The 106,522-nt window shown below is 39.0% G+C and overlaps 1 protein-coding gene across 1 annotated transcript; it reads right to left on the bottom strand.

Annotated features, from left to right (window-relative positions):
• Nucleotides 1-1,540: 1,540 nt before the first annotated feature.
• Nucleotides 1,541-80,472, bottom strand: LOC124711399. Its single transcript, XM_047241454.1, has 7 exons — nucleotides 80,373-80,472; nucleotides 80,026-80,203; nucleotides 79,716-79,870; nucleotides 59,342-59,467; nucleotides 56,717-56,845; nucleotides 14,060-14,143; nucleotides 1,541-8,349 (listed from the first exon to the last, which is right to left on the bottom strand). Exons 1-7 carry the CDS (start codon nucleotides 80,425-80,427, stop codon nucleotides 7,442-7,444), a joined length of 1,635 nt encoding a protein of 544 aa, XP_047097410.1. The 5' UTR covers nucleotides 80,428-80,472; the 3' UTR covers nucleotides 1,541-7,441.
• Nucleotides 80,473-106,522: the final 26,050 nt, after the last annotated feature.

The following is a 106,522-nucleotide window of genomic DNA, read 5'->3' on the forward strand; positions in this document are numbered from 1 at the left end:
TATGGCGCAACACTCCTCACATATACAGGGTGATTCAAAAAGATTACCACAACTTTAGGAATTTAAAACTCTGCAACGACAAAAGGCAGAGCTAAGCACTATCTGTCGGTGAATTAAGGGAGCTATAAAGTTTCATTTAGTTGTACATTTGTTCGCTTGAGGCGCTGTTGACTAGGCGTCAGCGTCAGTTGATGCTAAGATGGCGACCGCTCAACAGAAAGCTTTTTGTGTTATTGAGTACGGCAGAAGTGAATCGACGACAGTTGTTCAGCGTGCATTTCGAACGAAGTATGGTGTTAAACCTCCTGATAGGTGGTGTATTAAACGTTGGTATAAACAGTTTACAGACAATGGGTGTTTGTGCAAAGGGAAAAGTTCTGGACGGCCGAGAACGAGAGATGAAAATGTAGCACGCATCCAGAAAGCATTTGTTCGCAGCCCAGGAAAATCGACTCGCAGAGCTAGCAGAGAGCTGCAAATTCCACAATCAACTGTATGGAGAGTCCTACGAAAAAGGTTAGTACCTGAACGTCAACTACCCGAGGCGATGGATCGGCCGCCAGGCAGCCCGTGACAGAGCACTTCATCACTGGCCTCCAAGAAGCCCTGATCTTACCCCCTGCGATTTTTTCTTATGGGGGTATGTTAAGGATATGATGTTTCGGCCACCTCTCCCAGCCACCATTGATGATTTGAAACGAGAAATAACAGCAGCTATCCAAACTGTTACGCCTGATATGCTACAGAGAGTGTGGAACGTGTTGAAGTATCGGGTTGATATTGCTCGTGTGTCTGGAGGGGGCCATATTGAACATCGCTGAACTTGTTTTTGAGTGAAAAAAACCATTTTAAATACTCTTTGTAATGATGTATAACAGAAGGTTATATTATGTTTCTTTTATTAAATACACATTTTTAAAGTTGTGGTATTCTTTTTGAATCACCCTGTATTTTATTTATCTATACCTTCAGCTGCCATGTCAGTCTTCTGAGATACTTCAAGGATATGATTATTAAATGCATTGGCTACCTGGCAATCATGTATTATTTAGATGATTTATTGAAAAACAAAATTGTCAGGCTCCTTAAAGGATTCCCTGGTTTCTCTCTTAACTATTTTAGTGCCAATTCAGACTTAATTTTATTACTTGAATTTAAACTGCACAGTGTGTGGTATTTTTTTTTTTTTTTTTTTTTGTTTTTTTTAAATATGATATCAGTTTTACTTATCTTTTTGTCCCACATAATTTTTACATAGTAAAATAAGTAATTTATTTTATTAGAGAGAGAGGGGGGAGGGGGAGGGGGGAGAGGGAGAGAGGGAGAGGGAGGGAGAGAGAGAGAGAGAGAGGAGAGAGAGAGAGAGAGAGAGAGAGAGAGAGAGAGAGAGGGAGGGGGGGGGAGGGGGGAGAGGGAGTATTTCATTACTCGACAAAGCAATAACTGTTCTTCAATCATTAAACCACACTTCATTTTACTCAGTGAGAAGCATATCCACAATATACATAAGGAGTAAGGTAGATTATGAAACATCACTGTATTAAAGGAAAAATATATATTTCAAAGAAAGGATCATATTTACAAGTGAATAAAAATTTCTAGTGTAATGTGTGATCTCTATTAACATCACATTAAACTATATAGACATAACAACATGGACAGTACAAGGAGATTGTTTCTCTTTTTCTTTGCATATATTGTATAAACAATGCTGCAATATTCGTTGATTAGAACACAAACGTTCACCAAAAATGCTTTTCAAGCATGGTCAATACAATAAGGCAATGTCAATGCAAATGATAATCCTCATGCCTCCACTTCCGCACACAACAAAGTATTGGTAATTACTGTATAAATGCATCCTATAGTTCACTTTTATTCAGAATAAAAATAATTTTAGATAGCATTCCAATATTTCATTGTATAACATTTTAAATATTAGCATTTCAGGGAAAAATAAACTCCATGGTAACATAAACCATCTTACCACATACCAGACCCATTCATGTGCGCATAAACACACTATTTCTAGTTAGAATAAAGTATTCTATAGCTTTTCTAAAATTCTGTAAATTGTTTTAAGGCATTAATGATGATCGTTAAAAATTGAGATATTTACAAATCAAGCTTTCAGTAAATCTTTTTGCCTAATACATTACAATTTTAAATCTCAATGATATGTATTAAAGAAAAAGTGATGAACTACTGCACGTGCATTTCACAGAAAAGTGACCTGATTCTGTTTAATAATGCTTGTAAATATTTCAAAGACTGAGTTGGGAGAGCTTCCCTTCCAAATATTAAATGAATAAAAAAAATTAATCATTTTTTACTTAAGGAAACTGCAGATGTTATTGGAAAGTCATTCATGTACTTGTTACCAGGAGGCATAATGATATACAGTTGTCTGATGACTAAGACAAATTACAGTACAAACACTGTATTTTATAACAGTGTTACCAGCGAACAACACAATGTGTGTAGCTGACAACCCTCTTTGATGATTCACTGAGTTCCTACACTTCATCTGCCAACAGAACGCTGAAGAGGACTTACTTTTCCGCAAGTATTTTCTAAGAATTAAACAAAAGCTAAAAATGAGAGGATACTCAAAATATACAATGTTTAGTGTCAGCAGCAACCACACAATACATCAAACTTTTAATAAACTTAAAGCACTCAGAAAAAGAAGAAAAATGATAAGGTTAAAACCTTGTGATACTAAAAAAATGAACTCAAAAATAAAGCAGTCACTTCTCTGAAGTAAAGCAGGTACAATCTGAGTAATTTTAGTGTATTTAACACTTCTGATAAACTGGCAGGAACTTACACAACAATTAATTACAAGCTGTATAGGCTTATTCAAGTACTTAATAAAATACATTTATAAAAGACAGCTGTTAACTTTTAACAGGCTGTGATTATATACATTTTTACAGGTCACTTATATTTTATAAAGCTTTAAATATTCACATTATTAACAGGTAAAACTTTCCGGTTTCACAGTTCTATTATTTAGAATAACATAGTTAAAATGTTCAACTTTGTTTTGAATAATTTGTTGTATAAATTTAACTTCATATAAACGTGGAAATATTAGCACCTACATGTATTGTCTACTAGTGAAACAGATGTGTGACCCCTCTTTGTTTCTCTGTACCCAGGAAGTCACATAAAGAAGATCTGCTACATTGTTCTTCACACAGGATGTGACCGTTCCACAAAAAAGGAACTATGCATTTACAAGAAATTCCATTTTTTTCCTTTTGTGGTGAAGTGAGTACTCTCAACAATGTACCACATGTCTTGTATCATACATTTACAATATATCAGGCATGAAAAGCTTCCATTTTCTGTTCCATTATTTCACCACAAAAACATAATAAATGCAACTGCCTTCTTTATTTTCTAAGAAACACAACACCTGTTCCCCTCAATTTGCAAGCAAAATTTCACATTTTTCTTGAGTTCTTGCATGTGGGTGAACTGGCTTAAATAAAAGTACCATTAATTTATACACATACATACAATGAGTTTTACAGACAATGCTTAACAAACAAGAAGTACCTACTCATCATTCAAAAAAATATTCACTGCGGAGCTTAAGAGAAAACAATACAGAAAACATTACTTAGAAGTCTAGATAATGTACTATCTTCACAGACTTCCTGAAGTTATCAAGAGGTATTAGCTCTTTCTGATCAGTTTCCTTTTATATCTTCATAATATTTCCACCCCTTCTATTAACACTTTTGCTCCTGTGAAGGGAGTAACAGTATATACAATGGTAAGCAGGTACATTTCAGCTACCTTAATATCACCGGGATGATTCATTTGTGTGCTAAGTACATTCTGGTACAGAAATAAATTGGGCTTACATAAAACACATAAAATAAAACTGTAATCCTAACACTGTGTATTTTATGTGTGATTGTTTTCACACTTCCTTTACTCATAGTGCATCAACCATCAATGACATCTGCACTGATTCAGCTTGGTTATTTTCGTTAACATTCCACAGCTTACCCTCCAATCAAATAGGATGACAAAATCTATGCAACCAATTTATAATATGCTCCTGACAGCACCATCACAGAAACTTATTTTTGAATACTAATCAGCTTAAAATTCATAGAGTGCTTTACAAAGAATTTACAAAAGAAAATTAAAATGTGCATACACTGCTAAGTTGCCTCAGCCACCTCATCTGTGTGTCAGGAACAAAGGAAAAATACATCTTTCTCAAAAATATTCACAATTTGACAATACAGCTATATCATAGTTTAGGAAATACATAACAAAGTAACACCAAGTTGTTCAATTTTGTTAAGTAGAGTCAGATTGGCCTTCAGTGGTTCCCTGAGACAGTGAAAAACTTTTAAGCTATTTGGAACATTTATTCAGTAAAACACATATTATTAATGTCCCTGCATAAATTTCCATGCAGTAAGTACTGCTCCATCTTCCCATTCTATATTCTTTGTAATGCCCGCATTTTGCACCAGAAAGTATAATATAATGTTAATCCTGCACTTATACATGTTGACATGGAACACAAAGAAACGGTTAAGCAATGGAATGAGAGCAAGAAACACACAAACTTAACTTCTCTTTTTTAACGAGTACAGCAGTCAAATCCTAATAAACAAATTCTCTTTAGCGTTCAACGTAACTGTCTACAATGAAACAGAATATTCATTAATACCTTTCAGGTTATTATTGCTTAATTACAAGGCTGATATTCATAGTTTTGTGACACTTCAGAGATGTATAAAGATATAAGAAACCTATCTCAGTCAAACTATTTAACACGTTACTTGGTGGAAAATTTTGTACACGCCTATTGCCTCGTTGAATACTAACATGTACTTTTATCAGCTATTTTACCAAACTGCCATATATAATGATCTACCTGTGTGACAGCTGTTCCACTGTAAAACTCTCCAGTATAAACTTGCAGAAATTTCTATTTAAAATGTGGTAAGTGAAACAAGAATTAGATTCATGACACTACTGTCACTTTTGCATCTTGTAAAAATCCACCTCAGCTTCATGTAATGGATGAAAATCTGGACAGGACATTATATATTTAGTAAAAATGTAGCTATCAGCAGTACATTAAGGGCTCAGCTTCCCACTAATGAACACAAAAGCAACATTTTAGCGAGTAAACAGACAAGAAAGGTGGACCTGTTTTTGTCATTTTGAATGTAGCAACTACCACACCCAATTTTGTGTGTGCCAAATGGTTTACCAAAGACTGAAACTGTGCATTAAAAGTTGTTCTATCAGTTAAGGGCAAGACAGAAAGTGACACAGCAACTGAATTGCGAGATTTGTGTTGCAATATACAAACATTAAGCAAATTTTTGTTTCCACAACTTATCTGCTACGACATACCATTCAGTAACGATTAACGTTATCCTCCTTCTTGTTTATTAATTCTTGCTTCAGATTCATCATTCCCAATAAAACTTACAATCTCTCAGTTCTGAGGCAATTAGCCTGTCCATGGTATTATTACTGTTTCCAATAGTTCAGATGTTCGATCACATTTATACACATTAACATTTGTTCATAGTGTTTTGATACAGTATTAGCAGACTAATTTGCAAACAGTCGTCAGGTCCTCTTATGCTAACATCCAAATTTATACCTTTCCGTTAACTTGTGGTGGTGATGGTGGTGGTGGTGGTAATGTTGGTGACAGTGGTATGGAAGGCAAATGCTGACTTCTTCACAATGAGTTTCTTTACAAGAAACAGTACTTATGGTTTAACAGTTACACTATCTAGGAACTTGATTTCAAAACATATTAAATAGTCTGTAACTTTGGGGCCCCTAACTACAAAAGTTCCAGTTACGGAAAGTTTATTATTTGTATCCTTGATTTCAATATTTCAAAAATCATTTTATCAACATCCTACATCTAGGAAAGCATCCATAGGAGGCATATGCTCAACAAGATAGAGAATTAAAGTTCTCAACACTTGACCTCATTGTAATGGAATAAATGTTATAACAATTACAGTTTTTTAAGTTTACACTATACGTTAAAGATAAATAACTTGTACCACTTCTTGAAAATGCGATACTGTGTATAAAACAGCTACTTCATACATACCAAATACAACAACTTTAGATTGATATTCAGTAAAAAATGAATAACAGAAAAAACAGTAAAGTGTTGCTGGGGGGAGGGGGGGGGGGATTTTTCTTTGAGTCATAGAAATTGACATTTGAAAAAATCTGAGTGTTTTGTAAATCTGACACAACTCCCGTTTTCAGATCAATAACAAACATGTGAAAGGGTGGTAAATACAAGTAGTTGGAATGACTACACAACAAGGCAATGATAAGAGTGCTGTACAGATATTCAAAAATCAACTGCATGATTACAATACAGTACCAAAGTTCAAGTTTCCATCACACAGCATACCTTTCTTTCCTTATTCATAGAACACAGCAAAAAATGGAAACTTGTACAACAGAACTGCAAACAAGTCTTTTATATTAACAGGAAAACTAAGTAGGAATTCACAAATACTGTACTCAACAAATTGTATAAAAACAGTACATAAGCATTGATCCAAGTGTAGGAGACCAATGAAACAGTAGGCACCTTACTGTCATGGAAACTGCCTTTACATATTGACTGACTACTCATAACATGAGCACTAAACTTCACTTACTTCTCTCATTAACAACAACATAATTTACAGTCTCATATCATAATTTACTCATGAAAATACAGTGACTCACTATTAAGCCCAACATTTGAACATTTGTTTGTGATAAAAAAACTTTTTTGTCCTGTGAAAATTTCATTTCCTTTACAGGATGTCATGATACAAATACTCATAAAACTACAAATAATAATAAAATATATAATTGTGAAAGACGATTGTTAAACAGATCATTACATATAAATTTCTCAGTTGCCAGAACTAAGTTGAGCTGACTCAATCTTGACCAGAAACATGACTACTGTGAGAAAATCTTGAAAGTGAAGATTTAAAGTGCACTGTTTTTACACTAAATCTTGTCAAAAGTCATTAAAAAGGAAGGCATCACAGATGTCAGTTTTATTCGCTACACGCTGTAAAAGTGACACTACTGTTAGATGTAAGCTTTAAGTATGCAGAAGATACAAGAAGTTACACAGGTTATTCATTTGATGAAGGATGTGCTGATTCTGATCTGCACCACAATGTGTGACATTATGGTAGCAAATAATGAGCAATGTACCACATGCTACATACAATTAATGTGAGACAATGACTCCAGACATGCCGCACTACTAGTGTCTCTCATAAAAATAGAAAATTGAACTTTGTACACAATCTTTCAATGCAAATGGCTGGCTCTGGCACAGGGAACCATAGGATTTCTCTAAGTAGCAAGCAAATTCACAGAAAAAAAAATGTCCACATTAAACACTTCAATGGTTTGAACCAACAGTAACAGCAGTAATTTCATTTCCACCACTGCACTGTGCATGAGCAACTGACACTGTTGTGTTACTACCGTTCAAGAATTCTTCTCTTATTCTAAGAGCCTGGCTCATTTTGGCATCAGGTGCAGCAATAGCCTCTCCCAATGAAACATTGTCCCTTAAGCCAATGAAACTCTCCCTCAGGCAGCCGGGACCAGGAGGAGAATCCGCTGAAGAGAAATCGGGTACCTTCGAAGTTGGGGATGTTGGAGCATCTAGCAGTGGCCGGAATTCCTCTGTCGCAGCTGCTGTTCCTTGTAAATATGAACTTTCACTTTCTTCCGAACTGTCTGATGTTGTGACACAGGATGCAGGAGCTGGAGGATGTACAATAGTAACCTGCAAAGTACTGCCACTTTGGTGTATCAAAGGGGTGGGTCCTGTTGCAGCAGTATTAGCCAACAGTAAGTCAGCCTCATCGGCAATCTCCACATCATCATCATCTTCAGTTACTGGCACAGCAGCAATAGTTCTTGCAAGGCTTTCACGAGATGCATAAGGAGGTGGAGGACCTTCTCGTGGAGGTGATGCTACCACTTCACTATAGGGAGGTGGATCCACAGGTCGCCCTACAAACTGAATACCATTGTTAATATTGTATGTTACTAAGAGAGATCCTGGACCAGGTGATGAGACATCAGCTGTAGAATAAGGAGACCGATTCAAGAAGACATCCAAGTCATACAGGGGGACATGATGATGTGGATGTCCGACACCACGGAGAGGAGGAGGTGGGAAACCACCTCCTAGCCTGGACCCCGCGGGGCACCGGGAAAGGAGCGATCGCTTCATATGCACGCGACAGATGGCTATCACCAGGATACTCACGATGAACATGAAAGCTGTTGCACAACCTGTAAACAATCAAAATAAAAGATAAATATCAACAAAATAATCAATGTCTGAAAATATAACTGGATATTTAAACAAATTTACTCACTATTCAGAAGAAGGAAAAAACAAACATAAAGGATATGGAAATGCACAAACTTTCAGAGCCAGTGGTTCCTTCTCCTGGCAGAAATGTTGAAGGAAAAGGGATGAAGGAAAAAGACTGGTGAAGTTTAGGGAATAGGGACTGTTAGAGAAAACTCCCTCACAACACCCGGTCAGGGGAGGCTTACCAGACAGGATGAGAGGGAGAGTCTGATATTGTTGACTAGACTTGGATATGAATTTAAAGGTGGAAGATATGATAATAAGCAAGATAGAATACTGAAATATCATGATCCAAGACTCAATAAAAATGGAAACCTACGTACATTATAAATGATAAGACAGGTAATGGGTGTGGGGGTGGGGAAAAAAGAGAAGCTCAAAAAATAGAAGATATAGAACAATAAAAGGGGAGCAGGAAAAAAATAAAACTACAACCACAAAAATTAATGTAAATTTAGTTCAGAGGGGTGGCGAGAATGAGTCATATGCAGTAAAGCCAATTCCTTTCTGTGGATTTCTGAGAAATTGAAATCAGAAGAGATAGTCGAGATGGTACATGTGGTGAAACAGGCACCAAGATCACAAATGTCATTTTGTAGTGCATGCTCTCAATAGGACACTGTGTGTTTCCCATTCATCCTAACTGATAACTACGTGGTAATTATACCAATAGAGAAGGCCTAACAGTGTTAACATAACAACTGCTATACAATGAGTCGTTTCACAGGTGGCTCTCCCTTGATAGTATATGTTTTGCCAGTTACAGGGCTGGTACATGTGATGGCAGGAGGTTGCATCAGACAAGTCTTACAATGTGGACAGTCATAGGGATAGGAGCCATTGGGTAGAGAAATGTGTGCTGGAGGAACATAGGGTCTGACCAGAATACTGCAGCCGGAGATTGAAAAGGAAAAAGGCAGTGGGGGAACAAAAGCTATTCCAGGTGGAGTGTGCAAACATGTGACCTCATTTCAGGGCATAATTTTGGGGAGTCAGAGCCTTGTTGAAGTAGCTGATTAATATTCAAGAGCAGGATAGTATTGAGTGACAATAGGTGTACCCCTAAGTTTTTTTTGAGGGATCAGCAGTACTAGGATTGGATGTGGTGGCCCATGAAGTCTGCTTTTGAATATGCTGGTGGGATAATTACGTCCAGTGAGGGATGAGGTGAGGATGGTGATGTATTGCTCTGAAGTCTGCACCTGAACAAACATGTTTGTCTCAAATGCAAAGGCTCTAAGGGAGAGAACATCTGACATGGAAAGGACCACAACTGACAAAATGTAAGTACTGTTGTTTGTTTGTAGATTTAATGTGAAGAGAAGTGGTAGTTGACCTTCGTCAGAATGAGGTTTACATCAAGGAAAGTAGCATGGGCTTTGGAATAGGATGGTCTCTGTGGTCACAGAATTTATTTTCAGTAACTATTCCTTTTCTTCAATACCCTTTTATTATTCTGCATCCTCTACTTTCTGACCTGTCTAGTTTTCCTCATCCCAACCCCAAACCTCACCCTCCTTTCCTATCTAACATGCATAATAGACTCAGCTTTCTGCTATTACTGATTCATGCATAATGTTTTTTCAGTAATCTCTGTCTGGCTTATTACCCTGTCTTCCACTTTTAAACTTTCTGGTTTTCAAATCTCATCCCTTGCAGGCACTAACAGTCAGTCTTTACTTCTCATCCTACCTAATAAGTCTCCCTTGACCCAGTGTTCTGGGTGACTCTTCCATAACTCTCCCCATTTCCTAAACCTTGCCAGTTTTTTCCCTTCATCCCTCTTTCTTTCCCTTTATCCCTTCTGCCAGAAGGAGGAGGCATTTCCACATCCTTTAAATGTGTTTTCTCCTGCTGCCACTTGGTGAATAGATTTTTTTTATCTATCCAGTTACATTATATTTTTAAAACAGAAGATAAGTAACATTTTACTTGGACTGGAAAATTTTCTTTAAAAATTAATATTTAAAATCAGTTTCTATTTAACCTAGCTGTACAGTAAATATCGGGAGAATATTAAGACAACACTTCACCAAGACAACACTTCAACACTTCATCAATGTGTGTCGTCGTCGTGGTCCCCCCCCCCCCCCCCCCCCCCCCACACACACACACACACACACACACACACACACACACACACACACACAAAGGAAAGTCCGTGTACAAAGTTTACAACTGATCTATTTTTCAGTAACTATGACATGTGCATTTTTCTGTATATGCTAAACTGGTCACTTCAGTATGAAATTCTGTCATTTATATACTCCAAGGAAATTAAAAATGCCCCTGAACAGGATGTATAAGCATACAAGGAAAAAACTCTCAGATTTCCTTCGATTTACTTGTTAAAAATATACTTCTCACTGCATTAAAATACACTTTTTACTGGGTTAAAATACACTTTTTACTGGGTGAAAATACACTTTCCACTGGGTGAAAATACACTTTTCACTGGGTGAAAATACACTTTTCACTGGGTGAAAATACACTTTTCACTGGGTGAAAATACACTTTTCACTGGGTGAAAATACACCGTTCCCCTAATGAACATACATATTTTCCATGTTAAGTGACACTACACTTTCCCTGGCAGCTGTAAGACTTTGCAATCCCTTGAATGGTGAAGGTTTGTACACAGACATGGGATTTCATGGCAGTTTAGGAAATTAAACCAAGCAAAAAACAATGTGTTTTAAACAGATCTTTGATGCATGGCAACATTTACACTGCATATTTCTGTATTACGAAACTATAAACACAAATTCCACCAAATACAGCACGATAGCTTCTGAAGCACAGAGTTTGAGATCACAATGCGCTTCTGTCACTCAATGATAGCTCATTTATGTGCTCTTGCTCAGCAGATATTCAGAGCATAGGATACATGATGTAGTCAGGCAATAGCAACATCACTGTTAAGTAGAGCGAACACACAAAATGGAAAAGTTGATGGTTTAGATTAATATACATACAGTATAGCTACAAGAAAAACTAGGCTGTCACATATAATATTGGTCATTAAAAAAATTTCTGCTGCTCCCCCTCCCCTTCCCTGAGGGTTTGCTTCAGTTGCAGCAGCTAAATATTTCTGACAAGCACGATTATAAATTTCACTGTTGAGCATCTAACATTTCATAGGTTACCTGGCTGAATACATGTTCCCTTGAGCATGTCAACTCTTCCATAAAAAAGTCTGTCATGTGGAAAATAGCTCAAGAACTCACTTCACACTTTTTATCATCACTATTGTATAATTTGTGATCAATGAAACAACTAAAATTGGAAAAATTAACTCTGAAGCTTAGTCTTTTTCTTTTAGCATGTGCTACCTGTTAAGATATAGCAAACCCAAATGGGTCAGTGAAATTTTAAATAATGGCATAAATGGCTGGTCTCCTGGGCCCAAAATTATTCTAAGTGGCTGGTCCTCAGTGTTAACTTTTGAATGAGAGTCTAATGCTATGTGATTTACAAAATTCATCACACATTCTTACACATAATTCATCTTGCAAAAAAGAAAATTTACTTACAAAGGAAAGCTTCTCAAACCACCATTCGCAAGATCTTCCCATGACCTGTTAGAAATGTAAACACTTGTGACAGCACGCACATCGATTCGAGGCCCACAATCTTGGGGGGCCTGCATCAAAAGCAGTTTTTTGTTATGAAGTATTGCATAGTCTTTGACACTCTTTGGTGTTGGCAGACGCTTGTGTGCGCACTGTGTTTTGTTGTTGCAAATGGCTCATTTTCTTTGCAACTAAAGTTGTATTTCAATGTTATTCTCTCGTTTATATTTTATTGGTGCAGCATTTTTCAGCAGTACTGGGCTAAAGTAAAATTCTTTGTTAGAGTACCAGTCAAAATTACAAAAAATTAAATGAAAACTAAAACAATGTAAAATTCCCAGAATTCTAAAAAATTCCCAGGTTCTTACATGATTTCTCCAGGATGAAAAAATTCTCAGTTTTTCCCAGGTTTCCCAGTTGTCTTGGGGCATATACACCCTGTTGAAGTGTTGTGCTATTCCCATCTGCCAATAAACAATCCTTTTTTTTTTAAATTACAAACTTCCAAGTGCACTCCAAAAATCCCATGCAGCAGGTACACAGCATATATTGGACTGGCCTGAATATAAGCTGCATCTAATTAAACATTGCACCAGCAAACCTTCATTTTTAAGAGGGGAAAGGGAGAGAGTAATATCAGAGGAAAGCAGTAGAGAAAAATTTCTCACATTACCTATTTACAAAAACTGTTCAATATATTGTCACTCTTTAATCATATTCCTTTATGATCTGATGTAGATAAATCATACCAGCCTTCCAGTCCAGTCTACCCTGACATTACTGTTAACTACCAGTATTGTTACATCACTATCAGTATTTTCATCATTTTTATCCCAAAACAGGTTGTCCTTCCTATCAACCACGGCACAGGACACACAGCACTTCATGAACCGTTTAATTACAGAATCTGGTGATATTGTGCACCGTGAAAACACTGTCGTAAATAAGGCTTAATTTTGGCAGATGGATGAGTGCCTCACACTCTTCTAAAAGGCGGCCGAACCTGCTCCGCAAGGGGCCTCCCGGCCAATGATGTCAAATGCTCATTTCCATCTTTTCTGAAAGTCAAGGAATAGTTTTTTTGGAGACAGTTTTTAAATGGCTTACATGCAATGGCATCAAGGGCCTTCAGTTATGAAGTCTCACCTCCAAGTATATGCAGCGCCTTTATTATTTATGTCAAGTGCGTGGTGACCTTTACACACATCCAACACAAGCTTAGCTCTCTTACTGAGAAGTACACCAGACCAAAATTAATTCTGTTGTCTTTTTCTTGGCAACACATCACAAATGCTTAGAGGAAATTTTCTTTGGAGAAAGTTCTATGCTTCAGCAAGTGCTAATATCACAGTCAGTCTTTGTTGTTTTGAGTTCTTCTTAATGACTTACTTTCTATCACTTTACAGTCCACTTATTGGTGAAGATTAAATTTTACACCTTAATTAAAGGAAAACTCTGCCTATCCTACTGTGCAGAGTAACAGAACTGTGGGCCCGACAATAGTCAATACACAAATGTAACATCAATTAAAGATGATAACCATTCACTTGACTATTGTATTTTCAGTGAACAAGCTGAGAGCATATGAGGACACTCAGAACATAGTTTCTATCCAAGTGTTTCCGAGTCGAGCCTACAAATGATGTTCGAAGTCACAGACATATGAATTATTCAACAATCTTTCTGCGTTCTGTATTGACCACAAGCTATCCACCACTGGAAATCTCTTGTTTTTTGTATTTACAGGACAGTTAGGTACTATTATTTTCTGCGATTTCACTGAAAATAAATTATGCTTAATAACATGCATATCGATAAAGAGGCCGAATCACAACAACAATGATTAATTTTCAAACACTAGCAATACTACTGCTCCAGTCTGAACTAAGAAGCAAGCTCTACAGATGAAGTTTCTATGATGTGCAAAATATCAACATTTCCAAGGTAGCACAAATAAGCTGTACCTAATATTTTGCAGGCGAATATTTACAGAAAAAGTGTGACTTATATTTAGGAACGTATGGTACTATAAACATAACAATTTACTACTCACCAATGACTGTGTATATAGTAGTTTGGAGGAAACCCATGTCATTGAATCTCATTTCATCATACATTGATGGATCATGGTCCATAACTGAAAAAGAATGAATAAAAAAAACTTTGCAACAAATATAATCAAACAGATACAATGCATGAGATATGAAATGCAATGAATTCACATATTTACAATAAACGTCCCTGAATTAAAAAAGTCTTTCATTATATGTGAGTAAAATAAAGAAGGAAAATAAGAGCTTTGAATTACATCCATAAAGAAAAAAAAAGTACAATAACGGCATGGATGACTAACTCTGAGAATAGGTTTTGTTCTTTACAACTAAACTTTGTTTTCTGTCCCCTTTAATATCGCTGATAACAGTGGCAGCAGAGGTGTGGAGGAGGGTTTGACACTGACATTCTGGACGATCTGTAAATGAGATTCTGGCACTACATAACTCATGAAGCTGCAGTAACACACATGTAGTAGCGAGTGCAATAATTAACTGAAATTTAAAGCATGGCTGCTACACTGAATAATTATAATAAAAGAAACACCTAGCATAGAGTTTCCAGATAATAATTGTATTGCCAAGTGCAAATGTGTAACAGCAGTCACTAACAGTTATTCTCATGAAATCACAACAAAGCTGACTGGTCACTGGCATTCCTTCAAGTTTTCATTTGATTTTTTAGTGTGCGAGACTCTAGGTGATTTGGTTAAAAATATAAATGGTTTCTTTCGAGTTGCATTTATGGTAATGACAACCATAGCTCACTTATTAGAAAAGAATTCACAGTCTTGATGGAAAGATTTAGATCTGTCTCATCAACTGAGATGCTATTTAAAGGGACCAAACTTGCACATTGTTAAAGTTGTCATTAATTTCGTGCATAAGTTGTAAAGAGCAAAATCAAATGTTGTCCTGAATTGCTTGTAAACAAGTAATCTTGCATTGAGATGAAGGAATTGTATTCTGTTTTGTGTTAGCTAATAAGTATATAGTAATACTGCTCTTCCAAGACAATTGTGCAGTTTGCAGAACAGGTTGGCAAGCTGAGTCCAAACTCCCAACATACAGTAAACTACAGCTGCCAACCAGTGTATATCATATGAGAGATGTCCTCTTCAACAATCACCAAGCCATAATGCTCAGATGACGGGAAAATGGCCTTGTTAATAATGTGTTAGACTAATGTTGCTTTAACCTTGTAATAATGAAACAGTGTACCTATTTCACATTTCCATGTAGAAAAAGTATGTAAATGCTATTTTCTAGGTCATTAAAAAGAGTTCTTCGTATGACATAAAGAAGAAAATAAGTATAAGGAGAGCAATGACATAAGCATTCAATGATCTGGTAAGTAAAATGTTGTCAAGCAATCTGAGTAAAAACCCTAAATGGTTTAGGTCTTATGTAAAATCAGTAAGCAATTTGAAATCCTCTGTTCATTCACTCAGAGACCATACTGGCACTAAAACGGAAGATAACAGAGAGAAGGCCAAGACATTGAATTTGGTCTTCCAAAAAGATTTTACCACAGAAGATAATAACACAGTCCTCCTTTCAACCATCGCACAAATATCAAAATGGCAGATACTGAGATAACCGATCACGGAATAGAAAGGCAACTACAAGTGATTAGTAGTGGAAAGGCATCAGGACCAGATGAGATAAGTCAACAATGACCATGTGAAAGAACTTGGTCCCCTTGTAGCAGCAATTTATTGTAGATCCTGCAGCAATGAAGGGTACCTAATGACTGGAGAAAAGCACAGGTCATTCCCATTTTCAAGAAGGGCCGTACGACAAATGCACACAACTATGGACCTGTATGTTGACGTCAGTCTGTTGTTAAATCAGGGAACATTTTTCGTGCTCAAGAATTATAACTTTTGGAGAACTAAAATCTCCTCCATAAAAGTCAATATAGATTCCACAAACAAAGATCTTGCAAAACTCAACTTGGTCTGTTCCTCCAGGAGGTCCATAGCATTGTAGACAACGTCCCGTACGGCTGGTTAGTGCTTTCATGACTTCCTTACGGACAAAACTCGACAAGTCACTCTTAGGAGTGACAGACGTAAAGGAAATTTTCGGAGTACATCAAAGAAGTGCAATAGGACCATCACTGTTTACAATGTATATCAATGATCTAGTAGAAAGCAACAGATGCTCGCAGATGATGTGGTTGTTTATAACAAAGGAGCAATAGCTGAAGACAGAATCAATTTACAGAATGACCTGCAGAGGACTGATGATTGGTTCAGGCTCTGGTACTTTACCCATAATGTAAATAAATGTAACATATTGAGCATACACAGGAAAAGAATGCCACTACTGTACAATGACCCTATTGATAGTAAACTGCTGGAAACAGTATCTACCACAAAATATTTAGGAGTAATTATCCACAGTAAAGCAAATAGTACAAAAAGCAGATGCCAGACAGATTCATAGGCAGAATCTTAAGGAAATGTAACTCATTCTCAAACGAAGTGGTATACTGGGTGCTTTTTCAACAGATCCTTGAGTATTGTTCATTTCATCTAGCTGGGATGGTTATCAGGCACGACTGAAAGGAGGGTGGGGGCAGGGGAGAGAGAGGGTAGAGGAAAGGGGTAGAGGGGAGGGAGGGAGGGAGGGAGGGAGGGAGGGGGGGAGAGAGAGAGAGAGAGAGAGAGAGAGAGAGAGAGAGAGAGAGAGAGAGAGAGAGAGGGTCCAAGATCCAACAAACAGTGGCACGTTTCATCGCAGAATAATTTATTTAGTGGGAGAGCGTCACAGAGATGCTTAACAAACTGCATTGGCAGATGTTACAAGAGAGGCATTGTCATCACAGAGACTTACTACAGCAATTTAAAGAAAGCACTTTCCAGGGAGAGTTGGACAAAATTTTACTTCCTCTCTCATACATCTCACGTGGTGACCACGAAGTGAAAATTTGAGAAATTAAGAGTCTTATATGGTGGCTTGGCATCAATCATTCTTCCCACACACTGTTCATGAGTGGAAGGGTTACAGTTAGTGGTACCAGAAGTACCATCCGCCACATACCATTAAGTGACTCGCAGTGTCTGATGTAGTTGTAGATGAGTTAGAGTTGTTATCAAATATTTCCGAAGAATGTAAATAAAATCTCAGTGTGCATAGAATACAAATCTTAAAATCAATTCCAAAACAAAGGGAATGCTGTTACTTGATGCATCTGTACAGTTAATTATTCAATTAATAAGAAGGAAAGATTATCATTAAAAATATAAGTGAGTGCTCATAGCAGTTCTACAAATCACTGCAACGAAAAAGACTGTGTCCGTGACAAAATCAAAGTTTTTAAATAAACACACAAAAAATGAAAACAAACTGAAGCTATAGTTTGTCTGATGAGTAATTACCTATGGCAGTTATGTGAACTAAGCTTTTAAGCAGCAAAGAGAGGGAGAAAGTTACATGTTATGTATGACAGATATAGTCCGCACATGGAATGTATCAGAATTACTATCTTTTGCAGGCTCACTACTTGTTACATAATTTAAAACTTCGGATATTGGCCACGTTGAAGAATATCGGACCTACAAGGAAAGCAGCCATTTATGCCTTTATTTAAAGCTTTACTGGAGCATATGTAATTGATGCAACTTCAAGAGAAATACATACTAAAAACAAACCAAGCTTCAAGATTTATTTTTCATATTTACTTTAGTTCTTTGATAAATTACAAATTTTAAAATAATGATGACAGAAAGCATAATTATCCTTCTGAAGAAGTAGTACAATATGAGTTATTAGGCAATTTCTTCTCTCAAGCAACCAAAACTTCTTGCTCACTCCACAAACACGATGTATTTGTAGCAGAATTATAGCAAACTGTGAAACCTAATGGATACATGTGCGAAATTATATCAATGCAATCATACTGCCTCAGCCATCCATTGCAGCAGCTGTTCGTTTTCTAATGTTTCTTTCAAAATAATTCCAGAAATTGACGACAGAAGGCAGCACCAGTGAAGGGACAGCAGCAAAATGTCCAAATACGAGGTGCGACAATAAAGTAATGAGACTGATGTGAAAAAAAATGTTGCTTACCGTTTTAGTCAAGTTTAGTGTTGTCTCCTTCAAAGTAGTTCCCTTCTGATAGCACACACTTTTTCCAGCACTTCTGCCATTGATGGTAACATTACTGGAACTCATCTTCGGTAATATCCTCCAAGACCCTCCTCATAGCGTTTTGGACATCTTGTGTTGTTTGAAAATGGTGTCCCTTGTGCGCCGTTTTGACTCTTGGAAATAGAAAAAAGTCACACGGAGCGATATCTGGTGAATAGGGTGGCTGTAGTAGTACTGAAATTTGTTTTGAGGTTAAAAATTGTTGTACTGACAGAGCAGTATGGGATGGAGCATTATCGTGATGCAGAATCCAATTATCAGCAATTTTGGCACAGACACGAAGAACTCTTTTACAAAGTCTTTCTAAAATTTCTTTGTAGTAATACTGGTTAACTGTTTGTCCAGGAGACACCCAACAATTCCCTTGGAATCAAAGAAGTCCACAAGCATGCATTTCACTTTTGACTTTGACATGTGAGCTTTTTTTGGTCTGGATGTTCCCTTTGAGCACCATAGCGAACTTTGGCGTTTTGTCTCTGGATCATACTGAAAAAACCAACTTTCATCACCAGTGATAACACAGCTCAACAATTCTGGATTGATATCCGTTTGCTCAAACATATCGGCTGCCACATTTTTCCGCGTTTCTCGGTGTTGTTGTGTGAGATTTTTGGGGATCATCTTTGCATAAATCTTTCTCATGCCAAGATCTTCAGTTATTATCAGAGGAACCGTTTCTCTATTGATGTTCATTTCTTCTGCAATCATTTTTATGGATAATCTTCGATCAGATCGTACGATTTCACGCATCCTGGCCAAACTGACATCCGTCCGTGAGGTTGATGGTCGTCCACTGCGGTCTTCATCTTCAACATTTGTTCTGCCTTCATTAAACATTTTATGCCAACGAAAAACTTGAGCTCTTGGCATAACCTCCTCTCCAAAAGCCTTCTGAAGCTTACCGTAAGTTGTCATCATGTTTTCACCCAATTTAACGCAAAAAGAAATGGCATATCATTGCGCAATATTATGCGGTTCCATTTCTGTGATGTGAAACTCAAACACGTGACAACTTATTACAGCACAACTCACGACGAGCAGTTGCATCGATGTGCCGCTTGGACTAGATGCAGCTTATAGACCAAGGTCAAAGATATTGTGCCTATGCAAGCCTGTAGGGTTGCCACATCTTGCAAAGAAAATCAGTCTCCTTATTTTATTGTCGCACCTCGTATTGTTCTCACATGCAATGAGTCCAGTTTCCGATGACAGATAGCTGACACATGTTTTCTTTCCCACGCACAGTTGATGTCAGACTCAAGTTGACAGAAACATTTTGCTACTCACATGCCTTCTTTGCCAAGAGTAGTTCATGCTGGCTCTATATTTCTGTATTCCTCCAATTCCAGTGGCCCACAAATTCTCACTTTTTTTAATTTTTTACAGAAACAAAAGTAGCCATCCTTCATAGCTTTAGATGCACTGAACATCAATATCGAGGTCAAAATTCTCTCCTAGCTCAGGGTTACAAGTAAATAAGGTGTTTACATCTCACAGTCACTTATGGAAGAGCTAGGCATTTGAAAGATTTCCTCTGTCATTAATTGAGTAAGGTCGGTATTCCCAGTACAATTAGGCAATATTGCTTTACACTATGACTCATGTGCGCAATATCCAGACACGTGATCATTGTAGAATGTAGAAACTAGACGTGATTCCGATGTAATTTGTCACAGCTGCATGCTCTTTTGCTGTGTTAGTTCATTTGTTACTGAAACGAGTGTCATGTCAGTTGGCATTAACGTGTGTGAAGTGAACTGTTGAATCTGAAGAATTGTGTTATTGTGGGTGTGTATGTGTCCACAAAAAAAGAACCTGTACGTGCAATAATGAACCTGGTAACTTTTGTAACATTTGTGCAGATGTTACTTGTGGTTCAAGAAGGTGGCGACAGACTAAAGCAGTAAAACAAGCATATGCCTTGTATTTCAGTTGTCGAGTTGGAGTTGGGTTGGATTGTTTGAGGGAAGAGACCAAACTGCAGGGTCATCGGTCTCATTGGATTAGGGATTAGGTAAGGACGGGGAAAGAAGTTGCCCATGCCCTTTCAAAGAAACCATCCCCGCATTCACCTGGAGCGATTTAGGGAAATCACGGAAAACCTAAATCACGACAGCCGGACACGGGATTGAACTGTCGTCCTCCCGAATGTGAGACCAGTGTGCTAACCACTGCACCACCTCGCTAGGTGTTGAGTTGGAGACTCAAGATAAACAGTGGGTTCCATACATGTGTTGCACCTTGTGTTTGTCTACAATGAATGCTCGGATGCATGGTAGAAGTGTCAGCACGGTGTGCATGCTGTTTGGCATAAATCCATAAATCAGGCATCGAATTGCTATTTTTATAAGGTACCTCCCTTGAAGAAAGGAGTCAATACCAAGAGGAAGAGGAATATTCAATACCCTGACATCTGTCATTCACTCTGTGGTTCATGGTGAAGGACTGCCAGTTACTGCTTTCTCACTGTGCTGGACTGACACATACAGCAATCATTCATCAGTGACACTGACCCTACATTTACACCAGCATCGTCATCTGGAAAACAACACAATATTTGCAGAGTGGAATCAGCGATCTGATTGCAGATTTAGATCTTCCAAAGTGTAAAGCAGAACTCTGGGCCTCATGACTTCAGCAGCGGAATCTCCTCGCTGACACAGTACAAGTGTCTGTGTTTCAAAATGTGAGAAAAACTAGAGTGTCACTTCAGTACTGAAGGTGGCATTATATCCTGCAGTGACATTTACGGTTTGTTGGAAGACCTGAAGATTACATACAAACTAGACACACTGAGAATCTTTATCAATGGTTCAAAAACGTGCTCGGAGGCAGTACTGTTTTACAACAGCAATGGAAGTGCATCCATTCCTCTCATTAAACTGCCTTAGCTTGAGAAAGTTTTACCACACTGAAACCCATTGTAAACTGTGTTAGTTACAATAAGCATGAATGGCTGGCATGTGGAAATGTATGTCACTGTGATGCTCTTGGGTTGGCAAGTGGGTTACACAAAGTAGTGTTGCTACCTGTGAATGAGGCAGTCGCGCAAGAGAAAAACAAAACACATAGAGGGAATGGTTTCCACGAACAGCTCTGGTGCCTGGGTCAAAAAATATTGCCGAAGGACCTCTAGTGAATCCAAACAAAATTGTTCTCTCATTGTTGTACATTTATCTGAAGCTCATGATTGCATCTGTTAAGGTGGTGCACAGGAATGAAGCAGCATTTCAGTATCTGTGTAAAAAATTTCTATGAATGAACATACAGATGATCACAAAGGGGATGTTCCTTGATCCACAGATACGCCAGCTTTTGGGGGGCATACACTTTGAATCCATTATAACCACAGATAAGCAGCATGGCACTGTTTTCATACCATCACAACACTGTTAGTAGGAAATAGGAGAGCAAAAAGTTACAGAAACCTTATGGACGAAATCATTCATGCTTATAAGGCCACTGATTGCAACATAACCTTGAAGGTGCACTTCCTTTACTCACACCTCAGCGTGTTCTCAGAGAAATGTAGTCATTCGTTATGAGCACAGTAACTGGTTCCACCAGAATACTACTTTCCAGGAGCAGCGGTACACAGGATGGTGAACTTCTGCTATGTTGGCTGATTTCTGTTGGATCCTACAGAGAGATGCTGGTGAATAAACTAGTACATTCAATTAATTTAGATGTTGGGGAATAAGAGACTCTTATGCAATTTGTTGTTGTTGCATACAAAACTGTAGACTGTGTGATTTGTTGGTGTTGCGCACAAAACTGCAGACTGTGTTTTGAATTCCTTCAAATACTACTGAGTAACAACATTTTTGTGCCAAAGCACGGGTGTATATGAAGAGATTAAATGCTACTACACATTCAAGAGGAATTAACATCGGTGGAGATGATTTTGAGCAACTTAAATCTCAAAATATGGTCATGCCACGCCATGTTCAGCACACACAGGTAAGTCGCATAATTGCTGTATTAAACTCAAAAGGACATTACTGATTATTTCTGTTTGTACACATGTCACTTGGTGCATACTTTCTGGTGACAGAGCAATATTGTTTATTTCGCATAATATTTACATGGTACAAAGGGGACTGCTAAAGAATTAGTACACTGCAGCACCATACGTTAGCAAGAACAAGCATTCCTATGGGTTGCTAATGGTGAATACTGCATAGCAGCCCCATCTTTTAGCAACAGCAAACATCCTGTTTTGGAGTGACTAGCACAGACGCACCCCTGCAGCATCCCAGCAAAACACATCGTGGCAAAGGCAGCAGCCATGATTCTGTCAAAACTGTGATGCAAGCAGACCACTTTACACTCAAATGCTACAGGTTTCATGAGCCAGATAAATGCGTTCAATGTTTCTACACCAACAGAAGTAGTTGGACACTGTCAGGAGTGCCTGTAGGAAACTTAGAAGAGCTCATCACAATCAAAGACTCAATACAGGATCTGCTGGTTGACACAGAATACAAGGCCTACAAAGAGGCTTGTGAATACTTCACTGACAAATGCCATCTGAAAGGCGAAAGGGCTTTAGGAGTAGCATGTTCAGGGGTATAAAAATGCACTTGATACACATTTGCCAACCTCAGCAGCTCACCAGCATGCCTACATAGACATCAACTGAATTCTTTCTCAGGTGACACAGAAGCATGGCCATGATTCTGGGAGCTGTTCACAGCCTCCATAGATGAAAATCCAATGAGATCACTTATGAACAAGCACATATTGCTCTGTGGATATTCAGATGTGCAACCCAAGGATTTGGTCAATGGGACTGCTGTTGCAGCTGATATGCGAAAGATGAAGCAAATTTTGAAATCCAAGTATGGGGATAAGACCAGGATTACACAAAGCCACCTTGACTTCTTGAACCTTATGTTTCAACTTCAAGCAGTCCCCAGTTTCTCCAATAGCATCTACATTGAGTGCCATGAACAGATTCATGCGCTAAGAGCAGTAGGAGAGGATGTGGATTCTTATGGGAGAACACTTGCTTCCAAATTACTACGTGCATTCCGAGAAGAAATTTGCGGAAACTGGCTTATCCATCCAAGAAGGCAAAAGATCCAAGAAAGAAATCTCACATACCTCATGGAGTTTCTAGCGTTAACACGAAGGTTGACAAAAAGAAGAAACAACAAAATTCACACTCTTCCTATGCGTACTGTGAAGAAAGGGAGCACTTGGGTCAAGACTGCCGATAGGCTGTAAGCTTACAGGCTACAATAGATACCATGAAGAAACGAACAGCTGCTTCTTATGCCTTAGACATGGCCACAGCAAAAATCCGTGCTTAACCCTTTAACATAGTTTTTTTTTCCAAATTATGTTTCAAAAAACATGTTTCCATCAATGAAAAACATCCTATAATGAATGAAATTACATACAGAGAGAGCATTTTAAGCTCAAAATAATGAGTTACAATATTTTGAAGATCCCCAATAATAAAAACTCAAATATACTCAAGCACTGGTCTTTGACTAAAATATCCTGAAATCTGAAGTAGTTTCTTAATTTCTGCACAGCTATAAATCTAACCCTGTATCTCACTACGGTTTCCTGTGAAGATAAATCTTGGAGGAGCTGGCTGGAACACAGTGAATGTATTTACCTCCTACCACTGGCGAGAACTCATCTCTCAACTGACAATATGTTGTCACTTTTCTCTCTAACGAAATGACATCACATTCTTCTTCATTTTATGAGCTGCTAAAATCAGTGTCAAACTCAGAATCACTAGAGCCACACATTTTTGAACGTATTGCCCAAACAATAATACAAGAGAGAGGGTGAAAGCGCATGTTTTGTTGTTGAGTATCCAAAGCTGCACACAGTAAAGACGAAAACCAAAACACGACAGCCAGGATACAAATGTATGATCAGATGCTCTCACGCAGCCCAACACTTGACTATCAGTGCTGAAATGGATGCAAGCAGGTTTTTAGTAAGCAGGTTTTTAGTGTTTAGAAGTTCTGTTTTTCTTTCTGTTGCCTAAGAATACACGGGATTTGAAGTTTCTGTCACAATAATAAAAATGAGACAACTGGGGTTTTATGTTAAGGGGTTAAGCAGGTAAAGGCATTCTCTGTGAAATGTAAGGGTAAGCACCACATATCCATCTGCAATACCCCATAACAGTAAACAAGATGGAAATGACAACTTCCAATTTCACAAACTTACTAACTCCTTACGTAAGTATCAGAGGACAAACTGATAGGAGTAAACAGACACGTGCCATCTCAGACACCAGGAGTCGCTCATAGAATCTCTCGAACTCAATGTCATGGAACGGCAACTATGGAAATAACAACATCTGAGTCATCCTGTACTTCATCCCTCTCAAGGAGAAAGATTCATTTCGATATGATGGGATACTTCCACCAATGCAGACATATCATTTACAGTTTCTGAAAGCAGCAATAAATTCTCGCATCAGCCAACAGTACCACAAGATGTAGGAGATATGGCCTTGATAGAGAGTATGCAGCTGGCAGATCCAATTGGAGACACTGAAGATCTACCTATTTAAGTCCTCTTTGGAGCAGATTATTATTGGAAAATTGTTACCATGGAATGACCAATTAAGGTATCACGTTCATTGGTTCTCCTTCCAACAATCCTTGATTATGTTCTTAGTGGAAAAAGAACTGGTACTGCAGTAAAAAAGGCAACTACCAGCTTCAATGAGATATCCGAGATGAGTCAGAGCACTGCTTTTGGGATTTGGAGACAACCGACATAACAAAACAACAACGGCGAGCAATGTCATCCTATACGGCAAGCGTTCTGAGAGTCATCCTGCAAGGAGAGTCGCTGCAGAGTTCTATGCCTGACTCGGGAGGAGGATGTACTTTTCTCCAGTAATTGCACTACTACTGAAGCACATTTTTGCTCCTTACAAAATAAGTTGTAAGGTAGAAGTTGCATCTGAGGCCTACACAGCTGGAAACGTATTTCACCTGCCACACCATGCAGTGAAGAAATGCAACAATGGAAGCATCAAATACAGGATTGTGTTCAATGAATCATCAAACGAACCAGACACTCAATCTTTGAATGACATCCTTGAAACAGGACCAAATTTACCCCCAGACATACTTGTAACCTTGTTACATTTCTGCAAACCTCCAATGGGACTAGTCTGTGATGTGGATCAAGCCTTCTTACAGTTGGCCTTGAACAAACAGGACAGAGATCTCACTAGTTTATTTTGGTATAGTGTTGAACAAGCTGAGAATGGTGCCTACACCACCACAGATAACGCGATAACATATTGCTTCACATGTTTACCATTTGGTTTTGCACCAAACCCATTCCTTTCATTAGCAGCTATGAGGGAGCCATCAGCACTAAATAGTGACCAATACCAATGACTGCCAGCACTCAGTGACAATTCTATATTAATAGACGATTTTGTATTTAGTGTGAGAGAGAGTGAGGATGCTGCATCTGTTTACCACGAACAGACAGTACTCTTCCTGCAAATAAGCCTTCTCCTTTCCAAATGAGCAACTAATAAGAAAGAACTGAAGGCAATATGGTGTGCCAAAGGCCTTGGCATCAACCCCACTACATAGCCTTGGGAAACAATTTAAATGCAGAATACGATCGTTCAACATACATGGCTGAGAGGTCTTGCATGGGAGGAAGTTTTGCCGACAGATCTTGCACATAGTTGGCACTCTTGGGTCGTAAAGCTTCTATCACTTGTCCTCGTTGCACATTCGCAAATAGATAGGTATGACAGACACAAGTGACTCTGCAGAAGTGCATGCGTTCTGCAATGCATCACCAAGAGCCTAAGAGCCTATGGTGCTGTTTTATATGCATAGACAACAACTGAAGTCAATTACATAGCACATATTGTTTGCAGCAAGAACAGGTTGTCACCAGTCAAGAAAGTAACCTTACCTGGGTTGCAATTGTTTTGTCACATCGTTTGGTTCGTAACTCCTTCATTACTTCTGCCAGGATACAGTGTCTGATGGCAACAAGGCTATTTTGTGGAGTGTTTCAACAGCCATCTTGGAGTGTATACGAAATGATCCAAACAAACGGAAAACCTTCATCTGCAACTGGGTAACAAATAATGATGAACACTACACCCACTCAATGGAGACACTATCCTGGAGGTCACAATCTCGCAGATACCTCGCACGGGGACTGGAAGCAGATTTGCTAGTAACACTTGACATCTGCTGGTGTGGTCCACCATGGCTTTCAGAAGACAGGGAGTTATGGCCACTGGACATCCGAGCTCCACCTTACACTAGGCACAAATTAAGAAGCTTATAGCACGTGTGGTATGGCACAGCACGGTGTGCATTTTTGTAACTTCAAAGATTCAAATGGTACCGCACAAATTGGGACGCAACGCGAAAGGGACATGACACGTGCCTGTGCCAAGTCGCGTGGCATTGTGTTTGTGTCACAGTTTCTCGCACTGCATGTCATGCGAGCACTCCGGGAGAAATGAGGGAGGGAGCAGGAAGGCAGTCCTGTCATATGCTCACTTTGGTATGGTGCATATGTGAAAAATACAGTCTTACAGTACACTGAATTTTATTGTCACTGAGTAGTGTTTCATTTTTTACCATTTGAGCACTCCATCTCTCTTCGTTAGTACATAATAGTCTTCAGTTACATACATGTGTATAGTTTTTTGTTCTGTTTATTCTTTTGTCAAGAACAATACACAATTCAATAACTGATGAGGCATTAGCCATTCGGATTATATCTGTGGCCTCCACAATGTTTTCATCGTAAGAACAGACAGACAATTCATCATGGGGACAGTGAATAAGGAAGTAAGGAATATTATAAAGTCATGTGATCTAGAGCAAGGCACGAAAGTAAAACAAGGTTATCTACTTGCTGCCTGTTATGTTGGCGTATCTTTAAAATCTGTTACAAAAAGTTGAAAAGGGGTGATTTCCACAGGTATGACCCATTTGTGCTCCTGGTAAAAAGTGTCCCAAGGCCTGAAGTACATAAGTTTCACTGAAATTATTTGGATATGAATGTAATAAGAGACATATTATGTACATGTACATTTCCACTGCAAGCTAGAAACAGTCAAAAAGTCCTCACAAATACCAATGTTTTCACTGGCTCGTCGTGACTAGAAAAAGCACTTCAGTGGTTGCATACACACTATCAGCATTAATAAACTAATTATACAAGAGGTTACAAAACACGAGAAGTGGACGATATTATTCCAAAAGTATGAGTATCCTGAAAGAGTGTGGAGATATCACGTATTTAATTTGTTGAAATGTAATGGTGACAAATGCAGATCTACTTTCCTGACAATCTTTTTCGAATGATAAGAACTCTTCCTTTCACAAGGCACACTCGGCTAGCTTCCAGATTTCTGGCATGCACGTTATTCCCAGTTGCTGACAATACACTGACCATTGTGTTGTGCTATATATCACTTGTTTATTTTTCTCAATAAGAACTATTTTATTTGCGAATCACACACTGTCAGTTTGGCAAGCTGTAGGTGAGTAACCAGCATCTGACATGAGCGTGTCATTCCACCTGAAGGGCATGCTCATCATTATTTTAGTACTATTCAAATGAAGAAAAGGAATAAAATCCTTTGGTAAGTTTCCATTCCAGTCATTCAGCATTAAAAATGCGATGATTTACGGGGATTCAACCAAAATTCCAACAGAACTGGCAATTTATTTTTGTGTGAATTGTTAACCTTTTCTCATTCGAAGAAGCATCACAATTTACACGTAACGGTCACATTTCTCTTGTTGACAGGTTTAATTGTACTTCTTTTGCCAAAACACAGTATAATTTTCACAAACTCATCTTGCAGCAGCTATTGCGACAGAATTCTGAAACAGTGTGTCTCATTAAACAAGTAATTGGTGACCAGAGAGCTCAACAGCTTACGACAAACCTCATTCTATCGGTTTGTAATAACATAAGAAATTTCATGTTATCTTCATAATAGAAAACTTTTGTTTCACTAGCTGTTGATAACTTCAAAAATTACACTCACAGAAGTGAAAAATAACCAAGTTAATAAAGTAGAAAGTATAACTTATGATATATTGCCAGAGATAAAAAATGTTCCGCATGTTTACGAACTCGCAAAATACTCTCCTCCTTGTGTGCTCTCATTCACCAAAATCTCATTTCGATCTCTCAAGTGGTTTAGGAGATATTAGAGATGTTGTGAATATTTCATTCTCACGGGCATGAGATCGGGAGTGAGCGCACTAGATAGGATCCATTTTCTTGAGATCGGAGACAATAGAGGCCACCTCCCAAGTCTATAGAAAAATTCAATATGTTAGCTAAATTTCATATGCACCAACATGTGTAATACGCACCAAACACAAAGTCATAGCAACTCCTATGTTTGGCTGCAAACTTTTCGAATTCTATGCATTGTCTTAATAAAGTGTGTACTGTCACTGTAAGTATGACCATTAGGAGATGATGGGCACTTTGCCACAAAGCTGACATATAACACTACAAGTATGGTAAAAAGCAAATACTTTAACAGAATAGCTTTTGAAAAATCATTTGAGAAATATTACAGAGTGCACACGCTTCAATTCTGCATGCTCTGATTCTGCGGCACATGCAAAATCTGTGTACGCGTCTCAATATGCACAAGACTAGCACGGTACATAAAATGTAACTCAGATCAAAATTTAGTTCCTACTGGCAAATACTTCACACAACTGCCCTTGTATGTTGTTTTGTTGACAGTACAAAGAGAAAGATTAGAAATACTGGTAGCCTGAGTGTTCTGGAGTCGCACAATACCCAAACATACTGGATCAGAAGAGTTCAAGAGAAGTTATTCACTATCTAACTCCGTGCACTGCGTGAGAGAGAACATTATCCAAAGTGTGAGTGATAGCTCGATGCAATCCTTTTCTGATGGATGCCATGATTCAGCTCAGTGGTAGGCTACAAAGCACTGCATTTTCAAACTCAGAGGAGGATCCAATTATATTGAATGGAGGTCATCATTTCACGCAACTTCTCATCAAACACACAAATGTAAAGAGTGCACCATCTCGGAGTATGCATTGTACTAGGAGGACTGCTATACATTGCTCGAGAGGTTCATTCTTAACTGAATAAAACCCACTGTTGAGGAGAAGGTACCAGCTGAACATGCTGGCTTTAGGCCTAAAAGGAGCTGCAGTGATCGGGTACTAGCAGTAAGCACACGTATTGAAAGGGGCTCTGAAGAAAAGAAAAAACCCACAGCTGGATTTATTGATCTATCATCTGTGTATGACATAGTATGGCAACAAGGAATGCTGCTGAAATTCCTACACATCATATCTTATAAAAAATTGGCCACAATACCTAACAACATGCTGGCAAATAGACACATCGAAGTACACCTTAATGGCTAGAAAAGCTGCAGCTACTAACTCAATGATGGCCTTCCCTAGGGATCAGTTCTTTCACCTCTGCTCTTCAATATATACGTATCTGACCAACCAAACACCCACTCTAAAAAGTTCATTTACGCCAACAACATATGTTTAATTAGACAATCTGTTGACTTTGATACATCAGAAATTACTCTTGAAAACAACCTGAAAAAGATGGATGAATATTTCCAAGTATAGTGAATTAAACCCAATGCCATGAAGGCAGAGACAGCCTGCTTTCATCTAAACAACAAGCAGGCACACTATGCACCCAGAATTGCTTTCAGAAACCAAATGTTGAGATACAACTCTCAACCATGAACTATATTAAGTGGCACCAATACGAAAAGTGTAGTGACGCTTCTCTCTCGTTAAAAGGGCAAAAAATGAACAGTTCTTCGTGTAGAGAATGTGAAAAGCGCGTGATAAAGGGTATTCAGCGTATCAAATGCAACTACTGGTTACACGAAAAGTGCGTGAAAGTAAATCTAAAATTCGTCAGCGATGATTTTCCGTGGACACGTAACGGTTGTTTACATGACGAAATGGCCGTTCTTGTATGTGAAGTTGATACAAAAAACGAAATTATAAAGTTACTACAAAGTGAAATTGAGGCATTAAAAATTGAACTTTCGACCATCAAGGGAAAAAAAAAAAAAAAAAAACCTATACATTAATACAAGAAAATAAGTCCTGTGTGTGTAAAAGCCATCAAACAGAAAAGCAAGAAGATCGCAAAAATATGACTGACCGGACTTTAAAAACAACATTTCAAGTGTTCCCGTTGATGTCTCAGTAAACTCAGTAAGCCAAAAACCTGAAGATAAATATAAACGGAAGGTGGTGACATGCAGCAAAAGGAAAAACAAGGCGACAGATACGCAACAAAAGGAAAATGACTTTTTAATAATTGGCGATTCGCTGCTGAAGAAAATTGTTGTCCCCAATTGCAAGATCGATGTACGACCTGGAATTAGAATGCAACAACTCTGTAAACATTTTAAAAATATGGTAAATGCAATACAAGATACTACAGAACCAGATTCTGAAACCAGACATAATTATAAAGGGGTGTTTATACATGTTGAAACGAATTCGTTAAGGAGCAGCAGTGAGGAAGAAATAACAAACGAAACAAGAAACATGATTCGTTCTGCAAGAAATATGTAAGCAGGATCTCGGCTGAAACTTAGTGGAATCATAAACAAAGTCGGTGAGTGAAAAATATATCGGCAAAATAAACTGTGCTCTTAAAGAACAATGTGATCGTCTTGGGGCAATTTTTATAGACCCAAACAAATTCCTATGTGAAAACTCACTAGCGAAGGATGGCTTGCATTTAAATAGACTGGGGTCTGTAACATTCAGCAGAATGTTTCCAGATGTCTGCAAAATCATTAGAAGCAAGGGAAACTAATATGGCCTGTAGGGGGTGAAAAGTCATACACTCTAGCTGGAAAAGAAGAATATAAGCACCATACAAAAAAAGATGAGACTAAAGAATTTGCCTCAGAATACAGCTCACAACATGTAAACCAACAAAAGAAAAATTACATAAAAATACTTCATCAAAATATTCAATACTTTGGTAACAAAAAATTAGAAGCAGAAGTACTCCTGAGTGAAGTAAGACCAGACATATTATGCGTAAGTGAACATGGACTAATTGAAAGTAAAATACATAATGTTGCACTAAAGGACTACAAACTAGCTAGCTACTTCTGCAGATCTAAATATAAGGGTGGTGGCGTTTGTGTAAAACAGGTACTCTACTAAAGAATGTAAACAGTGAAACTGTTACATTGCCCATATCTAGAGAAAAAGACTTTGAAGTTACTGGTATAGTGACAGAGGATTTTAGAGTGTTTTGTGTGTACAGGTCACCATGTGGCAATATTAGCATCTTTCTGAAAAAAATTGCTAGCTTATTGAGAATGAATATGAAGAGAAATCTTATTATATGTGGAGACTTCAACACTGACATGGGAAAAAGACACAAAAATAAGACCGGATTTTGAAGAATTGTTAATACAGCATAACATGAAAGTAACAATAACTGCACCAACATGAGTGACTTCACAAAGTGAGACAGTTATTGAAAACATAATTACTAATATGTATAACTTTTGAGTCACATGTAGTTCATACAGAAATATCTGATCATCATGGACAAGTAATCAGCTTTTGCAGAAGTAATGACACACTATCAGAACAAAAACAAACAACCAAAGAAATTAGAATAATAAGTGAGCAAAATATCAACAACTTTAGAACAATGTTAAGTAAGGAAACCTGGAATGAAACCCTACAGGCCCAGAGTGTAAATGAAAAATATGATGCATTTATTTCAACAATTAAGTACCATTTTAATGTAGCATTTCCCAAAGTAAAGAGACAAGAAAGGCAGCAAGATCAAACACAGAGGATTACCAGTGAAATACTAGAACAGCGAAGGAAGTTTCAGGATCTGAGACGGATGGGCGAAGCTGAAAACTATAAAATGTTAAAAAAGAAGTATAGAAAAACAATAAGAGAAGCCAAAGCAAGAGCAACTGACACCACCATAATGAACTCAAAAAAACAAGGCAACGGCAGCTTGGAATGCAATCAATGCTGAAAGAAAGGGAAAAGATGGGTCAAACAAAGAAGAAGGTATTAGGTCAATTAAAATAGACAACACAGTGGTCACAGATGGTATGGAAATAGCAAACACACTGAATAATAACTATATCAGTGTAGCACAAAACTTAAAATTGGAAAGAAATAGTCAAAAACAGAAGGATATTAAGGTACCAAAAAGATCATGCAGTACTATGTTCTTAAGACCAGTCACGGAAGATGAATTGCAGAAAACTATACAGAAACTGATGTCCAAGAAATCAGCTGGTGGTGATGAAATATCAAATCATGTAATAAAGCTGGTAAGTGAGCAAATAATAACACCACTGCTGAACATAGCAAACTTTTCTTTCAGAGATGCAATTTTTCCAGGAAAACTGAAGACAACAAAGGTGGTGCCAGTGTACACGAAAGGGTGTAAGGATGATTCCAACAACTACAGACCAGTTTCACTTATATCAGGTTTCTCGAAAATCCTAGAAATGCTTATGTATACCAGATTAGTTAATTATTTGGACAAACACAACATTCTCATACCCTCACAACATGGTTTCAGAAAGGATAAATCTACAGAATCAGCAATTGCCAGTCTAACAGAATGCATTTTACAGTCATTAGATGAGAAAAAGGTTGCCTCTGCAATGTTTCTGGATCTTTCAAAAGCATTTGACACCACTGACCATGAAATGCTGATACAAAAATTAGGTAACTATGGCATTCGAGGGCAACCAGGTGAATGGATAAAATCATACTTGTGCAACTGCGAGCAGTATGTATCATTAGGAAACTCATACCAATCAGAAACCAAACCCATCAAATATGAAGTGCCGCAGGGTTCGGTGATGGGACCATTGTTATTTAATGTGTTTGTTAAAGATATAGGTGTTGAGGAGGAAGAAAAGAAAATATTGTATGCTGATGACATGACAATACTAAATAGTGACCAAAATACGGAACAGCTTGAGAGAAGAGCATACATGTCTATCTGCAAATGTCACAGCTCAATGACTGTTGGAAAATGAACTAGTTATAAATCTAAAAAAGACTATGTATGCAGTGTTCAAAAACAAGGAGAAGGCTGTAGGCATGGATTTAGAGGTTGATGGAACAAGGCTGGAAGAATTAGAATCTGCTAGATTCTTAGGTATTCTTGTGGATAATGAACTGAAATGGAAAAAGCATATTTATAATGTCTGTAAGAAGCTGAGCTCTGTCATATTCTTAATGATGCAGCTATCACAGTATTCAGACAAGAACCTTCTGTGTATAGTGTGTCATGGACTTTTCGAACCATACTTACAGTATGGAGTGACTGTGTGGGGAAACTCAAACAAACAAGAGACAAAACGAGTGTTCACATTACAAAAAAAAAAAAAAGCAATTAGGACCACTTTAAGAAGAAAGACCTCTGAAACGTGCAGAAACTGTTTCAAGAAGTTAGGTATCTTAACTTTTTCATTGTTGTATATATACAAAACAATAATGTACATCACAAAAGGTAGTGAGGACTGGATTACAAATGCTAGTGTACACACCCACAATACAAGAAGGAAGAATGAAGTACGGAGCATACCCCACCGACTGGCAATGCTAGAGAAAGGACCCCAGTACTCTGGTATCAGACTCCTAAGAAGTCTGCCTAAAAACCTGCAAGATAGTGTACTTGACAATGACTTTCCAAAGAAACTTAAAGACTATCTCATTGAAAAAGAGTTTTTACAGTGTTACAGAATACTTATGCCATTAAATTTGTAAATATTGTTATTCATTATCAATTATGTAAAAATGTAAGCTAAAGCTGTAGAAAAATAAGTGATAATGAATGTTAATACAGAAAATGGCTGGGGAATGAATGCGATAACCCTCAGGACATCAGCCCTTGCTCTTGTGTATTCAGCAGCAGAATATGTAGTTACGTACGTAGTTAAATGTGCCCACACAAGAGCAGTAGATACTCAACTCAATAATACTATGAGGCTGATATCGGAAACCATAACTCAAAAGCAACACAGTGGCTCCCTATTCTGTCCAACATCCATAATCCACACTTACAAAGACAGCCAATGAATCCCTTTAAGGAAATTTCAAGGCGCCTTCCAGGACCTTCATTTGCTTAGAGGAGAAGCTACTGCCTGGCTGAAAGGATTGGGCATCCATCCTTGAGCATGGTCCTATTCACAGGCACCACAATATGCGCAATTCAACTGAACTTGTCACCGATATGTCCGCCAACAGATTTATGATGACCATGCAACACTCTGCAGGACACAGAAGCCTACTACTCACTGTTTAATGCTACAACATTCCATATAGCCAACACAGAACTATCTGAGCTCTTCAAAACTGTCCAGCATGGTGACATAGTGCTACTGTGCCCACCATGGAATCATCTGGATGTACATACCAGATGCTCCTTGGTGGGGAGGAGGGTGGGATCGCATGATAGGCTCTGTCAAGCGCTGCTTGAGGAAGGTGCTTGGTCGCTCTCAGGTGGATGAAGACAGCATTAACATCATTTTGACAGGAATAAACTCAAGACCCATCACTCAAGAAGAGATTGATATGCCACTGACTCCACCTCACTTCCTAAATGGTGACGAACTACTAACCATTCTATGTGGGGCAGAACCAGCAATTAGAAGGAATCTTACCAATGAGTTCTGAGTACGATACAAGAACATTTGGTGTAGGTGGAAAAATTAATATCTTCTGCTGTTAAGAAACTACCACAAGGTGAAGAGACATGCCTCAAGAAGAAGACCAGGAATTGGAGGTGTCATTCTACTCCAAGATGACATCACTTGTGGAAGAAAGCAATGCTGGAGGAGGTGCAGCAAAGCCGAGATGATAATATTAGATGGATCACTCTCCAGCAGCCAGATGGCATGAAGATCTATTGACCAGTCCAGCCCGTCATCCCCCTATAGATGGACAAGAACGGGGAGAATGTTGCAGAATAAGAGACTCTTACACCACCTGTTGGTGTTGTACACAAAACTGTAGACTGTGCTGCCCTCTGCAGCATGCGTGCATGATTGTGACTGAAGCTGTAATGGATGCTGTGAATAAATTTGTGAGGTGAAGTTACTGTGTTGAATTACTGCAACAGTACAAATCCAACTGATTACAGCAGCAATATAGTGAAACGTTAAGTCCCATCTTACTTGTAACCCTGAGCTTGGAGACAATTATAATAGTGATACTCATGTTCAGTGTGTCAAAATCTACAAACACCATCTATGTTTTGTTTCCGCAAAGAATTCACTGTGGACCAGTGTTCTCCTCAGTGTCTGCCTCAGGTCGAGTCTTCAGTATTTGTAAGCCTAAAAGCTTCACATCTACAGTTTACGCTGTATGGCAGATCATCAACTTTTCATTATCCTGTGGCCAAGCTACAGGAAGTGGTCAGAATACAGCAATTGCAATCTTGTTAGCACATGCTTCCATGCCTTGCCGCAGCAGAGGCTGGGGGCTGCAATAAGGCAGAACGGTTGTAGTGAACTGTGGGAGGCAATGGCAGTTTTCAAACAATGCAGTAACAACCACGCAGTGAGCAGTTGTCATCTGTGCTACTACTAGCTTCTTGATTGTATGTACAGGTTCTTGTGAGAAAATCGATAATGTAATAAACTCCTCTGGTATAGGAAATGCCAATGTTACGGGATAAGATTACAAACACAGGCTTGCAAACACTTTCTGGATATGAAAAAGATAATAAAAATGACAACATAAAGGAAAAAAGTGACTGGCTTTATTTAAGAATAGATCGCTACTCCTATGTCAGTGGCCAGAGACAGTGGTCGTGTGTGTTGTGCTTGTGTGAACGTATGTGTAGGTTTTCTACTTTGGAAGAAGGCCTTCTGGCCAAAAAAGCTCAAATGTACAGCAGTCTCTTTTTGTCCCTATCTGCAACTCAATGTCTCCTCTATACAGCAAGCAGAAATCTAGCCTTTTCATTATAGTGTTGTTATTCCATACTTGTCTTTCCATTGTTTGATTTAACTTTATTAAGATGCAACAAAATGTATTTCAAAAATCACGTGATTGACTTAAAGAGAAATATATCTCCTACCAAAAAGGCAGTTAAGGTCATAATTAACTGTTTACAAATAGTGAAGACATCATCTTTTTAACCTTTATTCTAATATCGGTCAAAAGCCACATGCTTCATTCTTATTTCATCTTTTTTTAACTGTATAAGAGGAGTATTAAATTTCAATGCACTGCACAATTATTGATTGTCAAGGCACAGCATTGGATGTGGTTTGGCCACTATTTACTTATAATTAATTACACTGTGGAGTTTACAAACTTTCTAACTAATAACGTTTCATACCAATTGAAAGTTAAGTAAGATAAAAAAAATAGGCATGTAACTGCATAGAAAATTTCACTGGGGTGATTAAAACACTTTTAATTCTTTGATTTTTTGTAAAAAATGATATTATTAAAACACTTTTTCTTTTATCAACTCTGGAGTGGAGAGCATATACATCTTATTTCTGATTCTGAACTTCTTTCTGAACCAGCAGCACACCTATGAACATGCCCTGGGCGAGTCCTGCTTCTTGAAGGGCTTTCTCCTGTAAGGAAACCCAAGTCTTTCACTAGCTTCAAAGAGCAGCATATTGGCTGCAATAAGTTTTTCCTCCCCCCCCATGAACCATGGACCTTGCCGTTGGTGGGGAGGCTTGCGTGCCTCAGCGATACAGATAGCCGTTCCGTAGGTGCAACCACAACGGAGGGGTATCTGTTGAGAGGCCAGACAAACGTGTGGTTCCTGAAGAGGGGCAGCAGCCTTTTCAGTAGTTGCAAGGGCAACAGTCTGGATGATTGACTGATCTGGCCTTGTAACAATAACCAAAACGGCCTTGCTGTGCTGGTACTGCGAACGGCTGAAAGCAAGGGGAAACTACAGCCGTAATTTTTCCCGAGGGCATGCAGCTTTACTGTATGATTACATGATGACAGCGTCCTCTTGGGTAAAATATTCCGGAGGTAAAATAGTCCCCCATTCGGATCTCCGGGCGGGGACTACTCAAGAGGATGTCGTTATCAGGAGAAAGAAAACTGGCGTTCTACGGATCGGAGCGTGGAATGTCAGATCCCTTAATCGGGCAGGTAGGTTAGAAAATTTAAAAAGGGAAATGGATAGGTTGAAGTTAGATATAGTGGGAATTAGTGAAGTTCGGTGGCAGGAGGAACAAGACTTCTGGTCAGGTGACTACAGGGTTATAAACACAAAATCAAATAGGGGTAATGCAGGAGTAGGTTTAATAATGAATAGGAAAATAGGAATGCGGGTAAGCTACTACAAACAGCATAGTGAACGCATTATTGTGGCCAAGATAGATACGAAGCCCACGCCTACTACAGTACTACAAGTTTATATGCCAACTAGCTCTGCAGATGACGAAGAAATTGAAGAAATGTATGATGAAATAAAAGAAATTATTCAGATTGTGAAGGGAGACGAAAATTTAATAGTCATGGGTGACTGGAATTCGAGTGTAGGAAAAGGGAGAGACGGAAACATAGTAGGTGAATATGGATTGGGGGACAGAAATGAAAGAGGAAGCCGCCTGGTCGATTTTTGCACAGAGCACAACATAATCATAACTAACACTTGGTTTAAGAATCATGAAAGAAGGTTGTATACATGGAAGAACCCTGGAGATACTAAAAGGTATCAGATAGATTATATAATGGTAAGACAGAGATTTAGGAACCAGGTTTTAAATTGTAAGACATTTCCAGGGGCAGATGTGGACTCTGACCACAATCTATTGGTTATGAACTGTAGATTAAAACTGAAGAAACTGCAAAAAGGTGGGAATTTAAGGAGATGGGACCTGGATAAACTAAAAGAACCAGAGGTTGTACAGAGATTCAGGGAGAGCATAAGGGAGCAATTGACAGGAAAGGTGGAAATAGATACAGTAGAAGAAGAATGGGTAGCTTTGAGGGATGAAGTAGTGAAGGCAGCAGAGGATCAAGTAGGTAAAAAGACGAGGGCTTGTAGAAATCCTTGGGTAACAGAAGAAATATTGAATTTAATTGATGAAAGGAGAAAATATAAAAATGCAGTAAGTGAAACAGGCGAAAAGGAATACAAACGTCTCAAAAATGAGATCGACAGGAAGTGCAAAATGGCTAAGCAGGGATGGCTAGAGGACAAATGTAAGGATGTAGAGGCCTATCTCACTAGGGGTAAGATAGATACCGCCTACAGGAAAATTAAAGAGACTTTTGGAGAGAAGAGAACCACTTGTATGAATATCAAGAGCTCAGATGGAAACCCAGTTCTAAGCAAAGAAGGGAAAGCAGAAAGGTGGAAGGAGTATATAGAGGGTCTATACAAGGGCGATGTACTTGAGGACAATATTATGGAAATGGAAGAGGATGTAGATGAAGATGAAATGGGAGATATGATACTGCGTGAAGAGTTTGACAGAGCACTGAAAGACCTGAGTCGAAACAAGGCCCCCGGAGTAGACAATATTCCATTGGAACTACTGACGGCCGTGGGAGAGCCAGTGCTGACAAAACTCTACCATCCGGTGAGCAAGATGTATGAAAGAGGCGAAATACCCTCAGACTTCAAGAAGAATATAATAATTCCAATCCCAAAGAAAGCAGGTGTTGACAGATGTGAAAATTACCGAACTATCAGCTTAATAAGTCACAGCTGCAAAATACTAACACAAATTCTTTACAGACGAATGGAAAAACTAGTAGAAGCCAACCTCGGGGAAGATCAGTTTGGATTCCGTAGAAACACTGGAACACGTGAGGCAATACTGACCTTACGACTTATCTTAGAAGAAAGATTAAGGAAAGGCAAACCTATGTTTCTAGCATTTGTGGACTTAGAGAAAGCTTTTGACAATGTTGACTGGAATACTCTCTTTCAAATTCTAAAGGTGGCAGGGGTAAAATACAGGGAGCGAAAGGCTATTTACAATTTGTACAGAAACCAGATGGCAGTTATAAGAGTCGAGGGACATGAAAGGGAAGCAGTGGTTGGGAAGGGAGTAAGACAGGGTTGTAGCCTCTCCCCGATGTTGTTCAATCTGTATATTGAGCAAGCAGTAAAGGAAACAAAAGAAAAATTCGGAGTAGGTATTAAAATTCATGGAGAAGAAATAAAAACTTTGAGGTTCGCCGATGACATTGTAATTCTGTCAGAGACAGCAAAGGACTTGGAAGAGCAGTTGAATGGAATGGACAGTGTCTTGAAAGGAGGATATAAGATGAACATCAACAAAAGCAAAACAAGGATAATGGAATGTAGTCTAATTAAGTCGGGTGATGCTGAGGGAATTAGATTAGGAAATGAGGCACTTAAAGTAGTAAAGGAGTTTTGCTATTTGGGGAGCAAAATAACTGATGATGGTCGAAGTAGAGAGGATATAAAATGTAGGCTGGCAATGGCAAGGAAAGCATTTCTGAAGAAGAGAAATTTGTTAACATCCAGTATTGATTTAAGTGTCAGGAAGTCATTTCTGAAAGTATTCGTATGGAGTGTAGCCATGTATGGAAGTGAAACATGGACGATAAATAGTTTGGACAAGAAGAGAATAGAAGCTTTCGAAATGTGGTGCTACAGAAGAATGCTGAAGATTAGATGGGTAGATCACATAACTAATGAGGAAGTATTGAATAGGATTGGGGAGAAGAGAAGTTTGTGGCACAACCTGACCAGAAGAAGGGATCGGTTGGTAGGACATGTTCTGAGGCATCAAGGGATCACCAATTTAGTATTGGAGGGCAGCGTGGAGGGTAAAAATCGTAGGGGGAGACCAAGAGATGAATACACTAAGCAGATTCAGAAGGATGTAGGTTGCAGTAGGTACTGGGAGATGAAAAAGCTTGCACAGGATAGAGTAGCATGGAGAGCTGCATCAAACCAGTCTCAGGACTGAAGACCACAACAACAACAACAACAACAAGTTTTTCCTGCTCCCATTGCCTTTTTTGTTTAAATATTTCTTATCTTCTGGTAAACCTTCCGGGATGTAAGGTCGTGGTCCATGAAACTCTTCAGCTCGTAACGTTTCGTCCAGAGCTGCGCTGGACATCTTCAGAGGGGTGTTTCTCCTCCGGTGAGTCTTGCCGACTGACGGGTCGGACGTCTGAGAGCGACTTATATATCGTAGAAAGTGGGCGTGACCAGAGTTACACGTGATATGCAGAGGTAATCTTTGTCAGAGATAAAACTTAACTATCGATCGAGATTACGATCGATAGTTAAGTTTTATCTGTGAGAAAGATTATCTCTGCATATCACATGTAACTCTGGTCACGCCCACTTTCTACGATATATAAGTCGCTCTCAGACGTCCGACCTGTCAGTTGGCAAGACTCACCGGAGGAGAAACACCCCTCTGAAGATGTCTGGACGAAACGTTAGGAACTGAAGAGTTTCATGGACCACGACCTTACATCCCGGAACGTTTACCAGAAGATATGTCATCCGGTTGTGAAAGCTTTCATACTAAATATTTCTTCTCGTGATGAAATCTCTCTTTTCTCCATGACAAGTTTTTATTGACTTCCTTCTTCCTGAGCTGCTCTTTTTTCCTTTTCTCACTTTTGTTTTTCTCTTTCTTCCTTCTTTCTTCATCTAGGTAGTTCTGGTAATTTCCCCCCCCCCCCCCCCTGAGAGTTATGCCTGGTCCTCTGTAAGATATTTTCTCAATGCAGAAAAACCCCTGTCAAACTTCATCATTCCCGTGACACAGAGCTAGTTATACCTGCCTTCATCAATGTACTTGTCGGGAGATATTATGGTTCTAATTGTCTGGGGATGTTATGGTTCTTCTTTCACACATTTCATATTGATGCATTGGTTCAACTGTCAATTGGAGTTTGTGTTGTACTTGAACTTAAGTTGGTTTCCATCCGGAGAAGCTTCCATTCATCCACTAGCTCATTGCAAGTAATATCCAGCAGAAATGCTTCTGCATGGTTGCAATATCAATGACACTTGCTGTGAATGTTCTGACAGCAGAAATTTTGCAGATTCCTTGATGCAGCCAGGTTGGTTTGAGCAGACTGTATTTACAGGCCTCAGTAAAATACTTTTTAACATGCAACAAGCTGCCATAGTACCATTTTTGTACAAAGTAACTGTTCAGATCTTCATGTCACCTCATGTAGGTTCAGAGCATGAAAGTGAAAGCCTTTCATTTCCACATTTATGACAACATCAAACATGAGATTAATTCTACTAATCTCACCACTCAGCTCAGAACACAAGTTAATCTTACAATCCAACTGAACACTTTGTAAGATAGGTGTACCTACTTGATACTGGAGAAATACGGTTCCCACACACATCACTCACTCCACCTATTGCCCGTGCATGGCTTTTGAATTCATAGGACAGGCATATTTCACATATTACAGTTTCCATGTACTGCGAACTAGCTGCATTTCATATCTGCAATTGACTATTTCCACGTACTGGCTAAGAGCTGGATCCAGCACTTAAAACAGTGACTTGGCCGACTTTTTTAACAATTTTATTTCAATGAAAGTATGTCAAATTGATACTGGTATTGGTATCTTAATAAATACTTTATTTTTCATAGGAGGAACAGATACTTCAGCCTATTTATTATGTGCAATTTTTCACAGCACAACACTTCTCACTCGATTTCGAATGAAGTATAAACTAAAACACCTTGTTTTTTTTTTCACATGTGATAAGTGAACATCTTAGCTTTGTAACTAACACCTTACCTGATAATTGCTTATCATGTTCTTTGTGAAATCTCACAATTAGTCAACATCAACACCTACAGTCCACAAGCCACCTTGGGGTGTATGGCAGAGGTTAGTTTGTGTGCCACTGTCACTTCCTCCCTTTTGTGTTCGAGCCACAAATAGTTTGAAAGAAGATTGATTGCAGGTAAGCCTCTGTGTGGGCTCAAATCTCTCACATTTTAACTTTATAGTATTTTACAAGACATACATAGAAGGAAGCAATGTATTTGTTGACGTACACTCTCGTAATTTTATCAATAAGCCACACTGTGATGCAGTATTCCTCTCTTGCAGTGTCTGCCATTAGTCTTTTTTGAACATCCCTGTGACACTTTCATGCTTACTAAATGAAGATGCAGTGAAATGCACTGCTCTTCTTTGGACCTTCTCCATTTGCTATGAATTCCATACTGAGAAGTAATACTCAAGAATTGGTCAAATGTATCTTGTAAGCTACTTCCTTTGTTGATGGACTACATTTCCTAAGGACTTTTCCTATGAACCTCAGTCTGGCATTTGCCTTACTCGTGATTACTTTTAGGTAGCTGTTCCATTTCGAATAGCTCTGTACACATACTCCTAGATATTTTACGGAAGAAACTGGTTCTGCAAGTGTATACAGTGAAACCCCTATTTTACGTTTTCTTATGGTCCAGACTCAAAAAAACACAAAATTGAGGAAAATGTTAAAACCCCACAAAATATGAGCAAAAACACTTGCAATTGGCATATATGATTACAAATCACAATCCTCTCCAATACTTTGTATAAAATCTGTCTAAGTGAAGGAAATTAAATGTTCAGTGCAATGTCTATACAATAATATGTGGTAATGAATTTCATCAATTCTTAAAAAATCACAGATGTGTAACCCAAGTATAATCTCACCGAAAAAAATTTCCGATATGCTACGCCTACAAATTACACATTCAAAACACACATTTTTGAGGGATCATCCTTTGTGCTCACCCAGAGAAAAGCAAAAATTAATGAGCATGTTGAATTAAACCCAAAACATCACAGCAGCTAAGTGGTTAAACCATAAGCATAAATGTGGACATCTGCTCAATGGCATACTTTGTCACCACTGTTATTATTCTTTAATGCTTTTCTTATGAGCCGCACTTCATATGCAAACCACTGTTAAAGTGTTATTTTAGGCTTTATGAGAGAAACAGAGACACAAAAAAGTTAGCTTACTTCCCCAATTGATGTTATAAGCTTATCAGAAGTCGGCTCAGTAAATTTTTGTACACCGTGTAAAACGTAAATTTGAAAGAAAGCTCAGGTGCTACAATTTCACTTCATACCCTCTATCACTGATGCCAATCTTTAGGATCTTCAGTGTGCGGTGTGTGTGGTGCAAAGTATACAAATGAGTAGTGTATGTAGTTGTTCCAACTGCATCATGTCAGATTTGAACACGAAAGTCGTTAAAATGTGCTATCAGAAAACCCTCATTCTACTTCCGTGTGACATCTCTGTCACAGCACATCGACAGAATTAAAAGTATATTTTCGGCACTTCACAAAATGCTTTCACCCCTACCTGCACTCCCGTCGCTGAAGGACCACTCCCCCTCTCCACACGTCCTGTAGGTGAGTTCATTTTATATGTGTTAGTGTGATGTGGAGGCTGCACTGGCTATTGGGTGACTTAACAAGTCATTGGGTGACTTAACAAGTCCGCAGCCAATAAGAGTTCACTCTCCGGAAATTGATGACATTTCCTCGATTATGACTGAGCATATTCTTCAAGACTCAGTATTTGAATTTAAAAGGTTGACAATTGATATTGTTTCTGAATACAGTACATGAGAAATACATGCAAAAAGATGAGACTGAGTTATAATTGGCACAAGAAAAGGTGGCAGCACGACCCCGTCATCATGTATTGGCTTGGTCCAGAACACTTCACATCGGCAGTCTTGTTTTTCCATTACCACTGCAATGTAGCAATAGTTGTATCATAACTGCAGGGTGAAGCTAAATGTTGCGAGCTATGTTGGCAACAACGATTGTGGATTACATCAGTTTTTCCTCCCTCACCTCTCCCCTCTCCACAATAGCCTAAAATATTCCCTTAATTCCACCACCACCTGTGGTGCAAACCATCTGTCTTTTGAGCCACTTATAACTTGTTCAACCACATCAAATGTCAATAGGAAGAAAAAGGGATGAAGTAGAGTGAGATATCGAGAAAGAACTTAGAATCAATGTAAACCTTACTAGGAAGAAATGTAAAATCGGGGCATTTTCAAAACTGATCATCTGTGTTTCTCACGGGGCTATGAAGTTATGGTGCAGAATCACGAACAACAAAAAATTGGAGAACGTAAAATCAGAGTTCCCCTGTAATCACACAATAAAAGGTCTTTCTGTCTATTATTCGCAATATGTTAGATACAATTACCAAATATGCAGCAACCTGATGCAAAATCATTTTGCGACTGGTTGCTGCATATTTGGTAATTTTATGGTTTACGGTCGCTGCATGACTTGGGAGCCACATGGAGCCCACCATTCATATGTTAGATGCGTTTATGTCAAGGCTGAAGGGTCAAGCACTGATCTTCTACAAGTCTTCCTACATTTCACTACCATTTTCTAGCATTGCAAATTCTCTGTGTAGATTATCATCATATGCAAAAAGCCTCACGGAACTTCTGAAGTTATCTACTAGATCATTTACATATAATGTGAAAAGTAGTGATTCTGTAACACTCTGCTGGGGTACATACGACATAATTCTTACAACTGAAGATCTCTCTCCATTCAGATCAATATGCTGTGTCCTGTTTGCTAGAAATTCTTCAATCCGAATCTGTCTGCTGATATTCTGTACACTCATTTTTTTTTCATTTGGCAGCTACGTGAAACTATACCGACTGCCTTCCAGAAGTCAAGGTACACAGCATCTACCTGGGTACCTCTGTCTACTGCCATCTGGGTCTCATGGATGAACAGAGCATTCTGTGTTTCACACAATCACTGTTTTTGGAACCAATATTTTTGGTTCCCAGAAATATCGTAACATGAGCATAAAACATATTCTACAATTCTGTAACTGATCGACGACAGAGTTATAGGCCTACAGTTTTCTGCATCCTTTTGACGACACTTATTGAAAGCAAAAATGACCTGTGCTTTTTCCCACTCACCGTGAACACTTGGTTCCTCCACTGACCTACGGTACACTGCTCCTAGAAGAGCAGCAAGTTCTTTCACATACTCTTTGTAGAATTGTAATGGTATCTTACCAGATCCAGTAGTCTTCCCTCTACCAAGCAATTTCAGTTGCTTTGTATCCCATGGTCACTTATTTTGATATAAGCCACTTCGTCATTCATGTGATGATTTAAAGAAGGCCCTACAGGACAATTTTCCTCTGTGAAACAGTTTTGGAAAAAGACTTAGTACTTTGGCCTTTCTTGTGTTGTCCCCCATTTCAATGTCATTAAGGTTCAAAATGGTTCAAATGACTCTGAGCACTATGCGACTTAACTTCTTAGGTCATCAAGTCGCCTAGAACTTAGAACTAATTAAACCTAACTAACCTAAGGACATCACACACATCCATGCCCGAGGCAGGATTCGAACCTGCGACCGTAGCGGTCAATGTCATTAAGGTCACAGAGTGTACGGATAGCTGGCTTCAATCGATTAACTGATTTAACATAATATCAAAACTTGTTAGGATTTCCTGTCAAGTGGATAGACATAATTTTACTTTTCAATTCAATGAATGCTTCACGCATGGCCAACCTTTTGCCAATTTTGACCTTGTTCAATTTTTGTGAAGCTCTGGCTATATTCAAATTTACAGCAAAACTATCTTTGCATTTGTAGCAGTTTTCTAACAGGGCTGTTGAAGCACAACAGGTCTTTTCATCCTTCACAACTCTGCTCGGCGCATACCGGTCTAAGTGTATTGTGCAATGATTGGTAAGTTAAACTCTCCATCTAAAATTATAACACGACCAGAAAATGTATGCGAAATGTTCTCCAATTTACCCCTCAACTGTTGTGCGACTAATGCTGCTGAGGCAGGAGGATTTATAAAAACATCTGATGACTATTCCTGATCCACCTGTAACACCTGTCTTATACCAAATTATTTTGCATTCAGGATCTATATAAATCTCACTAGATTTTATTGTATTTTTTTACATCTATAAACATGCCTTCGCCAGCATTGTTCAACCCACCTTTGCAATACATATTCCAAAACGAATTTTGAATTTCATTACTAATGACGTTTGGCTTCAGCCAGACTTCAGTACCTAGTGCTATGTGGGCACTGTTACTATTTGTATGTGAGATTAGTTCTGGCACCTAGCAACAGACACTACTGCAGTTAACTAGTACTATATAAACATTTTCTTTCTCTGATCTGCTATGACAAATGCTACTCTTTCTGGACTCAGAAGGCATCTGGTAAGGCCTGTGAAGGGGTTTCTTCACTCTAAAAATGCACATGTGCACACAACACGTACTCCATTACCCTAGTAACAGCTTGCTGCATACAGTATACACCTGACCTATTAACAAAAACCCTTCAATTCTACACTCAATAGTTGAGGTCAAAAAATTTGTATCCGACACCATCACTGAATTGTCTGAGCCTCTAGTTTAAATCTTCCACTCTGCTCCAAACCAGAGGGCCACTGCGCATTTGATTCATAAACATTGTACTGAAAAAGGAGAATTCCTGGCTTGTGTGTTTAATTACTGTGCTACCATCCTGTAAATTTGCTAAAAAAACACCAATGTATCAAAATATACCCATGTTCAAAGTCATGTATCTCAAAATGGGCACCTACCACATTACATTCATTAACACCATTCAACAGGGCACATTTACTTCTATTAGAAAAACTTATTTTCATTTTGGTGTCTCTTTGGATAAGGTGCAAAAATGTCACTTAAAATTTGGAATTTTGTTGATTATGTTTTCATTGTTTGAATATTCATTTTGCTGTTTATTCAGTGATTTTAAACCTGTTTGTGACAGTTTCATAGCTAAATTTAACCATTTAACTGTACTAGAGACTGCTACATAATTTTTGGGAAGGTGAATCCTTATTAATTTTATTTCTTTTCTTTATTTAGGACTCTACAATTTGATTTTAGTGTCTGAAGCATATCAAGTTGTTGCTAAAATGGAAGAACAAGATCAAGTTAATGTATGCAGTTTTGGAAATACTGATTCCCCATGCCATTTAACGACATACAGTGCCTTAAAAGAACTGAAAGCTGTAAAGCAACTTTTGTTAGAAGTGCAAGAATTACTTTCTAGACGGAGTGGTTTACACTCTACTGAAAATACTCAACTATGCTTCCATCATGAAGCTTTACTCCTAAAAAGATTTGAATTTTTGCAAAGATCATGCTGCAACCCATATGGCAAGAAAAACCACACTGCATGAAAAAGCTTGCGCTCAATCAACATAGAAACAGCTGACCTACTAAAAAGGATAGCCATGTCTGATATTAAACCAGCCAAAAAATGTGCCTTTCCTGTGGAAAAGAATTTGATACACTGAAATATTCACAAATGGACGTTAAATATCAGTGAGATGAAGATGATGAGACTAATGTTGGTCACAATTTGAATACAAGCTTAACATTTGTTGGAATATCACCATTAAAATTTCAACGAATTGGTGCAAGGGATACAAAAGGATATGCAAAGCACAAAATACAAGTTGAAGTGCAATTATTAAGAAAATTGCAGAAGTGGGAGGACATGATCCCAGTAAATTGGAGCAACCATCCACAAGCAAGGTATGATCGACTTGTTCAGATTACATTGAGTTGATCCAAGAATTGAAAGAAAAATATACATATATCAAATAATAATGAGAAAATTCAAATTTTGACCTTTGTTCCCCAAAGCTGGTCTATCAAAAAGACTATGGAAGAATTTTGTGTTTCAGAAAGAATGGTAAGGAAGGATAGAAAGTTAAAAGGTGAACAGGGAATATTGGCACAGCCAAACGTAAATGTGCGAAAAAGCTTTCTGAGGATGTGAAGGCAGGAGTCATAGAATATTTTTATGATGAAGAGTTTAGTCAGGTTTGTCCAGGAAAAAAGGACTGTATTACTGTTCGGATAGATGGAGAAAAGGTTAAAAAACAGAAATACTTATTGCTGAGCAACTTAAAAGAAATGTATGTTGAGTACCGCAATAAAAAATGGGCCGGAAATTGGATTTTCCAAATTTTGTGAATTAAGGCCAAAGTGGTGTGTGACTATAGACACAGCTGGTTCACATTCAGTTTGTGTCTGCACAATACATCAAAATGTGAAACTAATGTTGGCATATAGCCCAATAAAAGAAGATCACAAAATTTTACTGAGCAAAATTGTCTGTAATTTGGAAACAAAGGGTTGCATGCTTCATCGCTGTGAAGTATAACCAGGAACAGAAGCTCTAAATGAAAATTTGGAAAGCACTTTTGCAGATATTAATCCTGAGGATACAATTCAGTTCAAACAATGGACTCACACTGATAGAGATACACTTGAAACCAGAGAAATGACTGTTGAACAATTCACTGAACTATTAGCTACAAAACTACTACATTGCAAGCATCAGAGCAAGCATTTGCAGTTCACTAAAGAAGGTCTTAAACCAGAAGAATTGATTACATTAATGGATTTCACAGAAAATTACTCCTTTATTGTCCAAGACGCAGTGCAGGGATTCCATTGGGAAAATAGTCAAGCTACAATACATCCATTTGTCATTTACTACAAAGGTGATGAAGACCAAAGAGTGTCAGCTACTGCATAATCAGTGATTGCCTCCGACATGACACAGTTGCAGTGCATGAGTTTTTAATGTACTTGATTAAATCCCTTAAGTGCATTTTCAAAGAAATTAAGCATATTCATTATTTTAGAGATGTTCTGCAGCACAGTACAAAAAGTTTAAGAGCTTCCTATATCTTTGCCATCATCAAAAAGATTTTAGCATTACTGCCGAATGGAATTTTTTCAGAACAAGCCATGGGAAATCACCGTGTGACGGAATTGGGGGCACAGTTAAGCGTTTAGCAGCAAGAGCTAGCCTTCAACGCCCAATTGACAACCACATCTTAACACCAACTGATCTGTTTGAATATTGCAAAAAAAAAATGTTAATGACATTGAATTTATTTATATTAAAAAAGAAATTATTGAATATGCAAAAACTGATCAAGAGAAATGTTTTGAGGATGGAGGTATAGTGTCTGGTACAAGAGACCATCACCATTTTGTGCCAACTGATGAAAAGCGACTTAAGATTCACAGAGTATCAAATGATACATTATCCTTTACAGCAAATGTTAACCGAAATGCTAAAGTTGCTACTAAACATGTTGCCATTAATGAACTACAGCCTGGTCAGTATGTTGCTTGCGTTTATGATGGAAAATGGTGGATAGGAAATATCTGTGAAGTTTCATGAGAAGAAAAAGATGCCTTGATCAATTTCATGCATCCTCATGGAGCTGCTCAATCATTTCATTGGCCTACTAGAAGAGACATATGCTGGATCCCAGAACAACAGATAATTGCAGTCATACCAGTCCCAGCTGCTTCAATGATGTGGCAGCAATACAGTTTGCCGAAAGCAATAGCTTTGGACATCAGCGAAAAATTTAAAACATTTAACAATTGAAGAATTCTGTATTACGTCTTGGGAACCACAGAGACCCAAAAAATGCTTGGGAACCTGCTAGATACCCACATTCAGACTTGGGAACCTGCTAGACACCCACTTTCACGCTTGGGAACCTGCAGTAAAGAAACCCACCAGTAGCTGACCTTGCATGGTTATCGGGCGTGGCCCCTTGGCGATGGGGTCACCAGTCTTGAGATTGGTAGTGGCACAGCCACCATGGACCTACGTAACAATTTTCCGAATTACCAAAAAAGTCAATAGTTTAGGCGAATTTTTTGCACCTTGCCCAAAGAGACATCAAAATGAAAATAAGTTTTTCTAATAGAATGAAATGTGCTCTGTGAATGGTGTTAATGAATGTAATGTGGTAGGTGTCCATTTTGAGATACATAACTTTGAACACAGGTATATTTTGATACATTCGTGTTTTTTAGCAAATTTGCAGAATGATAGCACAGTAATTAAACACATAAGCCAGGCCAAAATTTGTGATATACTAAACCCCCAGACAGACAGTAGTTTGGCAAAAGACCAGGTCCATAGTGCACTTTCTCCACTACTTATGCCTCATTAAACTATGGGGCAAATTTCTCGCAACATAATTTGTTGCCCACTTTGAACTGAGATTATGCCAAATGCATTGCTTTCTGAACTCCACTTGCAACATTTGTGTGTAGAGCACACAAAGTTCTACTACTATACCCAGAAGCAAGAGTCTAGCTCTTTCACATTAGGAACAGTTGAATGCCAAACTTGACGATTTCTTCACTACTTCTCCGTCTCTGTAAAAGTGGTCTTCACAAAAATGGCTCTAGCACCTCAACCAAGTTACAGGTGAGCCTAAAACTTTGCATAAGTTGATGTAGGGCTCTCTGAAGATGGTCGAGCTGGGATCATCTTCTAAACTGGGGCACTTGACATGGAATGATGCCATTTTAAATACTGTTGTGTAGAGTAGGCATATAGTAAAGGCTGTCCTTCCTACAAACTGCATCGATATAACATTTCTTTTATTGTTGATGTTAGAGGTAGGCGAAATGCTACGCAGACAGCGGAACTGTACAGAGAGCGATATTCTGACAAGAACCCACCTTCCCAACAGATGTTTTTTCATCTTGTTGTGATGCTCCAGGAAACAGAAGTTTCAACTCATGACAATGCAATCATCGTAGCACTCACACAGACGAAGCTGCCGAAGTTACTGTTCTCGCTTCCGTTGCTATGAATCCACATGTGAGCACACAACAGCTTGAACACAAGATTGGCATTCCTAAAACCAGTGTACATCTTATTCTTACACGTCACCAGTTCCATACTTATCATGTACACCTACATCAAGAATTGCATGGGAATGATTTCCAGAATCGGGTACATTTCTGTCAGTCGGCACAGCAGCAAATCCTCGCCAAAGAGAAACTTCATCTCCAATGTTCTGTTTACTGATGAATGTTCCTTCTATTATTGGTTCAGCGACCATCCATGATGGTTTAAACAGGTAGAACATCAGCATCAATGGAGAGATAATGTCTGGTGTGGGATACTTGGTACTACAATTATTGGCCTCTATTTCATCAATGGTAGTCTAAACGGCACAGCATATGCCAACTTCCTCAGACAAATTCTTCCTCCTCTTCTGTATGAAGTTCCCCTAAGAACCAGAATGCTTATGTGGTATCAACACGATGGATGTCCAGCATATAATGTCTTGTGTGCACGTCGTGTTCTGAATCGAAGGTATCCTGCCAGATGTGTTGGTCAAGGAGGAACAGTTACTTGGCCTGCTACGTCCCCCAATTTAAATCCTCTGGACTTTTTCCTTTGGGGGATGCATTAAAGACGCTGTCTATCGCGATATTCCAACAACTCCAGAGGACATGCAGGAACGTGTTGTGCTTGCTTGTAATTCGCTTCAGCAGGCAACACTGGAAGCAGTAAATAATTCTTTCAGTCAACAAGTGCACCAGTGTATCGGTGTCCTGGGTCACCACTTTGAACTCCAGCAAGTGGACGAGTTTGTGATCCCAGGCTCAAAGTCAATGTTGTGTTATGTAAATAATAATGTTGTGTTTCAGTGAATGGTACACTGTGACACAGTTTTGAATAGGTCTTCAGGAGAAGAAATGAATTACTGAACAAAAAATACAAGGTGCCATTTAAGAAAGTCGTACCGCTGTTCATATCTTTGTAAAAAACAAAAGCTACGACGGCGGCAATCATGCTGACTGATGTCCCCCCTGATGGCTAAAGAGCATTTGCTTGAAACATTTTGTAATTTGTATCTGGACAAACAGTTATCTAGGGTGGTCAAGATAAATGGGACACCCTGTACATTAGTATTTTGTGTGGTGTTTGAACATGTGTTATTCTGCGTCTCTTGTACTGTAGCCTTCTTTTTGAGGTTATCAGGTACTGTGCCTCTTCAGTTATGTAGATAATCACACACACACAAATTACCACTCACATTTTTTGTTTGTATTATCACAAAAAATTCATATGCAAATAATGCATTTGAGAACAAGAATAAATCGTCGAAACAAGTTTTGCTCAGCATGAAAAAAAATGTGTTACCGGCGCTGTGTTTAAACTAAAAACATTTGAGTAATGCAAAGTGAATGACTGCATCAACTAGCACTACAAGTGGCCAAATGCCGAAACACACTAAATATGCTTCAACAAATGTGTCACGATGATCACAACAATCACGAAACTCCGTTTGCGCTGTAGAGTCAGTCTGGAAATGGCTGTGGCTGGTCGTAATATCTTTATTTGAACGAACCTAGTTACTCCCATCAGCCATCAAGCTAAATAGAGCTTGGTAGCAGCGAGAGATAAGGTACGAATTGTTTCAACTTTTATACGTTTATCATTTCAAATCCACTGAGTAGAATACCCTGGTGCGAAGAAACTTAAAACACTACTGGACGGCCAACATCATGCCAGCGTCATTTTTTCTCCACAAACATTTTTTCATAATGCGTAAATTGTGGGAAAATTATAAATATGTTGACACGAAATTGGGTGCAAATTAACATTGTGGACATAGGAAATTTGAGAGGTACAATAAAACATGTCATAAACTGTGGGAAAACGTAAATTCTGGGAACGTAAAAGTGGGGTTTATAGTAGATTTTTCTTAAAGCCAACCTGGCAGGGTCAAGGAATTTGAAACATTTCTGGTGTCTTCATAACTATGACAGATCATCAGCAGAAAGTGTCACTGATATTTAAGTGCCTCTAAAGCATTATAACCGCATACTTCTTTTGATCTGCTAGTCGATGAATGGATTCTACTCCAATTGGAAACCAGCATAACTTCAAGTACAACACAAACTCCATTCGACAGTTATTGAAGCAAGTCATCAGTACGAAATGTATGAAAGAAGAACCATAATATCCACAAACAAGTAAAGTGGTGAACGTAGTCCCAACTGTGTCTCATGGAAATGATGGAGTTGAAAGAGGTTATCCTGCATCAAGAGGATATCTTACAGGGGAGCAGGCATCACTGTCAGAAAAAACCATCAATTCAGTTATGACAGTGTATGATTTGTACGCACCTTTGCCCACCAACCAACCGCCAAGCCAAACCATTTGTTACCCCCATTTTGTGAATGGATCTTCATGTACAATCAATGGTCAATATAGACCAACAGACTTAAGAATTGAGTTAAGGATACAGCTAACATAGGGGGGGGGGGGGGGGATATAAATATCTGTGATATTAATTAACAACAGAAACAAGTAGAGAATACTTTGTAACAGGTATGTGCCTGAACAATACCTAATACATAAGGTACAAAATTTCGTCATTATTTTTACAGCTCTAATACTGAGTCAAAAGGAATTGTAAATAACCCAAGCAACATGTAAAAGCTATTAAAAAAACTGAAAGCCATTGAAAAAATTTGAAAGTCATTGAAAAAAATCAAATGTCTACTAACTTAAAAGACCTTCAGTCATTTCTTAGCAAAGTCAATTAGTGTGCCAAACTCATTCCAAAAGCTTGATCACCAGACCATTCAATAATTTACATAAGCAGGTTGCAAAATATGAGTGGTCCCAGCAGTGTTGGGATGCCTTTCAGAAGTTAAAGCACCATCTTCAATCTGCTGTGCAAATGAAGATCTAAACTTGTGTTACATTAAAGGAAGATGGACAAAAGGACATTGGGATAAACGAACACATATAAAAAGTGGCTAATTGCTTTCTTAAAGGAACATCTCCCACCCAATTCCCTTGAGGAGCTCTATACCTATTTTTCTTTTAAGAACAGGATCCATATCGACACAGTACATGCGCTATTGATGCTGACAATAGACAACTACGATGATGATGATGATGATGATGATGATGATGAGTGCCGAGCATGTCATAAACCTCATGCACACAGAGTACTAGAGTATGGGAAGACATGCACAAATGTGCTCACAAGTTAGCATGTCTACTGACCCGGCATCCATGATGACAAAGTACACATCCCACTCCCGCATATAAAATCAGTCAGCACCACGGCAACAATTCAACGTCTGACCAAAGGTGCAGTAGCCAGGGAAGTGCATACACGTAGTTTTCACCAGTCCATTCGCATGAGAGATGTGACTCATTGTCAGCAATGCCTGTTCAAAATCCCTTTCTTTCATTTGAATACCTAGTACCACAGCAAGTGAAAGTACCAACATCTTGCAGAAAACATTCACCACTGAAAAGACCCCAGAAAAAATAGTTTTGGAGAATGTCCCTCAATTTCCTTTTCATATGTTTCAGCATTTCTGTTCTCAGAATGACATAATGTACCTAAAAACAGCACTGTTCCACCCAGCCTCCAATGGTGGAGCCACACCACTGCCGACACCTTCAGTTGCAGATGTGAGTACCTCAGCCTCAAGTAAAGCCACTGAAATGGCACAGTTCCTGCCATACTACTGAATCACCTCAATCCAAAGATACATTCCGGCAGACCTGGTGAGTGGCCACTAACAGCAGACAATCTTTGACCTCTTGCGACCAACGAACACCCGGGTCAGTGCAGCCACCACCCCTACTACTCTCTGTGGGTAGAGGTCAGGGCTCACATCCTTGGAAGGGTACCTGTACAGCTACCCAGCATCATTAGAGCCACTCAGCGGAAGCTAATGGCACCATGCTGGTATGGCAAACAAACCAGTTGCACACAGACACCAGCAGATTCTACACTGAGGCAACCACCACCATCCCCGGAATCGGCTCAGCATAACTTCAGATGCCATATTGAGTAAGATGACATCTGTTGGACCGTCAATGTCAAAGTTGGTCCACCATGGAGTGGGGTCCTTTTCCATCTCCAGCACCGATGACTCCAAGCAGGGAGGCAGAAATCCAAACACCACCCAGCTCCAGCATCAAGACAGTGCCCTTGCAGCAAGCAGAGGACCGTGTAATTACAGATCGGCAACCGTCAATACCAATGAATTTAAAGATGACCATCGAACACCTTATGAGCTGCCAATCAACATCTGTCCCCTGCTGTTACAACAATACCACTACCAACTGGGACACATCCAGGTCTATAGGGGAATTAAAGTGGGGAGGGATGCTATCTACATCTGGTCATCTAACAGAGAGGTCAATAACCTGTGATCATGGCCTTCTTCTTCAATATTCTCAGAATAGCTAACTACACTATGGCTGAAGGACTTAGCGTGACAGCAGATCTATGGGTAACTCTCTTGGCTTGCTTTCTAAGACATGACAGCTAGGCACAGATTGGTTTTTGTGAACTGTCAATTTTACTTGTGCAGTGATCCAAACTGCACAATAACGTATATCTGTTACACCATAGCAGGTATAATAAAGGTTTTTTTTGTCATTATTCCACTTTTCAAAATTTCATTATAAGGTAAATGAGGTTAGGTAAAATTTAGCACATTCAATTGTTGGATTCAGATTGTACCTCTAATTGTGGCTGTGTATCACATTTGTAGGCATGAGAAAACTAAGGAATGCAGGAATCAAGATTTTCACTGTGGGGAATCATGATTTGCTGTAAATAAAATCCGGGAACACTTTCAATTATTTATTGCACAAGAACCAAACATTGTACAGATATTATACATATGTCATTTTAAAAAGAAACCATGAAAGTTTCTTTCATGTATACCGCCACAGCGCAGTTTTGTAATCTGCTGAATGTCAGCGCTAGTCGCAAACATGGCGAGTTTAGGTGCGGAGCAAGCTGTTTCATGAAATGGTCTCACCGATCACCAGATCTCACTCCGTGTGACTTTTTTCTGTCTGGTGTATATACCGCCTCCACCACGTGATGTAACAGGGCTCCAGGAGAGAGTACGGGAAGTGACTGCCACAGTCGACAATGCCATGCTCGAACGGATATGGCAATAATTTGATTACCGTACTGATGTCTGCCGGGTCACTCATGTTTCGCATATCGAATGTTTGTAAAAAAAACTTTAAGAGTTTCTCTTCAAAATACAATATGTATGACATCTATACAGTGTTTAGTTCTTGTGCAAAAAATAACTGAAAGTGTTCCCAGACTTTAGGTACATCCTGTATATTAAATATATATTTTTTCAAAAATCATACAAGTAGGACTGTCAGTGGCACATATAATGCAATCAATGGGGAAAAGCAGGATCATCCACGACAGGACAATATAGCAGAAACTAGGAATGAGGAAACATGGTAATGGGAATAATAAAGAAATTATGTGGAAGGTATCATCAGTTCATGATAGGAAAGAGACATACATACAATATCTTCAACATTTGTTCAAAAATGGCTCAAATGGCTCTGAGCACTATAGGACTTAACATCTGCGATCATCAGTCCCCTAGAACTTAGAACTACTTAAACCTAACTAACCTAAGGACATCACACACATCCATGCCCGAGGCAGGATTCGAACCTGCGACCGTAGCGGTCGAATGGTTCCAGACTGAAGTGCCTAGAACCGCTCGGCCACACCGGCCAGCTCCAACATTTGTTCTCAGCATATTTACTTACTGGTCTTTGGACAACATGAGGGCTTGATGCTAACATTACAGTTTGGATCTTGATATTCATCACAACACCATGCACTAGGTATGCACCGACCATCATCACACTGTTGTCTACCCTCACAAGGATCGGGACCTGCAGTATCACAAGTAACAAGGTACATTCACAAAATTAAGAAAGGTGATTATTTAAAGAACTCACTCTGAATCCTGATCACATATCAGTTGATCTTATTTTATTATCAACAGGAGCCATAAAGAAAGTTTGTGAAAAAAGGGGAGGGGAAGGGGAGAATGATACAACCAATTTACTTTATATCAACATCAGACACTGTTAAAATGTTACTGCTACAACCAACTGAAGATACCAAACAGATATCTCTAAGAAAAACTTATGAGACTTACACAGTGTTATGCAGCTGCAAACCTGATAAGTGTATTTATGAAAACTGATTTCCTACTTTCTTACTCCCACATTACATTCATCAGCACCTTCAAGTTTAAAAATAAAAACTTCAAAAACTATAGTTACGCCAGCAACATTTTTGTGGCCAACTGTGATACAAAAAACAGACATGCATCTACAAATATAGACTCTTTATGTATGAGAACTTGCTGCATGAAATGCTCAATTGTATTTCTATTCTGCAGTACACAGCTGATTAGTGTAAAAATTTCAGATCCAACAGCAGCCTGCAGTAAATGCTGCTAGTCCGCAACAGTACTGACTCAACAACCAAATCAATTTGGATTTCAAAAGGGGAAAAAACAATAAACACCATTAGGGAATTCACTGAAAAGATAAGCTCTGCTTTAAACAAGGGTAAAAAGGTCACTTGTAATTTTTTTGATGTGACCAAAGCTTTCGACTCAGTCAGTCACTTGCTACTTTTACACTGGGATCGTGGATAAGGCATTGCAGTGGTTCAAATCTTATTTGTCGGAAAGATAACAGATAGTTACTCTAAATTCAAATGGAAAAAAATCATTCTCGGACTGGACAAAGATTTGTACAGGGGTTTCACAGGACTCAATTTTAGGACCTTATCTTTTTCCAATGTATATAAATGATTTACCTGTAAACATTGATGTTCACTCAGTTTTATTCAAGATGACACCTCAGTTTTAATTGAAAATGACAATTTAGAACAAATTCACAATACTGTGGAAAACATAATGGGGAACCTAGAATTATGGTTTCAGCACAATGGATTAAAACTCAATGTCACAAAAACACAATTAGTGCAGTTCAGTGCTTAAAACATTAGCAACATCTCCCATACAAATAGTGCACGACAATCAGGAAATGACTGAAGCAAGTTATGTAAAATTTCTAGGTCTAAACCTTGACAAAAGTTTAAATTGGAAGGCACATGTACACTTCTTAGCACACAAACTAAACAGATTAGCTTATGCGATGAATGTCTTATCTGGTTCCACCCTTATGAACACCAGGAAGATAGTCGTCTACCACAGCTACTTTGGGACTATAATTCAATATGGAATAATTTTCTGGGGAAACTCTATAAACTGCCCAAGATTACTTACAATTCAAAACAGAATCATGAGTAACGTGTGTTTCGTCCAAAAAAGAACATCATGTCACCCATTATTTAAAAAATTAAAAATACTAACCATTCCTTCTCTGTACATCTATGAAACTTTTATTTTCATATATAAAAATCAAAACTCACTTGACAATTTTCATTTCAACCACAGTTACAGTACTTGCACAGACACAGCTTCCAACTTCCCTCTCATAATTTAAAATTTTACACTCAAACACCATTGTACATGGGATTAAAAATTTACAATAAATTAAATAACACAAATCTATTAAATATGCAGTTTGGCCCACTAAAAATATTGTTATTTAATATACTAGTGGGAAAATGTTATCATTCAATTGAAGAATTCATGCAGGACTGTTTGGTAATTTGAAAAGAAAAGAAACAATAAAGATTATGTATTGTATAATAAATTGTTAATGTAGCATATAAATTGTACTGCAAGCTGCAAAAAGACCACAAGTGTTACATATGTTATTGTCAAATTGTTGATGTGTAAAAATGTAGATATGCCTACTGAAAAACGTTAATTATTATAACCTTTTTAAGTAATCTGACATGTCTTCAGTACAAAAATCTTTGATTTGTAACTGTACGTTACGAGACAAGTAAACTACATTCCACATTCCGTCAACAGTAAACTGCAAACATTGCTTAAACATTGCTTACGGAATTTTAAAAACACATTGCTAAACATCTGTTTTAAAAATCACAATGTCCAAGAGTTCCAAAATCTGAAGGGTAGATAGTGGAGGACTGCAATTTATTCTGCAACAGGGTTCGACAAAATGTTTTGGCAAAACATATTCCACCATAAGGTGACTTAAGCACCAAAGTCACTTTGTACTTGCCCAATCAGTTTTATCACAAGTAATCATAATGTGTGTGTCACCATAAATCAGCTAACTTAGAATAACTTCATTTGAATTACATTTTCTGTGTGTGAACTTTGCCCATCTCCTTTCAATATCTAAATCTAATGGATTTATTGACAAAACCAATGGTTTATAAAAGAAAAAAAAGTTGTTTTCACATTCTATAATTGATTATGTAAGTATACTGACCACAATGAACTGGTGACTCATCAGCTCCATCCTTGCAATCAATTCGACCATCACACACGTATCTTCTCAGAATACACGCACCCGATGAACACAAAAACATTTTGTCAGCTGAACAGTGTGACTTTTCTGCAATTGAAAAAGAATGGATATACAAGAAGCTCCAAACTACTGTTGAATCTAGAATTGTATATTGTCAACTTAAATGGTAACATATAACAGAGTAAATTTTATAAATATAATGGCACTGTCAAGAGATCAATAAAATTGAACAAAGAAGTGAGGGAAGACCATTGGACTAACAATGGATGCAGAAACACAAACAAATCAAAAGGTTACAAAGCCAGGTCTGCCAGCCAACCATAGGTAGCCACAGACCGTCAGGGGATGAGATTATGGCAGGAGGAAACCAGACCCCAACTCTCAGGCTGGCAACACCATATTGCCTGGCCTCCAGATACAATCACACAACCCACACTGCCATACAAAATGTAAAACTAGTTTCGCTGCTTGGATGTTACCAAGTAAAACTGAAGGTAAGTCAGCTAGCTTCTAGGTTTGCTTTATCATATTTAATGGAGTCAGACACATCCTTAAAATGTGTGCCACTGATAAATTAGTGCTATAACTGCAATAATGTGGAATGGCTTTTTTAAGAATAGGACATTCTTGTGAGGGTAATGTGAAGTCAGGTTTTCTGAACAAAAACATCCATGCATGGGTTTCTTTATCATACTTAGCTGCTTGGTGGCAGCTACAGCATATCACTTTCTATTCCAGGACACTTGCTATCATTAGGATAGGACATCCAAAAGTCCGGACCTGGTGTCTCCAATTTTAAGATATCCTTTTTGATAGCCTCCTTGGCCAAACGACCTTTGCCTCCTTTCCTGATATTCCAATGTGACTGGGGGGGAGGGGGGGGGGGGGGGGAGTCCAGAGAAATACCTGTACCAGGGATAGTAGTGGGCGATGGCAATGCCACCTAGGTTAAGAAGGCCTGTGCACTGCCTGCAAGTAGAGTGATGAGTATGCAGAGAGTAGTCATAACAACAGCAAATGACTAGTGTTGTGTAGCATTGCACTGAACTTGCAAATGGGTCATTCCATGGCAAGTGGCCTGAAGGTCCCCACTCGACCATCTCCAATTTCGATGAAATTTTTACAGGATGTACATATAGACCTTACATGAAGCACTGCCAAATTACAGCTTCATAAGTAGTATGGTGGGGCCACTAGCCACCTTTCCGTAAAGGCTCGTTTTTTGACATTTCAACTGAAATGAATAAATGATCAGCTTTGTTTTACCACTGTTCAGGATCTAAGAGACTTGTTGTGCTGAAACTTTGTGATCCTGTTCAAATTTTTGGGTAGTACAAAAGGTCAAACTACGGTAAATTCATCATAGTGTGCAATCAAAGTGGCTCATAAATCTTGTCGTACCAAATTTTGGCTATACTTTATTGCCTTGTATCTACTGAAAGAGTAATTTTCTGAAGCTAATACTTTAGTTATCTGCAGCCTGCCAGCATGTCATAAAGCTCTGCAAGTGGTACCCAGATTGCTCAAATAATAACTGAGTTATCGAAGTTCCAAGTGTGCTAAAAAAATTTAATCAGTCAATTTTGACTCACTTTCAAAAAGGTCATATCGCAAAAGGGGTCACTCAAATTTTTCTCGGCACCATTGAAAAGAGCTCACCTTGTTTGATCAGAAAAATTGTTTTTATTTTGGAGACTTTGCATTTAAGAACAAACAAACTTATATTTTCATTACATTACATTTCTCGACATTGCGATTTAAATGAATAAATGATCAACTTTGATTTACCATTACTCAGGATCTAAGAGATGTGTCATGTTGAAACTTTGTGATCCTGTTCAACTTTCTGGGTACAAAAGCTTAGCTGTAAAACAAAGGGTCAGACTATGGTAAATTCATCATAGTGTGCTATCAAAGTGGCTCATAAATCTTGACATACCAAATTTTGACTATACTTTATTGCCTTGTATCTACTGAAAGAATAACTTTCTGAAGCTGATACTTTAATTATCTGCAACCTGTCAGTATGTCATAAAGCTCCGCAATTGGCATGGAGATTGCTCAAATAATAACTGAGCTCACCTTGTCTGATCAGAAAAAGTTGTTTTTATTTTGGAAACAGACCAGTTTAGTGTCAACAGTAGAGTTTGGTAACATGCTTCAACAATCAGTCTGAAGCACAATGTTGTGTAGTGAAGTGTGTTCAGATGTTGTGTGTGCCTTATTAAATGATGTGAAGTGTGTTGTCATTACTGGATAAACATCTTTTTAGTAAAAATTATTTCAAGATACAGGGTGACTCTTTAGAAATGTTTATCAGGTTATTTAATTTTTTTCTGTTGTATTCTCAAGGAAATTCCCTTTATCTATGATTGTTTAATATTTTTCAGTTGGAAATATACATCACTTCTGCTTTATCTAATATTGATACAAACAGCAAATGGGCACTTAAATTTAATTGTAGTGTAATGGATATCAACGAGGTTTCAGTACCATGTGTCATTGGCCTTGCAGATAATTCTGCATGTCATCTGAAAACACACACACATCAACAAGGCTTCATTCTAATCAAAGAATTTTCAGTAGAGCAACAGGAATTACTAAACCAAAGAAGTGAGATATGCCTTACTGAAAATGCAATACTTGTGGACAAATATGACTTTCTACAAAGATCTTGTAATCCTTTTGGTGCACAGAACCATTCTGTTAAAAAGGGTTTATGGATTGTCAATGTTAAAACAACAAAAAAATTGCAAGCCGTGACTAAGAGCAATGTGAAACCTGGTCAGAAGATCTGTCCAACTTGCAAAAAACAATTTTTAGCAAAGAAAGCAGAAAAATCACAATCAACTTCAAACCAGTCAGAAGACGAAGCATATCCAGAAGTATTAATCGATTCAAGTCTAACTGCTTTTCGGGTCTCCCCTCTAAAATTTCAGAGAGCATCAGAAAGGCATGTGAAAGGTCATGCAAAACAAAAAATAAGCGAAGCTCAAGAGGCAATTGTGAATAACAATGCTGCTGCTGGAAGATTCGCCCCAAAAGATCTTCAAACACCTAGTACAATTACAAGAAATGTCCTGATTGTGAAGATTATAAGCAGCTGATTAAAGAATTGAAAGAGAAGTTGCAATTGTCAAGGCAGCCTAAAAAATTGCAAATACTGACATTAGTACCACAAAGCTGGACTATAAAAGAGACAATGCAAGAATTTGGTGTTTCAGAGAGGATGGTAGGAAGTTACAGGCAGAAAATGGTGTATTAGCTCTGCCAAAGAACAAGTGTGGCAAGAAGATTCCAGATGCCGTAAAAGAAAGAGTGGTAACATTTTTTCAGAATGAAGAATTTAGCCGAATTTGTCCAGGTAAAAAAGACTGTGTGTCAATTAGAATAGAAGGAAAGAAATGATCGCTGCATATCAACTTCAGCATGGGCCTGAAATTGTATTTTCCAAATTTTGCTAATCGAGGCCAAAATGGTGCATCACTGTGGGTGCTGAAGGAACCCACTCAGTCTATGTTTGCACTTTACACCAAAATATGAAACTGATGCTTGCAAGACTCCAATTAAAGAAGATTATCAGAGTCTAACTGCTAAAACAGTGTGTGATTTGGAATCCAAAGACAGCATCCTTCATCGCTGTGAAATCTGTCCGCGAAAAGAACTACTGGAACAGTTTTTAGAAAGTAGTTTTGAAGACAGTGATCCAAATGATACCATTGAGTTCAAACAGTGGGTGCACACTAATAGAGATACATTAGAAACCAAGTTGAAATTTGTACTGAAGTTTGATATCATAAAGGCCCATTAACTGGTAAGTTTTCAGGTTTTTATCTGGTCCCCCAACAAAGCTATTGCAGGCCACAAAATGGAAAAATTAAAAAAAAAGAATATTTTTTAAAATAGTGTATTTTTTAAAGTGTAAGCTGCTCACCATTGATACTCTATAAAAAGTAACTATACTATACAGTGTAATACCAGAAAAAATATTAAAGCTGAGAAATTAATCTTTATTTGGAAAACTACAGTTCAAAAATTGAGTTTTTTAAATTTGTGGCTGATAACTTTGAACTATCAAAAATATATTAAAGAATACGTTCACCTAAGTGATAATGATGTTAATTTGTAGCCCAGAGCGTGTTGGACTAAATTCATTTTATCTGAAAGGCTTAGGACAATCCACAACTGAATAATTGTAAAAAAATGTAGATGCTTGCAAATACGAAAAAACTCATGCGGCCTGGAACAAATATGGTCGCCATTTCAAAATAATAAACAATAAATTTTTTAAAAAATATATTTTGGGGGAATTCACTCAGCAAATATAAAATTTTTCTCATATGGTCAAGCAACCAGTGCTAGACCACTTGGTACAGATTGACCCTTACAACATGTTGTTTCCCATTCCATTTTAGTTGCTTGCTTGCCGTGAAAGTCAAGCTTGATATGGAGTTCACTTGACATGAAAGTGAAACCTGATACAGAGCAAGAGTGTATCACTGTGTGCTTTGGCTGCTCCACAAAACATGTTTAGAGCGACTGTTTTGTTACTGATTTAGAATGCTGCATATCTGAGTGGTTATTACTATTCCCACCGAGCTGCTCATAGAAATTTAACGAGGTGTTGTGTTTACTTGTGCTGGATTAGTGGTTTAGCATACTACTGGCAAGGTTCTAAAATCTCATTTGAAAGAAAGGTAGAAAGAGTAGAGGTTTTCCTCTTACCATCAAGTTATTACAGCAGCAGCTCAATTTTGGTGTTTCATTATCTGACCATTTCAGAGTAACAATCCTGGTTTTTTTTTTTTTTTTAATAATGTGGCTTGGGAGAGAACATGTACCCTAATATGAATGGCCACACAAAGAAGTAGTTAATATAATTCAACTAATAATTCATAAATTACAAGAAATGTTCATTTGGGTATGATGCTAAAGCAAGAAACATATATGGACAGTATCTACAAGAATCTCTGCACACGTTTTTACAATGCTAGGGGTGAAATTGATTCTAAGTCATCCTGAAAGGCAGCCACACCTTTCTTCTGGGAAAGGCAACTTCACCCACCACAAGTGCTGCTCATTTTTCATTTTTCAGACAGACTATACCTCCATCACATTTCCTGTCAAGTTTTCTCTCGTGAGTACACAAAATAACTTCACTCTGGGGTTTTGTTTACACAGCATAGTTATTAAATGAGTAATTATTTTTGTATTAATCAGGTGTTGTAAATAAGAGAGCTTACTGCCAAAAATAAGGCCCAGTAACACGGCAGATATAAGTTTCGAAAGCATTATTGGAAAAGCAGCGATCTGATCAGATAATCTGAAGTAATAATCAGTCTCAATCACAATTTTTATTAAAAATACATGTCAGCGCTAAATAATTTCAGTTGCATCTAGATCATCAGACCATGTCTCGGGAATGCAAGAAAATAATTCTCCTTAGAGGGTAACAGGTGCAAAAATTATACAGTTCATCTACATAATAAAACACAATCCCAACAAAATGGAAAGTTTTAATACAATTAGGCACTGAGCAGAGACAATGAGCTGAGCACTGACAAGTGTCAGAGGACACCTGTGGCACACTACCACCTCCACGGCAACAGCTCGTGTCTCTATGCTTATGTTTGCTTCCACACCTTAGTTTGAATGGTCACACATCTCCCACAGATGGCACTTTAGCATTTTTACAACTAATTCCATTGGTTGTTTATGCATGTTTGTAGTTATGTTTTACAAACATAAAGTATTTACTACTATGGACACCTTACATTTATGTAATCTTTCACATCACATTCTATTTGTATCTAGATTGATATGTTCAGTTTTCACGTGTTATCATTGTATGTTAAGCACTATTAGCTCCCAACAAAGTCATGCAGTAGGTGATGGGCAGAGCTTCCCCTTTATAATATGCAGCATTCTGACACTATTTCACAGTTGCCGGAGGTGTCTTCCAACATTTACCAGTGCTCCACTCATCGCCTCTGCTCACCACCTAATGGTGTAAAAGCCTTTTCTATTTTATTATGATCATATATCCACACTTTATTATGTAGATAAATTTTATGATTTTGGTACCGGTTACTATCCAATATTAATTTTTTTTTTGCATTCCGGAGGCATGTCTGATGATGATTGTGATATGACTGATATTTGTTACCAATGACACGTGAGTTTCAATTATTAATGAAAACTGCTTTCACAACTGATAATTATTTTAAAATAGGCAGGTATGTCACACTTATTTTCAAGGCAGGCCAAGGCAAATAATGTATATCATGCAAGCATTCCTTTGTGTAAAATATCCAAATTCAATTCATAGCATCCAATTGTCTAAACTATGTTATGTGAGTTGTAACTAATGTGTTGTGTTGCATCATTCACAAATAGGGAACACTGTACTGTCTTCCTTGTCATGGAAGTTGAGACACTGACTATGCTAGTAAGTATGCAGATGTTAAGGATACTGCTCAGTGGGACACCATTCTCCTGTTTGAATCAAGACTCATTATCAAAATACCACTGTGACATGACAGACCATAAAAAAAGAGGGAATATATACTTCATAGTATCACAGGTAAAACTATCCAAGTGCATTACGCTTCCTTGCATTTTCATAAGCGTTCTCAGGATCAAGAAGCGTGTCTACAAATGTTGCCTGCATAAGAAAGAATAATATACAGGGTGTACAAAAATTGTGTTACGAAATTTTAACTTTGGATAGCTGATGCCAGTAGGAACCAAAATTACTTATGTTGTGTAGATCAACAACGCACAATTTTTAAACTACGGAAACTTGGCACCACCCGCTCTGATTGGCTGTGGGATTGCCCTGTTGCGATTTGTCAGCTGACGGGCAACACTATGGTTGTCGGTTTACACGTACAAATGTCCCTTGCCCCGTCATTGCCCCAACATGATATGCACACGTGTTGAATAGGTCTTTCGGTTTGTCTCCATGTCACCTCAGAGGCATTCACATGTAAGCTTCGCTTCGGAGCACACACACATCACCTGCGATGTAGTCACACAGTAGGCATGGTGGCACAGTATTAATTTAAAGAACGAGATATGATTTCTGTGTATGGACTAGCTGACAGTAATGCGCATTAAGTTCAACGGTTGTGTAAGGAACAGTACCCAGCAAGACGCCACCCATCCCCACAATCATATACAGCAATTCACTGACACCTTGATGAAACAGGCTCATTAGCGGGATATCATGGTGATGCTGGAAGACTTCGAACACGACGGGATGCTGCATTTGAAGAGACTGTTCCGTAGCTCTTCGAGGAAGCACCTACAACAAGTGCTCAAGAGGTTGGACACAATATCAGTTAGTCTGGGAGGTTTTGAGGGATGACGACCAGCATCCATTTAGTTTCTACCCTGTCCAAGACCTAAACCCTGTGGCAAACTATGAACACGGCCTTTACAACACTGGAAACATTCATCACTGGACAAGGGGAAATCCTCACATCAAGTACATCCATGGACACCACGAACGATTTTCATTCAATATTTGGGCAGGCATTGTGGGTGACCATCTGACTGGACCACTCCGTCTACCTCTTCAACTTAACGGGCTAAATTACCTTCACTTTTAACAAGAAACCCTACCCAGCCTCCTGGAAGATGTTCCCCTGGGCATATGGCTATGCATGGGGTTGCAGCGTGACGCGGCACCCACACGTAAGTCGTGCTGTGCGCAGATATTTAAATGAACTCTTCAACAGCCAGGTAATAGACAGTGGTGCCTGTAGGACACATGGCCCCTGCGATCACCAGACCTCATGCCAGCAGACTTTTTCCTGTGGGGGTTCTTCAAGGTTCTAGTTCACCCACCCAGATGCAGACCACATAGAAATGAAGAGGAATTAATGAATCGCATTCAACATGCCGCCAATCACATCAGGGCAATGCCAGGAATCTTTGAAAGAGTTTGGCAAAACATCGTTCGACATTACCAAGCTTGTGTCGTGTCAGAGGGTTGCCAGTTCGAGCACCTGCTTTAAGTAAACAATGTCCTAGCTACAAAAATGGCTCTTTTCAAGGCTGGCACAATTTGTAAAAGATTTTCTGTACGCAAACTAACAGCTGTTGACAGGTTCGTTCCTGGTATGTCTTATCATGAAACTACAATGGATGTGTCGGGACTCCGGCGGATTCGCCACCAGGCCCCCAGAGTGGAAGGCTGACGCAACCACCACTGAGCCTTGGATAAATTGCGATCTCCGGTAGGCAAAGCATTCGCGGTCATGCGTTGTCCAGAGCAACTGGCAAAAGGGCAATTCTACGGCCAATCGAAGTGTGTGATGCTGAGTTTCTGTAGTTTCAATACTGGCATTAGCTATCCAAGGTTAAAATTTTGTGACACAATTTTTCTCCACCCTGTATAATTGCCTACACAAGGTTATCAATGGTGGAACAATAGAATACATATGGAAGGAACTGCCAGTGGACTACACAGAATGTACTGTGTGATCATCAGCAATAGCAAACATTTAGGTCCACAAAAAATTATCCTGAGCACAGCAGCTGAAAGACAATACAACAGCCCACGCCTCTGCCCCATCTCCAAACCCATTGCTATGTAGCAGTGAGACAATAACTGCTGCATGACTTCTGTGCTTGTCATTCCTGGCATATATTTGAATGAACTTTTCGAATCAAACTGTATTACATGGGAATCCAGAAGAGTTGCAAACAAGAGACCCATATTCCCTGATGCCTATACAGCTCCATGACTACAGAAGGCAGAGAAATATTACTAGAGGACTGAAAATCACTTATCTGGGCAGATGCATCATATATCGAACTGCATGTCCACTATTCTATTTTAGATTTCAAGATGCCTTTTGTGACAAATGCATGGTGAAAGCTTAAGGAAATTCTGATGTTCCGAGAACATTTTAATGACATTGAAAAGGTTTCTTTGGATGGGTATAAAATTTTGCTAAATCGAAAGGGCCATATCAATTTGCTACCAATGCAGGTATTCATGGTCACACATTTTCTTTACAGGGACAGTAAAATTGTCAGCCTACTGAATCTTAGAAGATGACAACATTCATATCCATCACTCAGTGCATATAATTCCAAAGCATTAGAAATACTCAGAAGCAGACAACTATCTTGAATGACCCACATGGATTTAAAGCATATTTTTAAATGGCAACATTTATCCTCTCCAGGAATCTTTGAACTATCACACTTACATGGTAATACATGCACTCACTGATTGTTTCTGTGACCAATAAAGAGAGTGAATTTAGGTTGAATTATGAAATACACAACCACAATACTTGAAGCAAAAATTATATCCATACTGACTATGCATTTCTGTCTAGCATTCAGAGAGAAGTCTTATATTCTAGTGCAAAACTATTGACGAGACTGCTAGGTAAACTTGGACAGGAAACTGGAAATTGTCTTCAGTCCAGAGACTGGTTTGATGCAGCTCTCCAAGCTACTCTATCCTGTGCAAGCTTCTTCATCTCGCAGTACTTACTGCAACCTACATCCTTCTGAATCTGTTTTAGTGTATTGATCTTTTGGTCTCCCTCTACGATTTTTACCCTCCAATACTAAATTGGTGATCCCTTGATGCCTCAGAATATGCCCTACCAACCAATCCCTTCTTCTAGTCAAGATGCACCACAAATTTCTCTTCTCCCCAATTCTATTCAATACCTCCTCATTAGTTATGTGATCTACCCATCTAATCTTCAGCATTCTTCTGTAGCACCACACTTTGAAAGCTTCTATTCTCTTCTTGTCTAAATTATTTATCGTCCACATTTGACTTCCATACATGGCTACACTCCATACAAATACTTTCAGAAACGACTTCCTCACACTTACATCTATACTCGATGTAAACAAATTTTTCTTCTTCAGAAACGCTTTCCTTGCCATGCCCAGTCTACATTTTATATCCTCTCTACTTTCACCATCATCAGTTATTTTGCTCCCCAAATAGCAAAACTCCTTTACTACTTTAAGTGTCTCATTTCCTAATCTAATTCCCGCAGCATAACCCGATTTAATTTGACTACAGTCCATTATCCTCGTTTTGCTTTTGTAGATGTTCATCTTATGTCCTCTTTTTAAGACACTGTCCATTCCATTCAGCTGCTCTTCCAGGTCCTTTGCTGTCTCTGACAGAATTACAATGTCATCGGCGAACCTCAAAGTTTTTATTTCTTCTCCATGGATTTTAATTCCTACTCCGAATTTTTCTTTTGTTTCCTTTACTGTTTGCTCAATATACAGATTGAATAGCATCGGGGAGAGGCTACAACCCTGTCTCACTCCCTTCCCAGCCACTGCTTCCCTTTCATGTCCCTCGACTCTTGTAACTGCCATCTGCTTTCTGTACAAATTGTAAATAGCCCTTCGCTCCCTGTATTTTACCCCTGCCACCTTCAGAATTTGAAAGAGAGTATTCCAGTCAACATTGTCGAAAGCTTTCTCTAAGTCTACAAATGCAAGAAACATAGGTTTGCCTTTCCTTAATCTATTTTCTAAGATAAGTTGTAGGGTCAGTATTGCCTCACCTGTTCCCACATTTCTGCGGAATCCAAACAGATCTTCCCCGAGGTCAGCTTCTACCAGTTTTTTACATTCGGCTGTAAAGAATTTGTGTTAGTATTTTGCAGCTGTGACTTATTAAACTGATAGTTCGGTAATTTTCACATCTGTCAACACCTGCTTTCTTTGGGATTGGATTCATCTTGAAGTCTGAGGGTATTTCGCCTGTCTCATACATCTTGCTCACCAGATGGTAGAGTTTTGTCAGGGCTGGCTCTCCAAAGGCTATCAGTAGTTCTAATGGAATGTTGTCTACTCCCAGGGCCTTCTTTCGACTTCGCAGTGCACTGTCAAACTCTTCATGCAGTATCATATCTCCCATTTCATCTTCATCTACAGCCTCTTCCATTTCTATAATATTGTCCTCAAGAACATCGCCCTTGTATAGACCCTCTATATACTCCTTCCACCTTTCTGCTTTCCCTTCTTTGCTTAAAACTGGGATTCCATCTGAGCTCTTGATACTCATGCAAGTGGTTCTCTTTTCTCCAAAGGTCTCTTTAATTTCCCTGTAGGTATTATCTATCTTACCCCTAGTGATAGGTGCCTCTACATCCTTACATTTGTCCTCTAGCCATCCCTGCTTAGCCATTTTGCACTTCCTGTCGATATCATTTTTGAGACGTTTGTATTCCTTTTTGCCTCCTTCATTTACTGCATTTATATATTTTCTCCTTTCATCAATTAAATTTAATATATCTTCTGTTACCCAAGGATTTCTATTAGCCCTCATCTTTTTACTTACTTGATCCTCTGCTACCTTCATCATTTCATCTTTCAAAGGTACCCATTCTTCTTCTACCGCATTTCTTTCCCCCATTCTTGTCAATCGTTCCCTAATGCTCTCCCTGAAGCTCTCTACAACCTCTGGTTCTTTCAGTTTATCCAGGTCCCATCTCCTCAAATTCCTACCTTTTTGCAGTTTCTTCAGTTTTAATCTACAGTTCGTAACCAATAGATTGTGGTCGGAGTCCACATCTGCCCCTGGAAATGTCTTACAATTTAAAACCTAGTTTCTGAATCTCTGTCTTAACCATTATATAATCTATCTGAGACCATCCAGTATCACAAGGCTTCTTCCATGTATACATTCTCCTTTTACGATTCTTGAAACAAGTGTTAACTATGATTAAGTTATGCTCTGTGCAATATTCTACCAGGCAGCTTCCACTTTCATTCCTTCCACCCATTCCATATTCACCTACCACATTTCCTTCTCTTCCTTTTCCTACTATCGAGTTCCAGTCACCCATGACTATTACATTTTCCTCTCCCTTTACTATCTGAATAACTTCTTTTATCTCATCATACATTTCATCAATTTCTTCATCATCTGCAGAGCTAGTTGGCATATAAACTAGTACTTCTGTAGTAGGTGTAGGCTTCATGTCTATCTTGGCCACAATAATGCGTTCACTATGCTGTTTGTGGTAGCTTACCCGCATTCCTAATTTCCTATTCATTATTAAACCTACTCCTGCATTACCCCTATTTGATTTTGTATTTATAACCCTGTATTCACCTGACCAGAAGTCTTGTTCCTCCTGCCACCGAACTTCACTAATTCCCATTATATCTATCTTCAACCTATCCATTTCCCTTTTTAAATTTTCTAACCTACTGCCTGACTGAGGGATTTGACATTACACGCTCCGATGCGTAGAATGCCAGTTTTCTTTCTCCTGATAACAACGTCCTCCTGAGTAGTCCCCACCCGGAGATCTGAATGGGGGACTATTTTACCTCCGGAATATTTTACCCAAGAGGACGCCATCATCATTTAACCTTTATTTTACATATTATTTCACCCACGAATGTCTGTTGTTGGTGTGCATTATTAGTTATTCCTCTTATAAAGTATCTATCGGAATAGTTAGATTCCAAGATCTTAATTTGGAATTATTAACCAATGCAGTATGCACCAATAGACATCAAACATCAACAACACAGGGAAGATAAGAGCCTCAAAACACAGCCAATGGTTGACACAAAAGCATCATCAAAACAAAAACCGACAAGCTTGTTAATGGGACTTTCAAGGCACAAGGGATTATTGGGCAGGGATACTGCTGTTATTAGTACCTTCAGTTGTTGTTGTTGTGGTCTTCAGTCCTGAGACTGGTTTGATGCAGCTCTCCATGCTACCCTATCCTGTGCAAGCTTCTTCATCTCCCAGTACTTACTGCAACCCACATCCTTCTGAATCTGCTTAGTGTATTCATCTCTTGGTCTCCCTCTACGATTTTTACCCTCCACGCTGCCCTCCAAAGCTAAATTTGTGATCCCTTGATGCCTCAGAACATGTCCTGCGAACCGGTCTCTTCTTTTTGTCAAGTTGTGCCAAAAACTTCTCTTCTCCCCAATTCTATTCAATACTTCATCATTAGTTATGCGATCTACCCATCTAATCTTCAGCATTCTTCTGTAGCACCACATTTCGAAAGCTTCTATTCTCCTCTTGTCCAAACTATTTATCGTCCACGTTTCATTTCCATACATGGCTACACTCCACACAAATACTTTCAGAAACGACTTCCTGACACTTAAATCTATACTCAACGTTAACAAATTTCTCTTCTTCAGAAATGCTTTCCTTGCCATTGCCAGTCTACATTTTATATCTTCTCTACTTTGACCATCATCATCAGTTATTTTGCTCCCCAAATAGCAAAACTCCTTTACTACTTTAAGTGTCTCACTTCCTAATCTAATTCCCGCAACATCACCCGACTTAATTCGACTACATTCCATTGTCCTCGTTTTGCTTTTATTGATGTTCATCTTATATCCTCCATTCAAGACACTGTCCATTTCGCTCAACTGCTCTTCCAAGTCCTTTGCTGTCTCTGATAGGATTACAATGTCATCGGCAAACCTCAAAGTTTTTATTTCTTCTCCATGGATTTTAATACCTACTCCGAATTTTTCTTTCGTTTCCTTTACTGCTTGCTCAATATACAGATTGAATAACATCGGGGAGACGCTACAACCCTGTCTCACTCCCTTCCCAACCACTATTTCCCTTTCATGCCCCTCGACTATTATAACTGCCATCTGGTTTCTGTACAAATTGTAAATGGCCTTTCGCTCCCTGTATTTTACCCCTGCCACCTTTAGAATTTGAAAGAGAGTATTCCAGTCAACATTGTCGAAAGCTTTGCCTTTCCTTAATCTTTCTTCTAAAATAAGTCCTAAGGTCAGTATTGCCTCATGTGTTCCAATATTTCTACGGAATCCAAACTGATCTTCCCCGAGGTCGGCTTCTACCAGTTTCTCCATTCGTCTGTAAAGAATTCGTGTTAGTTTTTTGCAGCTGTGACTTATTAAACTGATAGTTCGGTAATTTTCACATCTGTCAACACCTGCTTTTTTGGGATTGGATTCATCTTGAAGTCTGACGGTATTTCGCCTGTCTCATACATCTTGCTCACCAGATGGTAGAGTTTTGTCAGGACTGGCTCTCCCAAGGCCATCAGTAGTTCTAATGGAATGTTGTCTACTCCCGGAGCCTTGTTTCGACTCAGGTCTTTCAGTGCTCTGTCCCTTCAGACACATTAAGAATCTGAAAATACCAAACTACAGTGGGAACATTGTACTTCTCACAGATGTATATGTAATGGCAGAATGTGCAATGTATTAAAAAATCATTGGTTATTGCATAGTCACTGGCTTTCTCTACTTAAAGAAATGATGACCTTCCAATGCAACACAGACTGGGGGTTATGGGTAAGCGAACTTGCAGTGTTGGAGGATTTGCACTGTGTGCGAATGATGCAATTCGTTGATATTGATACTCGTCAGTCAAGTGATAGTATACAGTAGGCAAATACACAGTAGCCAATAAGAATTGCTGAATATACTGATTTCTTTTGTGGTTCATGGTGTGGGTTCCTGTAGTCATGTCCTAGCTCATGAACCACGGGCAACGCAAGTGGTCCCTACAGTCGAGAACCCAGTTACTTTGGAATAATGCTGGGCATCACGGACATATTCTGAGTCGTGGTCACTTTTGTGCTCATACGGCAAAGACTACCAAATCCACCGGTTAGTCCCTCAGCCGTTAGGTGTAAAACCCAATGGGACTCGGGGCAAATAAGGTTAGCAACCTGCTTCCCTGGTACTTTAAATATGATGCTGGCAACAATCAGAGCAAAATGCCTCAGACCTTTGGAGGTGACGGAGTCCCACCTCTAACTGAAAAACCAGGGACTCCTAAGATACGACCTGGCAAACAAATGGTAATGAGATGGGGAGCTATTAATATCAATGGGGGCTACTCTGGGAAGAAGGTAGAGCTGGCAGAGGCTGCTAGTAAAATAAGGACTGGACGTTTTAGCAGTTAATGACATTCGGGTATGAGGTGAGAGAGAAGAGGAAGTGGGAGAATACAAGGTCTACCTGTCAGGAGTCAAAGCAGGAATAGCACAATGGGGTGTAGGGCTTTACATCAGGAAAGAAATGGAACCCAGCGTAGTTGCAATAAGGTATGTAAACGAACGACTGATGTGGATAGATTTGACAGTGTGTAGCAAGAAAATTAGGATTGTGTCAGTATATTCGCATTGTGAAGATCAAGATAAGATGGATAGTTTTTACGAAGTACTCAGTGATGTAGTTGTTAGAGTAAAGGACAAGGACAGTGTTCTGTTCATGGGTGATTTTAACGCCAGGATTGGAAATCGAACAGAAGGGTATGAAAAGGTTATGGGTAAATTTGGAGAGGATATGGAGGCCAACAGGAACGGGAAACAACTCTTGGATTTCTGTGCCAGTATGGGCTTAGTAATCGCAAACTCCTTTTTTAAACATAAGAACATTCACCGGTATACTTGGGAAGGCAGGGGAGCCAGATCTGTCATTGACTATATAATAACAGATCAGGAATTCAGGAAGGCTGTGAGGGACACACGTGTATTCAGGAGATTCTTTGATGACACTGATCATTATTTAATCTGCAGTGAAATTGGAATTGTGAGGCCGAAAGCGCAGGAGGTCAGGGCCATATGTAGGAGGATAAGAGTGGAGAAACTTAAGGATAAGGAAATCAGGCACAAGTACATAACAGCGATCTCAGAAAGGTACCAGTTAGTTGAATGTAGTCAATTACAGTCATTGGAAAAGGAATGGACAAGGTACAGGGATGCAGTACTAGAAGTGGCTAAAGAATATCTTGGAACAGTAGTGTGTAAAAGTAGGATGAAGCAAACAGCTTGGTGGAATGACACAGTCAAGGCAGCCTGTAAAAGGAAACAGAAGGCGTATCGAAAATGGCTACATACTAGGACTCAGGTAGACAGAGAAAGTTACGTTGAAGAAAGAAACAAAGCCAAACAGATAACTGCAGCATCCAAGAAGAAATCTTGGGAAGACTTTGGAAACAGGTTGGAGACTATGGGTCAAGCTGCTGGAAAACCATTCTGGAGTGTAATTAGCAGTCTTCGAAAGGGAGGTAAGAAGGAAATGACAAATATTTTGGACAGGTCAGGAAAACTGCTGGTGAATCCTGTGGATGCCTTGGGCAGATGGAGGGAATATTTTGAAGAGTTGCTCAATGTAGGTGAAAATACGATCAGTAATGTTTCAGATTTTGAGGTAGAATGGGATAGGAATGATGATGGAAATAGGATCACATTTGAGGAAGTGGAGAAAATGGTCAATAGGTTGCAATGCATTAAAGCAGCTGGGGTGGATGAAATTAAGTCGGAACTCATCAAATACAGTGGAGTGTCAGGTCTTAAATGGCTACACAGGATAAGTGAATTGGCCTGGGAGTCGGGACAGGTTCCATCAGACTGGAAAAAACCAGTAATCACACCAATCTTTAAACACAGAAGCAGAAAAGATTGTAACAACTACAGAGGTATCTCTTTAATCAGCGTTGTGGGTAAAATCTGCTCAGGTATTGTTGAAAGGAAAGTGCGAGTATTAGTTGAGGACCAATTGGATGAAAATCAGTGTGGGTTTAGGCCTCTTAGAGGTTGTCAGGACCAGATCTTTAGCTTACGGCAAATAATGGAGAAGTGTTATGAGTGGAACAGGGAATTGTATCTATGCTTTATAGATCTAGAAAAGGCATATGACCGGGCTCCTAGGAGGAAGTTATTGTCTGTTCTACAAGATTATGGAATAGGAGGCAAACTTTTGCAGGCAATTAAAGGTTTTTACATGGACATTCAGGCAGCAGTTAGAGTTGACGGTAAATTGAGTTCATGGTTCAGAGTAGTTTCAGGGGTAAGACAAGGCTGCAACCTGTCTCCGCTGTTGTTAATATTATTTATGGATCATATGTTGAAAACAATAGACTGGCTGGGTGAGATTAAGATATGTGAACACAAAATAAGCAGTCTTGCATATGCGGATGACTTAGTTGTGATGGCAGATTCAATTGAAAGTTTGCAAAGTAATATTTCAGAGCTAGATCAGAAATGTAAGGACTATGGTATGAAGATTAGCATCTCCAAAACGAAAGTAATGTCAGTGGGAAAGAAATATAAACGGACTGAGTGCCAAATAGGAGGAACAAAGTTAGAACAGGTGGACGGTTTCAAGAACTTAGGATGCATATTCTCACAGGACGGCAACATAGTGAAAGAACTGGAAGCGAGGTGTAGCAAAGCTAATGCAGTGAGCGCTCAGCTACGATCTACTCTCTTCTGCAAGAATGAAGTCAGTACCAAGACTAAGTTATCCGTGCACCGTTCAATCTTTCGACCAACTTTGTTGTATGGGAGCGAAAGCTGGGTGGATTCAGGTTACCTTATCAACAAGGTTGAGGTTACGGATGTGAAAGTAGCTAGGATGATTGCAGGTACTAGTAGATGGGAACAATGGCAGGACGGTGTCCACAATGAGGAAATCAAAGAAAAACTGGGAATGAACTCTATAGATATAGCAGTCAGGGTGAACAGGCTTAGATGGTGGGGTCTTGTTATACACATGGGAGAAGCAAGGTTACCCAAGAGACTCATGGGTTCAGCAGTAGAGGGTAGGAGGAGTCGGGGCAGACCAAGGAGAAGGTACCTGGATTCGGTTCAGAATGATATTGAAGTAGTAGGTTTAACATCAGAAGAGGCACCAATGTTAGCACTGAATAGGGGATCATGGAGGAATGTTATAAGGGGGGCTATGCTCCAGACTGAACGCTGAAAGACATAATCAGTCTTAAATGATGATGATGACTAATTTCTTTGCAGAAGGTATTAATTGTATACATTTGTTTTCGATATGGAGAGTGACAGAATAACTTTTACTACGCTCGTTATTATCAAATTTAGGTTTGCTTACTGATTTTTGTATTTCTCTGGTGACTGGAAAAACCAAGATGTGCTGACTGTATGATGTGTAGTGAAGCCTGAGGCCTAGGTTACTTTGGAATGTGTCAGCAAAAAATCTGGTTATTGTGACAGACTGACCTGTAGCACAGCATGAGGTCTAAGTTACAGTTTAGCTCAAAGCCTAGGCTAAGTTGGAATGCGATAATCTTATAAATTATAGAGTGCAGCAATCAGTCGTCCTTTTTAGATTTTACTATGCAAATCCAGATTTCGGCTAGTAGCTATCCATTCTCAATGTGCTATTTTTTTTCTCAATGCATGCAAGTCCCTGTTGTTTGGGCGTCAGTCAGTGCAACGATTTAGGACGCTCTTTTGTCCACACACTATTATTTGTCTGCGCAGATGTGACTATACTACTGTATACAGTAGGTACCCGCTGTGGAGAACACATTGGTTGGTTGAGAATAAAAAATAGCACATTGAGAATGGCTAGCTACTAGACGTAACCTGGACTTGCATAATAAAATCTAAAAAGGACGACTGATTGCCACACTCTACAATTTATAAGTCACATACAGTCACTGAGTGCATCCACTTTCCAAATGGAAGGTAACCTGATGTGATAATCTGTTTGCAAGTTGTCGAAGTCAACAAATCTCAACATGAAAATGAGAATGTCATAACAGGTAGAAGTGTAGTGTAGCCCTAAACATACGTATGTCACTACAATAACCTATCTGTATGTCTTATTTTTGATCTCGTGAAAATATGCAAGGTGTTTAAATTCTAACCCTATGTAACAAAATACCAGCTAACTTTAGTTATGAACCATATGAAATCATGAATGAGAATCATCTCACTCATGAATCATCATGTTGACTTCCCAGGATTTATTACGTGAATTGTTATCAACAGCAGCTTGCAATGGAAAATCCAGCAAACAGCATAAACCCACTTTTACCAGAGCTACACTACATATCAATACGTAACAAAAAACAGTGATCTCACTGCTCACAGCAGAACGGCAGTATCACTATCTTCAATACACTCACAATCTTAGACAGACCTTTACAGGAGTAGAATACAAACTGCCACTCTCAAAGGATCATCATCAACAAAGGTCTGGTGAATAACACTACCCACACCTCCATCCACAAGAACACCTGCGCTAACCTCCATTTGCAGATCTTCCTGTATGGAATAAAGTAAAGACAGGGATTTGTGGTTGCTCAACATTACTATTTTTCAAATGGGGATGCCAAACAAAAATATCACAGGCAGCAAATAAACAGCACAGGGCAGAGTTCTAACATTCAATAACTGTCACATGCTACCTCCAAAGGTAAAGTTACCAGTTTACAAAGTAACTGAGAGAATCAAACTGAAATTGATATATCACATTACTATATGCACACTTGACAGCTCCCTAAAACATTGTAATATTAGTACAACAAACACATACAATTTCATATTTATACCAGTCAGTCAAGCAAAGTAAACTATTTCATCAAATCATAAAAAATCAACATGAAGTGCTGAGAGAGGGATGACGTATGCTTTTCTCGCACACTGGGTATTGGTGGAAATGTAACAAGTATTATGAGAATAATTTTACAATTAACCCGTAGCTACAGTATGAAAACACATAATTAAAAAAACAATACTGTGCTATAAATTTTTTTAGAGATTAAGATCTAAATGAAAGAAACACTCAAGTATAAGTTTTATTATTAACCAACTGGCTTGTACAGCCGGTCGCAAGTTTCAAGTCCATTATCACATTGCTGGCTGTGGGACAGGCTGACAAGCTACAGATGCTTCTTTTGTGTTTCTTCTTCTCTATTAATAAATAGCATAAAATGTAATATACCACTGGAAAGCTGAGAAATTTATCTATTCAGTGTCATATAAGAGACTCAATTTCTTTTGATATTAACCAAGTTACAAGCATCATTTTCGAGTTTTGTTAGGTTTAGCCCCCCCCCCCCCCCCCCCAAAAAAAAAAGTCCCGTCAAGAAAGCTCACTCCAGATATTGTGTAGTGTGCAAAACAATGAAGAAGAAAAGTGATTTGCAGTATGAGTGTGAGAACTGTACTTTTCTCGGGTGTATCACACAAAATAAAAATTCTGAAAAGTATTATCTTCACTCCTCATCACGTCAATAAATAATAACAGATTTATAAAGGATTCCTATCAAACAAATATAATATTTTGAGAAAAGTATGTAAGATGAAATATGCTGATTTTCGTATACTTATATAGTAAATATAGTGTTTACTGTACGGAAAAGATATTAGTAAGTCAGTGGGTTAAACAGCACCAAAATAATGACAGACTGATGTACACAGACATAACTGCGAAAGCAGATTTCAGAAAAGTTAAAACGTAAACTAAGGAATCAGTGTTAATGGATATCATAACCAACAATAACAACACAAGCGCATAGTTTCCTTGTACTTACTGTTCTTCACACTAACAAAGGCGAATGCACTTAAGGTAACTCTTCCTAATTCCTCGACAGCTTCGCAAGTGTAGTTACCAGTATCTCTTTCCTGCAGGTTTTGTATTAGTAAATTTGCTTCGTTCCACATTTGTTTTATTTGTACTCGATGCTTACTGCAAATTAAACGAGTACATCTACGTTTAAGAAACACTCCAATTTTATTGTTCATGTGAATTACTCAAACTACTAATTAAAAGTATACACACTACACATTAAATGTAACTACATTTAGCCTCAGAGGTAGACACCATAAGAATAACAGAAGCACCTGTTCTGTGGATTGAAGGGCAATCGCCAGGTTATGTTAAACTTTGGTGTTGGTTTGTTCTCTCCAGACTCAACTTTGCAGCTAATATTCAGCGTGTCTCCAACCCGTACAAAGAAACGGGCAATCTCCTGCAGCTGTGCTGGGATCACCGGCGTAGGTTGAAAAACTAACTCGTATCCTATGGAAGTTTACAAATACATAATAACTAACTCTCTTACCATTGCAAAAAAAAAATGAGTTATTCTTGTTACTGGGCGAAAATAAATGACTTAAATTTTAAAAAGTTTCAAATACTACATGCATAATATTAATTCCGACAGAAAACGTTGATAATAACTGATATTTACCTTTACATTGGCAAAGTATAGAGCATGTACACAACAATAACATAAATAAGGCCATGTTTAAAATCACAGCCTATGAGACAGAGATTCTACTGAAGCTGACACAAAGATGCAGATAACATACTGATTACGCCTGAACTTTTTTGCAAATAAAACTCGCGATTCAATTATGTAAATGTTTACAGATAAGAAGCACAGAAACGTAATACGCCATAAAGCTCGGAAATAATCTGAACGCTTCCATTTACATCAACGTGAAGCTACAGCATCATGGCAAACACGTAGCAGCAGATAGTAGCCTATTTATTTGTGGCAAGTAGTTTTTTGCACCGATATGCTTGTAGTTGATTCATGTATTCGTGACATTTCCTGGGCGGCTCTAATGATTAATCGTAGATGCCTAATGTAAGCTCAAACACACGCACTAAGAATAAAATGTGGTGCTCCCCCCACGACCATCTTGTAAACATTTGTTTAAGGAGCGTTACAGTACATTTATTCCTTCATGAAATTTATTATAAATAATCCACTGCAGTTAAAGAGGAACCATGATGTACACAATTACTGCACAATAAGAAAAAATGACATTCATTACTCCACACTGAGATTGTCTGCAACCACTGAAAGACAGACAGATAAAATTTGAAGAAAAATAGAAAGGTTTCTCACAAAAAACTGCTTCTATATCGTAGAAGAATATCTATTATTGTAATGCGCAAAAGGTAGCGGGTTACAACATGTAACTCGCTTCAGCAGCCTAGACTTTTTTTTTTAAATGAAACGTCTAAATGTTCAGCATGTAACCTTACTTACAAATTAATTTGTGATTCGAATGTAAAATAACTTGTTCGACGCCATTATGATTTATAGGGCAAATCATCCATGGAACATGAAACTAACTAATCACAAATTGGACAACAGATTGCTGCGCATTTCACAGTACAAGGCAGATCCGCATGTAACGACTTGAAAATGTCCACCCACATGTCTTCTGCCCCTCCCTGGGGACACCGCCTTATAGTAGGCACCTTCAGTGCCGGGCGGGAGGGTTTGCGTGCTTCAGTGAAGTCGAGAGCTATGCCGGTGGTAGCATAGCTACTGGCAGGGTCTCCCAAGCTGGACTGGTCTCGACAGAGTAGCCAGACAAAGTGTGTCCCACAACATAGGGCAGGGAGGGCTCTAGAGGCGTAGTGAAGCCAGCTATCCTAGAGGAGTAAACCTCATACAAATCCTGGTCCTCCAGGTTGGGGGTTGGGCATGGGGCTAATAACCCCATACTGTAAAAAAAAAGAATATTACGGAAATTCAACAGAAGCCTCGGAAACTGGATGGAAAGCATGTATCACAACCCCGGCAAAGGAAACGGATAAAGGATCTAACAGTGGCATCGTGGAATGTGAGGACAATGCGTTAGCCTGGAAAAATGATAGAAATAGCCAATGAAATTTTAAAATTCAAATATGATATTGTAGGGCTACAGGAAATAAGATGGCAGGGGAATGGGCAGATAGATAAACCTGAGTACTCATTGGTATATAGTGGACCAGAAGAAAGAACAGGCCAACTTGGAACAGGGTTTATAATAACTAAGGAAGTTAGGAAAAGCCTTCTAGAATTTGAACCTATAAATGAAAGGATGTGCAGACTCAGACTAAAAGGTAAATTTAGGAATATATCAATAGTAAATGCACATGCACCAACAGAGGAAAAAGAGGATATAATTAAAGAACAGTTCTACGAAGACTTGGAAAAAGTATGCTGTGCAGTACCTAAATATGACCTGATGCTAGTAATAGGAGATTTTAATGCAAAAATAGGGAGGAATGAACATCCGTATGGAGTTTCTGGAAAATATTCACTACATGAAGAAAACAATGAGAATGGAGACTTACTATGCCAATTCGCAGCAAGGAATAATATGATTATTAAAAGTACCTGCTTTCCACATAAAAGGATCCATCTGGGTACTTGGAAATCTGCAGCCAATGGAGTAGTCAATCAGATTGACCATATTTTAGTGATTGCACGCCACTCCACGTCAGTTACGGATGTACGGAGCTGCAGAGGACCAAACTGTGATTCAGACCACTTTTTGATAAAATCAGTCTTGAGAGAGAAACTGTCACTAACAAAGGGCAACAGAATGGGAAAGATGATGAAATGGAATACAGACAAACTGAACATCCCTGATGAAGTAAAAAAGTACCAAGTAACACTAAGCAGAAAGTTGAGCAATGAAGAGACCACAGTAGGAGTAGATGAAAGGTGGAACAGGTTTGAAAAAGCCATTAAGGATGCTGCAGAGGAAATAATAGGCATAAGAAGGAACAGAAGAACCCAGGAGTGGTTTGATGAAGATTGCAGGTCAGCAATAGAGGAAAAGAACAGGGCAAGAACAAAAGTGCTACAGAGAGAAACCAGAAATAATGTGGAACAATATAGAGAATTAAGGAGAAGAGCTAACAGACTGTGCAAGAGAAAGAAAAGAGAGTGGAATAAGAAGAAATTTCAAGAACTAGAAGAACTAAAGGAACAGAGTGAAATAAGAAAGTTCTATCATGCCATAGGCAAAATGAAGAATAGATTCCAACCAAAAACAACGGCCTGCTCCAGTAAAGATGGGAAAATGATAAGGGAGGAAGAACAGATAGTGGGAAGATGGGCAGAGTATTTCAAAGATACACTAAGCACCAGCCTAGAAGATGAAGAGACCTCTGCACAGGAGGGAAGAGTGGAGCTGGAAGTAGACAATGAAACCAATGAGGCAAGAAAGCCAACACTACAAGAGGTCTCCCAGGCTGTGCACAAGTCAAAAAACAATCGAGCCCCTGGGGAAGACAGCATAATTGCTGAATTAATAAAAACTGGTGGTGAGGTTGTAATAAAGGAACTGCACACACTAATATCAGATATATGGAAAACAGAAACTATGCCAGATAATTGGAAAATTGGAATAATAGTCCCCATTTATAAGAAAGGGGACAGAACAGCATGTGAAAACTATAGAGGTGTAACACTCCTAAGTACAGCTTATACGATCTTCACAAGTATATTAAACGAAAGGATACAGAAGTGTGCAGAAGGCATACTAGGGGAATATCAGTGTGGCTTTCGACCAGGCAGAGGAACAATTGATCAAATATTTGTGATAAGGCAAATGATGGAAAAGTTCTATGAATATGATATAGATCTGCATTTCTTATTCATCGATTTCAAACAAGCCTTTGACAGCATAAATCGGCAAGAACTATACAGAGTACTGAAAGAAGTTGGAATATGTGCTAAATTAATAAGACTAATCAGAATGACAATGACAGAGACAAGAGCAAAAGTAAAGGTCCTTAGCAGAACAAGTGATAGCTTTGACTTTAATAAAGGTGTGAAGCAAGGGGATAGTCTCTCCACTGTCCTATTCAACATAGCCCTGCATAGTGCAGTAAATAAAATCAACAAAAGAGGCACCATATTTATGAAAACTAGCCAGATATGTGCATAGCTGATGACATTGCTTTAGTAGGAAGAAATACCAATACACTCCTAGAAACATACCGGGCAATGGAAACAGAAGCCTTAAAAATTGTCCTCATAGTAAATGAAAACAAAACAAAATATATAGTAATGTCACAATCTGAGGCCAGAAGAACCCCTAAAAACCTAAACATCAATAGGAAATGCTTCAATGGAGTGTCCTCTTTTAATTACTTGGGAGCCCTAATAACAAATGATAACAGTATTGGAAAGGCTATAAGAGAAAGAATACAAGCAGGAAACAGAGCTTACTTTGCAAATATGCAGCTTTCCAAAAATAGCCTTGTTACAAGAAAAACTAAACTGCTAATATATAATTCCCTAGTCCGCCCAGTTATGACATACGGCTCAGAGGTATGGACGTTGACAGAACACGATAAAAATGCTCTAAGAAGCATTGAGCGGAAAATACTACGCAAAATCTATGGGCCAATAAGGGAGGAAGAAGGCTGGAGAATACGCTACAATGCCGAATTACAAGTGTTAATACAAGGCAGGGACATAGTAAAATTTGTGAAATCACAGCGAATACGATGGCTAGGACACTTGGAGAGAATGGCAGAGGATAGAATTCCAAAGAAAATGATGAAAGGTATGATCCATTCAGTTAGGCGAAAAGGGAGACCTAGAAGATGGATCGATGAGGTAATAATGGATATCACCAATATGGGAGTCCGGGGGTGGAAAACAGCAGCAAATAACCGAGAAGTGTGGAGGAAGATTGTTGAAGAAGCTAAGGCTCACCAAGGGCTGTAGAGCTACTGAAGAAGAAGAAGAAGACATGTCTTCTGCACAGACTGACGTTGGGTGTGGACAGGAGATTTCAGCAGATACGAGACAGACTTCAAAGCTGGATGAAGAGGTTAGCAAAACAACTCAAATACGTAAATGTAAATCACATCTGCGCAGACAAATAATAGTGTGTGGACAAAAGAGCGCCCTAAATCGTCGCACGCACTTTCGTTGTCGCAGAATTACTGCAAACCTTGGATGCTGTTCCTTCACCATCCCTGAGTTCGACCCAACAATTACTGATTCCATTTCGGTTCTTAGAATTGAGAAAAATCTTAAAAGGTACTAGCGATGCTGCTCCTGGATATGACGATATACACTATGGGAAAGCTAGTCGATCTGCAAGACAAAGCTTTACATAACCTGACCGACATTCACAATCAGATATGGGAAAACGGCAAATTACATGGCGACTCGCACACTTATGTAATTGATACCATGCTCAAACCTGCCAAATATCCTGATTTAGCCAGTTCATATCGTTTACGCACTCTTTCTTCGTGTGCGCTCAAAACTTTAGAAAGAATCTTGAAACGCCGATTGGACGGTTATTTGAGAGTAATTCTCTTATTCAAGGTTCGCAATACGTATTTCGAAAAGTAAGAGGTACAATTGACAGCCAAAGTCTATTACTTATGGACGCAGAATACAATTATGCTTCTAATCGCTACTGTTTTCCGATGTTTCCAGTGTGTATGACAGCCTGAATTTGAACATTTTTATACAGTAGCTCCAGTCGATGGGTGTTCCATATTTCATTATCTGTAAACATTACTCCATCTTTTGGCAACATCTAATATCTGTTAGACAATAGGACAATATCTCGTACAGACCACACGAGGTCTGCAGAAGAATGCTGCAAGGCTCCATTTTGAGTCCTGTTCTCTACGCACTGTTAAAATCCTAAATTAGGTTGAAGGTATCTGTCTGTAAACTTTAGCTCCCAGCCTGATAATGACATTATTACGGTTGGACTGAGTGCAGATGTGCTTTTCCAGTAGACATGCAGATCTGCTAGGCACCAAGTCTTCAGTGATTATTTTTACACTGCAGTGATGGACAATAACAACACCCAAATACAAGTAGGAACTTTTACTATTCACTTTAGAAGCACAATCAAAAGGACTGGGCTCAATGTCGACAGCAGACTGATGAGGGTGTACCACATATTTATTTATTTATTTATCCATTTCTTTGTATCGATGTCGTCATTATACATACATATGTACATTATTTTGTCACATAAGATAATGAAATACAAGCTATATATCATAAATTCATTATATTTATATATATATATATATACACACTCCTGGAAATTGAAATAAGAACACCGTGAATTCATTGTCCCAGGAAGGGGAAACTTTATTGACACATTCCTGGGGTCAGATACATCACATGATCACACTGACAGAACCACAGGCACATAGACACAGGCAACAGAGCATGCACAATGTCGGCACTGGTACAGTGTATATCCACCTTTCGCAGCAATGCAGGCTGCTATTCTCCCATGGAGACGATCGTAGAGATGCTGGATGTAGTCCTGTGGAACGGCTTGCCATGCCATTTCCACCTGGCGCCTCAGTTGGACCAGCGTTCGTGCTGGACGTGCAGACCGCGTGAGACGACGCTTCATCCAGTCCCAAACATGCTCAATGGGGGACAGATCCGGAGATCTTGCTGGCCAGGGTAGTTGACTTACACCTTCTAGAGCACGTTGGGTGGCACGGGATACATGCGGACGTGCATTGTCCTGTTGGAACAGCAAGTTCCCTTGCCGGTCTAGGAATGGTAGAACGATGGGTTCGATGACGGTTTGGATGTACCGTGCACCATTCAGTGTCCCCTCGACGATCACCAGTGGTGTACGGCCAGTGTAGGAGATCGCTCCCCACACCATGATGTCGGGTGTTGGCCCTGTGTGCCTCGGTTGTATGCAGTCCTGATTGTGGCGCTCACCTGCACGGCGCCAAACACGCATACGACCATCATTGGCACCAAGGCAGAAGCGACTCTCATCGCTGAAGACGACACGTCTCCATTCGTCCCTCCATTCACGCCTGTCCCGACACCACTGGAGGCGGGCTGCACGATGTTGGGGCGTGAGCGGAAGACGGCCTAACGGTGTGCGGGACCGTAGCCCAGCTTCATGGAGACGGTTGCGAATGGTCCTCGCCGATACCCCAGGAGCAACAGTGTCCCTAATTTGCTGGGAAGTGGCGGTGTGGTCCCCTACGGCACTGCGTAGGATCCTACGGTTTTGGCGTGCATCCGTGCGTCGCTGCGGTCCGGTCCCAGGTCGACGGGCACGTGCACCTTCCGCCGACCACTGGAGACAACATCGATGTACTGTGGAGACCTCACGCCCCACGTGTTGAGCAATTCGGCGGTACGTCCACCCGGCCTCCGGCATGCCCACTATACGCCCTCGCTCAAAGTCCGTCAACTGCACATATGGTTCACGTCCACGCTGTCGCGGCATGCTACCAGTGTTAAAGACTGCGATGGAGCTCCGTATGCCACGGCAAACTGGCTGACACTGACGGCGGCGGTGCACAAATGCTGCGCAGCTAGTGCCATTCGACGGCCAACACCGCGGTTCCTGGTGTGTCCGCTGTGCCGTGCGTGTGATCATTGCTTGTACAGCCCTCTCGCAGTGTCCGGAGCAAGTATGGTGGGTCTGACACACCGGTGTCAATGTGTTCTTTTTTCCATTTCCAGGAGTGTATATATATATATATATATATATATATATATATATATATATATATATATATATATATATATATATATATACATATATTTTACACACACAATTTATCATTGAATTACATAATGCAGAAGAACCTGCTTCAATCAAAAGAAATAGATCACAAGACTCCTCTAATACTTGTATGGGTAAATTACAATCTAAAATGTTCACTTAATAATTGATTAACCTGATTATTTATTTATGCCAATTTTATGCTGCATGAATTCTCTAATCGAGTAAAAACTATTTTTTAATAAATTATCTTTAAGGAATGCTTTAAATTTCCTTTATGTTTTTGATTTCTTTTGGCAATTTATTGTATATCTTGACACCTCAGTAAAACATAGTGGTTTGGGTTTTAGTTTTATTCATTCTGTCTAGGTACAGGCAATTACTGTTTCTGGTTTGGTGATCATGTATGCAGCTATGCAGGAGAGCTTCTGTAAAGTTTGGAAGGTATGAGACGAGGTACTGGCAGCAGTAAAGCTGTGAGTACCGGGCGTGAGTCGTGCTTCGGTAGCTCAGATGGTAGAGCACTTGCCCGTGAAAGGCAAAGGTCCCGAGTTCGAGTCTCGGTTGGGCACACAGTTTTAATCTGCCAGGAAGTTTCATGTATGCAGCTGTTTGCTAAATATTGCTCAATATTTTTGTGAATAAAAACTGTAGTTTGCGAGATATATTCACTAGGGTTTGCCAGAATACCCCATTTTTTAAATAGCTCACTGCAGTGTGCTCTTTTGTGACTTTTGCTCATTATTCTGATACCTCGTTTTTGCAATCTGAACACATATTTCACATTTTGGGCATTTGCACCCCAGAATGTTATGCTGCAACTTATTATAGAATGTATGTGTGCAAAGTATGTCATTCTCTGGCATGAACTATTGCACACAGTAACTAATATTCGTAAGGCATAGCATGCTGTGCTGATTTTTTTTCCCCAAGCATCCTAATATGTTCATCCCATTTTAATTGTTGATCGACATACATACCCAAAAATTTTGTGCTGGCTACACACCATATGGTTTCATTTAGAACTTTAAGTTTTATCATATTTGATTTTTTCTTTATATAGAAGTTTATGTTATTAATCTTTTTCACATTAAGGGTTACTTTGTTGTTATTTGACCAGTTGTTAAATGACATAAGTGCCTTTTCAGCTTTTACATTTAACACTTCTGATGTCCTGTCTGTAATTATTATATTGCTGTCACCAGCAAATAACACTGTTTCACTTTGCGTTATCCACTGTGGGAAGTCATTAATATAAATAAGAAATAGTACTGGGCCTAACACACTCCCTTGAGGTTCTAGTGTTCAAATATTCTTCATCTGAAAGGTTTTTCACTAAATAATTTGAGATACTTGAAATTTGAGATATCTCCACCCTCTAAACTCTGTCCACAAGGTAAGATCTAAACCATTTAGTTACAACCCCCCTGATTCCTAGTACTTCAAGTTTACCTAGTAGTATTTCATGGTGAACTGTATCAAATGCTTTACTGAGATCTAGGAAAATGCCTGTTACTTGTTCTCCTTTATCTAGAGCTTCTAGAACTACTCTTCTAAATTTTTCTATAGCTACCTCTGTTCCCTTTCCAATCCTGAAACCAAACTGTTCTTTGCATAGGAGTTGGTATTTATTTAAGTAGTCCATAAATCTGTTTTTCATAATAGTTTCCATTATTTTTGAAAAAGAAGACAGCAATGAAACTGGTCTGTAATTCTCTATATTTTCTGTTTCACCTTCTTTGTGTATGGGAAGAATTTTTGCGTGCTTGAGATAATTAAGGAAGCAACCTGATGAGAACGACTTATTTATAATGTCTGCTAAGGATTCTTTTATGCTGCTAATGCAGTCTTTTAGTATACACATTGGAACTTCATCTAAACCTGTGGATGATTTACTTTTGAAATGATTGCCTCTCCATTGGTGGGTAGCAGTAGCATTATGTGAGATACTTAGTTGTTTGCCATTGTGTGTTGTGTTTTAGGAAGCTTTCCTTGCAGTTTTGTTGCTATATTACTAAAGTAGTTGTTTATAAAGTTTGCCAGGCCCATGGGATTATCTATTAAACTACCTTTATTTCTACGAGGGTTGTTTTTTAAGTAAGGCCGTTCGCGCGTATAGTCCCGCAGTGCGCGCGGACGCCGCAACAAGCCACCGCGCCACTAGCCGGCATCCTTCCCGTTCACACTGATGCAAGTTGCAGCTCTGTAGCTGACGTGTACGCATCGCTGTGCTACTTTATAATGTTTACGATTATTGAATCGCCCACTGCTTGTGAGATACGGTCAGTGATACGGTTTTTGACCGCGAGAAGCCTATATCAGCTGCAGAAATTCATTGTCAGTTAACAGAAGTTTATGGCTTGAATGCAATGAGTGAAGGTAAAGTGCGGCAATGGGTTAGAGAGTTTAAAACTGGCCGTCAAAACGCCCGTGACGAGGAATGCTGAGGCCGGCCCTCTGTGATCACTGATGATTTGGTGGCTGCAGTCGAAACAAAGATTCGTGAGAACAGAAGATTCACAATTTCCACTATTTCTTTGGAATTTCCACAAGTTTCAAGATCGGTTTTGTACAAAATTGTGTCTGAAAACCTAAACTTTAAGAAACTGTGTTCTCGGTGGGTACCCAGACTCCTCACAGAGGACCACAATGGGAAGAGATTTGCCACTTCATTGGACTTCTTGATTCGCTACGAGGAAGAAGGGGATGACATGTTGAGTCAAATTGTCACTGGAGATGAAATGTGGGTATACCATATCACTCCCGAAAGCAAGCGACAAACGATGGAATGGCGACACACAACCTCACCCATCAAGGTCAAAGCCAAACAGGCGCTGTCAAAGCGTAAGATTATGGCAACTGTGTTCTGGGATCGGCGCGGTGTTTTGCTAGTGGACTTTATGCCATGAGGAACGACAATCAACTCAGATGCCTACTGTGCAACTCTAAAGAAGCTCCGCAGAGCAATTCAAAACAAAAGGCGCGACATGCTGACAAAAGGAGTTTTGCTCCTGCACGATAACGCTAGGCCTCACACCTCTCAAAAGACTCGGGATTTGATTGATTCTTTTGGCTGGGAAGTTTTGGACCGTGCACCGTACAGCCCCGACCTTGCTCCTAGCGATTTTCACCTTTTCCGGTACCTGGAACACCATCTTGGCGGGCAGCGCTTCAGTGACGACGATGAAGTGAAAGCGGCCGTGAACTCTTGGCTGTCGGAGCAGGCGGCCGAATTCTTTGAAGAGGGAATTAAAAACTTTGTTGTACGGCATGACAAGTGCTTAAATAAACAAGGCAACTATGTAGAAAAATAGGTAAAAGTGTGTAGAATCATAAAATAAAAGTTTTTTTACAAAAGTATTTCTATCTTTTTTAAAAAATAAAAACGGTCCTTACTTAAAAAACAACCCTCGTAATTTTAAGTTCATCTGCTTTGATTTTGAGTTACCAGTTTCTTGTTTTACTATATTCCAAATGGCTCTGCTTTTATTGTTTGAGTTCTGTATGGTCTTTTCATTTTGAATTCTCTTTGCTCCTTAACAGTTTTCCGTATGTCCTCTTGTACCTGAGGAAAAAACTATAAGAAGGCTGTGTCACTCTTATCATTTTTGATAGATCTAAGATATTTGAGTGTTTCAGAGGATTTTCTGATACCTTTTGTTACCAAAGTCTTCCTACTAGATCCCCCAACAGAAAGTACTACTTTAGGAAATGTTTCCTTAAATTTTAACTCTAATATATTCATGAATTTGTTGAATTTTTCATATACATGTGTTCCTGTATATACTTCTGACCACGTCTGACCAGTCATCTGTGTTGCAAATTCACACCTTTTTGATTTAGAAAAAAACCTTCTGTAGCTAAGCACTTTTGCTTGTAACTTTGTAGATATTTTAAGTTTTGCACTTTGACCAAAGTGGTCTGATATCCCAAGGTTTTTATCAGTTAATTCACAGCATTTGTGGTTGATATCTGTTAGAATATGGTTGATTATTGAAGATGAGTGTTTGGTTACTATTGTTGCATTTGTTACCCGTTGTGAGATACCATAACTGTACAAGATATTCAAGAACCTGGTGCTAACTTCACCCACTTTCAGCATATTGATATTTAAATCTCCTCAAATAATAATATGTACTTTAGGATTACATATTTTGTCCAACATTTGTATTAATTTAGTGAAAAAGGTTTCGACATCACTATTAGGAGACCTATATAAACACAGTATTACAATTTTTAAGAATATTTTGTTCTTTTAACTCTACTACTGAAAGTTCAAAATATCACTCCTAACTATGAACTTTAGTCCTTTTTTCACATAAATACGTGAGCCCCCACCCCTATTTAATATTCTGCTATAAGAACATGCTAATTCATAAGAAGGTAAAACTATGTATTCAATTTCAGATCCTTTGCACCAGTATTCAGTGATGTAGACTGTCAAGCTATCTATTGCTTCTAGTTCAATTTCGAACTGTTGCACGTTGCTCCTTATTGACTGAACATTCCAGTGAAATATTGTTAAATAATTATAGTTACTTATCTTGGGCGCTTCTCTTCCTTCCTTCTATTAAAAAATCCTTTAGATGGGAAGGAGGCACAGATCTTCTTTTGTTCACACTGCTACATGATATATATTCTACTGTTGCTGCTGCTGTAGCTGTTGCTTCCTGACCTGATTGTGGTAATGACACTGCTCTCATCGCTACTGTTGTTCTTATGTTCACTTCACTGCATCCTGAATCTTCTGTTACTATTGGTTTTGCATTCCTTGTTGTTACTGCTGTTGTAGTAGCTGTTGATGCTGACACTGATTCCTCTTCTGCCAATGTGATCAAAGCTGCTCCATTTGCAACTGTTTCTTCTGTGGCATCTAAATACTCAATATCCTCAATGGCCAGTTGCTGTTTGGATGTTTGAGTGGAATGTCTTCTATCTGGATGTTCTGCTGCCTCTACTGGAATTGGGTTATGCATTTCACTGTTTATGGAAATAGTTTTCATTAACTCCCCAAGCTTTTCACATAAATATGACTTGCCTTTCTTGTTTAAGTGCATTCCATGTTTTGTGAAGCACATTATTTCCAAATCAGCTGTATGAAGAAAGAAAACATTGTCCATGGAACTGCAGATTTTTTGGTAGTTACTGTTGGCTTTCTGGATCTCTTTATTTACACAGGACCATTCTGGTAGATCATGCCTGTGAGTTAACCCTATAACAATAACATTTTAATTTTTTTTATTCCGTTTAGGACTGTCTTTAGTGTTCGAGTAGCTTCTCTTAGCTCGTTTTTATAGATATCATTTCCACCACCGAATATTACTATGCACTGATTTTGGCATGTCTGATTACTATAACAACAGTCTTTTAAAATTTCTTTCATACAGTTGTTTGATGAAACCTGTAGCTGTGAGTCCATTCTGATATCGTATTTTTTCTGCTAACCCTCTTCCATTACAGTAGATAGCTGATTACCAAGATTGATGGATTAGTCAACACAATATTAGCGGTTTTCTGTGTATGATGGAGAGCCAATGCTGCCATCCTATTCGCCCACTACCGCGACGTAATTCGTTCTGTATTGGATTATGTGTTACACGTTATATGGTAGTGCCCCAACATCTGTACCAAGTAGGATCGACACTCCACAGTACCACACTACGTGGGTTTAAGTGGAAGAAATGAATTTTTCATCTGCAAATGCGCTTTTGATGAAGGTAAGAGAGTTGCCCCCCAACAGTGAAAAGGAATTTCTTGTCTCAGAAATTGGTGCTTAGTAGATCAGCGATTACAGACCAGCCTCTCCTCCGTAATCTGTTTCATTGAGGACGATGGGCATGATGACAGAATTTGAAGGAAGATGACACCCTATTAGTTCAGAGTTATAGACAGCAAACAAAAGTGACACCTCTCATACCAAAACATTCTTTCCACCTGCATTTAGCTTGAGATAGAAAGTATTGCATAACCAATCCAAAACCTAACAGCACAGAGGGTCAGATACGTCATCCACTTTTACTACTACAATCTCCCAAATGATTATATTAACACATCACACACAGACAGTTCCACCCCAAGTGAGGGCGCTAGCTTTTCTTACTTTTTTGGGGATATACTATACCGGACTCTGTTTAAGCTACATCATTAGCTTGCATCATCACTGCTGAATTTCTCACAGTTAAGGTGTTCTTTAGATATGTGGCAAATCAGTTTGGTGAGGAGTGCACAGGTAAATCTAAAAAAAGAGAAACAGGACTCGAAAACTAACCATCATGTGCTCGATCTACTTATGTTCATCTATCAGTGTGAAATCCATCGTAAACGTGTCCATTACGCATCAAAGTTCACTTTGGTATCTTATATAATGAGATTGTGGACCTCTAGGGGAAACGAAGTTTGATTGATGGCCAACTTTATTACACTTGTCTGCCCTCCAGATTTTGTTGTTGGTGTTAGGAAGCAAGTCTTCTACAAATGTTCAAAGAAGTGGCAGCTCGCACAACTGTCAAAAGGATGACAATATGCAGAAATACAGATGAGAATTCCACAAAAGCAAACTACTTTTCACTGATAAAGCTATCTAGGTGACATACCACGACTATAACGCATGTCTAGTTGGGTCAAGGCTGTTATCCTTCACATCTGTATAGAATGGAAGTTCAGCCATCTCCATAATGTGAAGTATATGCAACTGAGGCCGCAAATGTCAACCATGTGATAATAGGGTCACTGAAACTTCCTGGCAGGAAGTATCATATTAGCACACACTCCGCTGCAGAGTGAAAAACTCATTCTGGGATTGGGTAATTGTTTTATGACAGACAACGAGACAAATTTGCTACAGTGTATAATGTAGCAGTAATTCCACAAAGCCTAACAGATCAGTTACAGCAGCTATCCATTGTGGACCATGTCAGTATCACACAGTTTCTTCAAGAAGCAGGCATACAGTTAAAAATCAGATAAAAAACATCCACCATGAGAAGTTAAGAACATTAAGTGTGTTAAACAATCGGTGATCAGCAAGAGAGAGTTGATATTGATGTCGTCAATGTAACATTTATGCGAATTCATATGTTCAAGATACTCAAACCCAGTTAATGCAGAAACTCCTGTGAACATTTATTCCTCATTGTTACCGTCTTATTTTTCTCTAACTACAGTTGTTCAAAAGTTAAACTGATATCATGTTACTTTGAATTCTAAAACGGTTGATATGCATCAGTGCTTACTGCGAAATTCATTGAAAAACATCTGCACGATATACATTTGTGGAAAGTTAAGAAGAAGGACAACAAAAGTGGATATAAGAAAGCAGGTGCTTATAATTCTTTAATGGAGAAAATAAGAGTAGTTGCCAACCCCCATGAACCATGGACCTTGGCGTTGGTGGGGAGGCTTGCGTGCCTCAGCGATACAGATAGCCGTACCGTAGGTGCAACCACAACGGAGGGGTATCTATTGAGAGGCCAGACAAACGTGTGGTTCCTGAAGAGGGGCAGCAGCCTTTTCAGTAGTTGCAAGGGCAACAGTCTGGATGATTGACTGATCTGGCCTTGTAACAATAGTCAAAACGGCCTTGCTGTGCTGGTACTGCGAACGGCTGAAAGCAAGGGGAAACTACAGCCGTAATTTTTCCCGAGGGCATGCAGCTTTACTGTATGATTAAATGATGATGGCGTCCTCTTGGGTAAAATATTCCGGAGGTAAATAGTCCCCCATTCGGATCTCCGGGCGGGGACTACTCAGGAGGATGTCGTTATCAGGAGAAAGAAAACTGGCGTTCTACGGATCGGAGCGTGGAATGTCAGATCCCTCAATCAGGCAGTAGGTTAGAAAATTTAAAAAGGGAAATGGATAGGTTGAAGATAGATATAATGGGAATTAGTGAAGTTCGGTGGCAGGAGGAACAAGACTTCTGGTCAGGTGAATACAGGGTTATAAACACAAAATCAAATAGGGGTAATGCAGGAGTAGGTTTAATAATGAATAGGAAAATAGGAATGCGGGTAAGCTACAACAAACAGCATAGTGAACGCATTATTGTGGCCAAGATAGATACGAACCCCACACCTACTACAGTAGTACAAGTTTATATGCCAACTAGCTCTGCAGATGACGAAGAAATTGAAGAAATGTGTGATGAAATAAAAGAAATTATTCAGATAGTGAAGGGAGAGGAAAATGAAAGAGGAAGCCGCCTGGTAGAATTTTGCACAGAGCACAACATAATCATAGCTAACACTTGGTTTAAGAATCATGAAAGAAGGTTGTATACATGGAAGAGCCCTGGAGATACTAAAAGGTATCAGATAGATTATATAATGGTAAGACAGAGATTTAGGAACCAGGTTTTAAATTGTAAGACATTTCCAGGGGCAGATGTGGACTCTGACCACAATCTATTGGTTATGACCTGTAGATTAAAACTGAAGAAACTGCAAAAATGTGGGAATTTAAGGAGATGGGACATGGATAAACTGAAAGAACCAGAGGTTGTACAGAGTTTCAGGGAGAGCATAAGGGAGCAATTGACAGGAATGGGGGAAAGAAATGTGGTAGAAGATGAATGGGTAGTTTTGAGGGATGAAGTAGTGAAGGCAGCAGAGGATAAAGTAGGTAAAAAGACGAGGGCTGGTAGAAATCCTTGGGTAACAGAAGAAATATTGAATTTAATTGATGAAAGGAGGAAATATAAAAATGCAGTAACTGAAGCAGGCAAAAAGGAATACAAACGTCTCAAAAATGAGATCGACAGGAAGTGCAAAATGGCTAAGTAGGGATGGCTAGAGGACAAATGTAAGGATGTAGAGGCTTATCTCACTAGGGGTAAGATAGATACTGCCTACAGGAAAATTAAAGAGACCTTTGGAGATAAGAGAACGACTTGTATGAATATCAAGAGCTCAGAAGGAAACCCAGTTCTAAGCTAAGAAGGGAAAGCAGAAAGGTGGAAGGAGTATATAGAGGGTCTATACAAGGGCGATGTACTTGAGGACAATATTATAGAAATGGAAGAGGCTGTAGATGAAGATGAAATGGGAGATACGATACTGCGTGAAGAGTTTGACAGAGCACTGAAAGACCTGAGTCGAAACAAGGCCCCTGAAGTAGACAACATTCCATTGGAACTACTGACAGCCTTGGGAGAGCCAGTCCTGACAAAACTCTACCATCTGGTGAGCAAGATGTATGAAACAGGCGAAATACCCTCAGACTTCAAGAAGAATATAATAATTCCAATCCCAAAGAAAGCAGGTGTTGACAGATGTGAAAATTACCGAACTGTCAGTTTAATAAGTCACAGCTGCAAAATACTAACACGAATTCTTTACAGACGAATGGAAAAACTAGTAGAAGCCAGCCTCGGGGAAGATCAGTTTGGATTCTGTAGAAACACTGGAACACGTGAGGCAATACTGACCTTACGACTTATCTTAGAAGAAAGATTAAGGAAAGGCAAACCTACGTTTCTAGCATTTGTAGACTTAGAGAAAGCTTTTGACAATGTTGACTGGAACACTCTCTTTCAAATTCTAAAGGTGGCAGGGGTAAAATACAGGGGGCGAAAGGCTATTTACAATTTGTACAGAAACCAGATGGCAGTTATAAGAGTCGAGGGACATGAAAGGGAAGCAGTGGTTGGGAAGGGAGTAAGACAGGGTTGTAGCCTCTCCTCGATGTTGTTCAATCTGTATATTGAGCAAGCAGTAAAGGAAACAAAAGAAAAATTCGGAGTAGGTATTAAAATCCATGGAGAAGAAGTAAAAACTTTGAGGTTCGCCGATGACATTGTAATTCTGTCAGAGACAGCAAAGGACTTGGAAGAGCAGTTGAATGGAATGGACAGTGTCTTGAAAGGAGGATATAAGATGAACATCAACAAAAGCAAAACGAGGATAATGGAATGTAGTCGAATTAAGTCAGGTGATGCTGAGGGAATTAGATTAGGAAATGAGACACTTAAAGTAGTAAAGGAGTTTTGCTATTTGGGGAGCAAAATAACTGATGATGGTCGAAGTGGAGAGGATATAAAATGTAGACTGGCAATGGCGAGGAAAGCTTTTCTGAAGAAGAGAAATTTGTTAACATCGAGTATAGATTTAAGTGTGAGGAAGTCATTTCTGCAAGTATTTGTATGGAGTGTAGCCATGTATGTAAGTGAAATGTGGACGATAAATAGTTTAGACAAGAAGAGAATAGAAGTATTCGAAATGTGGTGCTACAGAAGAATGCTGAAGATTAGATGGGTAGATCACATAACTAATGAGGAAGTATTGAACAAGATTGGGGAGAAGAGAAGTTTGTGGCACAACTTGACCAGAAGTCGAGATCGGTTGGTAGGACATGTTCTGAGGCATCAAGGGATCACCAATTTAGTATTGGAGGGCAGTGTGGAGGGTAAAAATCGTAGAGGGAGACCAAGAGATGAATACACTAAGCAGATTCAGAAGGATGTAGATTGCAGTAGATACTGGGAGATGAAGAAGCTTGCACAGGATAGAGTAGCATGGAGAGCTGCATCAAACCAGTCTCAGGACTGAAGACCACAACAACAACAACAAGAGTAGTTGACTACAACAAACAGATAAACTGTAATTTTAAAAAAAATGTTGTGGATTTAAACCAAATTACTATTTCTGCCTCCTTTGAACTTATAAATCTCTTTCATTATGTTAACCAGCATATGGAATTGGTAGCATACTTTCACTCAGCACTGTCCTGTGCCATAATATTTTGAACAAGTGCTAATAAAATTAAAAAAGTATCTATTCTACAGAAGAGTGCAGTCAGAACATTGTGTAAAATAGATACAGAATATCTTGCACCAGTGCCTTCAGGGGTGTAGGCATTCTCATACTTGTGAGTCAATACATTTATTCCCATTTACTCCTTCAAGACGTGTGTATAGATTACCATATGTGAGGTGTTATTTCGCTCAGTGCTCATTTGGACATTATAATGCAGTTGAAAATTTAAATCTTTGTCACTTTTCTGTTGCCAAAAGTCTCAGTTTGGCTATCAGTCGTTCATGTCGTGAAAGTACAGGGTGATTCAAAAAGAATACCACAACTTTAAAAATGTGTATTTAATGAAAGAAACATAATATAACCTTTTGTTGTACATCATTTCAAAGAGTATTTAAAAAGGTTTTTTTTTCACTCAAAAACAAGTTCAGAGATGTTCAGTATGGCCCCCTCCAGACACACGAGCAATATCAACCCGATACTCCAACTCGTTCCACACTCTCTATAGCATATCAGGCGTAACAGTTTGGATAGCTGCTGTTATTTCTCGTTTCAAATCATCAATGGTGGCTGGGAGAGGTGGCCGAAACACCATATCCTTAACATACCCCCATAAGAAAAAATGGCAGAGGGTAAGGTCAGGGCTTCTTGGAGGCCAGTGATGAAGTGCTCTGTCACGGGCTGCCTGGCGGCCGATCCATCGCCTCGGGTAGTTGACGTTCAGGTAGTTACGGACAGATAAGTGCCAATGTGGTGGCGCTCCATCCTGCTGAAATATGAATTGTTGTGCTTCTTGTTTGAGCTGAGGGAACAGCCAATTCTCTAACATCTCCAGATACTGTAGTCCAGTTACAGTAGCACCTTAGAAGAAAAAGGGACCAAAAACTTTATTGGCTGAAATAGCGAACAAATGTACAACTAAATGAAACTTTATAGCTCCCTTAATTCGCCGACAGATAGTGCTTAGCTCTGCCTTTTGTCGTTGCAGAGTTTTAAATTCCTAAAGTTGTGGTATTCTTTTTGAATCACCCTGTACTCTCCTTATACATATAGTTTGCAGTATTATATGAACAGTTATAAGAGTCAGTACATGTCTCCGTTTCTATCCGCAAATAATTTCGCCAGGTCGTTAGGTACACCGTGAAAGTTGTGGTGTTTTAATATTTGAAGTCCGTTGTTGCTTACGGATCCACTGTCTTGAAAATTGAAACGGTTATTTGCACCTCTGTTAACATTTCTTTTTAAACTAGTTTCGAACACAGACCACAGCAGAATTTCATGCCTTACGAGTAAGTGGCTTGAATTGAAATTGCGAAATAGTAGCCGTTTACCACTGATGGTACTGTCCTTGCCGACAGACATCGAGCCCGTGGTAGACTGAAGGAAGAACGTAGGAATATTAGGGTTTAACATCCTGTCGACAACGAGGTCATTAGAAGCGGACAATAGACTGAAACAGTGTCATATGGATGCACGAGATTTGCGGCGAATTATTACATGATCAGACGTCTGCGCAGAGAGACCGTTGTGTGTGGGCTAGCGTCTAAGTTATTGACCGATTCTTTTGTAAATGTCGCTAAAATGAGTACGAATTGGCGTTGGCAGAAATCGATCGATTTCGTTGTAGTGATACAGTGATCTGTAGCGTAGCCGAAGATCTATGTTAGGTGGAAAGGTGATTAACTGGTTGTGAGCTGGCGAAGGTAACAAACGTGAATGTAAAATATCAAGGGGGGGTGAGGGGCATAATGCGTACGCAGAACAGAGATTTTTCGCCGTACTGTGCATGACGTCAGCGTCGAGAAACTCCGCTCAGTTCGCGCGCGCTTTCTTATATGTTGAAGCAAGTAAGTTTTGTGTTGTTGCTGTTTGTTATCGTGTTGAATCGAGTTTATTCTTTCTGCGGCACTTTAACAATGCCGAATTGTGCCGTGGCTGTGTGTGAAAACTATAATCAGAAGACTAAATCGAGTAGTATTTCCTATCATAAGTTTCCGAAAGATCCTGAAACATGCACTCGGTGGGTTCAGCTGTGTAGAAGAAGTGATAGTATTAACGTTAAAAATGCTACTATATGTAGCGTACATTTTAAAGAAGACGATTATTACGGGATCTCCAAGCTGAATTAATGAAACTTCCACCAAAGAAGATCTTAAAGCCGACTGCAGTTCCTTCATTGCACCTCATTAAAGCCACATCTGCAGCTGCTGCTTCGTCTTCTGTCCAAGAAAGAAATGACAGAAGATGAGATCGTGAAACACGTAAACGTGCACTTAACAGACTAGCTTCACTGTCACCGAAGAAAAAAAAGTGGATCAGAGCACAGAAACTGAAAAAGACCGTATCGAGGATGAAATGAAGAGGCTTCATAAGGAATTATCGCTACAGACAGAAAAAATAAGCGTTTGGTAGCTGAAAACAACACGCTGAGAACGAGAAACAAATTACTGGCTCATGCATTAAGCAGACAGAAAAAGCTATGCCAAAACCTTCAGTATCAACGAAGTACTAAAGTGACAACTAAAGTACACCAAGTTGTAAAAAAAAGTGTTTACGAAAATCAAAGAAGAGCACCTATTGGACCCACAAAGATACAAGCAAAGCCTTGCTTCTGCACTCTCTGTCCAGAAAAACTTATATTTATTCAAGAAATATAATGGGAATACCATTACCTGGATTTTCTACGTTAAAACGATGGGTATCCAATTCTTTTCGTTGTGTTCCCGGAATTTTGACTGATGTATTGTACTTAATGAATAAGCAAGCAACAAACTTATGTCAAGCAGAGAAGCTGTGTGTGTGCTAAGCTTTGACGAAATGAATGTGGACAGTCGCATATGCTATGATGAAGAAACTGACACCATATACGGACCACATAGCCAGGCACAGGTTGTTATGGCACGTGGTTTGTGTGGAACCTGGAAGCAGCCCGTATATTGTAACTTTGATACCACGATGAATCGGGATTTACTGATCAGTATCGTCAGAGAGACGAAGAAAGTGGGATTTGTCGTAGTTGGTATAGTGTCTGATTTGGGGGGTAAAAATGAGAAAGTGTGGAAGGAATTCTACATCGACTACACAAAGACGTGCTTCACCAACCCAGATGATGAAACGAAAAGTGTTTGGGTATTTTCTGATGTACCACATATTGTGAAACTTCTCAGAAACCACCTTTTAGATGATGGTTTCTCATTAAGTGACGGAAGAACGATAACAAAGTGCGTAATCGAGCAGCTATTGTCGAAAGATAATGGAGAACTGAAACTGTACCCTAAGCTTACTGCTCATCATGTGACAGTTTGTGGAAGAGATCGACAGCGCGATCATCTTGCTTGCCAACTCTTTTCCAACACTGTATCAGAAGCAATTTCTTTTGTAATGCCTGAAGAAAAAGACACCGCAAAATTCTTCAAATTGGTGAACGACACTTTTGATGTTACGAATTCGAGGGTACCTGTCGGCAAACGACAAATTTCAAGTGCTTTTGGATTGTGTAAGGAGACGCAGGAGGAAGTTCTTCGCAGATTCTACTCCGTCCGTGAAAAAATGAGAGTGGGAAATCATAAAACTTCACTTCCTTTCCAAAAGGGATTACTCACCTCGATTCGGTGGTCCTACCTTGGTAGCTGAGTGGTCAGTGTGACGCACTGTCAATCCTAAGGGCCCGGGTTCGATTCCTGGCTGGGTCGGAGATTTTCTCCGTTCAGGGACTGGGTGTTGTGTTGTCCTAATCATCATCATTTCATCCCCATCGACGAGCAGGTCGCCAAAGTGGCGTCAAATCGAAAGACCTGCACCAGGCGAACGGTCTACCCGTTGGGAGGCCCTAGCCACACGACATTTCATTTCATTACCTCGATTCGGTCACTGCTGGGTTGTTTTTCGGATTTAAAACATGGCTCGGTTTGAAGTATGTATTGACCTCAAGGTTCAACCAAGACTGTCTTGAAAAACTATTTTCCCAGTTAAGAGCAATTTAGGAAATGAGACACTTAAAGTAGTAAAGGAGTTTTGCTATTTGGGGAGCAAAATAACTGACGATGGTCGAAGTAGAGAGGATATAAAATGTAGACTGGCAACGGCAAGGAAAGCGTTTCTGAAGAAGAGAAATTTGTTAACATCGAGTATAGATTTAAGTGTCAGGAAGTCGTTTCTGAAAGTATTTGTATGGAGTGTAGCCATGTATGGAAGTGAAACGTGGACGATAAATAGTTTAGACAAGAAGAGAATAGAAGCTTTCGAAATGTGGTGCTACAGAAGAATGCTGAAGATTAGATGGGTAGATCACATAACTAATGAGGAGGTATTGAATAGAATTGGGGAGAAAAGGAGCTTGTGGCACAACTTGACTAGAAGAAGGGATCGGTTGGTAGGACATGTTCTGAGACATCGAGGGATCACCAATTTAGTATTGGAGGGCAGCGTGGAGGGTAAAAATCGTAGAGGGAGACCAGGAGATGAATACACTAAGCAGATTCAGAAGGATGTAGGATGCAGTAGGTACTGGGAGATGAAGAAGCTTGTACAGGATAGAATAGTATGGAGAGCTGCATCAAACCAGTCTCAGGACTGAAGACCACAACAACAACAACAACAACAACAAGAGCAACTGGCAGAGCCTATGATCATCCCTTACCAGTGGAATTTAAAAGCCGTTTGCGTATTTTAGTTATAAACAAAAGTATTGCTGACATCCAGTTACGCAGTTCTTGTCCAGTCTCAGCGGAAACTGATACAAATTATTTGACTTCCAACCTGTTTACAGGACTTGTGCCAGGCATTGAGGAAGCGTTGTCAATGATAGAAGGTGATCAACAAATGAGGGACATTACACTACATGACTTAATTGTTCCACCTTTGATAGAAGGTTCAGAGTGTTCTCTAGAAGGTCTCCGGTACATCGCTGGATATATTGCCTCCAGGTGCGTCTCCATTGACAAATCACTTGGTCATCCTAGTGGTAAGACACTCGAAGTGTCGAAAGACCATGTAAGTTCTGGGTGGATTGAGAAACTGTCTCGTGGTGGCTTAATCATCCCTTCAGATGAGTGGTTTGATGTTGTTAAGCAGTTAGAGGTGCGTTTTTTAAATTTTCATGGCAGCAGTCTGTGTAAAGACGGCAATGTGATCAGAAACCTGACGAGACTTTTAATTGGGAAGTTTCCAACTATTCCACAAGAGGTCATCACAGTGTACGCTAAAACCAGAACCTTCATCCGGATAAGGCACTTCAACACATCTGCAAAGGCACAGAGGGCCAAACAGCAGCAGCAGAAAGCAGCACACAGGTGGAGAACTTCTGCAGTCCCCTCCAGATCTGATTAAGGTATTAAAATTCTTCTTAAAATTTTTGAATGTGAGTTCATTAAACCGGGCTTCTGTATCATTATGTGTAGTAATGTCTCACCTAACTAAACGTACGGTTGCTGCTTAATACCTGTATGATAAAGATGGTACCGACTGTGATGCACAAAATGTGTTTAGTAAACTGAAAGCTCTTGTAATTGTTGCGTTTCCAGTACTATTAAAAATTGTAAAATATATAAAAAGGGACTGAATCATACCAGATTGCTGTTATCTAACAAAAAATATTGCGTAATAGAATGTAAAGTTAGGGGGAGCCACAAATCTGTAGTTTTACTTTTGTCATTACCAGAGAGACAATATAAGAGTTTCACATTCGTAGCAGGTATTAACATTCAGTCCCTGTATTGGTAAGCTTCGATCGAATCCATAATTCATTATATTGCCCTTCACTTTAGTAAATTAATGTTAGTTTAAGTGCAATAGTGCCGTATGCGAACGTCTCGCTCTGCTGACGATTCTCGTCAATGACGTCACACGGAAGCGCCCGATCGCTGCCGAACATATTGACCCAACCTTCTATGTAGCAACCTTGGTAAAATTTAGGTTGTGGTAATAGTCAGATAGACTTGTAATGTAGCCTAATGTTTACGTTGCGCCACATTTAATCGGTCGATCTCTCCCGAGCGCCAGTTGTACCGTACTCATTTTAGTCGCTCGTCGCTTCTGGTCGACAGGCTAGCGAAATGAGGGATGCTCAACTACCGGACCTACCGATAGATGGCTCTACCAGCTGATTACTGTCGTCTGTATTGCCCGCCATATTCGAATTTGGCAAGAAGTTTCTCTCGGTCTGTGCGGTGTATAAGGAATTAAGGATTATGGAAATGGTAATTTCTTGTTCCGCTTTCAATTGTACGAAGCGATGGAGTAAGGAAGGTGACTTACCATTTCACAGGTAATAGGACTACTGATACAATACAGACTTAGTGCGTTTGCTAATTAGATGTTTTTGAACAGGTTTCCTCTAAAGCACCCAGAGCTGCTGAAGAAGTGGATTACTTCCGTGAAGCGGAAATGTTTTAATCCTACGTCTTACAGTTTTCTTTGCGGAAACCATTTCCGACAAGAGGATTACGTAGTGAGCCCCGGAACGTGGAAGAAACGTCTCAAACCCGAAGCAGTGCCATAAGTTTTTGACTTTCCGACACATTTGATGCCACCAAATAAACAGCCACGACGACATGTTGTTAGGATTGTGAGTGACAACGATGCTTCTCCATTTGAGGTAGCTAATTAATTTCCTTGCTATGTGTGTGCTTTTTACTTTTGTGAACTTATTTTGTACGGACACAAATGGGCTACATAGGTCTAAGCAATGTTGTAATACAGGTCCATATTTTTGTTTTTAGCGTCCTGTCATGGAATCCGTGCTCGATTTGCCCACTGTAGAAGCTACTGATTGCGTGGACAATGTTGTCAATGAGAATTATTGCGTGGGCATGACCCATTTATCCAATGGAGAAGCTGCGAATTGTGTCGAAAACGTTAGTATAAGGATGTTTTCACACCCCCAAAATTTTCTTATAATATTTTTTCATCATGCCTTGAGTTATTTCAATCATATATAACAAAATTATTTCTTTATTTCAGAGTGCAGTTGCTTCTTCAGTAATTGATTGTGGTATGCAGTCGAAAGTAGGAATGGAAGACAAGGCGACCGAAATTTGCAATTTTTTCTCAGACATTGTGCACGAATTAAAACGTAAACTGAAGTGCGTCCGTGAAAAACTTCGAAGAAACGAGAAGAAAGTGTTTTCCATGGATGACATCATAAGTTCATTGAAGGAGGAAGGGCATCTTCCTGAGAAGTTACATAACTTCCTCAATCATCAGAAAGGAACACAAGTGGAATTAGTGTGCAATTTAGTGAACAACTCTCTCTCATCAAAGGGTAATAGATACACAACAAATGTGAAAATGTTTGCGATGACTGTGTACTTTTATTCACCAGCAGCATATGCATACCTGCAAAAATTAATGCATCTGCCCCATAAATCATTGATTTCCAAATGGGTGGCAAGTGTAGACTGTGAACCTGGCCTCTTAAAAGATGTTTTTAAGTTCATTGATTTGAACCAATTGTAAGGGACCAGTTCAGCGATTCATGTCTAATAGTAGACAGTATGGCAATTAGGAAGCAAGTAGTTTGGGACCAAGGAAGTAAGTGATACACAGGTTTTATGGACTTTGGTGTGGAAGTGCCTCAGTCAAAAGAAGTAATAGAGGTATCTGAGGCTCTGGTTTTCATGCTTGTCTCTATTAAAGGCAAATTTAAATGCCCAATTGCATATATCTGCTTTAGAGAGGCTGCACAGTTCTGGCATTAGGGTTTGGTGTGTTACATGTGATGGCTGCAAGGTAAATATAAGCACTTTATGTTCACTTGGTTGTACTTTAAATTTTTCCAAGGGTGATTTTAAAAGCCACTTTCCTTGTGGAAAAATACAATGTTCATTGTATCTTGGACATGTGTCATATGATTAAGTTAGCCAGAAACGCTCTAGCAGAAGTATCTGTTATTGAGTCTCCAACTGACATTATTGGATGGCATTTCATTGAGCAATTGAACAAGGTACAACAAGAAGGTATGACATTTGCCAACAAACTATCAGGACAACATATAGCCGAAGTTATGTAAATAGAAAAATGAATGTTTCATTAGCTGCACAGACTTTGAGTTCTAGTGTGGCAGATAGTATGGAGTTTTTGAGGAGGGTTGGTGATCTAAATTTTAAAGGAAGTGAAAGCAACAGTAGAATTTTTGATATTCTGAACTCCAGAAATCCATTAGGTAAAGGGTACAAGAGCCCCCTGAGACTTGACAACAATTCTTATTGGCTTGTTATTTCCAGAGACACTGAAAATTATATCAAAAGCTGAAAAATCATAGGTGTTCCGTTGCTGCTCCATGCAAGAAATACTTTTGCTTTTTGGATAATTTTCAATGT

This window comes from Schistocerca piceifrons, chromosome 8, assembly GCF_021461385.2.
Source record: "Schistocerca piceifrons isolate TAMUIC-IGC-003096 chromosome 8, iqSchPice1.1, whole genome shotgun sequence".
Classification (NCBI taxonomy): domain Eukaryota; kingdom Metazoa; phylum Arthropoda; class Insecta; order Orthoptera; family Acrididae; genus Schistocerca; species Schistocerca piceifrons.

Coding starts and splice junctions, on each gene's coding strand:
- LOC124711399 (XM_047241454.1), bottom strand. CDS start 80,427: ATGGCCTTATTTATGTTATTGTTGTGTACATGCTCTATACTTTGCCAA. Junction 59,468..79,715: donor CTTTGTTAGTGTGAAGAACA/GTAAGTACAAGG, acceptor TTTCAATTGCAG/AAAAGTCACACTGTTCAGCT. Junction 56,846..59,341: donor TGAGTCACCAGTTCATTGTG/GTCAGTATACTT, acceptor GTGATACTGCAG/GTCCCGATCCTTGTGAGGGT.